This window comes from Cnephaeus nilssonii, assembly GCF_951640355.1.
Source record: "Cnephaeus nilssonii genome assembly, chromosome: 19".
In the NCBI taxonomy this organism is placed as follows: Eukaryota; Metazoa; Chordata; class Mammalia; order Chiroptera; family Vespertilionidae; genus Cnephaeus; species Cnephaeus nilssonii.
This window is the reverse complement of record NC_137090.1, coordinates 32,717,315-32,852,960: the sequence shown is the minus strand read 5'-3', so window position 1 is coordinate 32,852,960 and position 135,646 is coordinate 32,717,315. Positions and strand designations below refer to the sequence as shown.

General features: G+C 53.7%; 2 protein-coding genes across 16 annotated transcripts; both read left to right on the top strand.

The window, feature by feature from the left end:
- Positions 1–32,714: 32,714 nt before the first annotated feature.
- On the top strand, positions 32,715–128,341 carry MYO18A (myosin XVIIIA). 15 transcript variants are annotated; one of them, XM_079799057.1, is made up of 43 exons: positions 32,715–32,872; positions 43,218–44,298; positions 80,019–80,054; positions 82,054–82,141; positions 82,343–82,449; positions 82,566–82,742; positions 83,099–83,312; positions 83,440–83,582; positions 84,202–84,302; positions 85,103–85,166; positions 85,574–85,718; positions 86,056–86,076; positions 88,481–88,657; positions 88,875–88,965; positions 89,246–89,438; positions 90,223–90,309; positions 92,366–92,507; positions 92,647–92,806; positions 93,818–94,004; positions 94,513–94,756; positions 97,088–97,197; positions 100,265–100,330; positions 103,362–103,490; positions 104,179–104,322; positions 104,679–104,768; positions 104,948–105,067; positions 105,282–105,393; positions 105,793–105,920; positions 106,237–106,391; positions 108,145–108,268; positions 108,357–108,557; positions 109,102–109,212; positions 109,737–109,841; positions 110,191–110,337; positions 110,736–110,849; positions 112,167–112,283; positions 112,467–112,550; positions 112,980–113,117; positions 115,125–115,310; positions 115,652–115,791; positions 116,547–116,591; positions 119,805–119,930; positions 127,002–128,341. In XM_079799057.1, the coding sequence occupies exons 2-43, from the start codon at positions 43,300–43,302 to the stop codon at positions 127,144–127,146; spliced, it is 6,213 nt and encodes a 2,070-aa protein (XP_079655183.1). In that variant the 5' UTR covers positions 32,715–32,872; positions 43,218–43,299; the 3' UTR covers positions 127,147–128,341. The 15 variants fall into 15 exon arrangements, with proteins under 15 accessions (XP_079655183.1, XP_079655184.1, XP_079655172.1 ...); XM_079799058.1 differs by having other exon boundaries at positions 32,722–32,872; positions 43,221–44,298; XM_079799046.1 differs by lacking the exon at positions 32,715–32,872 and adding an exon at positions 34,750–35,047.
- LOC307115694 (uncharacterized protein) lies at positions 121,128–126,957 on the top strand. Its single transcript, XM_079799059.1, has one exon. It carries the CDS (start codon positions 121,145–121,147, stop codon positions 122,483–122,485), a length of 1,341 nt encoding a protein of 446 aa, XP_079655185.1. The 5' UTR covers positions 121,128–121,144; the 3' UTR covers positions 122,486–126,957.
- Positions 128,342–135,646: the final 7,305 nt, after the last annotated feature.

Genomic DNA, 135,646 nt, shown 5'->3' with positions numbered 1-135,646 from the left:
TGCACGCCCTACACTGGGGATCGAGCTTGCAACCTGGGCATGTGCCCTGACTAGGAATTGAACCCTGACCACCTAGTTCATAGGTCAATGCTCAATCACTGAGCCACCGTGGCTGGGCCCTGAATATATTTTATTGATTTTTTACGGAGAGGAAGGGAGAGGGACAGAGAGTTAGAAACATCGATGAGAGAGAAACATCAATCAGCTGCCTCCTGCACACCCCCTACTGGGGATGTGCCTGCAACCAAGGTACATGCCCTTGACCAGAATCGAACCTGGGACCCTTCAGTCCGCAGGCCGACGTTCTATCCACTGAGCCAAACCAGTTAGGGCTAATTTGGGAGCTTTATACCCTACTGAAGAGTTAGTACAGTGAAGACTGTTTAAGCCAACAGAACAGTGGAGCTTTTTAATGTTTGATTGAAAAGACCAAACACACATGCACAAAACTATTGTGTGTGTATATAGGGGGCGGGGGGGAAGGGGGTTGGAGTTACTGTGCAAACGATTTGCCAATATCCACCAAATATTGCTGAAGTCATACACAGCCCCAGCCTGTCTTCTCTCCACTTTCCTCAATTACCTTAAATCCGTGGAGGATGGAAAAGGATGACCAGATCTCCCACGCTAACCATGATGTTTTGCAAATATTACCTCAATATGGTTTTTAACCAAGTTCTGGAGGATTCCCCCTCTGACATTGCCTGGAACTGTTGCTTCACCTGCTCATGTTGGTTACCTCCAGCCCCCACCACCGTCTCTTCCCAGGAAAGTCAGGACACAGCCACCCCAGGAGTGGGAATGAAGGGAGCCACCACCTTGTAATCCTTTCTCCCAAGCTGGGTTTGGATCTCCCCTGTTTATCCGTAATAACAATAACTACAGCTTACTGAGCATTTACTATGAACCGGATGGTGCCTCTTTTATCTTCACAACAACTCCATAAAGTAGATCATTGTAACACCCATTTTACGGATGAGTAAACGGAGGTTCTGAGGGGCCAAGTTCTGGGCCAGGAAACCCAGTGGGGACTTGAATGCATGTAAATGTGACTCAAAGCCCATATTCTTTCCGCTGGGCAACCCTGTCCCTCTGACATGAAGTAGGATGATAATACCTACCTGACCCACTGACATCAGATGAAGGGCGATAAAGGTACTTAGGGCAGCATTAGGTACCCAGGTAGAGCTCAGGAAATGGTAACTACATTAGTAATTGCCCAAATCAGATCTCATCTTCTTCCAGATTTTCATAGACACAAGTGGGAGCAAGCGGCAAAGACTTTGGAAAAATTATCAGATTAAAAAGTGTTTTCTTTGAATTTGGAAAAGACCACATTCATTCAGTTTTTCTTTGTTTCCAGTATTTTTCTTTATTAAGTCTTAGCAGTGCATTCTGTCCGTCTAATTTTCCAAAGTGCACCGGGGATGTGGATTTTTGAACCCTGTTCTCAGTGCACACACTCATTGCACAAGCAGGTGGGGCAGCTGGGTGTCCAGTGGGATGGGCTGTTAGACTTGGAGATGAACGAGATGACTTTTGAAATGTAACATGATCGGTTTGAACCTCGGGCTCCTCAACACTAGGTTCCATGTCAAGCCTGGTGGATACTCAGAACGTTATGGATGGATGGAATGCCCTGGCCTTGCCTCTGGGCCCAGGGAGCCTCTCAGGATGAAGCTCAGTGTGGGAGGGTGAGGTCATGGGGCCAGGACAGCCGCTGGACTCAGCACTTTGTGGCAAGAGCAGAATGAGGCTGACCAGGCGGCTGAGCAGCACTTCTGTTGTTTGGGGATCAGCAGGGTGGGTACAAAGCAAAGGGCCTTGTCAGCATTCAGCCATACCTACCTCCCCCCGGAGGGCTGCTCCTGGGGGACCTTTATGGCCCTGTCCCTTGCTGCCCTTTTAAACAACCAAGAGAACCAGGGTTGGGGCTCCTGACAAGGCACAAGCACTGGGAGAGAAGCTGGGAGGCACGTTGCGCCTCCGGTTCTTTCCATGGTCACCCATTCCTCCGCCTCCAGGCGCAAACGGTGCCCACCTGCTTGGGGTGCTGTTGTGTTAAGAGACCAGCCTCCCTCGTTCCTCTGTATGTAACTGGCTTGAGGGCATTCCGACGCAATTCAATCCGATTTTCTTTCTTTTAAAATATGTTTTATTGATTTCAGAGAGAGGAAGATAGAGAGGGAGAGAGAGATAGAAACATCAATGATGAGAGAGAATCATTGATCTGTTGCTTCCTGCATGCCCCCTACTAGGGAATGAGCCAGAAACCCAGGCTTGTGCCCTGACTAGGAATTGAACTGGTTCATGGGTGGAGACTCAACCACTGAGCCACACCTATACCCTCCTGCACCTCCCCCCACCTTTTTTTTTAAACTGAATTTTTTAAAATATATTTTATTGATTTTTTTATAGAGAGGAAGAGAGAGGGATAGAGAGTTAGAAACATCGATGAGAGAGAAACATCGATCAGCTGCCTCCTGCACACCCCCCACTGGGGATGTGCCCGCAACCAAGGTACATGCCCTTGACAGGAATCGAACCTGGGACCCTTGAGTCCGCAGGCCGACGCTCTATCCACCGAGCCAAACCGGTTTCGGCTAAACTGAATTTCTTGATACTGCGTTTCCTCTCAATTGGAACTCTTAGAAAAATAGGTACGAGGATGGAATTTACCCTATGGGTGATGTTCAGCTCACTCTCTCCACTACAGAGGAGCAGTCCAACTCTGTCTCATTCAGAATGACCAGATTTAGCAAAGGAAAATACAGGACACGCAATTAAATTTGAATTCCGGATAAGCAGAGAATATTTTGTAGTGTAAATGGGTTCCAAACCTTTTTCTTCTCTCTTTTTTTTCCCATCACCATTTATCCCTCCTATACTCTCCTCCACCTCCACCCACCTTTTTTTTTTTTTAAATAGAAAATAATCCTTATAGTAAAAAATTATTTGGCATTCCGTGTTTTACCTGCCAACCGTAGTCTCCTCCCACCTTTGTCTAGCGTATTCTGTGATGCCCCTCTGCCAATCTGCTTCTCTTCTGTCCCCTGGAGATGACAGTGTAAAAAGTAACCATCTTCAGCCCTGGCTGGTTTGGCTCAGTGGATAGAGCATCAGCCTGTGGACCAAAGGGTCCCGGGTTCAATTCCGGCCAAGGGCTCAGTCCCCGGTGGGGGGCGTGCAGGAGGCAGCCAATCGGTGATTCTCTCTCATCATGGATGTTTCTATCTCTATCCCTCTCCCTTCCTCTCTAAAATCAATAAAAATAATTTAAAAAATTTAAAGAAAGTAACCATTTTCAGAAAGCCTTCCCTGGCACACCCAGGCTCACTAGCCCACCCACAGCATCCTATAACAAAGTGGAGAATAGAAGAGAATCAATAGGTTTCTAAGTGTTTTCCCAAATCTTATTTAATCTGCCCCAAACCTATAAGATGTGCTTAATGAACCCTATTCTATAGACTCAGGGAGCTTATGTTACTTACCCAAGGTCACACAGCTAGAAAGTAGCAGAGCCAGATGCTAAACTCAATTTTCTTTGGTACCAAAATCTGTATTCTTTACTGTGCTGTTTAGAGGAGGCCCTTACCCTTCACTGTGTGAGCAAGCATGACTCCCAGGAGCAGCTGTAAATGCAACTTTGTTTTCATCTCCTCTGCCCCTCTTGTTCCTTCAGCGGGGCTAGTTTCTCTCCCTTGCCCTGGATGTAAACTTGGCAGTCCGTGATTGTTTTCTGTCCACTTCTAGGTAATACAAGTGGATGAGTGGGTGGCTACTTTAAATCACAAAAAGACTGAGTGTTCAATAACCAAAACTTCCTTTTCCAATCAAAGCTAAGTCCTCTCCCTGCGCCCCCAGATAGGACGTGCTGTGGGCAGAAAGCCTGCACCCAGGGGAAGTGTACTCTTTTCTTTCTCCTGCGTCGTCAGTGGTTTCTGATCCTTCCAGGGTTGGAGGGAACGGGAGAGGAAGGAGAGCAGAACACTTCTTACTTGATGGTCCCTTGGTAAGGTGGCTTCACCCTGTGCCTGGCAGCTCTCCAAGGCTGCTTGTCTCGTGGGCACTTTCTGGTTCTCAGAGAGCCGCACCTGCAGTAACCTTGGCCCAGGTCTGTGCATCTTCACTCTGGCTACTGTTCCTTCTACAGCCCCGAGGCGCCTGGTGATCTACTTCGCGCTTCACGCTGCTGAGGACCCACCCGCCCTCTAGGTAGGAGTTCCAGTGGACTAAATCCACTCCAGCCCCATGCCGGTTCTTTCTGCGGCATGACCCACCTCTGGTCCTTTGGAAACACTCACATGTACTTTGCCACAGCAAATTGTGGCGTGTGGCTGATTCTTACTCAGCCTCCTCTATTTCGCCTCATCCCTCAGCGGTTGCCCAACCCAACTTCTGCCCTTTAGATGTCTAACTGCTGGGGACACACAGCAATCTCTCCAAGGGGGCCCCTGGGAGCCTTCTCCTCTGCCTTGAGGTAAGACTCTTTTTCACTCCTTTCCCTGAAGGGTGTGGGGTTCACAGCACAGCTTTCTCCCAAAGCTCTCTTCATAGCCCTGTCTCTAATCTCTCCAACTCCTTATATTCTTGGGGTGAGAAGGGAGGGTGAAGGGCCAGGACATCAGTTCTCACACACCTCCTTTGAGATGTCTGCATAGAGGTCTGGGACATGACTCGCTTTGGTTTCTGATATCTGCCACTTGCATGTCTCAGCCAACATTCCATGTTCACATCCTGTTACATACATGTATTACTTCACTGCTGCCTTCATGGTGCTCACCCACCCATACACCCTTTACTCCCAGCAGGAGACCTTATATCCTGTTTCATCAGGCATGGATTTCCGCAACTTCCTGCCCCTGGAACCTACAGTACCTGCAACACTATCTATTTCCACACCACCCTCACCTCTTCACCTCCAGTCTCAGATGTCCACCACTTCCTGTCCTGGGTAACAACATGTGCTTCCACCCTCCTAGGAACTTCATAACCCATTAGCCCCTCTTGTCTATAGTACTTAAAAAGGTAACCTCCATATTTTATTACAAAAGCACATATAACTTATGAAAATTCATATGTTCATAAAATATGTATAATAAATATTTTTTTACAAACCCAGCAGCCCTGCTACCTAGAGGTTACTGTGTTCAACTCGTTGAGCTCTGTTTTCTGCTTTTCACTGATTTTAGACATTATGTGCTGATTTCCTATCTTGGCAGATAGGATTCCAGCTCTTTCCCTCCCTCCCCTCCTGTAGGCATATTACAACTTTTGCTTAAACCCATACTGAACCTGTTTCTGTGACTTTGTAAATATTGTTTACTACTAGATATCATAACATTTCCTTTCTTGAACCACATTTTGCTTTTCCCGGAGTTAAAAATTGCCTTGTTTTTTTTCCTGTAAGTTCAGTTTTCCAGCACCTTCATTAAATACCTCTTAAGACCGTATTCTACATGCTCATACCTATCACATCATCTATCGGCCCCGTCTTTCCCCTGCAGACTTCCCTCAGAAATCCTGTTCCGTTCTAGGCGGAAGAACTTTCTCTCTATGCGGCTGCATACGTGTTTCCCGGCAACTTCTCTTTTTTAATTTTTTTTATTTTTTTATTTTTTATTTTTTTAAATTTCTTTATTGATTAAGGTGTCACATATTTGTCCTCATCCCCCCATTCCCATCCCACACCCCTCCCCATGGATGCCCCAACCCCCTGTTGAACTTAACCATTGGTTAGGCTCATATGCATGCACACAAGACCTTTGGTTGATCTCTCCCCCCTCCCCCCACCCTCCCCTATCCTCCCTCTGAGGCCCGATAGTCCGATCGATGCCACCTTGTTTCTGGTTCTGTTCTTGTTCATCAGTCTATGTTGTTCATCATTTCCCCTAGATGAGCGAAATCATGTGTCACTAGAGATATACTTATAAGAATTGAATGTGCGACGAGCAATAATAGTTATGCTCACAGGCAAATGAATCAGTCTGTAGTGAGTTTCTTTCTGGACCAACAGTTCTTTTGAGACCCAATATCAATGTCCACCAGTTCCTTATGAGTACATGTCGGCACTGACACCTCAGCTCTGGATGGTGGACAAATGGTGGTAATGCAGGTCCGACTCCCTCTGGTTTGGTCTCGGCCAGACCCAGGGGCACGGCTTCACCCGGATCCAGGGGCCCACGGCCTCACCCGGACCCGGGACCCAGCCTCACCCGGATCCAGGGGCCCACGGCCTCACCCGGACCCAGGACCAGGCTCACCCAGATCCAGGGGCCCACGGCCTCACCCGTACCCGGGACCCAGGCTCACCCGGATCCAGGGGCCCACGGCCTCACCCGGACCCGGGACTAGGCTCACCCGGATCCAGGGGCCCACGGCCTCACCCGGACCCGGAACCCAGCCTCACCCAGATCCAGGGGCACACGGCCTCACCCAGACCCAGGATTCAGCTTTACCTGGACCCAGGGCGCATGGCCTCACCCGGACCCAGGGGGGTGTGGCCTCTCCCGGGCCTGGGACCCAGCCTCACCCGGATCCAGGGGCAAATGGCCTCGCCTGAACCCGGGATCTAGCTTCCCCCGGACCCAGGGGCACGTGGCCTCACCCGGACCCAGGGGCGCGTGGCCTCTCCCAGACCCAGGGTCGCGTGGCCTCACCCGGATCCAGGGGCCCACGGCCTCGCCCGGACCCGGGACCCAGCCTCACCCAGATCCAGGGGCACACGGCCTCGCCCGGACCCGGGACCCAGCCTCACCCGGATCCAGGGGCACACGGCCTCGCCCGGACCCGGGATCTAGCTTCCCCCAGACCCAGGGGCATGTGGCCTCACCCGGACCCAGGGGCGCGTGGCCCCGGCAACTTCTCTTGCTGACATTCTAGGAATGCCCTTGGCTGTGTTTAGAGTTGACTCTGTCTTTCTCTTTCATAGTTTCGTTAAAGCACATTCTGTAACAGTATCCTGGAAATTACACACGGAAATACATTTTTTAAGGTCAAAATGTCTAAAAATGTATTTTTGTGCAGTCACATTTGATTGAAGGTTTGGCTGGGCATAGAGTACCAGTTCCCTACAAATTAGGAAGGCATTTCTCCTTTGTCTTCTATGTGCAATGTTGCTGCTGAGAAGTGCAATGCCGTTTTGATTCCTGATCCTTTGTATGAGACACTTTTCTCTTACTAGAAGTTTTTTGAAATCTTTTTCTTTTCTCTTTTTACATCTCCAGTGATCTGGGTTTCCTGAGGCTGTGCCTTGGTGAAAATCTTTTTTCTTTTATTTCCCCGGGCTTTTGATTGACTCTTTCAACCTCAGGAAAGGTATGTTCTCCAGGTCTTGGAAATGTTCCTGTGTTATTTCTTTGGCCGTTTTCTTACCTCAATTTAATGTGTCTTTTATTGATTGGAGGTTGGACCTCCTGAATGGATACTCTAGTGCAGTGGTTCTCAACCTTTCTAATGCCGCGACCCTTTAATACAGTTCCTCATGTTGTGGTGACCCCCAACCATAAAATTATTTTCGTTGCTACTTCATAACTGTAATTTTGCTACTGTTAATGAATCGTAATGTAAATATCTGTGTTTTTCGATGGTCTTAGGCTGTATTCTTTTTTTTTTAAATATATTTTATTGATTTTTTACAGAGAGGAAGAGAGAGGGATAGAGAGCTAGAAACATCGATCAGCTGCCTCTTGCACACCCCCTACTGGGGATGTGCCCGCAACCAAGGTACATGCCCTTGACCGGAATCGAACCTGGGACCTTTCAGTCCGCACGCCGACGCTCTATCCACTGAGCCAAACCGGTTTCGGCAGGCTGTATTCTTTACAGCGGTTCTCAACCTGTGGGTCACCTAAGACCATCAGAAAACACAGATATTTACATTACGATTCATTAACAGTAGCAAAATTACAGTTATGAAGTAGCAACGAAAATAATTTTATGGTTGGGGGTCACCACAACATGAGGAACTGTATTAAAGGGTCGAGGCATTAGAAAGGTTGAGAACCACTGCTCTAGTTAAATGCTCTACCACTGAGCTATATCCCCTCTGCTGATACTCTAGTGTTCTTATATTGTATTCTATTTTTATGTCTCTTTGTCTTTTTGTTCTGACATTTAAGAGATTTCCTTGGGTTTAGCTTTTAATTCTATATTAGTGCCCTATTGCTGCTAGAGCAAATTACCGCAACATAGTGGCTTAACCACCACAAATTTATGATCTGACAGTTCATGAGGCAGGACTGCATTCCTTCCGGAGGCTCTAGGGACCATCTGCTTCTGTGCCTTCCCAGCTTGTAGAGGCTGCCTGCATTTCTTGGCTCCTGTCCCCAGCCTCCAGCTTCAAAGGTAGCAGTTAAGCATCTTCAGATCTCTCTCTCTCTCTCTCTCTCTCTCTCTCTCTCTCTCTCTCTCTCTCTCTCTCTCTTATTCCTATCCTCCTGCCTGCCTCTCTCATAAGGACCTTTATGATTACACACCTAGATAATCCAGCATAATCTCCCCATCTCAAATCCCTTAATCATGTCTACCAAGTCCCTTGCCAGGTCAGATCATCTCCACAGGTTCTGGGAAGTAGAATGTGGACACCTTCGGAGGGCCAGTATTCTATCTACCACAAACTCTTTTGCCAAATTTGTTATTTTAACAATCACATTTTTAATATTCAAGAGCCCATTTTTGCCCCGCTGGTGTGGCTCAATGGTTGGGCTTTGACCTATGAACCAGGAGGTCATGGTTCAATTCCCAGTCAGGGTACATGCCAGGTTGTGGGCTCAATCCCCAGTTTGGGGTGTGCAGGAGGCAGCCAATCAATGACTCTCTCTCATCATTGATGTTTCTCTCTCTCCCTCTCCCTTCCTCTATGAAATCAATTAAAATATATTTTTAAAAAAACACAAAAAATGCCAGAATAGTTTTAGATTTATAGAAATATTGTGAAGATAGTATAGAGTTCTTATATACCCCACACCTAGTTTTTCCTATTATTAATATTTTACATTAAATTAATTTATAATTAATGAACCAATATTAGTACATTATTATTAACAAAAGTCTATAATTTATATAGTTCTCCTCAGTTTTCTCCTAGTGTCCTCTTTCTGTTCAAGATTCCAGCATGAATACTATATTCCATTTAGTTTACATGTCTCCTAGGCAATTTTTGTTTGTGACAGTTCCTTAGACATTCCTTGGTTTTTGATGACCTTGATGGTTTTGAGGAGCACAGGTCAGGTATTTGCGTAGAATGCCCCTCAATATGGATTTATCTGATGTTTTCCTCATTAGACTTGGCTAATGTGTTTTGGGAAGGAAGATCCCCAGAGGCAAAGGGCCATTCTCATATCATATCAAGGGTACATACTATCAAATGGCTTATGGCTATTTAGATATTCATCTTGAGCACCTGGCTTAAGGTAGTTTTGTCAGATATCTCCACTTGAAAAGTTACTTCCCCCCCTTCCTTTCCTTACTGTAATCTTCGGAAGAAAGTCACTGTGCAAAGCCCAGTGGTGAGCTATGCTTCATCTCCTTGGAAAGTGAATGGCTCCCGTTCACTTTTTGTCTTAAAGATCTGATTACAAGTTATATATGTCTGCTGGTTTCATCAATGATGAAATTTGTATTTCTGATTTTTGGTTTCCAGGTCATGTTCCTATAATTTTTTTTTTTTAATTCTCACCCGAGGTTATTTTTTTCCATTGATCTTTAGAGAGAGAAATGAAGGGAGGCAGAAGGAGAGAGAAAGAGAGAGAGAGAGAGAGAGAGAGAGAGAGAGAGAGAGAGAGAGAGAGAGAGAGAGATGTGAGAGAGACACATTGACTGGCTGCCTCCAGCATGCTCCCTGACCAGGATCGGGATCCAACCTGCAACTGAGGTATGTGCCCTTGACCTGGAATTGAACCCGTGACCCTTCCATCTAAGGGCCAACTTTCCAACCACTGAGAAAAACCGGCCAGGGCTGTTCCTATAATTTTTAACCTTACTCCTACGGACTCTTTCTTCTGCCCGTAAGCCTGCGCTGCTCCTCCACAATCTTCTGTCTGTTCCTGTTCCTCTTCCTGCTCCTTCCATGCAGTCTTCCTCGGGGTGTGTCCTTGACCGCTTTTCTCCTCTCATTCTATACTCTCCTTAGGTAATCTCATCTACTCCCAAGACTTCAACAGCTACTTGATGCTGATGGCTCCTAAATCCATATTTCAGGTTCAGACATCTGTCTTTGTATTAGTTCTCTAGATCTATTGTACAAATTACCACAAAACTGACTTAAAACAGCAAACATGTATTCTCTCATTAGGCCGGAAGTCCTAATCATGGTGTCAGCAGGGCTGAGTCCTTCCGAAGGCTCCAAGGCAGAAACTGCCCCATGCCTGTTTCATAGCTTCTCCTACTTGTCAGCCATTCTTCGCACTCCTTGGCTGGTAGATGCATCACTGCAGTCTCTGCCTCTGTCTTCCTGTGGAGTTCTCCTCCGTGTGTGTCTGTGGCTTCACACGGCCTTCTCTGATAAGAACACCAATCACTGTAATTCGGTATGACCTCACCGTAATTTACCTCATTTCACCTGCAATGACCCTATTTCCAAATAAGGTCACATTCTAAGGTTTCAGATGGACATGAATTTTGGGGAGACACTATTCACTATTCAACTATCGTTAGATGGCTTCCAAAGATTCCCCAACATAGCCAAGCTGTTCAGGTTCTCTCCACTGTCACTTCTACCCTCAACTTGACCTTTCTCTGATTTTTCTTGTCTCAGAAATTGCACCACCGTACATCTGGTTATCCAAGCCAGAAATCTGGGAATCAATCTTGAGTCCTCTCTCTTTCTCACCATCATATCTGACCTTTGACTGAATCTTGCTAATGCTACCTCCCTAATAGTTCTACATGTGCACACTTCTGCATCTCATTGTATCAGTTATCATAAGCATGTCCACAAGTACTAGGAAACCTAATGTAAACTGGCTGAGACAATAAGAAAATTATTTGGTTCACTTAACAGACAATAATGCAGTAAGGTAAGCTTCAGGCTTAGTTGATTCAGTGATGTTTCAATGAGCTGGGTTTTTCCCCATCTCTATTCTACTGACTTCAGTATTGGCTTCATTTTAAGCCTGGTTGCTTTCATGATTGTTGGATGTTTTCCAGTAGCAATTGGGGCTGTGTGATTCATTGTTCACATCTATCAGGAGTGAGAGAAAGAGAGTGGCTTTCTAAAGAATAAGAAAGAACTTTCCCAGTAGCCTCCAATATCCAAACTTTATGCCTTACTGGCCAGAATTAACAAGAGCTAACATTTTGTCATATTAGCTTCAAATATTTTTAAAAAATAATAAACCTTGCAGATAAAATGGAAGATTCCTTTGTGCTTCCTACTAGTTTTATTCCCCTCTCCTGCTCCTCAGAAGCAGCCACTATCATGAAGGTGGTGTATGTGCTTCCCATCTATGTTTGCATATTTTACTACATACTTATATAAATGTCTGTATAGTCTCTTTGTAAAAAAGGACATAAATAATCTACATGGAAATTGTATAAATGTACGTGTACATGACATATAAATTCTGTAAATTACTTTCTTCCTTCCACATTATATTTTTAAAATCTTTCCATGTTGCTGCATGTAGATTATGTTCACTTGTTTTGTGAACTCTAGAATATAGAATATGCTACAATTTTTAATCTCTAAAAAATATTTTTGGTGTTTTATTTTTCCTTTTTATTTTCTTTATTTATTTTAATATATTTTATTGATTTTTTACAGAGAGGAAGGGAGAGAGATAGAGAGTTAGAAACATCGACAATGAGAGAGACACACCGATCAGCTGCCTCCTGCACACCTCCTACTGAGGATGTGCCCGCAGCCAAGGTACAGGCCCTTAACCGTAATTGAACCTGGGACCTTTCAGTCCGCAGGCCGATGCTCTATCCACTGAGCCAAACCAGTTAGGGCTCTTTTTCTTTTATTGATTTCAGAGAGGAAGGGAGAGGGAGAGAGAGAGAGAAATACCAATGATGAGAGAGAATCATTGATCAGCTGCCTCCTGATGCCCCACCCTGGAGATCAAGCCTGCAACCTGGGAATCTAACCGTGATCTACTGGTTCATAGGTCAATGCTCAACCACTGAGCCATGCTGGCCAGCTACAATTTATAATCTTTATGTCTTCTATTTATCATTATTTTCTGTTATTTTCTCCCTTCAATTCTGACTAAATTTTTAAATTATCATTCCCCCCCTCACTAGTTTGAAAAATATACATTCTATTTCTAGTATTTTAAAAATTACACTTTAATCTTAAATATATCAGTTTCTCAATCCTTCCCAGTTAGATAAAGATCTTAATTCTGAACATTCATTCTCATCTTCTACATTGCTGTTTGATTTCTTATTATTTTATTTTACATTTTTAGTAATCAATATTTATTTAGATTTACTAATTTATTTATTTATTATTCCTTCTTGCTTTTCACTCCTTTCTTCTGGATTTATCTTCCTTGTTACTAAAGTAATCCTTAAATAGTTCTTTCAGCAAATTTCTATAAGTAATAAACTTTCTAAATCTTTGTATTCCTGAAAACCATTTATTTCACCCTTACTTTTGTATGTAAAGTATAGCTAGAAATAAAATTCTTGATTGACAGTTATTTCTCTCAGCACTTTGATAATATTATGTTATTGTCTTCTGTGGAAACTTCATCAATAATGAGAAATCCATTATTCTGATTACTGTTCCTATATAGGTAGTCTGTTCTTTTTAGTAGCCCTTAAGATTTTCTACTTATCTGTGATGCTCTGCAATGCCACAGGATGTGTTAAGTATGGACTTTGTTTTTTTAATTCTATTCAGGCCATATACTTCATTAGTTGGCAAACACATATGTTTCTTCAGTTCAGGAAACTTCTTCACCACTACCTGTTTTTGTACTGCCTCTCTCTTCCACTATTGTTATTTTTCCCCCCTCTGAACTTCTATTTGGAGCTTCTCATTCTATATATCATGTCTTTTATTCTCTTATTTTCTATCTTCTTATATCACATTTTAAATTATTTTATCATATTTGACTTCCACTTAATGAATTCACTCTAAAGCAGGATCTAGTTAATTGTTTAATCAATGTATTAAATTCTGTTTTAAAAATCCAAGTGTCTACAAGTTTTTAATTTCTAGAATTTCTATTTGATTGTTTTACAAACCTATCTTCCCTCCCATATTATCTCACTTATCATATAGATTCCATTTCTTCCTTTATGTTTGAACACTTTAAACATATTTATCTTAAGTTAGTTTTTACATTTTATGAATTGAAACATTTTTCATATTGTCCTTTTATCTGTAAATCTTGGGTTATAAGTTTTCAAATTCATTGCGTCTGCCATCTCTCTCTATCACAAACTTTGCTTCTTTATTTGTTTCTTCAGGCAGCAGGGTCTTGCTCATTTTTCAGGCCTTGGAGGAATTCTTATAGGGGCTTTTGTGTTTCTCTATGCTAGTACCCTATGAGTTTCACTACTTCCAGACAATTTTTGCTAATTTCTTGGACTAGGGTTCTCAAACAGCAAGTCTAGCGCTGTGATTAGCCCTGTGTTAGAGTTCTGATTTTTCCACCCACAGACTCCAGGCAGACACTGAGCTCTCTTGCTCTGCCCCATAGCCCAATAGTGCAGCTTTTCTAGAACCTGTTTTATCTACAAGGCAGCCTATTTGTTCTTGGCTTTGAGCAGGAAATCTGGTCCGAGATCATTGGCCTGCGGTCACATCTCCCATCCCCAGAGGGGCATTAAATTCCTGATTCTGATACCCTGAAGGACTCTGGGCTTCCGTTTGTGATAAATGAGGTCTGAGTGTGTTCTGCGACTCATCATGAGGGACCTATCAGGAGTTTTAAAAAGTCTTTTTATTGGAATCGTACATACTTGTAGGAAAGTGCACAGATCAAGAGTGAACGGTCTTACACGTTTTTATAAGTGCACGTACTTGTATAACGGATTAAGATATAGAACGTACTGGCAGCCCCTGCAGGAGCTTCCTCTCAGCCTCGTCTCTGAAAGGTACCTACTATTCCAGTTTCTAGCAGCATTAGATTCATTTTGGCCATATTGTGCTTTATATACTGTACATGGAATCATGTGGTATGCTTTCTTCAGCGTCTGGCTTCTTTCTTTCATCATTTTGTTTGTGAGATTCTCCCAGGTCACTGTGTGTTTGTGTAGTTCGTTCATTCTCATTGCTGCATGGCCTTCTATTCTTTGATAATATCATCGATTTTTAGTTCATTCTTGTGTGGATAGACACTTAGGTAGTTCCCACTTTGGAGCTATTAAAAATAGTATTGTTACAAATGTATATATCCTTTTGGTTATGCTATGTAAGCGTTTTGAGGGGAATATACCCAGGGGAGGAATTGCGGGGTCATCTGTATGCTCAGTGTCAGCAGACATTGTTAAAGCATTTTCCAAAGCAGTCCTAGTTTACACTCCCACCGACAGCGTGGAGCCCTTTGCATGTCCAGGGACGTCTATTAGAGGACCCAGAGCAGTGCTTGTCCCTCAGCTACATGAGCTTGAGAATTATTACTGTCCTTTTTCAAGGAGAATAAATCAAGATGGATGCCATGTCTCTTGATTCGTGTCTTCTATACTTCATGATACATAACAACCAAGTATTTAAAAATCACTGAAGTTTTTTTAAAGCTTTTACCATGTGCCAGGTGCTGTTCTAAGGGGCCATGTCACCCTCACTACAACCCTCTGAGGCAGATATTATTGTTGTTTCAGGTGAGGCAGCTGCAACCCAGGCAGATGAAACAACTGGCCCAGGGCCCCAAAGGCCGAAGCAGCCGACGGACTCGGAAGCCTGGCTCTTCACGCTGCCCTGCAAATCCACTCCTGGATTCCCGTTCCAGAGTGTTAGCGCAGCCTTCTTCAAAAACCTCTTTTGCAGCCTTCCGAAAGATCTAAAAGACACAGCCACACATTGCTGGAAATGCCTGCCTGGGCCATTGAAATCTGTGCCTTTGTATTCGTGGATAAAAACAAGTGAGCAGCCACCTTGAAGAAGCCTGCTCCCCAAAGCCTTGCTTCTGCTGGGTGTGCCGGGAGTCACACTGGCTCAGTGCTGGCACATAGTGGCATCTCAGTAACACTGGCTGAGCTGAATTAAAGAAAAATTCACATTTGTACTGTTGACTGGGGGATGTTTGGAGCAGCAGCTCCTGGCCTCTCATCTCAGACCACCAGGGGGCACACGTTTGTCCCTAGAGCACCCTCATTCCTAGTCTCCCAAAGCCAGTTCCGTGGGGACAGTTCCGTGGGTCCCAGGGGAGGGAGGGGCTCTGCCGGAAAATTCTGTATTTAGAAAAACGATACAAGAGAATCGGGGTTTGTAGGGTGTGGCCTAAGAACAACCAAATCATAATCTCCTCGAGTTCGTGGTTAAAATGAAGGCTCCAGCCCTAACCGGTTTGGCTCAGTGGATAGAGCGTCGGCCTGCGGACTGAAGGGTCCCAGGTTCTATTCCGGTCAAGGGCATGTACCTTGGTTGCAGGCACATCCCCAGTAGGGAGTGTGCAGGAGGCAGCGGGTCGATGTTTCTCTCTCATCGATGTTTCTCTCTATCCCTCTCCCTTCCTCTCTGTAAAAAATCAATAAAATATATTAAAAAAGAAGAAGGCTCCAGCTTTTTCACCCCAGACCTACAGAATCAGGCTTTTGGAGGATAGGACCTGGGGACTGCATGTTAAACAAAGTTGCAAGGCGATTTTTTTTTTTTTATGCACATGACTCTGCAGTAAGACTACCTGTATTCAAATATTGACTTTTTCACGTTAACTGGGTGACCTTGAGCAAGTCAATCAGCCTAAGACTCAATGTAACCATAATATGGGATCATAAAAACACACCTAACTCTTAGAGTTGCCATCAGCAATAAATGAAAAGCTAACATTAGGTTCATTTTTTTACCATATTGTACTTTATTCACATGGAATCCATGTGGAGAGTTTAGCATGCTGCCTGGCGGTATCTTAGCGCTTATAAAGCTTAGATTATTATTATTATTAAATAATCTTAGGAGGCTAGTGTGATGAGGGGCCAAAAGTACAATGTTTGAGAACTGGAAGAAGATTAGGAAATTTGATTCCAGTCTAGGCTTTGCTACCCTCAGCAGCTGTGTGTCCTTAGACAAGTCACTTAACTTCTCTGAGCCTCAGTTTCTAAACATCTAAAATGAGGGAGTGGGACTAACTGGTGTGTGAGATCCCTTTTAATGTTGGTGTTTTATGAAAACTTAACAGGGTTTGAAGATCCTCCTAAACACACACACACACACACACACACTACCTCTACAGCCCTGTGTGATTCTTATGTGGTTCCTCCAGTCCCTGGGTGATTGTAATGCATAGTTTTACATTGCTAATTCTCTTCTCTGCGTATGGTGAAGAGGACAGGGCCCATGTCTTCTTTATCCCAGGCAGGGCCTCAGAGCCTGGCATACTGCCTACCACATGGTTCCTGTGCAATAAATACCATTTATATTGGAAAAGTAGAAATACAAAGTGTGACACAAACGTGAGGAATTAGGATAATTTTTATTCCTAGTTGCTCTGCGGAGAGGGAAGAGGGTTAGGCCCGGCGTGGCAGGAGGAGCCTGGAGACCTGAGGTGGACGTGCTGGAGAGCTGGGTGTGGGGCCTGGGTAGAAGGAAGAACAGGCCGGAGTGGGAAGCTTGCAATGTGGTTCGCCTACCAGGCTCCTCCTGCTGCTGACCTTCTTCTTGTGGTGGTTGTTGATTTGGTTTTCTGTGGGAAGCAGAAACGAGGTCAGCGTCCAGCACAGTAACCTGCCCGTGGTAGACCTTCCGATGTTTAACTGGGAATCCTGGCATGCGAGAGCTGGAAGGAAGCAGGCTGGAGGCGGCCCTCTCATTTTCACAGCAAAGCAGGAAACTGAGGCAGGGAGGCAGTCCCTTGCTCAGACGACACGTTCGGTTGCAGTGGAGAGGGGAATGTGGGTCTGTGAGCTTTCCCCCGAGGCCCTGTTTCCTCGGACACTTTTAGGTGGACAGTGAACAATGAGTGCACACACGTGAGACTGTTTCTGAACTTGTGGTCATGTCTTCACGGGTATTCTGGTCTGTCCAACTCTGTGTGTCCAGCTGCCTCCTGCATGCCTCCGCCTGGATGTCCCCCGGGCGTTTGAAATGCAGGAGGCAGCTGGGACACACAGAGTTGGACAGGGGTTAGCAAACTGTCAGTGAGTGTGTGTGTGTGTGTGTGTGCATGTACGGACTTGGAATGTGCACTTCTGGTCCTGCCTGACACCCCCCGCCCCCCTCAACCCACTAGGGTCAGACTACTGGCACCTGCTCCACCTGACACCTACTTTCTACCTAATTCAGTTCTGGGTGGATGGGAATCCTGGTTTCCCAGCCTCCCTCAGACAGGAAGGAAGACGCAGAAACACTGGGCAGTGCTTCTGAGCTTGGCCTGGGGAGCCCACTGCCAGGCGGGCCAAGGACCTGTAGTCTGGTCTTTTGGTCCTTGGGAGTAACCTCCTTTCTAGCCAACTTCCTGTGCCTTCATGGTGAAACCAGTTCACACCAACGTTCCATCACATCTGCACCTGGGAGGTTCCTGTCTAACTTGCTCGTAGACAGAATTTCTCAACGCTGGTGAGTGGGCGCCTGAGTGACATTGACCAGCCAACTAGTGAGTCTTCGTGGGGCATCTGGACAGGATGGCGGGTGGTTGCTACGCGGCCGGCTAACCAAAACTGATGTAGTTGGAGTCAGAAAACTGGGTAAGAAACAGGCTGTACACCTACAGGTTGTGTCGTCTTCGGGACAAGGCTCTTTGAGAATCGGGTTCCTCGTATGTAAAATGGGGATAATAAGAACTGCCTCAAGATTTTTCTGAGAATTAAATAAGTGACATAGATATAGCACTTAACAGAGTGCCTAGCCCATAAGTACTCAACATTTATTATTATTATTGTTGTTATTATTACTATTACTACTACTACTACTGCTAGACCCTGCAAGGCTATAACATCTCTACCCCCAAGGATAGAGAAATTTGGAAAAAGAATAATAATTATAGTAAGTTTATATATAATTATTGATATAAAAGTTTTGAAATATTACCAATTTTTTCCTTACTGATATCTTTTTTTAAAACACGTATTTTTATTGATTTCAGAGAGGAAGGGAGAGGGAGATAGAATAGAAACATCAATGATGAGAGAGAATCATTGATTGGCTGCCTCCTGTATGCCCCACTGGGGATCAAGCCTGCAACCCAGGCATGTGCCCTTGACCAGAATTGAAACCAGGACCCTTCAGTTCTCAGGCTAATGCCCTATCTGCTGAGCATTAGGATTACAAACTGGCTAGGGTCTTACTGATATATTTTTAAAAATATATTTTTATTGATTTCAGAGAGGAAGGGAGAGAGAGAAAGAGAGAGAGAGAGAGAGAAACATTAATGAGGAGAGAGAATTATAGACCAGCTGCTTCCTGCACACCCACCCTACTGGGGATCAAGCCCAAAACCCAGTCATGTTCCCTGACTGGGAATCAAATCATGACCTCCTAGTTCATAGGTCGAAGCTCAACCACTGACCTACACCAGCTGGTCATCCTTACTGATATCTTTATTTTTTAAATATATTTTTATTGATTTCAGAGAGGAAGGGACAGAGAGAGAGAGAGAGATAGAAACATCAATGATGAGAGAGAATCATCGATCCGCTGCCTCCTACACGCCTCCCACTGGGGACCAAGCCCGCAACCGGGCATGTGCCCTCGACTGGAATTGAACCCGGGACCCATCAGTCCACAGGCTGACGCTCTATCCACTGAGCCAAACCAGCCAGGGCCTTACTGATATCTTAACACCTCATCCCCAGCACCGCCCCCTTTTCAAGGAGCTGGGTTGTCTGGTGCTCATTGCCTCAGGAGATAATGTCTCAGCAATAGAGTTGCTTTCTGGCCTACCTCTCCAGACACCTAACCTTGGGGGGAATGGCGAAGCCTCTGAACATAGACTGAATATTCGAAGCAAGTTTCACGGTGAAAGCTGGGCGGGATAAATCTGAGAGGAGTGGGGAATCCCTCCAGAAACTAGAGAAGCTTCCTCCAGGCTGAGGGAGAAGGAGCGGAGGGGAAGAGATGACTGTGGAGGCAGCCGTGAGTGTATTGGAGCTGGAGCAGGGGCAGCTGAAAGGGAATGGCGGCATAGGGAGGCTGGCAGATGGGAACTCAGCCCTCAGACCTGGGAGTCCTGGGCCCTCCGACCTGGCGTGGGGGTATCAAAGAAAGCCAACAGACGAGAAATAAAGGACATCTCAGCAGTAACCCCTATGCAGGTCCATGGCCCAGCTATACCAACCAGGGGACAATGACATAGAGGGCGGAGTGCTTCACCTTCGCCTTGGGACCCCTTGAAAAAAATCCTGGTGTTTGCAAAGGAAAGGGATTAAGCTGAGTTGCAGTTTAGCACACATATAACGTTCCCATCTGTATCGTAGACCCTCCAGTAGAGGAGAGTCATTCCTGCTGTGATCATGTCAAGTACTTTATAGCTTATGACAGGAAGCTGTGGGGTTGGAGCCACTAGGCTTGGGCTTGAACTTCAGCTGAGTGACCTAGCCTCTCCACGGGAGATCAGGTGGGTCTTCGAAGTGGGAGAAGTGTGGCTGAGGGAAATTGGACAGCACCCTCCACCCTAAACAGGAGGCTACTAACCCAGTCGTAGGAGGCTACAATCCCAACAGCGATTGTCCCTGGGATGGAGGGCTAAATCACTAAGAATTGGGCTAGGTCGCCCTCGCTGGTTTGGCTCCGTGGGTAGAGTGTCAGCCTGCAGAATCGAAGGGTCCCGGGTTCGATTCCGGTCAAGGGCACATACTTTGGTTGTTGGCTCCTCCCCAGCCCAGTCCCTGGTCAGGGGCGTGCAGGAGGCGACCAATCGATGTGTTTCTCTCACATCAATATTTCTCTCAGTCTTTCCCTCTCTCTTCTACTCTCCCTAAAAATCAATGGAAAAATATCCTCGGGTTAGGATTACAAAAATTTAAAAAAAAAAATGTGCTGGATCACCCAATTTTTTCAAAAGAAGCCAGAAATGTGGATTTTTATGTGATTCTCTTGCCTTAAAAAACTGGCAACAAATCAAGACATTTTTGAAAACACAGTGTTAGCCAAACAAAACACATTTATGTGCAGAATGCAGCCTGCCGGCTTCCATTCATGACCTCTGCCTTCACATGTGCTTCATGAGCTGTACTGTTGGGGACCTAGTGAGTCGGGCCAGGATGAGAGTGAAGGGAGTGAGGCAAGCCTCAGGCACAAAATTTAAGGGATGCAAAAAAAAAAACAACACCTCAATAATCAAGATAAATAATACTTTAATGCAATATTTTTAAAAATTCAAACTAATGCAAAAAATACCTCATGTTGACCAAAATAACAATGTCTCCTATAAAGACAAGATCAGTAACCACATGCCACATGGTTCCAGGCCACAGTGAAGCCTGAGGCAAGAGGAAAAGCCCATAACAATGATTTGGGACTAAAAGAGCTTAAGGACCCTTCCATCCAGTGCCACTCTCTGGCCCAGTGTCCCAGGGCTCGGGGAGGGCGAGAATCCTCTAAAACTTGGGGCTGGAAATCTTTCCAGGACTCTGCAAGGTCCTTGCTACGTGGCCTTGCCTGGCTGCCTGGAGCATCACAATGTCACAGGATATGGGGTGGGATTTCTAGCCAGTCATAGCATTTCATTGACCCCTTTTGTAGTTTTCCCTTTTGGAGCCTAGAATCTGAAGTTCAACTCTTTCATCCCCTGCCTCCGAGCAGAAAAACAAAATTGCTCAGCCTAGACCAGGGGTTCCAATGGGGTGACTTTGTTCCCCAGGTACATTTGGCAATAGAGAGATTTTTGATGGAAGTGACTTGGGGGTGGGGGTGCTGTTGACATCTGGCGAATAGAGGCCAGAGATGCTGCCCAACCTTCTACAATGCGCAGGACAGTCCCCTGTAATGTGGATTATCCCGTCTAAAATGTCAGTGAGCTGAGGCTGAAGCTGAGGTTCAGAAACCCTGGCCAGCACAGAGAAATCTCTGTCCCATTTTCAATGTTCTCCAGAGAGACTATGTTCTCTCCACAGCCTTAAAGCCCCGACAACCAGAAACATCTAACTTCATTCACTCATATTGTTATTTTAGAATGCCCCCCCACCCACCCACCCCCTTGCTCTTTAGCCTTCAAGGGAGATAGAAAATAAGTTTCTCAATCCCCACACTCTTCTTGGGCTAGCTGTCATTTCCCACTCATCATTTCTTTTTCTTTTTTAAAAAATATATTTTTATTGATTTTTTTACAGAGAGGAAGGGAGAGGGATAGAGAGCCAGAAACATTGATGAGAGAGAAACATCTGTTAGCTGCCTCCTGCACACTCCCTACTGGGCATGTGCCCACAACCAAGGTACATGCCCTTGACCGGAATCGAACCTGGGACCCTTCAGTCCGCAGACCGACGCTCTGTCCACTGAGTCAAACCAGTTAGGGCTCCCCCTCATCATTTCTATGCCTTGGTGATTCCTCCCCCTCCCCCCGACCCCCGCTCCCTTCTCATGCCTGGGACTCAGAGCAAGAGGAGGAGGGACTCAGTTCTGGTTTCTGGGATTTGAGAAAGAGCCGAGCCTCTGCTCTGTGGAGCGGTAGGCTAGGGGGCTGGGAGATGAGGTTTAGAGTCGGTTGGGGGCCAAGGACTGACAAGGATGAGCGGGGAGCCCACCTGATGGTTAATAAATATTTGAACAATGGGAGACAGGTAGTTTCCTTTTGCTATTGACTCCTGTCTTTGCTTGGCAAGAAGAGAAGCAAGTTCTCACAGGCCTCCATCTCCCAGGTGCCTCCTCCGACCGAGGAGGCAGACATAGCATGCCCGTTCTGTGGTAGCTCCTACTTCCTGGGGAAGTTTGAATAGTCAGACTGGGAGTTTTCAGTATCTTCTTTCATTTATTGATGCGCACCTACCAGGTGTCAAAAACTAGGCAAGGGTGTTTAACCTCCTCTGGTTATCTAAATTTTGTGTGTGTGGCAAAATATATAGTATACAATTTACTATTTTGATAGTTTTTTACGTTTACAGTTTAGTGGCGTATATACACAACATTGTGCAATGATGACCACTATCCATTTCCAGAATGTTTCCTTCATCTCCAGCAGAAACTCCATACCCATTAAGCAATAACCCCATGCCTCCCTTCCCCTAGTCTGTAAATAAATGGAAATGACAGTCATTATGTACAAACAGATAATGCACGAAGCAGGAGACCTCCATGAGGGTGGTCAGTGCATTCTGAAATGGGGTCAGGAAGATTTCTTAGAGAAGGTGCTGCTTGAGCTGAATGTTGGGAGATAAATAAGATAAGAATTAGCTGGAAGGACAGTGGGGCTGGAGAGGCAGGGGGAGCCGTGTGAGTAGCTGCTAAGGAGTATGGAACTGCCTGGAATGTAGGACTTTCAGGAATTTTGAGTGCTAAAGAGCAAGGGGCCAGATCAGGGAGGGTCTTGTACGTCATCTCTGGGAGTTTGACTTTATCCTGAAGGCAACTGGTAGCCATTGGGGGAGGGGGGGTTTAACTGGGAAAGGAATGACCAAATATGCATTTTTAGGGGTGCAGCCATTGAGGGAGGTAGACCAGAGGAGCAAAACTGGAGGCAGAGCAACTTGCTAGGATTGTAATAATCCTGTGAGAGAAGATAAAGGGCTGGACCAAGGCTACGCCACGGACTGATGAGAAGGCAATGGCTGTGAGGGATGTTAGGAGGTAGCACTGAGCGGACTCAGTCAGCAATTAGAAGCGGGGAAGAAGTGAAAGGGAAGAACTATGGGTCACCATCAGGATTCTGACTTGGCGCTACTCACTGAGAGAGGAAGAGGAGCAGGTGTGGGGGAAGATAATAATACCTAACATTAATGAAGCACTTTACTGTGTGCCAAGTACTTTTCTAAATCCTTCACCTATGTTAACTCAGATAACCCTTATAACATGATGAGGTAAATAGTGTTATTGTCTCCATTGCCCAGACGAAGAAAAAGAAGCAGAGAGAGGTTAAGCAACTTGCTCAAGGTCACACAGCTTGTGCTTGTAGTTATTATGCCACTCCTTCTGGAGGAATAAATTTAATCTAGTCATGCTGAGTTGGAGATGCCTGTGGCCACCTAAGGGACCACATCCTCCAGGATCAGCAAGAGGTGGGAGACACCGCGAGGAACACTGAATGTTTCCATCTTGGAGAGTGGAAGGACAGCACATTCACTAAAATGGGGCAGCCACTTAGATAAGAATCAAGAGAACTTGGCTTTTTGAAAGTTAAGGGGAGGAACGGGGTTCCTGTGGCAGCTCCCGCATTCTGTTTAGGAGCAGATTAGGAAAGGCAATCAGTCAGCAGTGAAGGCTGGGTCCTGTCTTGACCCCGAGTTTGCACAGTAAGCACACTGTTGCTGCTATACTTAGATTGTATGTGTATTTGGGAGACAGAAAGAGGATGCTGGTGGAGATAAAGGGTGTAAGTGACCCCCTCTTCCCCCAAACTATGCCTTGGAAATGTTTTCTGCAATTCCCAGAATCAGAAGCTGCAGAAATAAAAAGTAAGAGGAGATATTTGCAATGTGAGGCCTTAAAGAGCACCCACTGGGGAAGCATGGGGCTGTAAGAACTTCTCTTCCAAATCCTGGCATGGTGACCAAAAGTCATATGTCACCCTGGAACCTGGAGGAAAGACAGTCTAAGCCAGGGGTCCTCAAACTTTTTAAACAGGGGGCCAGTTCACTGCCCCTCAGACCGTGGGAGGGCCAGACTATAGTTTTAAAAATTCCTATGCACACTGCACATACCTTATTTTGAAGTAAAAAAACAAAACGGCAAAAACACCCGCATGTGGCCCGCGGGCCGTAGTTTGAGGACGCCTGGTCTAAGCCATGAACAGTCTGCTGTGGCATCTTGGGGAAAAGATGCCTGGTGCTAGGGAGGTCTGAAAACAGTGCCCAGGACAGTTGGAAGTTTCGAAAGCCCATTTAGTTAGGAACATGTCGGCGGAAGGCTAATTGCAGCACGAGCGTGCAGACTGCCTTGGTTAATCTGGGATTGCACGGGGGCTCCTTCTGAGAGTTGCTGCTTCTGTCCTTTATTCTTCCGCATCCTTTTCTCTGCCAGATTGTTCCTCGTCCTTGTCAGGTAGCGAGTGGTGCGCCTGCCTGGGTGGCAGGCACAGATGGAACTGGAGCGCTTGCTATGGGCCAGAAATAGTGATGCAAATCATCTAGCTGCCGAGGCTTTACATTTTCACCCCCTTTCCCTTCCTACGCCCACCCCCACCTTGATTCCTTCCTTAAGGCTTGTGATTTCTGTGTCCACAGAAGAGAGCCTGGTCATTCCTGGGCGGGCTCCTGGCCCAAGTGCAGAACCCTGCCACCGTGGTGGGCAAGGTGCAGCTCACTGTCCCCCTGGTTTTCCGCATTCTGCTGGTCACCCTGGTGGGAGATGCAGTCTACGGGGCTGAGCGGTCCAAGTTCACCTGCAACACCCTGCCAGCCTGGCTGCACAAATGTCTGCTCCGACCGCTTCTCCCCGGTCTCCCACGTCTCCCACTTCCGCTTCTGTTATTTCCAGATTATGCTCGTGGCCATGCCCTCTCTCTTCTCTCTTCTATGTCCTGCACCAGATCGCAAGGGAGGAAAGAGTAGCTGTGGAGAGGGAGTACCTGCTGGGCAGATTGCAAAAGCCGGCATCTCGGGGAGCCCCGCAGAGACCTAGCCTGAGGTGCCTGGGGTCTTCTCAATTCTTAAAGGGACAGCTTCTGGTGGGAGAGAGAATTCTCCCCAAAGGCCTGGGGGCTGTGGACAGGAAGCCCAGCCTACGGTCACTCAGGGGCTTGGCCCTCTACATTGCCCATGTGGTGCTACGGGCCTTTATGGAGCTGGCCTTCCTGGTGGGGCAATACTATCTGTTTGGGTTTGATGTTCCATACTTGTTTCACCACCACTCCTACCCCTGTCCCACTAGTACCAACTGCTTCGTGTCCAGGGCCACAGAGAAAATGGTCTTCCTGGACTTCATGTTCGGGGTGGGGGTGAGCTGCTTCCTCCTAAAGACCTAGTCAGTCTGTCTTGGCGGCCTGCCCCAGCTGCTGCCACTTCAGGGGGTGGCCAGTCTATCATCCCCCGTCCTACTCTGATGAGGACAGCACTGGCCTTCAGATGCCCTCTTGCCAGTCAGGGCTGTAGGCCCAGCACAGTGTGTGTACCACCCTGCTTGGTGGTGAGAGGCCGCTCAGTGTAGCAGCAGAGACCTGAGATTGGACTGGGCAATGCCACCTAGCCAAAAAAAAATCAAAAAAAAAAAATCCTGCCATTGCCATCACTCTCCTGCTTGATCCTTGAAGGTGAGGAATGTGGAGGGGGAGTGAGGAACCCTGCTTCCTCCTGAAAGCATCACCTCAACGGACACAGCACAGTGAAGTGACGCAGCGGAGGCCTCTGGGCCGGTCTGCCTGAGTTAAACCCCAGCGCTGCCGCTCACCCGCTGTATGACCTTGGACAAATTGCTTACTCTCTCTGGGCCTCAGTTCCTTTACCTGAAGAGCAGGGGTAATAATAACAGATCCTACTACTTCACGAGAATGTTGGGAGGATGAGCTGAGCTGATATAGGTGAAGTGCTTACCAATGGAAGCTGGTTGCGATAAACACAAACCATAGCCATTGTATTAACCTTCGCTGCCTAGAGTGCTGCTTTCTGCCTTGCTGCCTGGTCTACTCAGGATGGTGGAAGCAATGGTCAACGCCTCCCTCCCTGGCTCCCCTAGCAATTGGCAGCCCAGTCCCCACACAAATCTTCCTTCCTATTCTCTCCTACACCTGTCCCCTCCTTCCAGCTTCCACATCATCTTCCTGGCTCAGACTGGCATGCTCCCTCCCCTGGAGCCACCGAGCACCTCCCTGCCTGCACTGTGTCCCCTCCCTCCAATGCAGCCTGCACTTGCCTCCTGGTCAGCTCTCCTGGAAGCTCCTCAGCCCTGCAGCCAGCATCTCCGTGAAACAGCCCGGATCTCCCTTTCCAGCCTGATCACCCACTCTTTCCCGTTCCAGACTCACCAGGAACCGAGCCCAGACCATCATAGGCTTCCTCCCACCCTTTGCTTGTGCGCCCTCCTCGGGTGTTCTGCCTCAGCAGGCTTCAGAGCCCGACTAACTGGGTTCAAATCCTGCTCAGTCACTCACTGGCCACGTGACCTTGGGCAAACTGCTTGGTGATTTGTGGCTCAATTTCCTTCTCTATATAAAGAAACTAGTAATACCTACTTCACAGGGTTGTTGTGAGGACTAAATAAGATACTGTAAACAAAGTTTCCTAGCAAGCAGTAGGCGCTAGTATGCAACTAAATTCTACAATTATGGGCGCAAATGCAACGCTTTCTCTAAAGCCTTCCTTGACTCTTCCTCTGGTCTTTTTCTCCTCTGAGCCTCCATGATGATTCCACTTGATACTTAGTCACGCACTGTTCTGTGACTTCCCCTTTACTGCGGCCTGGAGCAGTTATTTAAACCCATCCTGCCTGGTAACTTTGCACGCGGCTCTGACTGGTCTTTGGACCTCAGTCGCAGGCAGGGTGGCGATGGTATGCTTTGCAAGAAGAGGACGCACAGGCCAGCTCTCAGCTTAGTGCTTTGCACGGAACAGAGGTTCTAATAAATCCATTTCCTTAGTTTGATATCTTTAGGCCGGAATTAGGAGGAGGTCTAGAGAGGGCTACATCTGAGGCATATCAGAAAACCGGAAGAGACAGACATTCCTTCCCCTCCTTCCACAACTTGGGCCAATTATAACGATCCTTTAACAGCTGAGAAAGTTCTTTCCAAGATCTAATTGGAGTCCTGCTTACTACAGCAGAAGCTGTTTTCCTTGGGCCTCAGGCTATTGATGTCTAGGTCCTGGGAAGCAAGGGGGCCAACTGCCTTTGGGCTATGCTAGGAGGCTTGGATTCTATTTCCTAGTCAGCAAAGTATAGTCCTCAGGCCAGATCTAGTCCTCCACCTGTTTTTGTAAATAAATTCTTATTGGAACACAGACATGCCTGTTCATTTTTTTGGTGTTGTTTATGGCTGCTTTTGTAGAGGGCTACAATGGTAGAGTTGAATAGTTGAGACAGAGTGCATCTGGCCCAGAAAGCCTAAAAATGTACTATCAGGTCATTATGGAAAAAGTTTGCTGACCCCCGTGCTAGGTCATTGGGAGCCATTGGAGAAGTCTAAGCCAGGGAGAGACATGATCATATATGTCTTCTAGGATAATCATTCTGGTTGCCACATGGGGGAGAGGGGGGAGGGGATGAGGTGGAAGCAGATGACGGGGAAGAGGCTCTGGCCATTGTCCAGCTGAGAGCTAGTAAGGCCTGAACTGAGGCAATGGCAGTGGGGATGAGCAAATGATGCCAATTGGAGAGATATTTATGGAGTAGAACCAATAGGACTAGATACTTGAGTGGATGGGGGCTGAGGGAGAGGGAAGAGACAGGGAGAGTGGACTTCTGACTTCATGGACTGAGGGTTAGGGTCATAAACCAAACAGAAGAAGTTGGCGAAGAAGGTTGTACATTTGGCTTTGGACAGAATTCATTTGGGGTATTTGCAAGAGATGGTAATAGAATCAGGCTAGCCTCTAGAGTGATTTCTGCTGTGGGAGGTGGTTGGGAGTCCTGGGAATGAGCACGAATCTCCAAGGAGGGACTGTAGGATCGTAGGAGCAGAAGGCAGAGGCAGAAATCCTGGGAAGCGCCAGCATTGAGGGTCAAACAGAGGTGTATATTCAGCAAGGAGATCCAGGAGAGGTTGTGGAGGCCAAGCTGAGTTTCTAGAAGGAAGGCAGGTCAGAGAGGCAGCAGCCAGCAAGCCTGAGAGGCAGGTACTTGAATTAGCACATGGGGGATCCCTGGTTGGGTGGCCAATGTGTCCTCTTTTGCCTGGGACTTTCTGTTTTAGTACTGAAATCCCACACCCCGAGATGCCCTCAGTTGTGGGCAAACCAGGACAGTTGGTCACTCTACTGCTGATTTTGCCAAGAATGATGACAAGAAAAGTTTAGCTTGCAAAGTGACAGACTTCTGGAGGCATCCCAATGAGTTGCTTATGTCCTAGTGATATCCTCTTTGAATCACTCCAAACATACTAACAAAACAAAGCCTTCTTCTTGTACACGTGACCATGATATTACCTAATTCAACCCTTACAACAACCCTGTGAGGTAGGTAGCTGTACTAGGATAATAATTGCTTCAAATGAATTTGCTCGTTTTATCCTCTTGCACCCTTATGAGAGAGGCACTTTATTATACCCATTTTATAGAGGAGGAAATTGAGGCTTAGAGAGGCGAAGGGACTTGCTAGCTGCTGCTAGATCAAGTGTCCTCTCAGTGTGGGGCCCCAAAGTCTATACACTCTACACTCCTCCCAGGACAGGACAGCAGAGTGGTTCAGTGCAAGTGTTCCAGGCTGTGCTATTTATTAACCATGTGTACTTGGGCACATTTTTCTACTTTTTTCTTTTTTTAATATATTTTTATTGATTTCAGAGAGGAAGGGGGAGAGAGAGAGAGAGAGAGAGAGAGAGAGAGAGAGAGATCAATGGTGAGAGAGAATCATTGATTGGCTGCCTCCTGCTTACCTCCCACTGGGGATGGAGCCAGCAACCTCGGGCATGTGCCCTGACTGGAATTGAACCGTGACCTCCTGGTTCATAGGTCAATGCTCAACCACTGAGCCACGCTGGCCGAGTTTCCTTTCCTTTCTCTTTCTCTCTTTCTCTCTCTCTTTCTTCCTTTCTTTCTTTCTAATACATCCTGGCATTGTGTGAATTTGTTTTGGTGTGTTTTGTTTTGTTTTTCAATTACAGTTTACGTTCAGTATTAACCTGTATTAGTTTCGGATGTTGGGCAAATCATTTCATCTTCCTAAGCCTACTTTCTAATCTGCAAAATGAGGATAATAACAGCACCTTCCTAACAGGATGATTGTGAGGACTAAATGAGAGGATGCCCGCCATAGCACCTGACCCATGGTAGGGGCTCCATTGATACAGAATTTTCATTATTTCCAGGTTTCTCTCTGAGGGGGCTTCGCCGTCAAAGTCAGATTGCTTTAGGCGCTTAGAAATCTCCTGGGAAAGCGGGCCTTTCCCCGGTCATCTGGGCTATTTTATGTGGACACTGCTTTGACGTTTTCCTATGAAGGGGAAAGAGGTGCATTACTTTCACTTTTACTCAGAGACAAGGCAGGGATTCTTCTGACCTCTGGGAAGTTAAAGACTAAATGCCAGATGACCTAGGGTTTCATCTTACCTGGGCTCTGAAACTGGTTCCTGGTTAGCGACGCTCTTAGGCACACTGTGTGCTACCCCAAGAGTGCCCTAAATGTGGACACACATAAATAAAAGTCGTGAATATGCTTGTTGATTCCCTGCCATGATGTAGGGAAAAGAGCGTGGGTTTTGGATCCTTGGGGACCTCAGTTTGAATCCTGACTCGGCTACTCACAAACCTGTCTTAGTTTCCATAATTGTGAGTTGGGGAAGACATGATAATAAAGCTAGCAGTTACAGAATGCTTACTGTGTCCTGGGCACTGTTCCTTTTATATATTAACTCATTTAATTTTAAAAAAATTAAACTATTTTGAAAGGAATTATAGGTTCATAGCCAAAATTGAACTAACTGAAAGTACAGAGTTCCCATATACTCAAAGTCTATAGGGTTCACTCTTCGTGTTGTATATTCTATGGGTTTGGACAAATGTATAACGACATTATAGTATCAAAGAGAGTCGTTTCACAGCCTAAAAATCTCCTGTGGGTATTCATCCCTCCTTCCCCCAACCCCTGACAACCACTGATCATTTTATTGTCTCCATCGTTTTGCTTTTCCAGAATGTCATAGAGTTGGAATGATATAGCCTTTCCAAATTGACTTCTTTCACTTAGTAATATGTATTTGAGGTTCCTCCATGTCTTTCCATGGCTTGATAAGTGCATTTCTTTTCAGTGATGATAAGATTTCATTTTCTGGATGTTTATCTATAGTTTATCTATTTAGCAAATGAAGGACATCTTGGCTGCTTATAAGTTTTGGCAAACATCCATGTGCAGATTTTTGTGTGGATATAAGTTTTCAGTTCATTTGGGTAAATAACAAGGAGTGCAATTGCTGAATCATATGATAAGGGTATATTTAGTTTTATAAGAAACCGCCAAACGGTCTTCCAAAGTGGCTGTACCATTTTGCATTCCCACCAACAATGAATGAAAGTTCCTGTTGGTCCACGTTCCCACCAGCATTTAGTGTTGTCAATGTTCTGGTTTTTGGCCATTCTAATTGGTGTGTAGTGGTATCCATTGTGTTTTAATTTGCAATCCCCTATGACATATGATGTAGAGCAGCTTTTCAAATGCTTATTTGCCACCCGTATATCTCCTTTGGTGAAGTGTCTGTTCAGGTCTTTGGCCCATTTTAAAATCAGATTGTTTGTTTTCATATTGTTGAGGAGTTGTTATTTTGTTGTTTTATTTTTTAAGTTTATTGATTTTTTAGAGTGAGAGGAAGGGAGAGGAAGAGCACAACATCCATCAGTTGCCTCCTGCACACCCCTCTCCAGGGATCGAACCACAACCCAGGCATGTGCTCTTAACCGGAATTGAAATGGCAACCTCCTGGTGCATGGGACGATGCCCAACCAATTGAGCTACACCAGCCAGGGCTGGTGGTTGAGTTTTAAGAGTTTTTTGTATATTTTGGGTGTCTTTTTTTCAGATGTATCTTTTGCAAATATTTTCCCCCAATCTGTGGCTTGTCTTCTCATTCTTTTGACATTATCTTTTGCAGAGAAGTGTTTAATTTTAATGAAGTCCTGCTTATCAATTCTTTCTTTAGGAATCATGCCTTTGGCATTGCATGTAAAAATTCATCGTCATACCCAAGGTCATTTAGATTTCTTCCTATGTTATCATCTAGCAGTTTTAGTTTTGTGTTTTGCATTTAGATCTATGATCCATTTTAATTTTTTTTGAAGAATGTAAGGTCTGTGTCTAGATTCATATTTTTGCCTGTGGGTGTCTAGTTGTTCTAGCATCATTTGTTGAAAAGACCATTTCAACAAATGGTCTTTTTTGTTGTTGTTGAAAAGACTAAACTCATTTAATTTTCCAAACAAACTTTGAGGCAGGCACTGTTATTAGCCCCATTTTTTCAGATAAAGAAACTGAGGCACAGAGAGGTTTTTATAAATCACCCAGGGTAACACAGCTAGGACTTGACAGAGCTGGGATGTGAACTAGCAACCTGGTCCCAGAGTCCATGTACTGGATCCCTAGCTACAACAATAATGTCCCCCTCATAGGTTTGTTATGAGGAATAGAGATAGTGTCTAGCACATAGTAGGTGCTCAGGAAGCAGTAATGATAGTCATTGTTCTTCCTAGCCTTCAAGGTTCCACTCAAATGTCAAGTCCTCAAAGCAGCTTTCTTTCCATCCCCCTCTTCCTCCCAACCCCTATGTGAGCCCCCTGGAGAGAGGCTCCATGTCTTATTTCTCTGTGTCCCCCAAAGTGCCTGATGGGGCACTTGGCACTTAGCGGCTCTCAGTCAATGTTTGTTGAGTTTGGTTGCATGCTATTCTTTTATCTACAACACATATCCTGGGTGTGGTCTATTCCTCAAGATCTCCCAGCTCTTATTCAGTTCTTTGCTCCTGAGCCCTCTCCCTCCAGCCTTCCTGGGTCTGTCAGGTCGGGCCACCTCTGTCTGGAGGAGTTCCTGGTTGGGCTGTCTATGGAGGCAACTGCCCTTGTCTGCTACACCCTTTTTCTTGAACTACTCTTCTCACATTCTGGGGTACCCCACACTCATATGGACAATGCCTCTAGACGTGTCTTCATCTCTTCTCTTTTCTTCTCTCTCTTCTCTCTTTCCAAACTCAAGACAAAGCACCTGCATTGGAGGCCTGGTCCAGGAGGCCTTTCCCAGGAAGTCTAAAGTTCCTCCTCACTGGGTAGATCAGCTCTCTTGATATTTACAGAACAGGGGAGACTCAGGGGCAGACCTCATTCAAAGAGCTTCTAAAAGGGGTTAATCTTGGCATGAGGGAGTGAGTGCCGCTTATGGCTGTGTCCCCTGGGCCTTGGCACACCCCCAGGCAGCTCCCTCTGAGGCAGGGCTCTTTCAGACCAAGCCACCAGACACCTGTGTCCACCTTGGGGAGTACATTCTGCCAGTCCCACCTTGGACATGACAGGCAGTGTCTGCTTTGGACGGAGCCATCTGGCACCATGGAGCAGCGCCCTATGTCTGCTTTGGACGGAGCCATCCTGGGAAGATGTGGCCAGCAAGACTCCGTTGCTTCCTCTGTACAGCATTATCCTGGGCAGCACCGTCCCGGACACAGCAGAGTCCAGTGCCCGCCTCGGACAGAACCTGTTCTATACATTCAGCATGCCTCTGTGCCCGCCCTGGGGTGGATGTCCAGCAGCCTCTAGTGCCCAGTGCAGACCGGACCTCAGGCAAGGCCTCTCAGACACGAGCAGAGGTCCCCGGGGCAGTGAGGGTGCTCGCATGGCCCGCGCTGGAGGCGCGCCCAGGCGCTGCCCGGAAGGCCGGGCATTTATCCCCGGAGTCGCCAGCAGGGAGCTCCCTTTCGGCTCGGCTCGCGCGGCCGCGGGGGGCGGCGCTGGGTTGCGCCGCGCTGCGCTCCAGCCCGGACCGGGCCGGGGCCGCTGGATGCCGCGTCTCCGCTTCTGCTGCCTGCCGGGCCGGCTCCGGCGGTCGGTGAGTGCGGGGCGGCGGGGGCAGCCGCTGGGAGGGCCCGGCGGGGCGGCGAGGCGGGCTCGGGCCGGGAAAGCGGGCGGGCGGCGGGGCCCGCCGGCTCCCGCTCCCCCCCGTGTCCCCTGGAAGCAGCGGCCCGGACTCCCGGCTCCGTCCCGGGTCTCCAGCCGCGCCGGCGGAGCTTGGCGCCCGAGAGTGGGGGCGATCGGGAGGGGCGGGGAGGGCGAACTCCGGCCCCCCTTGCCTGCTGGGGTGGGGGTGGGGGGGCGGAGGCGGGGAGGCAGGGCAGGGTGGCTTTCAGTTTGGGGGGATTCGGGGCTCGGGGGAGCCCCTGTGGCCCTAAGCTGCGGGGTGGAGGCTGCAGCCTCGGGGGTAGGGGCTTCTCGGAGCCAGGCCCGGGTCCCCCAGACGGACCGACCCGCCGAGGCTCTGGAAGGCGGCCGGGAAGGCGAGCACCTCCGCCGAGCCCTTTATCCCTCCCAGCGGCCTTCACCCTTTCACTGCCGGGCCGACAGCGGGCGGCTCTCCGAGGAGCAGCTGCCAGACAGCTGGCTAAACAATGGAGACCCCGCTTGCCCAGGCCCCCTCCCCTTGGGACAGAGGACGGGGGCGGGTGGGTGAGTGGTAAGCTTTGGAGATTAGGGAGTGCGGGCTGTCCCCCGTGACTGGCTGCTCACCTCACCTCTTCCTGCGGAGGGGTGGGGTGTGTGTGGGTAGGTCGGACAACCTGCCCCAGGCCTCTGGGAGAGACTGCCCTGTCGCCCCGCCCTGCTAACCTGTCACGCCAGTTGTTTCAACAATGGGAAGGGGAGGTGGTAAGGTTAGCTGTCCCCCACCCCCGCTGGGGGTTGCTGCTTGGTACCCAGCCTGGTGAGGAGTGGGGCACGCTCCTGGCCGAGATAAGGCCTACCGGGACACACCACACATTGGGGCTTTGTTGTGGGGGTGGGGTTTGGGGGTGTCACCCTGTGGCAAGGCACATGTGCCCTGCTGATTAGTTGGAAAGACTGCAGCCGGAATGAGCTGGGGGGTGGGGTGGGGGAAGGCACCCAGGTTTAGCGTGTGTCTGACAGTGTCCTCATGGTTTGTGTTTGTGTAGGGAGACTTGGAATGATGCTTGCTGGGAGGAGCTCCCTGCCTAGGGCCTTCCTGCCCCCAGAGGGTCCCCCAGCTTAGGGCCTTCCTGCCCCCAGAGGGTCCCCCAGACGTCTGGAATTGGATTCTCACCCCCATTCACCCTGCCAATGACTTGGGCTGGTTTTCGAGGTTTTGTTCTATCTTTCGAGTGCCTGGCATGTCTGTGGTTGAGGAGGCCTTGTAAATCCCCCTGAGTTCGAAGTGTATAGGCATTGGGCCATGCGGGAAGGGCGGAAACACATCCAGGCAATTAAGAGCAAGATCACCTTAGCAAGACATTGACTCTAGAGGTTCAAGCTCCCTTTTTGTGTACTGATCAGGTCTGGAGCCCTTTTTGTGGGGGGTGGTGGTGGGGGGGAGGGAGCAAGTAAGTATCCTGTTGTCATGACAATGGGCCCGGCCTTGCCTAACTGTTCTCCTCCCTTTTGGTTCAGGGGCTACTTTCTATACGGGGATATTGAAAGTTGCTCTCCTGAGGTCTCTGGCTTCCTGGCAGACCTCACTGGCGCTTTGTCAATGGCCTGCCACCTCCTCAGCTTCCCCTCTGATGAGGTCTTTCCAGGAAACATCCTCCTGTTTGCTGGACACGGCTGGTTATATATAGCCTTGGGTGGAGGTATGCCTGGCCATTTGGGGTGGGGGACATTGGAGTTGGGGCCTCAATTCCAGGAAGACAGTAGGGGAAGCTATTGTGTTGGGGGTTTAGGGGACTGAGAAGGGTTGCAGGTGGGGGCGGGAGGGATAGCATGCTGGTGGGCACTTCCTTTGGGAGCTTTGAACTTTGAACAGTTGATGACCTGGTGCCTGGCAGCTCCGATCATCTCGTTTGTTGACTTTTTTCCCAGTCTGGCTCAGGTGCCAGGGTGTGTGCCTGAGGGCTTCCTCCCAGGCCCCAGGCTCTCCTCAGCTGCCCTCACTCTGGTAGTGCCTTTCCTGACTCCTGCCTGGTCCCTCAGCCTCACTCCCTGGCAGTCTGAGCCGCCAGCCTGTTGCCTGGAGCTCCCTTCACTGGCCCCGGCTTGAAACCGCTCATTGAGGGGTGTATGTATCTTCAGAAGTTGGGCCGGAAAACTCTGAGGTCCCCCAGAGGCAGGTACCTGGAGGCAGACAGGGTGGGGCAGAGCTGGAGCTTGTCTGAAAGGGAGAATCCACCCTCCTCGGGTGGAGCCGGGAGTTGTTGGAACTGAGGAAGGCTCGATCCTCTGGTGTGTCAGAGGTCTCCAGGGCAGCGGTGCTGTGCCTGCTCCTGCAAACCAAAGGTCGGTCCCCAGCCAGACCTCCCTCTCCTGAATGGACACCACAGGCCAGAACCGGAGCATCCATGTGAGCAGGGCCCTGTCGGTGGCCCTGGGCCCCGGTCCTGGTCCCAGGCCTCTCCTGGGTCTGGTGGGTAATGCTGAGGTAGTTGAAAGGTTTGAGGGGATAAGAGGCCCAGTCCACTTTGTGCTGTGATTAACAGGTTCCCGCAGGACTTGGGTTGGGGGCTTCATGGAACTTTTAAGTTCTGCTTTGGGTCAGGCTCCCGGGTGCTTGAAGAGCTGCTCACTGCACCTCACCCCTCATCACCATTTTCTTTTCTTTCTCTCCCCCCTTCCCCCCCATCACCATTTTCTGAGGTGGACTGAATTAGAGGGTAGGGAGGTGCAGGGGTAGGAGCTGGATTGGGAGGGTGGGGAGCAATCCTGGGAAGCCCCTCTCCTCTTACTTTTCTGCCCTTTCTCTGGAGATAGGAATTGTTTGGCTAATAAATTATCCACATTCCTTGGACATTTCAAAAAGCTTCTACTCAGGCAGCAGTTTAAGTTGTGGACTGATGATTTTACAGGGCCCAGGGCCCTTTCTCTCTGCCAAGTACTTTTATCGTCACTTACAAGGGATTGTTTTTTTTTATTTATTATTCTCTGATATTCAGAGATATTGGATGAAGGGCCCAAGGTCACACAGCAAGTCAGAGGCAGACCAGGATTCGAACCTGCAGTTTGTGGTTGAACAGAATACCTCTCCAGCAAAGGGCCGGGTCTGAACTCTCAGGCCATGGACATTTTATAGTTGAAATAGCTGAGGCCCAGAGAGGGGACGGGACTTGCTCAAGGTCACACCGAAGGTGGGGTGGGGATGGTTGTGTTTACGGAGTTCAGCGCCCAGCAGGCTGCGGCAGGCTCCCCATGAAACAGAGGAGTTTCACCTGCAAGAGCAGCCCAGGACCTGGCGGGGCTGCTGGCTCCTCTCCCGCTCGCGGGCCCTGCTGCCTGCAAGTGCTTAGGGGCTGCTGGTGCCCGGAGCGGCGGGCAGCAGGCAGGGAAGGGAGCAGGGAGCCGGCGGGCGGGCGGGCCGGCCAGCTGATGTCATGTGAGAAGCGTGCAGGCGGATGAGGGAGCACACCTGGAGCCAGTGAGCTCCATGTGACCTGGCGGTGAGTCACGGGCTCTGCGGAGCTCAGCACAGCCCTCCGGGAGAAGCTCGGCGCGGCCGCAGGGACGGGCGTCATCCTGCGCCGCTGGGGCTGGGGCCGCCGGGTGCCCTGTGAGCCCCACCGGCCGCCTTCAGCCCTCGGTGGGCCAGCGCTGAGATGCAGGCCTGGGGCTGTAGGAAATGGCCACTCAGGGAGGCCAGAGGCCAAGCGAAAGAGGCCGGCTCTCTTGGGAAAGCATTTCCTTTGTATTTATTTATGAGTGTGGTCTGGGGTGGGGAAGGGGGGACTGACCCTTTTAAGCGTCCCCCCACAGCAGCCAAGCCTGGGGGCCCTCGTCTCGGGATTCTAACGCTGTAGTTTCCATTTCCTGGGGTTTGCACTTTGCCAGCTGCAGGGTGACCCATTTAAGTCTGTCCCCACTTAAAGCCACAGGACAACAGGGCGATCTATTTTAACCAAGTCCCCCAAGTCCCTGACATTTTTTTCAAGGCGTGAGAGGGCAATTCTTAAACTTACCATGGCAAATCTTGTTTACGGCTTTCATGCTAAGTTGATTGCTGACCGCTTTGTCAAACCTTTCTTTTTTCTTTTTCGTTATTAAAAAAAAAATCTTTACAATCACAAAAGTAACATGCTGAAAAAAGGTTTAATGCAGAGAGTGTACTCGGTAGAGAGCCAGTGTTAACCCTCTTTGCCACTACTCCTCAGAGAAAACCACGGGTGAATTTTCGTCATGGATCTTTCCAGGCTATTTTAAAAGCTTGTTATATATATTTTATATATTTATATATATATAAATATATAAAATATATTATATTTTATATAAAATAAGATCTTATATGTTATATAAAATATAATTTAATATAAATATTTAAAATATTTTTTTCTGTAAGAAGAAAGAACATGCACAAAAGTAGAAGAAAAATCATATAAACTCCTACTATCTAAAGTCTTAGATTTAAATACACACACACCTACCAGCTAAATGTTCCTATTGTAAAAATCTAAAACAATACAGATAACACACAAGTCTGTTTTGACTCTTCTGAAATCCCTGTCTCTTCCACAGAGCATACATTTTTCTATGAATATGCAAATGCTATACACAATGGACATTATATACATATGCACACATAGACATAATTTTTTAAAATTTTTGTAAAAATTATATACTATCTGGCAACTTGCTTTTTTCACTTAATAATATACTATAAAATCTTTCTAGGCCAGCATATACAAATCGACCTCATTCTTTTTAATAACTGCCCAGTGCTATAATTTAGCTATTCCTCCAGTGCTGGTCATTTGTATTTGGCAGCATTTTGCTATTATAAACAATGCTGCAAAGATAAGCCATGTTTATTGTGTGAATATATCTATAGGTGTCTTAGAAGAGGAATTGCCCAGTCAAAGAATATGTACCTGTAAATATTTTCGTAGGTACCAACTGTCCCTCCTTATACCAATTTATACTCCTACCAGCATGTTTGAAATGCCCTGCTTCCCATCCTCTAATTTATTGATATTATTAATCTTGGTAGTTTTTTACTAAACTGCTAAGTGAACAATGATATACCTCTTTTACTTCACATGTCTGAATATGACTGCTCATGCTTGTGGGCCGTTTGTATTTCTGCATCTCTGAATTGCCTGTCCTTATCCCTGGCAGTGCCTATATGGGACCTCTGGACTTGAGCCCGTGTGGTCCAGACTGGCCATGTGCTCATGGGATTGCCTTCACTTCTTGGGCTTTCACTTTCTCTCTATAAAGGTCCTATCCAGCATTGAGACTTTATGCCTAGCCTTACTTTAGTCACACTCGTGCTGATAGTTATTTGTGTAATTTCCTCTCTACCAAGCCCGCCCTCTACTCTAATGACCGTATACGGATCATTAAGTAGAGTTCAATCCCATGTAGGTGGTGAGAATACGTCCTGCTTCTATTAGTTACCGTTCTTGAGGGCTTACTGTGAGCTAGGCATTATATGAAGGGCTTCTATACATATTTCATTGAATTCCCATGCCTTATGTGGTAGGTACTATTATTATCTCCACTTTACAAAAGGAAAAATGGAGGCACAGAGGCCTTACATAACTTGTCCAAGATTGTGTAGCTAGCTATTCACTTGAATTTGTTCCTAGGTTTGTTACCTGACATCTGAAACCTAAGCTCTTTCATTAGTTTTATTTATCTTCTATCCCTTGCATTTAATAGGTGCTTGAGACATACATATTTCCCCAATTTTTACTATAAAGCTCTGTAAGCATTTAGAAAAGTTAAAGAATTTTGTAGTGAACAACCCCCGTATCTTAGATTCTGCAATTAGCACTGTCCTTGCTTTATCACATATTTGTCCCTTGATCTATTCATCAAGCTATCTTACATTTTTTATGCAGCGCAAAGTAAATTGTAAACATCAGCATACTTTGCGCCAAATACTTTAGTATACATATCATTAACTAGAGTTCAGTACTTATTTACAATTCTTTTTGCTTTTGAGGGAATATTTCACACAAGGAAATACACAAATCTATGTGCACAGTTTGACGACTGTTGATGAACATACACACCTGTCGACCCAAACCCCTATCAAGATCTGTACCGTGAGCGACACCCTGGAAAGTCTCCCCGTGCCCTTTCTCAGGCACTCCCCACCGCCATCCCTGCCCCCACCTCCCAAAGGTGTCACTGCTCTGATTGTTTCCCCAGCTTAGGTTGGTTTTGCTTAGACCAGAACATCATAGAAATAGTACTATACCAGCCCCGGCCAGTGTGGCTCAGTTGGTTGTACATTGTCCCCTGTACCGAAAAGTTGCCAGTTTGCCGGTTTGATTTCCAGTCAGGACACATCGATGCTTGATTCACATCGACGTTTCTCCCTCTCCCTTCCTCTCTCTAAAAACCAATAAAAAATATATTTTAAAAACAGTACCATACCAGTATGTACTCTTTTGTTAAAGCCTTCTTTTACTGTGACTTGACATAATGTTTTTGAGATTCATTCCTGTTGTGTGTATCAGTAGTTGCTTCTTTAAAAAAAAAAAAAAAAAAAAAAAAAAAAAAATATATATATATATATATATATATATATATATATATATATATATTATTATTTTTTAAAATCCTCACCCAAGGATATTTTTCCATTGATATTTAGAGAGTGAAAGAGAGAAGGAAACACAGAGAAATATTGATGTGAGAGAAACACATCCGTTAGTTGCCTCCTGCACGAGCGCAGAACAGGGCTCAGGCCGGGGAGGAGCCTGTAGCCGAGGTATGTGCCCTTGATTGGAATCGAACCTGGGACCCTTCGGTCCGCAGGCCGATGCTCTATCCACTGAGCCAAACCGGCTAGGGCTAGTTGCTTCTTTCTTATTGCTGAGTAGTATTCCATTATATGAATGTGTAAATTGTTTCGCCTGTTGGTGAACTGATAGATGCATATTTGAGTTGAATGGTCCTTGCCCTCAAAATGCTTCCTGTTTTAAAGTGATAAAGCAATTGAATTGACTGAGTTGATTGTACCTTGCTTTGATTTTGAAGATAGTAGGATCACGATGATTTAGGTACATTCCCTAATTTACATACAGACTCTAGTGTACATGCATACTTTTTCTTCACTTAAAATTAGGAAGGCCTTCTGGAGTAGGGTGAGGGGAGAAAGGCAGAGAGGAGGTCAGAAAAACTATAAGGTTTCCTGCACTGGAGAGAGTCAGAGATGAAGCGGGGGCTGGTAGAAACTACAGCCTGGAATGGAGAATGGGGAGATGGTGCTATCATTGCTGCTGGAGACTTTGGCCATGAGGACAGCAGATGCTGGAAGGTCCTGGGTCTACAAAAAGATGACAGAGCCCCGGTCTCTAGTGAATTGGGTGCAGAGGAGTCGAGCTGCACTACAGGTCTGACCCTGAAGGGGAAGGTTATAGGTAGCTTCAGGTATTTGGCACTGGAGAGAACCCGGACCTCAGGCAGGCCTGGCAATTGTAGGGATGACAGTGGGGGAACGGGTACCTTGTGAGCTGTCAGAAACAGTGGCAGCACAGGAGTGATGAATGAAGGGCTGAAATGGACTCAGTCTCCAAAGGCCCCCGGGTTGGGATGAGAGGGGTAACGTTAGCAGAAAGTTAATAACTAACCTGTGTCCACAAGAGACTTAGATATTTGGGATTTTAGAGCTAGAAGAGACCTAGATCATCTAGTTCAACCTTGAGCAAAGTGACAGGCTCAAGGTCCCCTGGTGGCTTGTTGACAGATCCAGGCCTAGATACCAAACCTTCTAACATTTCCGCCAGCACTATCCCCTGCGCTGCTCCTGTGACTGTCTGTCTTCCTGCCTGTCACAATGACAATGAGGGGCAAGCTTTGGCCAAGACAGGGGCTTACACGAAATTACTTTCCAGGGACCTTTCTAGCCCAAAGACTCTAGAATTGAGGGCCTCTTTTCTGTTGATACTGCTCAAATATTTAGCCCCCAGCAAAGAGCCAGGATTGTGTAAGGATTGAAGAGTGAGAATGAGAGACCGAAAGGTGTTTTGGTGGGACAGCATTGAAGGCTTTTGGGTTCTCTGTGGTTGAGTTGAGGCTGAGGTACTCATTTGTCCCCTCCAGGTCCCGCGGTGGGTTTCTTTATTCATTTCCCCACAGGTGCCCCTGGAGCCATCTTCCAAACCAGCCCTTTAAGACAGCGCAAGTAGTGGTGGGTAAGGTGGGTAGCAACCAGCTGAAGATCTTATGTCCTGGCATGTGGTAGGTCTATGCCACACCCCCATCAGTGGTTCAGGAGGGGACAGAGAGACTCCCCGTGTCAAAGTACAGCCCCAGAGAGAAGATGTCTGCTGTCAGGCACTCCCCCAACCCAAGTCAGCCCAGACCCATCTGGCCAAGGTTGCCCCTGGGTCTGTGCCTCTTGGGCCCTAGATTCCTTGTCTTCCTCCCCCGAGGTAATGTGCCTGAGCATTTGGAACCAAAAAGTTCAGAGGGAACTTGGTTTTACCAGATAGAAACTGAGGTGCGAGGAGAAAAGGGGTGCCTGAGAGGTTCCCAGGGAGCTAGTGACTAGACCGGATTTCCCACCTCTTCTACATCTGAAGATTTCTCTAGGACTGCACTGTCCAATCCTATAGCTAAGCCACTTGGGGCTGCTGAATACTTGAAATGTGGTTAGTCTGAATTGCAGTGTGCTCTAAGCGTAAAATATGCATTGGATTTCAAGGACTTAGTATGGAAAAGAGGATATAAGATACCTCCATGTTTTTTATATAGATTACATATTAAGATGACAATGAATATCATGCAGGTTGATTTCACCTGTTTCTTTTTACCTTTTAAAGTGTGGCTGCTAGGAAATTTTAAGTGACCTATATGACTTGAATTCTATTTCTTTTGGATGGCGCTGTTCTGGAGAGGATGCATTGATCTCTCAGGAACCACTGGGCGAGAGTGCTGGGCAATTAGCCCGTGTACCTGGGCCCTTGGGAGTTCCTGGCCTTGATGCCTTTCTAGGCTTTGTATCTGGGTTGGAGGACCCTCTCAGTAGAATGGGGAGCCTGCGTGGTTGTGGGGGTGGGGTACAGAGAAAGGAAAGGCCTCTCCAGGGCCTTGCAATAGGCCATTGCGTCTAGAAGTCAGGGGGAAGGCCTTCATGGAGAGAGAACAAAAATTACATTTCGTTTCTAATTAGGTGGTATGGCCTACTTCTGCATCTTGTTGCCTGCTGGTTAGGACAAGAAAGGCTCTCTCAGCTCCACCCCCGTCAGGTTTTTCTCACTCCTGTCCCGGTCAGGTGTGCATTGGGGTGGGAATAGGTTGGCGCCATAAGCACACGTGCCCTGGAGCTGAGGTCTTCTCTCACGCCGCCACAACTTTCTTCCTGAGGTTATATTTAGGTGTTGGTCTGGGGAAAAGGATGTGAGTTTTTCAGGATCCTGTTTATCCAGTAGACCCCCCGCTTCCCACCCCCACCACACAGCTGTCTGTCCCCTGTCCAGACTGGAACTTCCCCTCACTTCCCTCCCGGCTCCAATTTGGGTGCCCAGGACCTAGAAAGAAAACAATGTTTGCCATTGAATCCTGGCATTGCCATCTATTAGCTAGTTGACAGCTAACATCTACTTAATTTTTTCATGTGTAGAGATAATGATACTTTTCTTGCAGGGATGCTGTGAAGTTCAAATGAGGTAGTGTGTGTAAAGTGCCTGGCATTATGCCTGACAAGTGGTAGTCATTAAACAAGTGTTGGTTCTTTGAGCTTCTCTGTCGGGCAGTGGCGAAGACTGCTGTTCTAGGGATACCAGGCTTAGGAGAGAGCCCAGTGGCACGTGATGTCTGTTGCCTTAAGGGACATGGGCTGTGGGAGGTGATGGTGCCGAGTCTCTTTTCTTTTTCCCTTGTGTTTGCGTCTACAGTCAAGTCCCAACTTGGCTTAAAGGCATCCTCTGGCCAGAAGGTCAGATCGCCCAGATGCCACCCCCATGCACACCTAAGCCGGGTCTATCAGAGATCATAGGAAATGAGAGACTTTGGAGTTTGGGTTTTTACAACCTTATCTAAACCTCCAGTTTCCTTATTTGTAAAATGGGGGTAACAATAGACCTCCTCATAGCAGTGTTATGAGGCTCCGCTTAACTGAGACAGTATTGTGTGAGGCAGAGAACCTGGCAGGGATCGCTGTGAGGGGTAGCTGTGCTCAGCAATTGGCCCCGTCTGGACTGGAGACGGGGGGGGGGGGGGGGGGGGGGGGGGGAGGGAAGAGGCTCTACTGGAATAACTTTCCTCTTTCTCTCTGTTTCTGTCTGCAGCAGCAAGGTGGAACACAAAGGCCCTGTGCTGAGCACCCATAATCCTCTGGGGGTACCCCCCAAAAAAACAGCACCCCCCACCATGTTTAATCTAATGAAGAAAGACAAGGACAAAGATGGAGGGCGGAAGGAGAAGAAGGAGAAAAAGGAGAAGAAGGAGCGGATGTCAGCAGCCGAGCTGAGGAGCCTGGAGGAGATGAGCCTGAGACGCGGCTTCTTCAACCTGAACCGCTCCTCCAAGCGTGAATCGAAGATGCGCCTGGAGATCTCCAACCCCATCCCCATCAAGGTGGCCAGCGGCTCCGACCTGCACCTGACTGACATTGACTCCGACAGCAACAGGGGCAGCGTCATCCTGGACTCGGGCCACCTCAGCACAGCCAGCTCCAGCGATGACCTCAAGGGTGAGGAAGGCAGTTTCCGGGGCTCTGTGCTGCAGCGGGCGGCCAAGTTCGGCTCCCTGGCCAAGCAGAACTCCCAGATGATTGTCAAGCGCTTCTCCTTCTCGCAGCGGAGCCGGGATGAGAGTGCCTCTGAGACCTCCACCCCCTCGGAGCACTCTGCTGCCCCGTCTCCACAGGTGGAGGTGAGGACTCTGGAGGGACAACTGGTGCAGCATCTCGGCCCGGGCCACCCTCGACCAGGACCCCGGTCCCAAGTCCCTGAGCTGGTGACTAAAAGGTTTCCGGCTGACCTGCGCTTGCCCCCCGTGGTGCCCCCACCACCCCCTGCCCTCCGGGAACTGGAGCTGCAACGAAGGCCCACTGGAGACTTTGGCTTCTCCCTGCGGCGCACAACCATGCTGGATCGGGGCCCCGAGGGCCAGGTCTATCGGAGGGTGGTTCACTTTGCTGAGCCTGGTGCGGGCACCAAGGACCTGGCCCTGGGGCTGGTGCCAGGTGATCGTCTGGTGGAGATTAATGGGCACAACGTGGAGAGCAAGTCCAGGGATGAGATTGTGGAGATGATCCGGCAGTCCGGGGACAGCGTGCGGCTCAAGGTGCAACCCATCCCAGAGCTCAGTGAGCTCAGCCGGAGCTGGCTGCGGAGTGGCGAGGGACCCCGCAGGGAGCCGGCCGATGTGAGTGTTTCCCTTGGGACCTGGGCAGCAAGGGATGAGCAGGGACTGGGTTGCTGATGTCTACCGTGATTGTACTGAGGTGGATGATTGGGGTACTCAAGAGCTGTAGTCAGAGCCTAGCGAGTGTGTGAGTGGTAACGCCGGGCCACTCCTTGGGATTCAGGGACCATCTACCTGGCTGGTGGGGAGAAGGCACCTCAGGTGGGGGCTATTCACGGTCATACAAGCTTCATGATACAAGCATGGGTTAGGGTTTGGGCACCATATTTCCTGAGCCCGAAACTGAACCATGGAGGCTAACATGTGCCAGTTCCGGATATGACAGAGAGACAGTCTTATATTCTGGACTAAAATGTAGGATTTCCATGTTATTTAGATATTGGAGGTGGAAAAAAAAAAAGAAATTATTTCACAAATCAGGGCTGTCATGGGACATCTAGGATGTACAGCTGCTTTGGTAGCTCCTGGGAAGATGACCTCAGACCTCCTCTTGCCCCTGAGTGAGCGAGGAGTTGAATACCAGGTAAGGCTGCAGAGATAAGCAGGGGCCAAATCCTGAAAGACCTTATAAATCATGGTAGGAGTTTCGATTTAACCCCATTGAAATGAGACCATTGTAGGGTTTGAAGCAGGGGAGTGACGATCTGATTTATACAGATCACTTGTGCTCCCAGAGTTTTATTATCTTTCCTGGAAGAAGGAAATGCATGGACCTGGGAAAGTAACAGGGATTAAGCCTGCAGAGAGAGTATGACCTGATTATCCCTGAGACCCCTGCCCACACAAAGCAAAAGTGGGAGGGGGGTGACATAGGCCCAGAAGAGACTTAGGTTAAAGGTATCCATCAGTTCAGCAAATAACCTGTTTACTTCCCAAGGACCTACCCAGTTTAACTCCTGAAGAGATGGTCTCTAGGGAGATGGAGATCTGTAACGCCAGCGATCTTTTGATAGGTTGGCTACTTACCAGTTGGGAATGTTCTGCCTGGAGGCAACATCTGAAGGACAAGTTTGCCTCTGGTCATCTCTCTCTCCAGCTGTGGCTTTTAGGACTGTCCAGGTCCCTGAAGCCTGACCAGCACATGGCCTGGCCCGGGCCTTTCAGCTCTAAGTGACCAGCCAGATGTGTCCAAGTGAGTAGTGGGAGGAAATGCTAAGGAAGCAGGCAGAGTCCCGGTCCTAGCTTTCTCCCGGGGAGGGGAAGTGGCTGCTCAGATGGCTGCTGAGCCTAACAGCATATTGGGCCCGGAGGGCCTGGGAGCCGCAGGGTCAGACTCTGGCAGGAAGCACTGGAGTTGGGTTCCAGACCTTCCTTTACCCTGGGGCTGGTGGGGTCAGGCAGCTTTGCTAGTCAGGAAGGGGTAGTGAGTGGGAGGGAGCCTGTCGTAGAATCCAGGAAGGACCTGGACGCATTAATTCCAGAAATACATTGAGCACCTACTCTGTGTTAGCCACCAGGCTACACTGAACTTGGGGAGCTTCCCACAGCTTAGAGGGAGTTGTCTTTATCTCGGCACCAAAGACCATACCATGTTGCCACGTCTGCCTACTTTCTCCCAGGCTAAGATTGCCTTCAACAGATAGAATATTCTTCCTCTGAAAGAATGAGTCCCCCAGGGGATTGTTGCCAGCTCCCCGCCGAACCACAGCACAGGCCTCTGTGGGGCTCAGGGCTTGGCATCACAGATGCTGTTCAGTTCTCTTTATAGCACAGGGATCATCTTGGCATCTCATGTTTCCCAGCCGCTCTCCTACCCAACTAGCTGCTGCTACCGCATCCCTGGGGAAGTGGATGGTTTAGCTTTGGAAACCCCGGTGGATCCCATCTTCCAGCTGGTATCTCGGAAATGCTGGCTTGCTCTGGCCCGTGGGGCAAGCCCAGCTGGTGCCCAGGGGACTTCTTCCCCCACCTCGGGGATCTAGCAGGGGACGCCATAGAGAGTCCTATCCTCATGAGTCTCCTAGAACTGACAGGACAACAAGAAGCAGAGGGCTGAAAGAAGCCCCATATCTTTTCTTACCTGGGTAGTTGGTGGGGCCTCAGGCCACAACAGAGAGGAGCAGAGTGAGCGTGGCATTCTGGTTTCCTGAGACAGACCCCGGAGCTGGTGAGGGAGTGCTGTAGCCTCGACTGAGGCTCTTATCCTCTATCTCCTCTTCCTCCCACTCCTACTCCTGCTCCTTTTCTTGGCAGCAGTTCTAATCCTAGTTCCATGCCAAGAAAAGAGCCTTCCCACCTCCTCCATACTCCCGGGCGGGGTACCCTGACAACTCTAGCCCCACAGGGACAGCTCTGGTGGCCACCCTGCCCGTCAGGCCATCCATCAACTGTGTCCACACGTTGCCTGTCCCCAGGGAGCTCTGAAGGGGCTGGCTAACCATCTGTTCTCTTTCTGCACACAGATAGGGGCCAGGCCCCGTGGCTCCTGTCCATGGCCTGTTCAGAAGGCCCCAGGGAGAGACAGCCCCTTGGGTTTCCTTCTCACGTGGTGTGTGTCCAGAGTGCTTGGCTCACACCTTGTTCATATGTCTCTGTAGCTGCCAGACAAGGCTCCCTTGGAAGGAGGGGTGAGCCACAGTAGTAGGATAGACTTGGGACCTGATAGAAATCACTCAGCAAGCCTGAGAGAAGCAGCCCTTCTTCCGCCATCTATCCCTCCACTCGTCTGTCTGCTAAACAAACATGGGTTGAGCACTTACCGTGTGACAGGTCCTGGGGCCCAGCCGTGTGCGGCACATAATCCCAGCCTCGAAGATGAAATCAAAGAAGGATGCACACCCAGCCCCAAGGAACTCAAAGTCTAGTGGGAGAGATGGTCAAGTAGCCGGCAATGACATTGCCATTTGAGAAGCTCAGCGACAGACCAGTACGGGGTACTAGGGAGCACAGAAGAGGAACTTCAAGTATAGTCTTTGGAATGAATCAGAGAGAGAGCCGACATATAGGGGAGGCCAATGGAAGGAAAAGACTGTATTAGACACAAATCGGAGAGAGAGTGACACATTTGGGGAATAAGGCTTGGGGACAGCATATGGGGACACTATTGAGAGAAGCAGCAAGAGAGGCAAGCAGGGGTCCGGTCACAAGGCCCCTGAGAGTCATGCTAGGGAATGTAAACTTTAACCTGAGGACAAATGTAGCCATTTAATCAGGGAGTGATGGGCACAGATTTTAGAAAATCTCCGTCTGTTTATGGAGAATGCTTTTGGGTGCAGCAAGGGGAGAATAGTGAGGGAGCTATTATAGTAAACCTGGCAGAATGAATGGAGGCCTGAACTTAGGTAGAGGCATTAGGGATGGAAAGAGGTTTCAGATGTAAGCAACTGAGGTAGGCTCTAGAGCAGGCGTCCTCAAACTACGGCCCGTGGGCCACATGCGGGTGTTTTGCCGTTTTGTTTTTTTTACTTCAAAATAAGATACGTGCAGTGTGCATAGGAATTTGTTCATAGTTTTTTTAAAACTATAGTCCGGCCCTCCAACGGTCTGAGGGACAGTGAACTGGCCCCCTGTTTAAAAAGTTTGAGGACCCCTACTCTAGAGTCTTGGTGACCGACTGGGGTGAGGGAAGGAGGAGAGGAGGGGGTAAGTGTGACTACCAGATATGGGGGAGGATGCTAAATTCTTTCCATGGTTCTTCAGGGAAAGTGTTTTGGGGGCATCTGTTTTGAGAAAATTATTCTTAACTTTTCTAAAGGCAAAGAGTTCCCTGAGTCTGATGAGATTAAGGAAGGTGTTGGTAAAGAGGAGGATCTCAAAACCCCAGTTGGATCAAAATTCTTCTCTCCAGTTCCATGAGTCTGGGTAGGAAAGTCAGTGCCCATTGAGAAGGAGTAGAGGCCGGGTGGGGACTAAAGTCTGGGAGTTGGGAGAGCTGGTCCCTTCCATTTGTATCCTCAGTAGGCCCATCGTGGGGGCCGGGTGGATTGTCTGTGAACGTACGATGGTTCTGCTGAGCTCAGAAAAGCCCACCTGGCTAAACCCTGGCCAATGTGGTTGTTCTCCTGCTGCCAAGAGCCAGAGGAGCTGGCCTGCATGGGAGCCCTACCCAGAAAGCACTGCTTCCTGAGTTTTTGAGGTTGTGGTAGGAGGGGAGGGGGGTGCTTAAAGGGAGGCCTACCACCCCTTCCCAGTCAAATCTGAGCCCTGTGGAACTATCAGGCATTTGCTAGAGATCTGTGGTAGAGTTTCTTCTCCCATCGGACCTTGGGGTTTGTCCACAACAGTTACAGGGCTGTGAGGTTCCTTAAGAGGTCATCATATCCATCTAAACCACCTCCACATTCAGGAGAACCTAGGAGAGTGCATGTTATAGTGGAAAGAACATGGACTTCGGAACCAGAAAGATCTGTTTGAGTTTTACTGAAGTTACCAAACTTTTCTGAGCCTCAGTGTACTCATTGCCTTGAACAGGGCCAGGCACTGTACCGGGCACTGGGGGGTTAAGTAAATAAAGTAGAATCTTTCCTTGAGGAAGCATAAACATAACTAAAGAAAGGCAACTAAGCACCTTAATTGCTGTCATAGATGTCTGTACAGGTAAACAGTGGGGTGGGAAGGAGGAAGTGGCAATTAGAAGAGGCCCCTTAGAGGATGTGACCCTTGTTCTCTATAAATGGGCCTTATTCTATCCTCTCAGAATTTAAGACGATGAAATCAAAGAAGGATGTGCACCCAACTAACTCACTGCAGCATCCTCTGAGAAGGAGAATGAAGGGAGCCTTGTTTTTTATTTTGTGTACTGTACCTTATGGGTCTTTATGTATCTATGTATTTGGTGAGATCACAGGCAGACTTCGGCAGGTCGTAAGTGCTTAGGAAGATTAGTATCTTTCTCTCTGTCCAGTCTCTGAAGACATCCAGGGAAAGTAATTTTGCAGCCTCCTTAATTAATCCATCCTAGTGTTCTCCCATCATGGTTCCTGGTAAGGTTTTCTTTCCAACAGGGACTCCTGATGCTTTTGTCCAAACTCTTTCACTGTAGTAGTTTGTTGTTTGTTGTTTTTTTAAGGGTGAGGTGGGCCCCTGGGTGTCCGCTAGCTTTTCCTAGCTCAGGCGTCCTCAAACTACAGCCCGCGGGCCTCATGCGGGTGTTTTTGCCGTTTTGTTTTTTTACTTCAAAATAAGGTATGTGCAGTGTGCATAGGAATTTGTTCATAGTTTTTTTAAAACTATAGTCCGGCCCTCCAACGGTCTGAGGAACAGTGAACTGGCCCCCTGTTTAAAAAGTTTGAGGACCTCTGTCCTAGCTTCTTAGAGCCCAGCTTCTCGGGCCTGTAGGCATGGACATCAGTGGCCCTGCAGGAGACAGGCCAGTCCAGGTTGCCTGCCTGGGGGAAAGGGCAGGTCCCTTTGCCATAGTGGAAGCCCTAGACCCCTGGTGGGATCTGTTTGAGCCTCATCAGCCTTGTCCACAGGTGCTGTCAGGAGTGGGGACTGAGATTCCAAGGAACCTCGAAATTGTACCGCTTCCAGGTCTGCCGGGCCAGCTGCCGGGCAGTGGGCTTCCCCCAGGGGCTCTGGTGGTGCCGGGTGCTGCCTGGGCTCAGAGTTCTAGAATGCTTCTGTTCCTCATGTTGCTCTAAATGATCCTTGGAGGGGTTTTTGTTTTTTAAACAGAACATTTTTACTTCATTTTGTGCCAAAGCTGCAGGCGCTTCTGGCATCGGTCTCCCCATGTGAGAGCCCTGGCTTGGGGGCTCAAAGCAGGACTCAAACGGAGTTCTTATGGAAATGAGGGGCCAATGGGTAGGTTCAAGGGCATGGGAACTGATGGGTGAAAGGTTTTTAGGGACATTTTGGGGGTTATCTATCCTGGATTGGGGGGTACATGGGATAGAGTGGTGGACTAGGTCATTTCTATTCTGCTAGGTCTCCCTTCTCTGTCCTCAGAGGCGCCTTTCTGCCTTCTTCCCAGGGAGATGTGGGACAAACTGCAGCCCCTATGTGCCCTGACCACCCGGCCCGTGGGTGGTGGGCACAGTGCCCAGGCCACATTGAACCGGGTGTGGGTACATGCCATGGTCATTGGTTGTTTTTGCAGGCACAGCTTGGAGCCCTGGTGCGGGGGCAGGGCCTTGGTTGAGGTAGCCTGCCCTGGCCCCTTCGGCCCTGGCCAGAACCCCTCTGGCCCACCCTGATCCCCTTGGCCACCCTGCCCTCTGCTCCCTTCTAATCTCTCTTATTTACATTGAAATGGTTCTGGAAAATACCAGATATGCAAACACCCAGACTGGGGGGTGGGTGAGGAGTGGGGTGAAGGGGGTGTGTGTGGCGGGTGGGAACACAAGTATTTTAAAAATGCTGCAAATCTCTACAGTGTTTCCCAGAAACCACAAGCACGCGTTCTGCCTGCCAGCAGGGCTCCCGCCACCCCACCGCTCTAAGCTGCTGGCCTCTCCTCCCTGCAGCCTGGGGTGAGAGCAGCATCCGTGGGGGTGGGGACCGGTGACCCAGCTGGGGAGGGGGCACCCCCGCTGCCGGGGCAGGCTGCCTGGCGCCTCCATTGTCAGTCCTGGGCAGTACGGCTGTGCCCCAGGCACCCAGCAGCCAGCTCTGAGGGCGCCCACCATGCCAGATCTGCACTGCGGAGGGGTGGAGTCTTCATGGCTCCTGGCCCCCTGCTGAGCAGTTTTTTGTGTGTTTTTTTTTTTGGGGGGGGGACCCCAGCCAACCCTAGAATCCCGCGTGGTGTTTGGCAGCAGCTTCTGTTCTGTTAAATGCAGGGGACAGTGTCAGCAACGCTTATTGTTTTTTCAGTCGTTGGCTGTAGTCTGGTTGGGAAACGGTTTCCTTAGACCTAGGTCACCACTCTGGCTCCCTTGATCTCCCGCCATATGTTCCTCAGAATCAGGGCATGGCATTCTTCCCCACCGCGGCTCAGCCCGGCCACTCTGCAGAATGGAGGGTGTTGGTCCAGCGTTCTGTCTGGCATCCAATAGAGTGTGTGGCACACACGTGCTGCCTAAGTGGTGTTTCATTGATCTGATAAAGATTCAGCTGAGCAGAAAGGCCTTGAGGAGAGGGCATGAAAAATAATGGCAAGGATGTGAGGATCGTGGCTGACGCTCACTGCACATCAGGCGCTGTTCTAGATGTTTTGTACATATTAACTCATTTAATTTTCCCAACAGCCCTTTAGGTATTATAATGATCTCTCTACTTCATCGGTGTGGAAACTGGATGACAGAGAGGTTAAGGTCAAGTAAATCGCCTAAGGTTTCAAGGCTATTAAATGACTTGTCAGGATTTGAACTCAGGGCATCACTCCTTGCTCTTCACTAGCGTGCTCTCTAGTAAGTCCTCCCTTAATGTCATCAGGGGGCTCTTAGAACTGTGACGGAACGACGGATAATGAAGCCAATTTTAGCAGAGGCTGATTGACGTAAGCAAGAGTTAAGTGCCTACAGCATCTCCTCAGTGTGATAATAAAATGACGTTGCACGAGATGACATTATTGGAGGGCCTGCTGTACAGGGCAGGGGAAGGCAGTGTCCGGGTAGCCTAGCCCTGGCCTGGCCCTTCTGATTCCTGCTGCCCTAGAGGCCTCTTCTCCAGAAGGGAAGGGACGCCAGGTGACCACACTGTTGCTCCTGTTCTGTGGACGGTGAGCCATAGAAGGTGTGACCATTGCTCTCAGGCCCTCCTGCAGATTAACCAGAGGACGTGAGCCGAGGGGCAAGCAGGCAGGGTGTAACCTGGTGGGAGCTGGGAGAGGTCCTAGGAAGAGTGGCCGAGGACGAGAAGCAGCATCTGCCTCGGCAGCATTTGGGTGGGTCTCCCAGCAGGGGTGGAGGGTGCACCTTTGCCCCTTCTGCATCTCCCCCGTGAGATCCTGGAAGGCAGGGGAGTTGCCCCCTCACCTCTTTGGCCCTTACTGACAAACTAGTACCTACCGCCGCAGCACGTGGGGTGGCAGGATCCCCGTGGTCACCTCTGACCAAGAACAGGTCCTCTTCTGTTGCCCGGGGCGGATCGCTGTTGTTTCCTAGTGTGCGCTGTGGGGGAAAGGCAGGGCGCACAGCCTGGGAGGGTGCCTAGCAGGTAGTGGGTGTGCAGCGCAGAGTTCTCACTTGCTTCTACCATTGAGCTCCTGCTGTTCCTTTCGTCTGGAGTAATGCTTTCTCCTGCCCACCCTCATGCACTCACACTCTTAGGCTCAGTGTGAATATCACTTCCTCAGGGAAGCCTTCCCTGATCCTCTCCGACCAGGTCAGGCAGGCCTGCACTCTGGCGGCACCCCGTCCTTCTCCTTCATAGCATTCGTCAAGATTGCAATTAAGTAGTCATCTCCTTTCTCCAGGGCTGGAGCACTTCATGGGAACAGGGGCTAGATTTTGAAGAAGATGGTTCTCTAGTCAGGAATTGGTTTCCCATTCTCTGTCTGGTTTTCCTTGTTTAGCTCAGGTTGGGTTCCTAGGACCCTCCCCGCTGGCCTGGGTGACCTGTCTGCAGTATATTAGCGCGTCCTGCCTCAACAGAGGCCAGAGGGGAACTGGGCCCCCACCGAGGGAGCCTGGGGGACCACAGCGGGCTGTGACTTGTCTGCAGACAATGCCATGACTCTGTTTCTTGTGTCCCTGGCACTCGGCAGCTCCCACAGGCGCGGAGGAGAGATGGGCTCAGGTGTCTAGGAGCAGGAGCCTGGGGAAGGGGCTCTGGGAAGGGGGTTCTGGGGATGGCCTGTCTCCTGCCCCTGCACTGGAGCCCCTGGAGGGCACAGGTTTGGGTCAGAAGCACATGCAGGGTCACACAGTGTCCAGCCTTGGGGATATGGATTACAGAGGGGTTAAGGTTAAGTAAGTTGCCTTAGGTTTGTTGCCTAAGATCCCCCAGGGGGCCCTGGAGGAATGTGCCTGTCTTGCTGGCTGCAGGTCTCCGAGGGGGCGGAATGTGGCCCTCAGGGTTCATGGCTTCCTCTTCCCTTCTGCTGCTTTCCCTGGCTGCCTTCCTGCTGGAATGCCACAGGCTGGGAATTTTCACGGCCAGAATTTTTCCCAGTCAGAGCAACAGATTGCAGCTGGAGCCCGAGGACAGCTCCTGGCTGGGCATGGGCAGAAGCTCCTGGAGAGGCCATGGTGGACGCCAGGGCAGCCCTAGCTCCTCTGCTCTTAAGGCCTCGGCCCAGGTCCCACCCCCTTTGGAGATGCAAACATCTGTCTCCCCATTGGGCCAGGCCTGGGGGAACCTGGGCTTCTGGAGGTGTGGGGCTCCGGAGAGGTCGTGGGAGGCCTCGGGGACCAGAGACTCCACCTCGGTGAGGAGGGAACATGGCCGTGGCCTCACTTCCTCCAGCCGTGCCTGAGTCACGAAGGGAGCGGCCTCGGATTCCACCCGCAGGTGGGGCTGTGCCTGCCAGGCCCAGGCTCTCTGGCCCGTGGAGGCCACTCAGCCTTGGTAGGAGGTGGCGCTGCTGCGTGTGTCACCTGTATCTGTCCTCCACCCTGTGGGCCTGGTTCCCTTTGCTAGTGACCTTTCTCCTGTGCCCTTTGTCCCCTGATCTCAGTTTGGCCGGCTCCTCCCTCCCATTCCCGTTTTTGCAGGGAGCTGACTCACTTCCTCTCTCCCTGCCCAACTCCTCTCACTGCCAGGCCCTGTGGTATGCAGGGTACCCACAAGGAGGCAGCTTTCTCACCTCCCAAGCTCTTTTCTCTGGCGGCAGAGCAGGCTGCCCCTGGCTCTGGGTAAAAGAGGGCTGGGGGTGGGTTGGAGCAGGAAGGGGCATGGCTCTGGACTCCAGGGAAGGCCAAGCGTGAATGGCCCCGGAGCCTTAGCCCAATCAAGGCAGGTGTCAGGCAGCCTCGAAGAGCACCTGCTCCATGTCACTCACACACTGGGCTGGGTTCTGTGGGGGAGAAAGGCTGGAGATGCCATCCTGGGGATCAGGGCCTCTGCCTCCTCTAGAGCAGAAGACATCTGCAGCAAGAGAGAGCTCCGCCAGAGTGGCACGGGCTGGAGGCCAAGCCGTGACAGCCCCGCCAGGCACATGAGACAGGCATGACTCTGTGATACCCAGCTCCATGACCGGCCCCATCACAAGGGGAAAATGTCTGGAGATGCCAGTGGAGCTTTCCAGGGATGTAGGGAGGGGAAGGGTCTGATACTATCTCCCTGTGTTGGTTCTTCTTGCTGGGGCCTGCAGCCTGCCCCTCCCCGCCCCTCCCCTGCCTCCCTCGTCTGTGGTCTGGTTTGATGGTTGAACTGATTCCAGAAGCACAGCTTCAGACAGTGAAAGGTTCCCTCCGGAGTGGCTGGTGTCTCCTACCTGGTTCTCCCCGGAGCTGTCCAGGCTGTAGGAGCCTGAGTGTCTGGCACCTCAGGCACAGAAGACCCAGCCTGTGCTGGGCCTGGCACAGCCTTGCACCCTTTGCTGCCCGTAGCCTAGGTTACCTAAAGGACACACGGGCGCAGGACAAGGTCCCCACTCACTTGGCCATGCATCAATATCATGGAGACAAGATGGAGACGGGGCCCACCGCCTGAGAGGCCTGGGGGACCGCTGTGGGCTGTCTCCCTGAAATCATTCTGATTCCCCTGAGTGCTTGGCCTTGCCTGGCAGAGCCCCCTTTGCATGATGCTGGTCTCAGGGTTTCTGGACAATGACAGGAGTTTCTTGTTCAGGTGACGTCGAGGGTGGCAGGCAGGAACGAGGCCTGTGCTTGGGGAAGGTGAGGGTATCAGCCTGACCACCCGGCCCTGCCCTCCCGCTGGGATGTGAACCACCCCCACAGGCACATAGATGCGAGCAGCCTGCATTCTCCCCCCAGGGCCCTTATCATCCCAGCCCCCACCCACTAGGACTTGGTCCTGAGCTTGGGTAGCAGAACCAGGCTCTGTGAAGGGACACCCAGCTTGGAAATGGGGACACACACACACACACACACACACACACACACACACACACACAGAATTTAGTCTGGGTTGTCCTTTTCTCCCAGACTCTTCCAAAACATGTCTGCCGTCAGCTTCCAGTCCAACCAGCCCTCACCTCCTCTGTCCAGAGGAAAGCTGGCCTCAAACCGGAGGACCTGGGCTCTGGGTCGGGGGAGGCAGAATCTCCTAGCTTTCATCAGGGCCCTGGATTCTCTGCCTCGCCCCTGCGTTTTTCTTTGCGGTCTCTCTTCTGTGCCTCTGAGAGAGGGAGTCCTGCTGTAAAAAGTCCCCTACCCCCCTCCTCCACCCATTCTCTTCAAAATAAATAAAATAAAATAAAATAAAATAAAATAAAATAAAATAAAATGGCAGCTCTTATTGCTGTAGAAACAGATGCTCGGCGGATATGAAGTTGGATACAAGAGCTGGTTTGGGCTGTAGGAATTGCCTTCAGTTCATTTTGGGGAGGGAAAGAGGAGGAGGACATCATAGGCCCACAGAGTGGGCGCTGCCTAGGACTGTGTGTGTTTTATGAATACATTGGTGCACATGGACTCCGGAGCTAGGCCGCCTGGGTTCAAATCCTGTCTCTGCTGCTCACTAGCAGGTGACCTTGGGCAAATCATTAAATCTCTCTTGTGCCTCATATTCCTCCTCTGTAAAATAATAATAATAGTAGTACTTTCCTTGTAAGATTGTTTTGAGGATTAAATGAATCAATACATATAAATCGCTTAGAATAGCATTATCATTACCATCATTAATCTGTCTCCGAGTGTGGGGAAGCCCTTGGTGCTTGGGAGTGTGATGAGTCCTTTGCCCACAGGCCTGTTAATGGCTCACTCTGCTGTGGCGGGGGGCAGAGGGGGGGGGGTGCTTTACTCTTGTCCTTAAGATGTTGCTTTTGATCAGTGTGCCTTCCAGGTGGACATAGGGAAGTTAGGCTCAGACGGGTCCCCACGGGCCACAGTGTCGCCTCAGAGTGGGGTTGCTTTGCCCTGAGCTTCCAGTCTATGTTGATGCCAGTCTTTAAAACTGTGCTCCTTCCTCCAGTCCAATTCTTGACTGATGCCAATACCTTTGGAACGCCAGACTGCTTTCTGCCTATTTGTTTTCCAGTTGAACAAACTTGACTTTTCTGTGGTCTCTCTTCACACCTGTCTTGCCTCTGACAGCCCTTCTGGATTAAGGCTAAGCAGGTACTGAGGACAGAGCTGACTCACTGAACAGAGAGGCAGCCTCCACCTGCCAGGTCCTGGGTCTGATTTCCGCCGCTCCTTTCACACACAGAGCTTGCCCAGACGCTCCCACTGGATTTCCTAACAACTGTAGCAAAACCTTCCAAATTAAGTGCCTGTAACAGATAGAATGTAAGAGATCTACACCCTTTTCCCTCATCCCCCTCTACCTCCCCACCCCCATGGATACAGGGCTGGGGGAGCTTGTCTCTCTGTCATGGCAAGCATGCCCCAATGTCCTTTCTCCGTCACGTCCTCCTTCCCTTCTTCCTCATTTGGTTCATCCAAGGAAGGTGTTTGTTTATGGTCCCCACTGCCCCATGGCCGAACTCCTGGCATGCCGCTCAGGGTGAGGCTTCATTGGCCTTATTTGCCCTTGAAATTTCAGGGTTCTGCTGCGACCTCCCTCTCCTGGAGCATTAATGTCAGAGGAGCCTAGCAGCGGGTGATGTGGGGAAGCCCTCAGGCCACTACATTCCAGATGTCTTACCCATGCATGGTCCAGAGACTCCAGAAACAAGGAATGATTGTGTGGCACTGAGAGGCTTTCTTCCGAGCCTGGATGCCTTGGGGTGGGGGCTGGCTTCCAGTCAGCCTTGCCTTCTCAGCCCCTCTGCATGGGGCTTCTGCTCCCAGGCTGGGTGTTCACTTGCGGCTACCGTCCCCTCCCCCACGTCTTTCTGAGGCCTAGGGGTCAAGGCCAGGCGCACGGGGACAGAGGTGGGAAAGAACAGCAGGCCAGGGGCAATGCCTGAAGGAGTCTTTGGCAAGGATGGCCCGGACAAGCTGAAAGGGGATCTTCTAGGCCAGATGGACTTCTGCAAAGATGGACGTGTCCCATAGTCTATGATTTCCAACTTGGTAGCCATTAGCCACATGTGGCTATCAAGCACTTGAAAGGTGGCCAGTGTGACTGAGGAACTGAGTTTTAAACGTTATTTGATTTTAATTTAATCAGGAAGATTAACATTGTTTCTATTTAACTTCAATGTATGTTTTTATTTTTTAATATATTTTTATTGATTTCAGAGAGGAAGGGAAAGGGGGAGAGAGACAGAAACATCAATGATGAGAGAGAATCATTGATTGGCTGCCTCCTGCACGCCCCCTACTGGGGATTGAGCCTGAAACACGGGCATGTGCCCTTGACCCCAGCATCAAGCCTGGGACCCTTCAGTCCGAAGGCCGATGCTCTATCCACTGAGCCAAACCGGCTAGGGCAGTTGTCGACAAACTGTGGCTCGCGAGCCACATGTGGCTCTTTGGCCCCTTGAGTGTGGCTCTTCCACAAAATACCACGTGCGGGCGCGCACGTACAGTGCGATTGAAACTATGTGGCCCATGCGCGGAAGTCAGTTTTCGGCTCTCAAAAGAAATTTCAGTCGTACTGTTGATATTTGGCTCTGTTGACTAACGAGTTTGCCGACCATTGGGCTAGGGCTTAACTTCAATTTAAATAACCACACGTGGCTGGTGGCTACCATATTAGCTAGCACAGCTCTGGATAGCTCTCCGCAAAGACACGGCGAGCTGCTCTGGAAGGCTTGTCTCTTGCAGCCGCCCCGGTGAGGCTGGGAGGGTGGCATTTTCCCTTCCTTTCATGGAGGAAGTCTGTCCTCTCTGGCACTTTCTTCACTTCACCAGCTCTGGAATCCTGATGCCCCAGAGCCAGCAGGGCCCTGGCTGCGAGCCACCGCAACTGGGGCAGCACTTCCCCACTCGCCAGGCATGTTTTCTGCCCGGCTTTGTGGCACAGGTGCTCACATGCCCCCGTGGAATTGGCCGGGGCTGTTAATGCGGGGGTGGTGGGTTGGTAGGAAAAGTTAGAAGCGTTTACTTCTTCCTTCCTGTTTCTATGGAGATTGGGTTTGTGCTGTATTTTTACCTCAAAGAGTTCTCAAAACAGGCCCAAGAGGGGCCTCCAGAAGTGAACACACAGATCCTCACACGTTTAGTGAATGTCCAGTGTTTGGAGGAACCTGAGGCTGATCTAAAGCCCCTGACTTTGAGAATAAGCACCACAGGCCTCCAGTTCTCACCCTCCAGAGGTTACGGCAGAAATCAGATTGGAGGGAAGCGACAAGCCGTATGCACTCGGAGGTTCAGAAAAGGACTGTTTATTCCAATACTGCCCGCAGTAAGGGAGAGCAGCAGGTCACCCACAAAAATCTGTGCTGCCCCCCATAAGCCAGCTGCTTATACACTGAGTGGCCAGGTTATTATGATCTCTGAACACATAATAATCTGGCCACTCAGAGTGTGTGTGTGTGTATGTGTGTGTGTGTGTGTGTGTGTGTGTGTGTGTGTGTATAGAGGCCCGTTGCACGATATTCGTGCAAAAATAGGCCTTCCTTCCCCTGCTTCGCGCCCAGGAGCCGGCAAGTCCTCCCTCCCGGCTGCAGCACCACTCCTGTAGCTCCCTCCATTCCCCTCCCCCTCATAGCAGGCATCCCACCCCACCCAGCCACTCCATGCCTGCATATGCAAATTAACCCACCATCTTTGTTAGATTAATTTGCATACTCACTCCTGATTGGCTGTGGGTGTAGCGGAGGTATGGTCAATTTACATGTTTGTCTATTGTTAGGTAAGATATATATATATATATATATATATATATATATATATATATATATATATATATATTAGAGGCCTGGTCCATTGAATTCGTGCATGGGTGGGGTCCGGCCAGCCTGGCCAGGGGGAGGGGACATGGTCAGTTGGCCGGCCTGCCTGCTGGTCAAACTCCTGGTTGAGGGGACAATTTGCATATTAGCCTTTTATTATATAGGATATACACTGAGTGGCCAGATTATTATGCGTTCAGAGATCATAATAATCTGGCCACTTAGTGCATAGGGTAGGACACAGATTACACAGGGAAATTGGATTATAGGCATGAGGAAGTAGGAGGCCGAAGTGGGACTCCTATGTTTGGGCAACAACCGTGTTAATCTTTCCGTGAGAAAGGACTGCATTCCAAGGTTGACTCCCAGGTCCAAGGTTGACTCCCAGGTCCCGAGGGCGTACAATTCCCAGCCAGGTGAGAACGTCTCCTCTTTAACCAACACAAGGCAGTCATGGTTAACAGAACATGCTCAATATTTCCCACAACCATAGCCAGTCCCCAATATTCCTTTCTTGCCCCTAACACAAGAAGACCTTATCGATATTTTATTTAAATCGGTGTGGCTAACCCTTAAACTGGGTTTCCTATTTTCCTCCTGTGGAAATGGAGAAGAGTTGTCATTTATGTGGAAAAGAGAACAACACTTCGTTATGTTTATTCTCTCATGTCTGCCAGAGAGGGTGGGGATGGGACTCTTCCTTCGCCGTGCCTTTAGTAGACTCAGAACTGACCCAAGGAGGATTATGGGAAATGGTCCTCAGAGCCGGCCCTTGGCTTTGGGCCTTGTGGGAGCTTGAGGAAGCAGAGGCAGCTTGGAAATCCCCAGGGCGATGAGGAAATCCCCAGCAGTTGAAGAATCCTCAGGGAACTGAGGGCTACACGAGCCAGTCAGGTGATTCCTGAAGGCAGCCAGGACCTGACTCTGAAGGGACAGACTCCTGGTCTTAGCAGAGAATACAAGCCCAGACATCCCTGCACGGGCTCTGTGCCCATGAGCTGGTGTGGTGTCACCAGGCTGTGAGCAGACCTTTGGGTGTGCCAAGGCAGGGCTGGGGAGTGGGGAGCCCTAAGCCTCAGCGATCACCTCTGGGGCAGTGATCTGGGGCTGGCCACCCCAGTCCACTGACCTCCCTGCTTGTCCCAGACCTCTGCCCACCACACAGGTTCAAAGCGTCTCTGGAGTCTTCGGTTTATTCCTGTAGTCATCCATTCATTCATTTTATTTCATCCCTAAGCATTTATTGAGTGCCTACCATAGGAAGGGCTTTGGGGATGAAGCCGTGATGAAAGCAAAGTCAGCACTGAGCTCATCTTTGCCTCTTCTGGCCCTACCCTCCAGGGTAAAGCCAGAGGCCATCTTGCAGCTGGGCCCGGGCCCCTCAGCCTGGAGCTTTCAGGGGGACGCCTCTTGGAGGTGGGACCCGGAGCCAGCCCCGCGGAGGTGAAATCCTGTGGCCTCGGCCCCGGTGCGGGCCGGTGAGAAGGGGCGGCCCGCCCTCTGCTGGGCTCCAGTGGCGCTGCAGGGCGGGTGCGTCCTGGGGTTCCAGCGCATGTGCCGGCCTGGCCCTGCCCTCGGCGCCGCCCCTGCGCCAGCCGGCGGGCGGGGCCGGGATCACCGGCGCCCTGTGGGCCCGGAGCCGGCGGGGCTCCCACCAGCCTTGACCTGTCTGTCCCAAGGTCCGGAGTGCCCGGGCCCCGCTCTGGGCGTGCGTCTTTCGCCCAGACAGGTTTCCTCCCTCCTTCCCCTCCCTGGAGCCATCCCTAGGCTTCTTCAAGGGGGTCATCTGTCCTCTTCCACTTCGGTACCCCCTGGTCATCTGGTCATCCGTGCTCAGTGAAATTTCAAAAAATAAAAATTAAAAAAAATTGATACCCCAAAGGGTACCAGGCACTTCTACTAAAACTGGCACTTTAGTAGATATATGTTACACACCAACCAACAAACAAAGAAGGAATAAAGGGCAATCCTTCTCTAGAGAGGGAGGGCACTGCTGAGGGACGGAGAGCATGCAACTGTCACCCAGGTGGTGGGGAGCCCTCCTCCCCCAGGAGTGCTCCAGCCCTCCTCAACCCTGTGAGCTGAGTGCTTGAAATGGGACACCCCAACTTCCCCAAATAAAGAGTTCTATTAGTGACATTGTATACATTGCAAATTAGTAGTAACACCAGCACCACACAGTTAGTGTTCATGTATGGGAACAGTGTTTATCGTCTTTTTTTTTTTTTTAAGGAGTTTTGATTTAAAGGGGAGCTAGCGAGACAAATGGGGTCAGAGAAGTATCCTTTTGTTAAGATGTTAATGAGGAGCTCAGTCTCAGTGTTTTCCAGACTGTCTCCCTCTACCTCAGCCTCCAGGAGCTCAGTCTCGTGGTGAGGAGGCTGGAAAAGAAGCAGGCGCTGTGCTGCCCCACAGTGTTCACCTTGAGGTATTACAGGGCACTGCTAGTTGAATACATGAAAGACTTCTTTTACTTCTCAGAACCTCCAGTCTAGCCTGCCCCCAACTCTGCTCAGCCACCACGCCTGGCCCAGTGCCTGAAACATCCAAGGGCCTTTGACCCACCCCGCCCCTCCCCCTACCACCAACGTGGGACAGCAGAGGAGTTGACGTTGTAAGTCTGTCTGGATATCCCTTTGTTCCCCATTCTGTTCTACCTGGCTTATTGTATCTGTACCTTTCCGATCGGTTAGTTAAATCCAAGGGATATTTATTTATTGAGCACCAACCATGTGCCTAGTGCTGGGGAGTGGGATGGGATCTAACAGAGGTAGGAAATGGTCCCTGCTGTCCAGGGAGAGAAGGCTTAAACATACGACACAAAGGGATTACTATCCAAGCATTAGTTTATGCTGTGTAGTCATGGCATATACACCTTAAACGCCAATACATTCAAGGATCTGTTTGTATAATAAGCTATATTACTGTAGTCTAAAATTATAAACATTGTATTTTGTGTGCGTTTATTATAAGCTGTCCTTGACGGCATCCATTCTGCCTTTATGCAGAATATATAGAATAGTATCTACAAAACCATGTGTTTTTGAGCAGTTAAGGGATTTTTAAGGGTAATTTTGACTGTGTTCTATTTTTGCCTAACATGCTGACTTTAGAATCTAACCCCATGTAGTATGCGACTCCACTGTAAATAGAGCACCATATTGAGTATAATCAAGAACCACCAGGTGTAAGTGGTGATATTTAGGTTTAGACACTGAGTGCTGTGGTTTTTAATGAGACTTTACCTACAATTGGCCTGGTGCGTACATGTGTTTTCTTTTAAAATTCTCATAGCCCCACCCCTCAAAGGAGGAAACTCTAAGAGGCCGAGCAGGGAGTCAGACCCAGGTGTGTCTGACTGTGAGTCCATACTTTTGCACTACGTTACCACGCAGGCCCTGGGGTTCAGGGAAAGCTTCAGAAAGGAGGGGAGACTCGAGACGGACTTGGAGAGATGGGGAGGGTTGAGAAGGTAGAGGGGCTGGAGGAGAGGCACTTGTACGTCTAAGCTCCGGGGGTGATGAGGGCAGGGGGCTGTGGGAAGGCCAGCCTGAGAGAGTGAGAGCCAGGTGGGCCGGGGAGAAGGAGAGGGAGAAGGGACGGTGAAGTGCCTGGAGGGGCAGGTTGTGGCTGCCCTTGGAGGCAAGCCGAGAGGCCTGAGGGTGTCTGGCCGGCTGTGGGAGGGGCCCCGAGAACCATAGGCGGAGCTTATTGAAGGCACGGCCCAGGCCCTGAGATAGCACCGACCTTTGAGCAGCGGAGGGACTGGTCTTGTGGAACCGAGCAGGTTGTTAGGGCCGGAGAAGGAAGAGGTCTGATCTTTTCACTAAGGAAGGTGAACCTGATTTGAGATGATCTCCATCATCTCTGAGGCAGAATTGACAGGATCTGGTCATCTGAATAGAAAAGAGGAGTGGATGGGCACGTGGTTAATTGTAATCCAGAGCAAGACTCTGCGGACACAGGGACACCTCCGTCACCCAGAAGCCATCTGGGTGGGCTGAACGGCAGGTGGGCCTAGGAAGACCCTCGAGCTGCCAAAATGGTGGACACCACGTCTGCGTGTGAAAGCCCGGGCCCGTCACTCACAGGAGGGCCTGCGTCTTGCTGACACCCCCTTGTTCTGCTCTGGACTCTGATCTCCCGGGCTGGGTTATCTGGTTTCCTAACCTTGGGCAGAAACAGCGTACTGTAAGGAAGTGAGACTGCTGGAGACAGGCCTGCTGACAGGCAGAGTGACAGGGGCAGGGGACAAAAGAATGAAAAAGCAGATATCCAGACACAAGGGGTGTCTGGCCTGCCTCACATGGGCACGTAGCGAGGGTTCCTGCTGCTGTGGCGTCGGGATAGGGCTGGTGTCCTTTGAGAGTGGCTGGCGGGTTGCGGGGGCAGAAGCCAGGCTGGGAAGTCAGGAGTCACCGCAGTGGGGACGACATGCCCTTCGGTACGGGATGGAGTGGAGATGATTGGGTTCAAGAGGGGAAGCTCGGATGAGATGTTTGAGATGAGCTCAGAGTGTTTTTCTTAGGAAAGAGAGTCTATAAAATGTTATTTTTATGATGGTAAGTAGTAATAGAATTTAGAGTTTAGGAAACTACTCAAGATAGAAAATGTTTTGTTCCTTAAAGGGGGAAGGCGTTAGTTACCTAGAAATTTTGCTTATGTTGTGCCTTCCCCGCGCTCCCACCCCCCCCCCCCCCGCCCCTTAATGATCACAGGTAGATAATAGTAGTTAAAACGTATTGAAAGCGATTGTGCTGGATCCTGTTCTTAGAGCTTTGCAAGTACTAATTCATTTACCCCCACAGTAACCCTATGTGGTAGATGCTATTATGTTCACACAAGGTTAAGTTTGTATAGTTTACTATATGGAAGATCAAAGAATGAACCAGGCAGTTGGCCTCTGGAGGTCTCACTAACAACCATGAATAATCCCTTTAAAACATGGTTCTCAGAATCACCCAGAGGCCTGGTTAAAACACAGATCCTGGCCCTGGCCAGTGTGGCCCAGTCGGTTGGGTGGCGTCCCATGCACCAAAAGGTTGCTGGTTCAATTTCTGGTCAGGGCACATGCCCAGATTGCAGGCTCAACCCCTGGTAGGGGGTGTGCAGGACTCTCTTCCTTTCTCTCTCTCTCAAAATCAATAAAAAATAAAATAAGATAAACACAGATACTGGTCCCCATAACCAGAGTTTCGCACTCAGTGGGTCTGGGAGGGGCCCTAGAATTTGCATGTCTAGGAAGTTCCTAGGTGATGCTGATGCTACAGATCTGGGAACCACACTTTGAGAACCAAAGCTCCTTCACTCCCTGGGATCTCACCAAAGTCATGCTAACCGTGTAAGAGTCATGCACTATAATCCTCCTTTTACAGATGAGGGAAATTTATGTCACCTGCCCACAGCCACAGTGGACTTTACAGCTCAGTCATTCATTCATTCGCTGACTCACTCATTGACTGAACAAATGGGCACCTCGGCACTAGGCCTTATGTTGGCTTCCGAGTTGAGCAGTTCTCAGCCGTGGCTGCATGTAAGAATCACCTGGGGGAGCTTTAAAAAAACACCCAGTGCCCACGCCTCCCTCCCAGACTAATTAAGTCAGAAACAGGGAGCGTGTGTGTGGTGGTGGGAGGATCCAGGCATCGGCATTTTTAAAGCCCCACAGGGGATTTCAGTGTGCAGCTGAGGCCGGCACCATTGTGTCAAGAAAGCAGTGAGGATGGGAAGACGGAGACGCAGCACGTGCCCCAGGAGGCGCAAACTGTCTCCCGGGATGACACACCGCTCCTGGAAAGCAGAGCCAGGAGCCCAGTGTCCCATTGCTGTGCTTGTAGTGAGTGGTAGGAAGGAGGCAGAGCTGGGCCGTGGTGCTCTCGGGCAGTGTGTGCGGCCTCTTTACAAGGAAAGCATCCTGGTTACCCACTGGGCTCCCGGGACCGGCTGGGTGACAGGCCTGGGGTCTCTAGCACTCTGGTTGCACGCTGGTTAGGAGACAGCTCTCCTCCAGGGCTTCTAGGCACCCCCCCACCCCTACCTTTTTCATTTCTTCCTTCAGAGGAAGGAGGCAATGACTGTCTCCTTTTAAAGACCTGCCTTTTGGCTCCTTCCCACCGGCTCCCAGCTCCCAGGTCGGCCTCTCTGGTGTCCGCAGCCCAGGTCTGGGCATCGTGCGGTGCTGACTGGAGAGCCAGGCCACAGTTTCTCTTCATGAGGAGCCCTGGCTTTTTCCCCAGCAGCCCTTGCTCATTGGCCAGACACCCACAATTTCCTCTGTCTTCAAAGCCAAGGCCCACCCACCCCACCCCACCCCACCCGCCCCGCCCTCCTCTGTGCCTGCGCCGTCACCGGCTGTGGGGAGAAGGATGTGTACAGAGTGCAGTAGATTCCACGCATGTCCCCGGTGCGTTCATTACAGCGAGGCAGCAACAGGGGGCCTCAGACCGACTGTGCGGGTCTCTGCACAGGGCTGCCGGCTGCTGTCCGGGCCCAGGGTGCAGTGGGCCCTCTGGGTTGTATCGGGAGCGACGTTAGAGGCCGCCTTGGCCTCTGCCGCAGTAACTAGATGGCTGGGGTGAGCCTGTGATTTGTGTGTTCTTGAGAACACTGCTGTGATAGAGTGTTCATGCGTGCCGGTGTGTGCCTGTGTGTGTGTGTGTGTGTGTGTGTGTGTACATGAAGGCACATGTGCTTGTCCTGATCCTGGCCTGTGGGGCCGGGGGCTGCAGGTCTCAGATTCCTCTGCTATTTTTAGGGGCCATATCAGCTCAGCTGTCTGGAGGCTCGGGTGTGTGTCGGTAGGAAAGTCCCACTCTCCCTGTCCCTGGCCCCTCACCCTCCAGCACCGCCTGTCCCCCACCCTCTGCCTTTTCTCCGAGGGCCTCCGCTGTCCCTTCTGCACACGCCATTATCACCCTCCTCCTCCAGGCGGCATACCTGGTGCCCGCAGTCTTCCCGGCCACTCACTGCCTCCCGCTGGCTCTGGCCAGGGCCGGGCAGCTCCTCCGGACGGGAGGGGCCGGGGAGAGGGAGGGGAGCAGGGGCGGGGCTGCGGCCAGTGCTATTTTGAGCTGCTAACGGAGCAGCATCTGAGAAGAGACTCCTTGCTCTGGGCTGCTCCAGGCCAGGCCATGCGGGTGAGTGTCCCTCTGACCCCCCACCCCGGAAATGTCCCAGGCTCCTCATACCATTTCCTCATTTAGGGAAGGAGGGGCCCGTCGGTGATTTCCCCAGATGTGGCTGAAGGAGGTGAGGAGGGAGGGAGAGCAGCCTTGGGTCCTCTCTCGGAGCCTCTTGGTGGCAGGGAATTACTCAGCCCAGGCAGCCGCACACCGCCCCCGAGGCGAGGGGCCGGGCTGCGTCTGAACCTCCGTGTCCTGGGACCGTGCCAGCCTCCCCGCAGGCTGTGACACGCCCTCCCACAAACCATTAGTGCTCGAGGCCTTCGTTCCTCGGAGCGCTATTTACTTCCAGAGTCCGGAACCCCAGGCCCCCCGGGTTTTAGAAGCCTTGTCCCCTGCCTTGTGTTGCCGGGACAGCCGTCTACCCCCTGTCCCTCCTGGTAGACGAGAGAGGGGGCTTGAGAGGGGTGGTCCTTGGAGTAGCGCGCGGCCTCTCCTTCCGCGGTCCCCAAGCGTGGACTCCGCACCGCCTCCTCCGTTTCTGTGGATCGGACACTTCGAAGGGGCGCCGGTGGCATCCCGGGGATGCCCTGGTGGCATTGGGTCTCTTTTTTAGCAGCGGAGTAAGTTCCTTTAAAAAGCCAGTGAGGAGAGCCACAACTGCCTGCGTTCCCCCCACGCCACCCCTCCCAGCCACCAAGGGTGAGGCTTTCAGTTGTGTCAGCAGTTGGCAGAGTGTGGGCTGGCCTGGCGTGGAGGTGTAGCCGGAGCCTGAGATGTGCCCCTGAGCATTGGTATCTCTCTGTGCCCAAGGACTGCCCTGCCCCGGCCTTAACGCGGGCACAGGGCGGAGGTATGTGGGCAGGTGGGGGTGGGGCCTGAGACGTGGGTGTTTCCTGGTCCAGCTGACTCCCCACCCCATCCCACCCTGGGCCACCAGCACCAGGTCGACGCTCTGGGGCCATGCACGACGATGGCCGGGCAGATGGCCGAGTGCCCTGCAGAGGGACAGTGAGTGTCCCCAGGGAAGGGAGGCCTCCAGCAGGGCCGGCCGTTAGGGGAGGAAACCCAGGCCCTCTCCAGCTGTGGTGGCAGCAGGAAGCCATTCCAGTGCACCTGCTTCCTCCTGCCTGCCTGCCGGCCGGCCTGGCAGTAGCTGCAAGCGCTGGGCCGCTTTCTGTTCCGCCCCAGGTGGGGGAGGGCCCAGCATGTCCCTGCCCAGCTCTTCTTCCTCTTCCTCTGCCTCAGGCCACGCCCTGCAGAGCCCCTGCTCCTCTCCAGCAGCTCTGGGTGAAGTTTGGTCGGGTCACGGGTGGAGGAGCCGGTTGTGTACGGAAGCCCTGCTTTCCCCCCAGCTGTGGTTCGGGCAGGTGATGCCATGGAAGGGCAAGAGGGCAGGTGACCTGGGAGGTGGAGGCAGGGCCTGCTTCCGTCCCTTACGGGGAGCCTGGGAAGTTCTGGCTGGAGGACACACCTGAGTTCTGCGGGGGCACTTGCTGCTGTGAGGCGTGGGCACGTCATTTCTGGGCCTCCTTTCGCTCGTTTGTCAAGTAGGAATCATACCAGTATCTACTTCAGAGGGAGGCTGTGGGGATTACGTGAGATGAAGCAAGTAAAGGGGTCAGCACAGTGCCTGGCACTTAGTTCCTGCTCCATACAGGGCGACTTTTATTACTGTCACTTCCTGCTCCCCGCACCCCAACCTTTACATAAGCTGGGGGTGCTGGGTGGGGCCTGTCACGGGGAGGCTCGCCTGGGACCTACCTTCTACACCTCAGAATGGGGAAGGGGAGAGAGGAGGGTGCTGTGCATCCCAGAGCATGCGTGAATGTCGGCAGAGAGGAGAGGTGCCAAGTTCTCTTCTTCTGGGTACCCTCTCTCTCTCTCTCAAGGCACCCGCTGCTCCTGGGAGCTGCTAGAGGGTGGGCATCCTGCGTGGGCCCTTAGGCCTCGATGCATTTGTCCACGTGGGGCGTTCCATGCCTAAGGGTATCTGGTGGGTGGAATGGCCCTCCTGGGAGTATTCGTGCCGCCATTCCCTCCTGCGAAGGGCTCAGAGGAGAGTAAGTTAAGGGCAGACGGTCCTCGCTGGCCATGCAGAGGGTCAGGCCCAGCCTGGCCCAGCCCCCTGAGTGCTGGAAGCCTCCTGGGGCTGCGCGGAGGGGGTCCCTCAGCACCGTTCTTGGATTTCCTCCTCTTTGAGAGCAAATGCTTCTAGCTGTTATATATCCTCAGCATTTTCTTTTTTTTATTGACTAGTCATCTTTACAGTAGAAATAAACAGTAAGTAATCAATACATAAAATAGCCTCTCTATTGTGTCTAATTCACACAGTTTGCAAGATCATCATGGTCACTGTTCTATGTAGTTTCTAGTTTTTCTGATGGATGTTATTTTAGGTGAAGTGTTCCACGTGGTCACATTGTCCACATATTTGTTAGTGCGTTGTACCAAAGTACCATAGTTAAGTAACCCTTAATTCTAGGCATTCGGGTTGCTTCCAATTGGGGGCTCTTATATAGAGTGCACCTTTTAAAGTCTTCGCATGGATTTGTAGATTTGTTTCTTTCTCGCCCTTTCATTTTTAAAATTAAAAATATATATATGGATTTGAGGGAGAGGAAGGGAGAGAGAAACATGGATTTGTTGTTCCACTCCTTTATGCATTCGTTGTTTGCTCCTTGTATGTGCCCTGACCAGAGGTCTAACCCGCAACCTTGGTGTATCGGGACTACACTCTAACCAGTCGAGCTGCCCGGCCAGGGCCTCTCTTCCTGTCCCTAAGCCGCCTTATTGCATACACATTCCTGACGATGGGGTGGCCAGGCCAGGGCATGATGCGTTTCATGGCTCCCAAGGAACTATCCATGGCACGGAGTTTACTGTCTATTCATTGTTGCGCAGTTGTTTGTCCCACTTCCCTGGGACTCAGGATGGGCAGGTGTGATTCTCCATAGTTCACAGGGACCCCCTGGCAGCACTGCGGTGCAACAAGCTTTTATGAAGTGTCCCCAGCAGGATGGGTAAAAGAGAGTGCTGCCCGTGAGTAAACCGGAGTCCAGCGAACATTGTGGACACACACAGAGCTCCCCAAGACCCATCCTGGTTGTGACTCCCAGTGCTGCTGCTCACTAGCTCCGGGGCCCTCAGCAAGATGCTCACCCTCTCAGTTTCCTTCTCTAGACGGTGGGTGGTTGTGAGGATTAAGTGGAGACCACCTGGCTGACGGTAAGTATTCAGTGAGGATTGGTTTCTCTTCCCTTCCTCAAAAGAAGAGGCCAGAAAGGCCAGAGAGGCGGGGGACGGGATGGCCAGGCCTCAGTGAGCGGTCGGGTCACGGTGGGATCTCCCTTTGCAAGCCCAGAGACTCCGTTTGGTTGCATTGGACACCAGTAAACACCGCACCACCGAGCCATGCTTTTTGGCTTGACCCAGCGCTCCTGAACCTTGGCGCTGATGCGGAATGTTAGCCAGAGTTGGCTACTAAGGATGACTCAGTCCCTCTGACCCTGCCTCGCACAGCAGAAAAGGTGACCTCTCTGGGAGCAGCCAGGCTTTGCAATCAGAGCGGCTTGGGTTCAAATCCCGGCTCAACCACTTATCAGCTTTGTGACTTAATCTCTTTCTGAGTTGTTGTGTTTTTCCTCATCAGTGAAATGGGAATAATAATAATTCCCATGTCATGAGACTGTTGTAAAATGTGGATTAGAAAATACACGTTAAATACATGGACAGGGCCCATCTCACAGCAGGTGTTCCACATTCAGGAGTTACTGTTGTTGTTGGAAACAGCCGAACTCTCTCGAGGGGGACCAGGTCAGAAAGAGGGGCCTTGGCTCCCAGGCCCCCTTGCTCCACCGAGCCATTCATTCCCAGCTCTGGGGGGGATGGTAGCAGAGACATCACCACCATCTTTGGGGCTGAGTTCTTATCTCTATAATAATAAAAGTGTAATATGCTAATTAGACTGGACATTCTTCCAGACGTCCTTCTGTCCTTCTGTCCTCCCGGACGGAGCTGGGGCTTCGAGGGAAGCCTGGGTCCTGGGTGGCTGCTGGCGGCCGGAGGGAAGCCCAGGTCCCAGGTGCCAGAGGGAAGCTGGTGCCAGCAGCCGGGGGAAGGAAGGCCTACTCTTGCACGAATTTCGTGCATCGGGCCTCTAGTATTAGATAAAAACAGGTTGGTGTTGATCCTAAGCAAATCAATCTAGCGATAAGGAAGAAAGAGAAATATCCAGGCAATTCTGCACAAAAGCCACAGAGAGAACTTCCTTGGGGGAGAACCCCACATTTGTGTTCAGAGTGATGTTCTTAAGGAACAGCTGATGCGAAGGAGTCGGCCCTGGTGTGAACGGCCTGGCGGTCTTACAGCCTGGGGTGGACGGGCTCCTTCCGCACGGAGAGGAAACCCCGAGCAGGAGGCCAGAGAACGGAGCAGTTCATTAGACAAACTTGTCTCCTGTAGATGAACTGCGCAGTAAAATAGAAACGTCAACAAAGCAAATGAAAAACAACAATTCTTTCACTTTTCGCTGTCCCTTCATTATAAGCAGTAATAAGAACGAGCCGGTGCTTAAACACCTCTGAGTTGAACGGCCTCTTTGGATGAAGTCTCTCCTTGGACTGAGAGCGATTCTGCCCGTTGATTCTCAGGAGGAGCGGCTCCGGTTTCTAACCTATGCGTGGGGTGGCTTTGCGTTCCCCGGGCCTCTCGCCCCTGGCGGGTGATGGTGTGTTGTAAGTGGAAGGCAAAGTTGCCAGAGTTCTGGATTCCCTCCCAGGTCCCAGTCCTGTAACTTTGGTTCCCTGAGTTAGGGCTTGCGTGCCTCTCCCCACCCAGACTCCTCGGGCTCCAGACCTAGAACGGACGTTAGCCATTGTCCAGACTAGCTCAGGCCCTGCTTCTTCTACAGAGAGGCTCAGAGAGGTGAAGTGGCTCATTTAAGGGCACACAGCGTTCAAGGGCAGGAAGTTAGGCGTCCTATCCCCCACGTTGCCTTCTCTTTCCTCTAATATTTTACTCCTGACTCCTCTTCTGACCTTTTGAGCTTTGTAATCCTTCCCCCTCTGCTCCATCCCTTTCTCCCCCTGTTGCCCACAGTGTTCTCCCTGGCAGGTCCTGGCCTTTAGGAAGACTCCGAGTCCCTGAGAGACCCCGCCCACCCCCATTCCTTCTCTGACCCAGGGTGCAGGCTACTCGGCGCCATGGCCTTTTCATCAAGGTTTGCCTTCTGGGAGCAAAAGGAAAGTTGGATTTCAAAACCTTTTTGCTTTTCCTCTGTGCTTGGCATGGCGTGTGCAGGCAGGAGACTGGCTTGCGAGAGAGGGAGCTTTGGAAACCAGAGATGGACTGGGGCATGTGTGCGTATTTGGGGGTTGGGGAGAGTGACCAGGGGGGCAGCGAACGCACTCCTGCCTGAATGGGCTCCGTCATGCGCTGAGTCATGCTCCTCTCCTGAGCTCCACCTCTAGTAAGCTGAGCTGCCTTTTGTCCCACTGGTGCCCCTCCAAGCTAACCCTTCCACCCCCTTTCCAGCCCCCAAACCCTGCTGTTCTGACTCACCCCCCAGAATGTGGACTGCTATGGAGGGGACACGGGGAATGGCTTTGGCTCTGAGGCCTCGGAACTGGGGCTCCCCGCGCCTGGGGGCTGCGGAGGGCAGGAGGAAGAGCCTGGCTGCCCGGGTCCAGAGGGCGGCTCAGGCTGCAGAGCTGGGTGTGCCTCCGTGCAGCGCCAAGTCCCCAGCTGGGCAGTGACCTACAACAGACAGAGCCCTCTGGGCGGGGGAGGGGGCAGTGAGTCAGCCTCAGGCTAAATCCAGAGCTGAGCTCAGAGCTGGGCCTGGTGTCCCAAACATTTGGGGGGAGAGCCAGTGTTTCCCCAATGCCTCACCACTTGGGTAAGACGCTTGGGGTCCCAGGCTCGAGTCACTGGAGGGAGACGGACAGATTTGGTGCTGGTGAAGGATGCGGAGCGGACTTGGAGTCTGGGCCATCCCTGTGCCTGAGCTAACAGCACTGCGTGCAGCAATGCGTGTGTCTGTGAGGTTTGTGAGCGTTTGCCGTCCCTCTAACCTGTGTGCCCCGGAGCATGAGCACCGTGTGTTCCCGGGGGTGGGGGTGGGTGAGGGTGGGCATCGGTGGGGCAGCAGGCGCAGACCTACACCCTGCCACTCCTCTTCATTCCCTCTCCACCGGCCCCTCCCTTCCCTGTCTCTGCTCCAATCCCAATTTCTAAAGCAGTAGAGTCCACGCGGGTGGAAAATGGCCGTTTCCCCTGTCTGTGGCAGGATGAACTACCTTTGAAGCTTGAGCCCATTGAAAATGGTTCTGTGGGCAAGATGCCGCTTTCACACGGCAGTGGCCATCCTGCTGGTCAGTGCCCCGGGCCCTGCTCATTAGAGCTCAAGATTAGCCGTGGCCCTGGTCCCCAGTGAGATCCCCCAGGTGGATACCGAATGTGACCCTGGAAGAGTTTCCGAGGATCTTTCCGTTCGGAATGAAAGACTCCTTCTTAGCACATTGTGCTGGGAAAGAAAGGCATGCTGGGGGCCGGGGCCGGCCAGGGATGATAACAGACCCTCCTTTTCTACAGTCCTAAGTGACTGAGGAGAGACGAGAAATGAAATCCACTCGGACGGCCTGAGCTTGTGGAGGGAGAGATGCTAGAGGAGGGGAGGGGGCCCTCCCAGCCTGGAGGCCTGGCCCCCCTGGGTGTGTTCTGAGCCAGTCTCTGAACGGAAGGAACCTTCAGAGCGTCCGTATTGTCTGTCCTTTTCCCCCGGATTCATTATGGCATCCGAGGTGGCCCCGGACTCTGCTCCTCTCCTCCGAGCAGGCCAGCTCGCTCCTGGGCTGAGCACAAAGCCCGGCCGGAGCCCAGGCAGCGTTCCTTCCTCCACACCCGCCCCAGCCTCGGGGTTCCCTCCGCCGCTGCGTGGTTGGCCGTTGGTGGGTCCGAGGTTGGGAAGATGTCTGGCCTCCTGAGTCCCTGCCTCTGCCCCACTCTCCGCCTCCAGCCAGAGCTCAGCCATCGGCTGGAGCAGGCACGCGGGCTCTGTGCTGAGGGAATCGTGTGGAGCCGACAAACGGCCAGAGCCAGCCTGACGGAGCTGCCCTTCACCTCCACGGAGCTCTGTGCCCTGCAGCCCCACACTGGGGTCCTGTCTCCTCGGCCGCTAGGTCAGACCACTCCTTGTCTGAGCTGGACTGACGTGTGCCGTTTAGCCCGAGGTGAATTGGCCGGATCTCTCTCTCCACCCTGGAACCAAGGCCAGGACGCCACTTCCACGGTGGACCTCTCTGCACAGCCCCCGCGGGCCACGGGGTGGTCGGGGAGGGCACGGATAGTTGGCCTCGGCTCCCACAGAGACTCTCCATTCTTGAAGTTGTCACCGGACAGTGTTGACCCCAGTGTATCTGTTGTCCAGGTCCGTGGCCCCAGTATCCCTGGACGCTCAGGAGCCCTGCCCTTGAGGGAGAGAGGCCTGTGGGATGCCCGCCCTCTGGGCTTTGAGTGCTGGGTCCCCCGGCCCGGCCCTGCCGGTGACTTCTGTGTCTGCTCCCTCAGGTGAAAGAGGAGGACAGAACTCTGCCCAAGCCTGGCCCTCCTGCCAAGGAGGAAGGGGCTGTAAGTGCTTCTCCAAGACCCCTGTGTGTGGGTGCGCCCAGCCTAGCCTAGCCTGGGAGGCAGTGCCATGGAGCGGGCGGGGGGACGGGCGGGCATGGGGTGCCCCTTTCTGTGTGGGTGGCTAGAGGGAATGCCAGGAAAGGGGTAGACAGTGCAGCCTGTGCGGAGCTAACCTGGGGCAGGTGAGGGAGAGGGGAGACCTCCCCCAAAGGCCCCACCCCCTTTCGTTCCTACCTTTAGTTCTGCTTTCCTGAGCCTCTGGGGCTGGAGAGACTTAGGTGGGCAAACTCTTAGGTCGGGAGCACCAAACGCGCAGCTGTTGGGACTCTTCATCCCGCTCTGGGCGGCACCAGCCAGGGCAGGGAGGCATTTCGGTGCAGCTGCTGCTGTCTCGTCCCGAGACCCCGTCAGCTGCTTGGGGCGGGTGACCTGGAGGCCGGCTCCAGCTGCCCAGGGCCCCCAACCACCCCTACCCCAGTCATTCTGCCTTGGGATAGAGACCCTGAATATTTTACTGATTTTTTACAGAGAAAGAGAGAGGGATAGAGAGTTAGAAACATCGATGAGAGAGAAACATCGATCAGCTGCCTCCTGCACACCCCCTACTGGGGATGTGCCCGCAACCAAGGTACATGTCCTTGACCGGAATCGAACCTGGGACCCTTGAGTCCGCAGGCCGACGCTCTATCCACTGAGCCAAACTGGTTTCGGCAAAGCGGGACTCTTTTAAGGCAAGAGAAGGGAGACGGTTCCAGGAGAGCCAGGGCTAGAGATGTGTAGTTGGGAGGTGGGCGTGCCCAGAGCTCGGGAGCAGAGCTGGCTCACCAAACAGATCCTACGCCATTACCCCAGACGGGGACGGAGCTTGTCCCCGCTCCCCCCACTTCCTTGGGTGGAGATTTGATTAGTCAGGCATTGTGGCTTCTACCTAATCTGTAAACAATCCTGCGAGGCCAGCCTGTGATTTCCAAGGAATATGTTTGAGATATGGGCGGGAGGGGTCTTGGAGAATGCCAGGGGTTTTTTTTTGGTGAAAATTACATGTAAAGTGTTTAGAAGACGGCCCAGCGTATAATCAGCACCGCATGGATGTTAGCAGTTACTGTCATCACCGTCACTGCCATTGTCCTCATCATCTGCCGTGAGAGGGCACGGGAGGAAAGCCGGAGGGGAGGGGAGGGGAGGGGAGTAGGACCCAGCAGCGAGGGCCACCAGCCAGCACCGCAGTCTCTGGCATGCCAGGGAGGAAGAGCACCTTCAAGCCCTCCCCTCTCCACCCCTGCAGCAGGGCCAGTGCAGCTGCGGCCTGGGCTGGGGCTACTTGGCTCAGCTCTTCTCTCCACATGGCAGCCAGAGGTCTGCCCACTCTGTGAGCATCTTCCTACCCAGCAGAGATGGCAGGCGGCCCCTCGTGGAGCCCAGTGCTCAGCTATACCCCAGAACCAAGGTCATTGTTTTGGGGAATAAGGGCACGAGCACGGCTCATTAGTGCCAGGGCCTGACCAGCAAGGAGCCCCTAGGTTGGCCTTGCTCCCCCCAGGCAGTGTGGCCAGCTCTGCAGGCAGCTCTGCCCTGCCATGAGCCAGCCTGGCCTTCCCAGTGGCAGTCCTCTGGGTCCCCAGACAGTTCCCTCCAGGGCTGGGGGGAGGGGAGGTACAGCAGGTGGAGTGTGCCACCGCACCCCATTTACTTCCTGGGTGCCCAGAGGCTTCGAGGCTGGCTGAGCCAGGGCCCCAGCTCCAGGGCGGAGTGGAGCCGTGGTAGCTTGAGTACTTAACCCTTCGTGGGCCACAGCTGCCTCCTCTTCCTCCCATTATTCCACACGTACACTCGGGGAGCCAGCAGGTGTCCAGCCCTTGAGAGGTTTGCAGGAGGAAAACAGCAGAGACGGACAGAGAGCAGGCTGAGGTGGAAGCCTCCTGGGCCAGCACTGGGCTTCTGCCGCCTTGAGAATGGGGGTGCGGAGTAGACAGGTGGGGCGTAGACAGTGGCTGCAGACCAGAGGAGCGGGGAGGGAGGACGCTTGGCATATGTTGGGGCCAGGAATTGCTCCCTGACCGTTGTTCTCATCAGGATGAGCAGACCCTGGGTCTGACTGCCCAGAAAACCGGGTGACCGAGCGACCACGAAGGCAGGAGGCCCCAGCATGAGGCCCAGGAATGGGTTGCTTGCCCTCTCTATGCTCCATCTCTGCTGTGTTTGGGCTGTGGGGGACTGGGCTCATCTGGATTGGGCTTGGTCACTCTCCCCCACCCTGCCCCCCGACGTATAGCAGTAATTCTGGGGCACCTCATGGGCCTCCAGGTATTCTGTGTTGGCATCTCACAGCTCCATGCTAAGCCTGGCAGGTGACAGCAGTACCTGCCTGTCTTGGTGGGAGAGAGACACCACACTCTCAGAGGCTGGCTGGAAAGCCTCTTGGAGCTATGCCTTGTTTGCTGCATGAATGGAAGGTCTGTTTCAGGGCTGGGCGCGAGGCCACACCTCTTACTTCCTCTGCATGGGGTGGGCAGGGACACGGGCTGATGCTAATGTCTACCTGTATCTGTGTGACTGTAGCTAGAGGGCAGCTCAAAGGACGGCAGTGGCCCACCTAAGAGTCCGCAGCCTCCCAGCGGCCCCGCAGCTGCAGAGACTTCCCAGAGAACCAAGAGCCCGGTGCCCACACCGGCCATGAATGGCCTGGGGGCTACCTCCGCCGATGGCCCAAGCGAGGAGGCCCCGGGCCTGTCCCGGAAGAAGGTGGCAAACGCAGTGAGGAAGGTGGTGAGCAAGGTGCTGCCTGGCGAGGAGCCTGGGAATGCCAGGGAACCACCGAGCAGAGGGGTCAAATCCCCGGAGCACCCAGCTCGAGGCAAGAAGGGAGAAAAGGCAGCCCCTGGTCCCAAGCCACCTCCCCCGCCTCCTCCTCCTCCTCCCCCTGCTCCATCTAAGCCTGAAGCAAAGAAGGAGGCAGCCAAGGATGAGCTCTCCGTGGGCCTGCGGAGCCTGATGTCCCGGGGCAGGGGCAAGGACCACAAGCCCCGCAGCAGGCAGTCTCCTGGGAAGGGAGAGACGCCCCCCAGCCAGGAGCCAGGCTCCCCGGGGAAACCAGGCTCCCCCGAGGTGGTGGACTCCCCAGCCAAGCCCGGAACCCCAGAGAAGCAGTGTTCCCCAGCCGCGCCAGAAGAGCTGGCCGACTCAGGCCCCGCTGGCCCGAAGTCGAGCCTCACCGGATTGCAGCAGTGCCAGCCGCCAGCCCCTGACGTGCAGCAGGAGGTACCCGAGTGTGTCACTAACCTCCCGTGCCCCTCACCACCCTCCCGCGCTCGAGGGCCAGGCACCCTCACAACCGGCTTCCCGAAGGCTCCCCCACAGGCCAGGCCGGCGCCTTTGCTGAAGGCGGGGGGGCTGCATGGCTCTCCTGGATGGGATGCCAGAGCGGTGGTGGCCTGGGCTCTGTGATGGGACTACTAACCAGCATGCTGCTGTTCTGTGGGCGTCAGGGCTGGGCCTCAGCGACGTGGGCTCAGCCTGTGGCTCCAGACCCTACGTCAAGATCCGGAGTCTTAGCAGATCAGCGCTAGGGTGGGAAGAACTGAAGTCGGGAGGCCTCTGTGCGCCCACACCCCAGCCACTCACCCCAGAGGGATCGCAGCAAGGTCCCATCCCCGAGTCTTCATCTGTCGAGTGGGGAGAACGCAGGTCTTCGGTTCTTCTCTGTAGCCCTTGGGGCCAGAAGTATTTGGGAAATTAGTCATTTTTATATTTTAGAATGCCATGCAGTGTACATAATGAGCAGCCACTCATAACCAAACATTAATATTTCCACAGCAAAACCTATAATTGTTCACGCTGCAGAGGGATAGAATATAGTCAGGACTGGCCACCAAAATAGTTCAGAAGCATCTTCGGGTTTTGGGGGGGTTTTTGGACTTTGGAATTGCTTTGAAGGGTTACTGAGAAGGTTAGAGGTGATTCAGATAGTGAATGCTCCCCGCCCAGTCCCTGGCGTGGTGGGTGCTCCATAAATAAACGGTAGTATTGGTGGTGATGCTAATAACAGTAGTGATTAATACCATCATTGCCATCACTACCTGCGGGCCTGGCAGCAGTCCCCTGTGGCAGCAGGATCTCGAGGAGCCCTGTGCCTGGGGGGCTAATGGGCACAGTGGGTCCCCCCTTTGGATCTGGGGCGCTGTCCGTCCACAAAGTGCCTTCTGGGTGGGACAGGATGCTGAGAGGCAGAGGGGATAGGCAAGGACGGTCAGTTCAGCCCTTTCCCATGGAAGGTGATGCCTGCTTGGCGGGTCCTAGGCTTGGGGACAGTTCTCTGTAAGCTTTCCCCGTGTTTATAGACCCTTCTGAGGCCTCGTGAGGGGTGGGTGTGGGCGGGGGTGGAGTTTCACCACTGCTTCTCCTTGCTCTTGCATGCTCCGGGCTGGAAGGGGCGGGGCAGGGCACAGCCTACCCAGCCCCTGGGATTCCTAAGGCCCCAGAACCCGTCTGGCACCTATTCAATTCTTCTTGGGTTTCGCAGAACCTAGAGGGGAGCAGGCTGCAGCTCTCCCCAGCCCTCCTGGCTCACTCTGCCTCAGGAAACCGACCTCCTAGTGCCCAGGAGTTGGCAGGGGCGATTTGGCTTGATGGGCAGGGCAGGAGGCGAACCAGCCATCCCTGAGAAAACCTCCCAGGAGCCGGGAGCACCATGCGCCTGTCCCTGGGCTGTGCCCTCCCTCTGGCTCCCTGTCCTCCACCTCTCACCAGAGGGGAGTTGGGATCAGAGAAGAGCTCGGCTTGGCCTGCAGCCGCCTTGGCTGATGGCAGAGGCCGGAGGGTGCGTGCAGAGCAGGGCCGCCGGGTGCTGAAGTGGTTGAGACGGTGAGAAGAAACAGCCTCAGAACGCTCAGGCACCTGTTGTGTCTTTCTTGTCTGGTCGTTTAAAACCTCGGATTGGTGCCTGGCTCGCCTTCCTGACCCTACTTCACTTACCCACTGGGTCCTGGTGGCTTCCTGGGCCGGCAGCCTGGCATGCTGTGTCCCCACCACTCCCGGGGCCAGGACTAATGGTGGTTTAACCTCCAGGCAGGAGCTGCCCCCGAGGTCCGGCTGAGCCCCGCGGAGGAGGCCCACCTGCGGCTTGAGAGGATCTTCACCGCTTCTGTAATGCCACCTCCCGGGTGTGGTTCCCCGGGCCCTGGCCTCCTCTTGCCTGAGGCTGGCGGCCAGAGTGTGTGTGTGTGTGTGTGTGTGTGTGTGGGTACGGGGAGCACCTGCCTGTGGAAGAGTGCTCCCTGGGTCCTGGGGGCCTCACCGTGGGCTTCCCACTTCAAGAAAGGAGAGACGGGCTCTGTGGTGGGTCTGAGCACAGTGACACCTGCTCCTCCAGGGAGCCCAGTGCCTGTGGGAGGGACCCCTCTTGGCTGGGGGCCCAGCCCCCTTTCCTGGCCCTGTTCTCTTGCCGTGAGGACATGTCTTGGTGCCAGGGTCTGGTGGGTGTCGAGTCGGGGGCTGGCACTCCCCTTTTTTGATGCCCTGGCTCTCCAGACCCAGGGGGCCTGTTAACTCCTCGTCCATTGCTAAGAGGCAAGGTCCAAGGCCTGGCTGACTCCCCTTCCTCTCCAGAAAGGCCTTTACGTGACCAGCTAGAGGCAGAGAGGTCAAGGTGCCTTATGCTCGGGCAGTTGGCATGTGGACCGGATGGGGGGCATGCCTCCACGTGCCATGGGTACTGTGCCTGCCTGGGAGTGGCGTGGTGGTTCAGTGGGGGTTTGGGGGAGGGTCCTAGACTTGGGGCTACTGGTGGTCTTGCTGTCTGAGAAGTACAGTGATGACATTTCTGAAGGGCAGCCTTCGGGGGGTGGTGTGTATGGGAGGCCAGGGACAGCCCTGTCCTGGGGTCTGAGGGCTACCGGGGAGCTAGGCTGGAAAATGCCCTATAAATAAGGCAAGGGGCTCGCAGGGGAACACGGCCCTGGGTATGGTGAGGAGGCCTGGCCTGGCAGCACACAGAAGAGGAGCCCAATTCAGAATGGACTAGATGGCCAGCCTGCGAGAGACTGTCCTGCCCTGGGCTCAGTTCACCTGCCCAGGCCAGCAACGCCCCCTCCTGGTGCTAAGCAACTCCCACACGTACCCCACACCTTAGGCAGCCTGAGAGTGCCCGCCCACTTAGCCCAGGGTGCTTGCTGAAGGGGATGTGCCGATGGTCTGCCTGTCTTCACCCCTCTTCTCTCTTCTTTGCTTGCTGCTGGTAGCTGGACCCTGAGGCCGCCTCTCCTGCCCACAGCCAGGTAGGGTGTTCCTGTCCCCCTCAGGAGCCCTCCACTTCCTCCGGTGACCGCCTGCCACCCCCGGCCTGTACCTGGGCCGGCGTCTGTGCTCGGGCCTCCTGCTGGAGTGTAAGGCCTCCTTCCCCTTCTGGTCCCCACCTGTTGTCTGGCGGGATCCTCCCGGGAGGCAGTGCTAAGAGTTGGAGACGGGCAGCTCTGTGTCAGGCCCTTGGGGGGAGAGTCTAGACTGAGTGTCACCCCTTGAGTTTGGCTTCTGTGATACATGGTCCTTAGCCACTGGAGACCCAGGGTTTTGGTTTCTGGGTGTTTCAATTCTGCTCACTCTGGGTAGCTGAAAAGGCTCAATCCCTACCCCCATCCTCCCCACCCCCGGTCCCCAGCCCAAGCCTGAAGATGCGGCATTCTCTGTCTCCACCTGCTGGGCAATGTGGGAAACCCACCTTCGAATTAGCTCTAAAGGAGCTAGTTATAGGCCATGGCCCTTTGATGTCACCTTATACATCAGTCTTCAAACACTTGACCCGTAGAACGTGCCCATTCAAGACAAAGGTTTCGCCCGTCTCACGTGATTTTAAAAAGACAACATGTACAAAATAATTTTGTTTTATAAAGTTACATTTCTTCAGATATAACAAACTAACCATTTTTTTAATGTCTTCACTTAATTTAAGCTATAGGTACCCCATAGTGATCCTCCTAATTGAAGGGTAATTCCACTGCCATGATTGCCAGAGTCTGGGGACCACTGGTGTAGCCCCGCCTTCTCACTCTGTAGCTGGGAAGGGCAGTCAGCAAGGGAGAGCGTTCTCGGAAGCCGGGATCCAACCTGGGAGCAGAACCCAGATCTCTGTCAGCTCTAGGAAACGTGACAGAGAAAACGCTTCCTCTTGTTATGTCTTCTTCTCCTTCTCCTTCCCTCACCAGGGCTCAGTGTCACAGAGCAGTGTGTGTGCCTCAGGTCTCGGGAGGGTGGGGGACGTGAGCAGGCGAATTGTACCTCAGAGCTGAGGATCCTCAGAGGGCGGGGTGCAGCCTAATGGCTGCTCCATGCCATGGGGGGTGACCATCCCCCCAGCAGGGCCCTGGATGACCTGTTGCCCCTTTGCCCACACACAACTAAAGGAGCCTGATGGGTCTGTCTTCTGTTTGCCAAGCTCCCCCTGGCACCATTCCAAGTCTTCTCATAGAGTGCCAGGCTTGGCAGCCCCACACCCTGCAAATGCTTCTTTCTGATTGGTGACCACTTGGGGCCTCCAGGGGCTCCCAGCCCCTCTATACCCATTCTGGTGTCCATCTGGGTGGCATGCAGGTGTCTTCCCATCTCTGGTCATGCCCTGTATGGCCTTAGCATGTCCACCTAGGTCTGTGTACCTACCGCCTTCTGAGGAGGCATGGAGTAGGAGCAGGGAGGCTGGCGTGGGCATCTGGGCATCGCCCCTGCCCCGTGGAGCATCCTCTGGAGTCAGACATGGGCCCCACTTACCGTTCTGCACTGTGAGGTCCTCGGGACACGCTCCCTCCCCAGGTCCTGAGGAAATGCCCTTCCCCGGCTTGGAAAGGGAGGGCCCGTCAGGATGAGGGAGACGCTGGGCCTGAGAGGTCACAGCAGCTGTGGCCCAGGGAGGGCTGTGGGCTGAGGGTACTAATCCCACAGGCTTCCCAGGGAGGTGGGGGAAGGGCAGCGGAGGGTAGAACCTGCTGATTTGTTTTCCAGGGATCGCTCTCTCCTGGATCCATGCTCCCTGTGCCACGGGCCTCAGGGACACTAGCTCTGTGTCCTTGTCCTCAAGGCCCCCCAGGACCACCCCTCCCTCCTGGCCTCCCCACCTTTTCCCTCTGGCACCGCTGATGTCCCTGTTCTGTGTCTGCCAACCAACTGCCCCCCTCGCCCAGCGGCTCCTCTGGAAGCCCTTCCCCTCAAGTATCTCCTCTCTCCCGTTGTCCCTGCCTGTTTTCCAGAACAGAGTCTGACTATGTGTTCTTCCCCTCCCTCTGGCAGGTGAAGACAGAGGAGCAGATTGCAGCGGAGGAGGCCTGGCACGAGACAGAGAAGGTGTGGCTGGTCCATAAGGATGGCTTCTCTCTGGGTGAGCCTGGGGGCGCCCAGGGGCAGATGCCCGGGCCTCTAGGGTTTCAGGGCCGGGCTGCTTTCTGCATCTGGAAAGGGCTGGGTGGTGAGCAAGGAGGGGCCGGTGATACAGTGAGGGAGGAGGCAGGACCCTAAAGGGCCCAAAGCGGGTAGCAACGCCTTCCCAGGCCCACGTCTGACGGTCCGCGCCGCTCTGCAGCCAGTCAGCTCAAATCCCAGGAGCTCAGCTTGCCCGAGGGGAAGGTGCGCGTGAAGCTGGACCACGATGGAGCCATCCTGGATGTGGATGAGGACGATGTGGAGAAGGTTGGCAGGAGGCTGGTGGAGGGCACAGGAGGTGGGCTGAGCAGGGCAGGCCTGTCCGCTGGCAGTGCAGACAGGTCCGGCTCCTTCAGTGCCCTCCTGCCTGTCCCTTCACACAGGCCAATGCCCCCTCCTGCGACCGTCTAGAAGACCTGGCCTCGCTGGTGTACCTCAATGAGTCCAGCGTCGTGCACACCCTGCGCCAGCGCTACGGCGCCAGCCTGCTGCACACGTACGCCGGCCCCAGCCTGCTGGTCCTCAGCCCCCGTGGGGCCCCCACTGTGTACTCCGAGAAGGTGCGATGCCCCCTAAACCACTGTGTTGCCCTCATGGACCCACCCAGCCACCACCTACCCCACCTTCTCTGGCTCTGCCCCTTCTCCTCGGCATCCCGCTGGGCTCCTGTCCACTCTCTGAGTTGAGCTTGGGAAGAGGTGTCACTTCAAGGGGTGAGGACAGAAAGCCCCTCCCCAGCCTCTAACAGAGGCCAGGACGTGGCGAGGATCTGCATTTCCAGGCCTGGCCTTAGCCTCGGAATCCCGCTGCCGCCCTGGAGTGAAAGGCCCAGAAAGATGTGGACCTTGGGGGTGAGGGGTATCTGAGTGGACCAGCTAAGAGCCTAGCCATCCTCCCCATCCCTCTCCTGCCCAAGGTGATGCACATGTTCAAGGGGTGTCGGCGGGAGGACATGGCACCCCACATCTATGCCGTGGCCCAGACGGCATACAGGGCAATGCTGATGAGCCGTCAGGACCAGTCCATCGTCCTCCTGGGCAGCAGTGGCAGTGGCAAGACCACCAGCTGCCAGCACCTGGTGCAATACCTGGCCACCATCGCAGGCACCAGCGGGAACAAGGTGTTTTCTGGTGAGGGACTGAGAGTGGGCTTGGGGGAGAGGGCGGGGATGGAGGCCCCGGCCTGGTGCCAGCGTTTTCCTCCCCGGCCTCTCCGCGCCCCGGCTTTCCTGACGGCCCCCGGGCCTCTCCTCTCCAGTGGACAAGTGGCAGGCTCTGTACACCCTGCTGGAGGCCTTTGGGAACAGCCCCACCATCATGAACGGCAACGCCACCCGCTTCTCCCAGATCCTCTCCCTAGACTTTGACCAAGCTGGCCAGGTGGCCTCGGCCTCCATTCAGGTGAGGGGACACTCAGGGTGGCGGGAGACTGGCCACCTGGTTTCATGCCCTGGAAACCAGGCTCTCTCCTGTGTCCCATTTTCCTGGGATTCGACCCCAACAAAACGGACCCTGGCACTGGGGCTGGCCTGCTCTGCCCAGCCCTTCCCCATTCTCTTCCCTGTGCCTGCTGCCCTGGGTGGGGCCCAGCTCAGCTGCCTGCCCAAGCCCCGCCCCGTGCTCAGGGGCTTCTCTCAGGTGGGTTTCACCCGGGAAAGACGGGCTTGTCAGTAAAGGAAGGCCCGGCCAAAGCCGACTCCCTTCCTTGCTAAATGAAATCTCTCACCACAAAGTGTCCAGCTTCCCGTGAAGGCTGTGCCGAGGAAGTAGGCAGAGGGGCAGTGTCCTCCCGTGAGCTGGGCCTGTCTCCGCGCCCCCTCCCCCCTTCCCCCCCCCCCCCAACACACACACACTCTGGTTTCTGCCTGGGTTTGCCCCGGAGGTGGTCTGGCCTCTGGTTGAGCACCTGGAGGTTAACCAGCAGCCGCTCGTTCCGTGGGCCCAGTCCTCTCTGCCGTGGGCGGGAGAAGCTTTTCCGGGCACTTCTCTCCTTTGCCCACACCCTTCCTGCTGCACACAGACGATGCTTCTGGAGAAACTGCGCGTGGCTCGGCGCCCGGCCAGCGAGGCCACGTTCAACGTCTTCTACTACCTGCTGGCCTGTGGGGACGGCACCCTCAGGTGAGATGGGACAGAGGGAGCGGGGAGGGAGCTTTGGGCTCCAGCCCCCGGAGAGCTCCTAGACCTGGCCACTCGATTGCACCCGTGCCATTTGCTTATTGCCAGGCCCTGAGGGTGACAAGACGAATGAGCCAAGGCCCTGCCCGGCAGGAGCTCCCTTTTCCTGGGCACAGGGGTCTGGCTATGTGTGCGGGGCACAGTGAACCCGGCAGTGTTCCCAGTGCTTAGCTAGCATCTCTGCTAAGCCAGACCCAGAGAGAAGGCACCCTGAGATGCAGGCGGTCAGGAACTGGCCTGCGGTCACACAGCGATAGGGGGCTGAGCTGTCCACACGGGGGCCCAAAGCCTAACCCCTTTCCAGTGCCCTCCCTCCTCGCTGGCCCTCCTGCCCCCAGGTTGGCTCCTCTGCCAGGCTCTTCCCTTGAGGCCTTCAGACTTGCTGTCGGTGTTCGCGGGCGAGAGGATAAACGATGAGGCCGAGCGCACAGCCTTTGGGCATTTCCTCTTTAGGTCTTCTTGCACCCGAGGGCACAGTCTCTGTCCTGCGGGACTCGCCCTTCAGGCAGGTTTCCTGCCCCCTCCCCGGGGTCTGGCTTGACACTCGGCACCACAGCATCTCGGGTGACCTGTGCCGGGGAGACTGGTACCCTGGCCAGGCATCCAGCCAATTAAGGAAGGCAGTAGCAGCTGGCCTGGCAGGAGGGCGTCTGGAAGCTGAGTTTGTCCGTCTCCACGCTGGTAGGGAGATGGCCTGGGCATAGGGACCAAGCACTGTGCTGATGCCTCATTTGTGCCCCTAGGACAGAGCTCCACTTGAACCACTTGTCCGAGAACAATGTGTTCGGGATTGTGCCCCTGGCCAAGGTGAGGGGGCCTGTGGGGACTGGGGTGACAGCCCTGGGCCTTGGGGGTCAAAGAAGCCTCAAATGCCTAGCCGGTGTGGCTCAGCGGGTTGGAGTGTTGTCCCTTACACCGAAAGGTTCCTGGTTCAGTTCCCGGTCAGGGTGTGTATGGAAGGCAACCAGTCGATGTTTCTCTCTCTCTCTCTTCCCCTCTCTTAAAATCAATAAACATGTCCTGGGGTGAGGATGAAAAACAGGAAGAAGAAGCCTCCAATGCATTGCAGTGCCCCGTGGGAACAGCAGGAGCCCGGCTCCAGCTGGGTGGCTCTCCCCTAGCCTGGCCCTCCCTGAGGGTATGGGGGTCTGCTGCGGGGGGCGGGGGGCAGCCCCTCTGAGATCCGGTGCCCGTGTGCCCCTCTGTCCCTGTAGCCGGAGGAGAAGCAGAAGGCAGCTCAGCAGTTCAGTAAGCTGCAGGCGGCCATGAAGGTGCTGGGCATCTCCCCTGATGAGCAGAAAGCCTGCTGGCTCATCCTGGCTGCCATCTACCACCTGGGGGCTGCAGGAGCCACCAAAGGTAATCTCCCATGGGCCCCACACCATCTGGCTTGTCACCCAAGAGACCTTTGGGGGACCTTCCCACTCCCAGTTTGTCCTTGCCCAGCAGACTCATCTGTTATCAGACACCCCTCTTTCACTGTGCCTCTTCCAGCCCCTCAACATCAGAGCAGAGGGCTCCCGACACCCGGAGAAGCATCTCTGCCAGTGATGGCCAGAGGCCTGGTTTAGGTGGCAGTGCGCGGGAGCACTGTGAAAGCTGGGGGCCTGGGGGCTTAGAGGCTGAGGGGGAAGAGAAGGCCCTGACCCAGAGCAGCCCCCTGGAATAACTCTCCTTCTTGTTCCCTTTCTGACAGAGGCCCCCGAGGAGCAAGAGGGTAACTGACCTTGGCCCCTCCCTGGGGTGTCGGGGCCCCCTGGCCCCCTCTTGGTGCTTGACCTGGGCTCTCTCTGGGGGCTGGGCTTGTTCTGTTGTAATGAGGGGACTGGCCTGGGAGAAACCTCTGGGTTGAGGTGGCGAGGGCACCCGCTGGCTGTGGGCTCTTAGAGTCCCCCAAATACCTGCTTCTATCTGTTTTGCATCCAGATCCTGGAAGCTCTCACGATGCCCCCCCTTGGGGCGCAGGTGGGGTAGGGTGGGCCTGCTTCCTGGGGTTTCCCAAGGCCAGTTTTCCCCCGAGTCTACCCTTCTCTCCACGGGTTTGGTAGCAGGTTTCTTCCTCTTGCATGTCAGGGTGAGGCCACTAGGGGGCAGCAAGCACCATGGTAACAAATGGGCTGCAATTACGGCACTTGTGCTTGGGGGCTTGTGAATGGCTAGAGCTCGGCCTGGCTTGGAAACTCGGCTGCCTTCCTCTGAGATTACACTGATGGGCGGGTGCTCTGAGCACCTCTTCACCTCTTTCTCCTCCGGTTTAGGGCAAGGGGAGCCTCCGAGCAGCACCTGGGGCTTTGGCTTCATCTTCCTTCGGGATGTGAAGGGCTGCAGGCTGCTCGGCAGGAGCGAGGAAGCGCTGGTGGGTGGGTGGGTGGATACGTGGAAGAACAGGCGTCCGGGTGTTAGACTCCTTATGATCCCAGCAGGTGGCATCTCCACCAAAAAGGAAGCAGGATCTGTTGTAAAGAAGTTGTTTTCCAAACTGTAGGCGGCCAGGCGGCCAGGCGGGTGGCTGGCGGGCTGTGTCTTAAGGAAGTTCCTTCATTCTGAGGAGGTGACAGACCCAGGTTTCCTATAACCAGTCCTACTCAGTGCTGACTGCGGGTGGAGAGCGCTGGGTGTGGAGCACGTGGACCTACCTTGTGAGCAGGATCTGTTACCTCCTCAGAGCTTCCAGGGGGATTGGGGCCTTGGAGACTGAGGGGAAAGAGAAGTGTGTGTGTGTGTGTGTGTGTGTGTGTGTGTGAGAGAGAGAGAGAGAGAGAGAGAGAGAGAGAGAGAGAGAGAGAGAGAGATTGTCTTTGGAGGTTCTTGTGTATGTGTGTCAGTGCGATTACATACTCCTTTGAGATTGTGAGTGCGCGTGTGTTTGTGTTCCTGAGTCTGAACATGGTTGTGTTTTCCTGCCTGCTCATCCTCACAAACCCCCACCCTCCACAATCCCTCCCCGTGGGCCTGGCGGGCTCAGTTGATGACTGTTTGCTAACATGCTGTTTTTCTTTGCATGCTGCATGCTGGTCCTTTGCCTTACAGAAGCTGCTGAAGGTAAAACCTTGTTTCTTGTTAGCGTTCCCTAATTGCCGTGATTAGACACAGATTGGCTGAGGCACTTCTGTCTGCGTGGGCTGCTTTCTTTCCTCTGAGGCTGCCTCATATCCCCACTGCTGGGCCCTGGGTGGGTGTTCGTGGTCTTCCCTGGCAGATGCCTGGAGGTAAGAGGGAGAGTCCTGATGCGTTCAGGGAAGGGAAAGCATGGTACTCCCTCATGGCCTGTCCCCCGAGGCACAGGTGGATCTCAGTGCTCATCGTAGGTGGGCTGGCTCATCCTCTGACTGCATTTCCCCAAGTTGGTACCCGGGAGCCAAGCCCTAAATCAGTGATGGGCAACCTTTTGAGCTTGGTGTGTCAAACTTTGCCAAAAAAGTGAGCATAACTCGGGTAGTGTGTCACTTTGAGGAAAAAACATTATTTCGCAAATGTTTCATCCTCAGGAGCAGCAAATGTTTCATCCTCAGCATGCGGCCGCCTTAGCAGCCGCGTGTCATCAGAAATGGCTACGCGCCGAAACCGGTTTGGCTCAGTGGATAGAGCGTCGGCCTGCGGACTGAAGGGTCCCGGGTTCGATTCCGGTCAAGGGCATGTACCTTGGTTGCGGGCACATCCCCAGTGGGGGGTGTGCAAGAGGCAGCTGATCGATGTTTCTCTCTCATCAATGTTTCTGGCTCTCTATCCCTCTCTCTCCCTCTCTGTAAAAAGTCAATAAAATATATTTAAAAAAAAAAAAGAAAAGAAATGGCTACGCGTGTCAGTGCTGACACGCGTGTCATAGGTTCGCCATCACTGCCCTAAATGGATGTTGGAAGCTGACAGGATGCCCTCTGGTGGCAGCAGGGTGTACTACCTCCTCTTTTAGGACCTGCTCATTCTCTCCACCCCGCAGGGACACAGGAAGCTGGCAGTTGCTGGCTGTCCTTGTTTTGCCTGAAGCCCTCTGGTGTCATCTGGGCTGGTTTTGCCTCTGGAAGATGCCTACTCCCCAGTCCAATGGGAACAGGGAGCCAAAGGGCATCAAATGGCCTAAGGAGGAAGACCCGAGACACCAGATGGTTCTTTCTACCCCGTAGCTGGGCGCAAGCAGTTTGCCCGCCACGAGTGGGCCCAGAAGGCCGCGTACCTGTTGGGCTGCAGCCTGGAGGAGCTCTCCTCATCCATCTTCAAGCACCAGCACAAGGGCGGCACCCTGCAGCGCTCCACCTCCTTCCGCCAGGGCCCCGAGGAGAGCGGCCTGGGAGATGGTACAGGTACCCTGAGCCCCTGGGCTGGTGACTGTCATTGGGAGGCTTCCTCCAGGGCTCACTGCTCTCTCTGCCTTGGGGAGACTGCTGGGGTGACTAGACCTTCCATCAGGGGGAAAGGAAGCCCCAAGACCCCTGCTGACTTGGCCCTGGGTAGGGAGGGAGCATACCCGGGTGGGGATCCCAGGGAGCAGGAGACACAGCTGATGCTCTTGCCCCGCAGGCCCCAAACTGAGTGCACTGGAGTGCTTAGAGGGCATGGCGTCTGGCCTCTACAGCGAGCTCTTCACCCTTCTTGTCTCTCTGGTGAACCGGTGAGTGCCAGGCAGGAGGGCCCAGGAGCTCATGGGCTTCCTGCCTTGACCCAGGTGGAGTCGAAGCCTCTGTGCTGTGCGATTGCCGAGGCAGAGCCATCTTCCACCAGCAGAGGGCCCCGTGTCCTTATAGGCCAAGGGAGGCACGCCCTCCCCACCAGGGTCTTGGGCATGCGCACAGAGATGGATGGGAGCTTGCTTGGGGCAGGACTGGGCTGCCAGTGGGGGCTGTTCAGTGGTCCTGCCCTAGCCAGCTCTGACCCAGCCTCTCCCTGTGAAGGGCTCTCAAGTCCAGCCAGCACTCGCTCTGCTCTATGATGATTGTGGATACTCCGGGCTTCCAGAACCCTGAGCAGGGCGGGGCGGCCCGAGGAGCCTCCTTCGAGGAGCTGTGCCACAACTACGCCCAGGACCGGCTGCAGAGGCTCTTCCACGAGCGCACCTTTGTGCAGGAGCTGGAAAGATACAAGGAGGTAGCTCTTGACCTTGGCGCTGCCTGCCCCCTCCCCCCAAGCCTCACCCTCTGGCCTCGGCCCCTCAGGGAGGGCATCTGTGGAGGAGGGGACGAACCACCTTCCCCGCTGGCTGCTCCTTCCCAGCTTTTACGCTCTTGTAACTTCTGTCCGCCCGTGCTCTCGGGCCTAGGCCTCTTTTCCTGCCCAAGCTACATTCTTACTTAGTGGAGTTTGCTCCCCAAGAACTAACGATGCATTCAGGGTCCCGGGAGCCCTTTCTTGCCCACCTTTCAGGTGCCACCTAAGCCCTGGGATCGCCACTGTGCGTTGGGCCTGGCCTTCCCTGTCTCCTCACCTGTTAAGATGGTGACTGATCATTGGGGGCCCCTCCACAAAAGGGTGTCCTGGATGAGACTAGATCTAGAAATCCCACCTCATGTGGAGGTGAGGGATATTGATCCTGGGAAGGATATTTATTGGGGACCAGAGAAGATTCAGGAGGAAAATGACAGTTGTCTTCAAGTGTAAGGAAGAGTGTGAAATTGAAAGGCTTACTCCTCATAGTCTACTCAGCGGATGTGAATAACAGGAACAGGTGACTTTAGCTCAGTGTGAAAGGAGGGTAGAAGGGTTTTAGTTGTCCATGGCACGAGGTGCCCTGGGAGGCAGTGAGCGTTGTCACTCGGGCTGCTAGAGGGGCGCTCCTGCGTGGGACAGGAGCTCAGACTTGCTGACCTCGCCTGCTCATAGAGCTGCGCCCACACATGGCCCTGCGCTTACTACGCTCTGCCTTCCTTCCCAGGAGAACATCGAGCTGGCGTTTGACGACTTGGAGCCGGCCACGGACGATTCTGTTTCTGCCGTGGACCAAGCCTCCCATCAGACCCTGGTAGGAATTCCAGCGAGGCCCTGGGCCTGTCTTCTCTCTCCTTTCCCATTCCTCTTCCTCTGTAGGACCCTCCCTGTATGAACTGTTGCCAGTGTGCCCCTGGGTGCTGAGGGGAGGCCCAGCAATCAGGCCCAGACACCAAGCACTTGAGAGCTGTGGTCCCTGCCCCTCCCTCACCCCTCAGCCAGTTTGGCCAGGAAGGTAGCACTTTCTTCTGCCCCTGGGTGTCTGAGCCAGACAGGAAGGCGTACCTCCTCTCTTACCAGCCAGGCTTAGGCCCTGTCCTGTGACTGGCTGAGCCTCCGGTCCTCCGAGGTGGGGAGGGCCTGGCTGGACTCAAAGGACATAGTCGTTCTCTCCCATGGTCCCCGAGAAGAAGACTGATGCGCCTGGCAGAGTGGGGTGAAGAGGCAGCATTGCACCCAAACAGGGAAATAGACCCAGCTCTAGACACCCACTGGGGGCCATGAGGATATGAGCTCTCCCCCCGGGGATGGGCTCGGTCACCCTTGGGACTAGTGTCTTGGATGCCTTATTGCCTGGGGACTGGCTGGCCTGAAGTGCACTTGGCATTTGGTGATGATCTTCACTTAGGGAAGTCACCTAAGGCGTTTTACTGGGGAACCGACATTTGTGCTAGGCTTGCTGATCTTCCCGCTCTGCTTCGAGTCCTGTCTCCCTCTCCTTCTTCCTTGTGGGAAGGCCCCGTTGGCTAGCAAGGGCGTGGAGCTCGGAGAGAGTGAATGTCCCCCCGGGACAAATGCCTGAAGTGTCCAAGATGCACATCTCCCCGGGGAAGCTGGCCTTTCCCCCGACACCTGGGCTCCCGAGGTGGCCTCCCTCCAGTACCTTTGCCAGTTCCGCGAGTAGGAGGATGTCAGTCCGTGTGGCTTAGGAGCGGCAGTGGGTCAGACAGTGTATTTGGATGGGGGTTGGCCATTCTTTCCCTTCTTTGCTCTTCCCATCTGATGGGCCTTGGCATCGGGCAGTTGCACCCCTGGGGATGAGGGCCCCTCAGTGCCCAGCCTGCCACTCACCATCTGATGACTTCATTGCTCATTCCTGCTGGCAGCTCTAGCCACTCTGGGACTGTAGTTGCTCATCAGTCCTTGGTCGCCTCCTGGTAATCACACTGGCTCCCTTGGGCAGCGTCAGGGAGGAGAGGTGGGCAGCTGGGGTCAAAGAGGGAAATGGCATCTCTCTTTGTTCTCTTGTCCCCCGGTCCCTACAGGCCAGGCCAGCCTGGGGGTGGGGAAAGTTCAGTCCTTCTTGCTTGAGGAAGACTTGGAAATTCCATTGGAAAGATACCCTCAGACCGGATGTGGCCACAGATAGAGTTTGTTTGGCTTCCATGGGGTGTTAGAAGTCAGACTTCAGTCTTTCTACCTTCTCTTGAAAAACAGGAGGATTTGCCAATACGAGGCCAACGTTCTTGCAGGACAGCGGTTGGCCGCCGCTGCGTGGTGGCTGTTCCCTTTAGATGGGGCCGCCTGGGCTCCAGCCAGCCTCGATCTGCCCACTTGGGCTTTCATATCCACGAAGTCACTTGTCTTACGCTTTTCACACTTGAGTTTATGACTCTGCAGTGACCCCACCTGGGTGCTGCCTCCTCAGTAGCCCCACAGCTGTCACTATTGACAGCTTCCTTTAGGCCACGTGCTATGCTCAGAGCCTCACAGGCTGGGAGGTGATGCCCAGGGAGTGACTGCAGCCTGAGGCCCTCACAAACCCCACGTGACCTGCGAGAGGATGAGGATGGAGGAGAGCCTCTGGGTGTAAGCAGCCTTCAGTCTTTGGTGACTTTGGGCACGAGTCCTAGGAGTCCTATTTTGCCGTGGGCTTCTCTCTGTGATCTCTTTCTGGCCTCCTCTTTTTCCTGTCTGCCCACCTGCTCCACAAGGTGTCAGCAGTGAGGGGCGGGAGCTGCGATGTGTGTGCGGTGTGCGCGTGTATGTGTGTACGTGTGCAGCATAGTTATAGTGTGTGGGTAGGGACTGGGCACTGGCTCCTTTCCCACAGCTCCGTGTGACAGTGGGATTTCTCCGCTTCTCCCTAGGTCCGCTCATTGGCCCGCACAGATGAGGCCAGGGGCCTGCTGTGGCTGTTAGAGGAGGAGGCTCTGGTGCCAGGGGCCACTGAGGAGGCCCTCCTGGAACGCCTTTTCTCCTACTATGGCCCCCAGGAAGGTGACAAAAAAGGTAGGCGGCACCCCTGGAGGGCAGCCCCTCTACTTCCTCTCCAGGGGAACCCACCTATATGGGTCCAGGTGGCACTGAGTCCCTGGGCTTTGTGGAGCCGGTGCCCCGATGGTCTGAACCTTGCATCTCCCACCCTCAGGCCAAAGCCCCCTCCTGCGCAGCAGCAAACCACGCCATTTTCTCCTGGGCCACAGCCATGGCACCAACTGGGTGGAGTACAATGTGGCTGGCTGGCTGAGCTACACCAAGCAGAACCCGGCTACCCAGAATGCCCCCCGGCTCCTGCAGGACTCCCAGAAGTAAGAATACCACTCACTCTGCCCACGTCCCACTCCCCAAGGCTGTTTTGGGCCCCCTGGTCAGAGGCCTCCCTCTCCAGCAGGGTAGATACCCTCTGCTTCCTAAGAGGCAATAGCCAAGGCTAGTTGAGGGCTTGGGGGTGGCCTCCTGCTGGAGTAGAGGTGGGGACAGACATGGTTGGAAGGACCTATAGGTATTTTTTGGGTTTTTGTGTGTATTTTAAAAATATTTTTATTGATTTTAGAGAGGTAGGAAGAGGGAGAGAGAGATAGAAACATCAATGATGAGAGAATCATTGATCAGCTGCTCCTGCATGCTCCCTATTGGGGAGAGAGCCCACAACCCAGGCTCTGACCGGGAATTGAAACGTGAGCTCCTGGTTCATGGGTCAATGTTCAACCCCTGAGCCACGCCAGCCAGGCTTATTTATTTATTTATTTATTCTGGGGGGAGCTATAATTTTAGATTTGACTAACACCCCTGCATTCTTCACAGAAGGCAGGCATAGCCTTAGAAACCTCTCAGGTGTATAATCCCTGTCATCCATTCATTTATTTAACAGATAATTATTGGCACCTTCTCTGTGACTGAGTAAAACACAAATCCCTGCCCTTATGGAGTTTACATTCCAGCGGGACTGGAGACAGTAGACGTAATAGATTGTATCTCCTGTTAGAAGATGCTGGGCTCCACTGTGTCCTGCTACATGGGCACCCTTTCCCCCCGCTCTGCCCTGCCTAGCGACAGAGAACCGATCGCCCACTCTGTCCACTCCCTGGCTACCCCTCCCTCGGCGGCTGCCCACCCTGGTTTTGTCTTCTCACTGTTCAGGGATTTCTCTGCAGTGTCTCTGTAGGGGGCGGGGCATGCAGCCCTCGCCCGGGTAAGCCAGGCCCCCCGCCAGGGTGGCGCGGGGCTTGTCTGGCTTCCTAGGAGCTCCGAGAAGGAATGGCCTCTACTGCTCTGTGAATGTGACTTCTTTCCCTCCTCGGCCCTCCCTCCTCCGGCAGGAAAATCATCAGCAACCTGTTCCTGGGCCGGGCGGGCAGCGCCACGGTGCTCTCAGGCTCCATCGCGGGCCTGGAGGGAGGCTCGCAGCTGGCGCTGCGCCGGGCCACCAGCATGCGGAAGACCTTCACCACGGGCATGGCGGCTGTCAAGAAGAAGTCACTGTGCATCCAGATTAAGCTGCAGGTGGTGAGTCTGCCAGCCCAGGCCCGGTGCCCCTTCCCACCCCTGGCAGGTAGCCTGGGCACACTCAAGTCACCCAGTGCCCACTCTGCATCCCACTTGGACTTGATTGATGCTGGTGCCTGAGTGACAACTCAGACCTGGTTTTGGTTGTTGTTGTTGGTTTAAATATTTTTATTGATTTCAGAGAGAGAGGGAGTGCGAGAGAGAGAGAGATAGAAACATCAATGATGAGAGAGAATCATGCAACGGCTGCCTCCTGCACGCCCCACACTGGGGATTGAGCCCACAACCCGAGCACATGCCCTTGACCGGAATTGAACCTGCGACCCTTCAGTCTGCAGGCCGACGCTCTATCCGCTGAGCCAAACCTGCTAGGGCGGTAACTCAGATCTATAACGGCAGAGTTACCCAGGCTCGGCATGTCCTAGGCAGTGGTGGGGCACTTGCCAGCCTGCAAGGAGTGGAGGTGCTGGTACCAGTTCCCTGAGGGCCGTCCCTTCCCCTCTGGCAGGATGCCCTCATTGACACCATCAAGAAGTCGAAGCTGCATTTCGTGCACTGCTTCCTGCCTGTGGCCGAGGGCTGGGCCGGGGAGCCCCGGTCTGCCTCCTCCCGCCGGGTCAGCAGCAGCAGCGAGCTGGACCTGCCTTCAGGAGACCACTGCGAGGCCGGGCTCCTGCAGCTGGACGTGCCCCTGCTCCGCGCCCAGCTTCGTGGCTCCCGCCTGCTTGATGCCATGCGCATGTACCGCCAAGGTAGGGCCTCCTGCGCTCTCAACTTCCCTTTTCTGGAGCTGCCTCTGTCCCTCCCCGTCTCTCAAAGGGGGACTGTGGGCTAAGAGGGTGCTGCTCCCCTCCTGTCTCCAGCCAGCCCTTGGTCTCTTTTCTGCCCCAGGGCCTCCTCTGTGGGATCTTGTCTCATCTTCCAGCCCAGTGTGCTCCTTTCTCTTTCTTTCCACTCTGCTGACTCCTCTCTTCTGCCTCTCCCTTCCGTATCCCTGTCTTCTTCTCCCCCCTGCCCCCCCCCACCCATGCCTTGTACCCAGAGCTCCATCCTTTCCCCCTCACTGGTTTGGTCACCTCTGCCCACAGCAGCAGATGCCTCCTGGAACCATCCACTCAGTGGAGGTACCTACCTCCAAGAGCAGGCTGGCGCTGGGTTAGCCTCCCACAGTGAGAAATGAGGTGCTAATCATAGTTAACATCCACAGAGCATTTACAGAGTACCAGGCACTATTCCAAAGTCATCACACACATTAACGCATTCAATGTGTGGAGGCAGAACTGGACTGCCTCATGACACGTAGGTATTATTATCCTCCCCAGAGGAGGAGACTAACGCTCAGAGAGGTTAAGTAGCTTGCCCAACATCACACAGCTTGTGAGTGGCAGAGTGGGATTTGGACCGGCTTCCCAGTTCATGCCTCTCAAGTAGGGTTTCATTTGTCTGAGAAGTGACGAATTGCCAGGTTCCTGCCCTTTTCCCTTTGCGAGAGGAGCAGGCAGGGTCCCGCCCACCCACAGCCAGGTCCCCCGGAGGCATCCCCATGGGCACCGCCACTTTTCCTCGGCAGCCAAGCCAGGGAACGGGCTCCCTGCTCTGCTCTAAATAAATCATCGATCTGTCCCCACGTCTTGATATGGAGTTGGTGTTTATTATTTCAAAACCAGATTGTTACCGCTCTGAACAAAAATCAATGTGCTTTACTCAAACAAGCAGATCGATGAGGCCAGCAGCAGCGGGGCCCCCCTTCCCTCAGCCCCCAGCCACCATCGATAGCGCTGATGATTAATTAAGATGCCAGGCGTTCGGACCTGCTATCCCGGCCCATCAATTTAATTGCAGTTCAGATACAATCAATAGCTCACTTTGTCTTGGCCCCTCCGCGGCCCCCGCCTCCTGTTTCAATTATCAGGCACATGCATCAGCCTCATCTCCCAGTTGGAGGCTTTCCCAGAGCCAGCGAGGCTGGCACGGTGGAGGGAGCCCCCGACGGGCTGTCGGAGTTTGGGCTCGGAGTCCAGTTCTGCCTCCAGCCACAGCCTTTGGGATCTCGAGCAAGCGGTCGCTCCACCTCTCGGGCCTCAGTTTCCATGTCTGGAAGATGAGCTGTATCTGGTTTCACACCCTTTTCAGTTTGAAATTCCATGATTCTGTACAAGTTGGTTTCTTGGTCCTCGATGGTGGGCTCTGGTCTCCTCGGGTGAGTCCGGGGAACCTCCCGCGGGCCACCATCCTGACCTTGCTCCAAACCGGAAGCCATCTCACCCTTGCCCTGACCTCAAGCCCAGACAGTAAGGGCACCTCTGTGAGAGGTCACACTCTTTAGGGAAAGAGCACCTCCGAGTCTTTTTGGTCACATAGCCTAGGACTCAAGGTCAAGATGGGGGTAGGGAGGGAGACCTTCCCACGTCCTGCTTCAGTAGACTGAGGAAAGGAGCCATCCAGTGAGTCAAGCTTTCTACATATTTTCTCATTAAATGACTACCCTGCTAGATATGTGGTCAGGCCCCCATTTAAAAATCAGGAACCCGGGGCTCAGAGAGGCCTCGTGACCCATCTAAGGTCACATGATACCAGGAGCCAGGGCCAGGGTTCCACCTCCAACCTCATGTGCTGTTTCTCTCAGCTACTCTCTAATGCCCTATTTTTTTTTTTCTTCTTATTAAGTCTTCAAGACATTGTTCTCTGGGTTATGACAGTCGTGGATTGGAGGACTGGAAAGCGTCTTAAGAGGCCATCTGGCTTTTATAGCATTCCTTCCAGGTGGTCAGCCACCCCCCACGTGCACCCCTCACTGACAGGGAACTTGCTTCCTTCCAGAAGAACCTGTTCCCCTTCTAAACCTTGTAATGCCACTGTAGGGCAGCCCTAGATGTCCTCTCGGCTTCCTGTCCCTCGCCCCTGCCTGCTGCCTCTCCGCTCTCTCCTTTCCTGGGCTGGCCTCCACCGCAGGCTCTCCTGCCCCCGCCGTGTCTTCCCCTGCGGGCGACCCTCCCCGCCCGTGCCTGGGCACCGTGGCTGTTGGAGTGTGTGGGAGCAGGGGAGGTGCTGATGGGCCTGGCCCTGGGCTGCTCTCTCTCTAGGTTACCCTGACCACATGGTATTTTCTGAGTTCCGCCGCCGCTTTGATGTCCTGGCCCCACACCTGACCAAGAAACACGGGCGCAACTACATCGTCGTGGATGAAAGGCGGGTAGGTCTGGGCCCCAAAGCCCCCCCTCCCCCTCCCCGACCCCCTTTTCTCAGCTCAGAGCCCTCTGAGCAGCTACCCTTCCTTCCCTGGAGAGGATTGGTCTGGCCCTTGCTCAGGCTCCTGGTGTTGGCCCTCCGGAATGAGGACAGGGCCAGGCGGCAGCCAGGCTGTGTCAGTAGGGAGAAGGTAGCCTAGGGAATGGATGGCAGGAATCTGAGAAGAGCCACCCCCTTTGGAGGCCCGAGGTGGGGTGTCTGCTGACAGTCCTTCAGGAACCTCCAGGTGCAGATGAGAGCTCATGTTTTGGTGTGCCTCTGGTAGCCCCTGGGCCCCGCAGCCTTGACCTCCACGTGGGACTAGTTCCTGCAAGAGGAAGCTGTGCCAGGGTGAGCCTCAGGCCTCCCGGGCCCCTTGTCCACCCGGGCTGGGGATTCCTGGCCGCTGACGGGGTTGTCCCCCTGCCATTCTAGGCTGTCGCCCTGACCCCCAGAGGCAGCTCCTCGGAGAGACAAAGGGCTCCCGAGCAGAGGAACCCTCCTTCCCTGTGCTCTGCCCTTAGGCAGGCACCCTGCCTGACTCTGAGAGCATCTGACCTCAGGATGGCTTCCCTAAAAGGGCGGGTGCTCTACAGAACAGGCAGAAAGCCCCCTCCCCTTGTCCCGAGTCACACACAGACTCACATTCGTGGAGACCCCAGAACCTTCTCGCATTCAGGACCGGCCAGGGTCCTCAGCAGTCTTGGGGTGAATGTAGACGACCTGCCCCACAACCCCTTCTCTCTAACGCTTCGCCTTCATTCCAGCCTCCCACTCACGGCCACACCCAGCACCTTGCCAGCCCTGGAGATGCTCCGCCCCTGAGATTCCAGCGTGGCCGTCTCTGACTTCAGCCTCCCTCCTGTGCGCCTCACTCCTCTCTGTCCATTGAGACCTCTCATTTCTGGATCCCACTGCGTTTTCTCTACTCGTCCATTCCCTCTCTCTTTACTTCCTTTTCCGCTCAGCCTCAAACCCTCTGGCCACAGCCTTCATCACCATCCTCAGCTCTCTGAGCCTCCCCTGGCACCTGCCCTGCCCAGCCCCACCCTGAAGGGCCAGTCTTTGGGCATCCACCTGCCTCAGTTTAGCGCTGCCAAGTTGCTGTGGGAGAGAAGGATACAACCATGTGGACTTGAATTCCTACAGCTTCATGGTCTCCAGCCCCAACTGGGCCCTTGGGGTGGCCTGGCAAGTTTTCCATGTGCTGGGCCCCATCCTTACCTGGGCCCAATTCTAAGCTCCTTCCCTGACACTCCATTCTCCACCTTTCTCCTCTAATACTCCCCAACCGTGCTTGCCCAGGTCTCCTGGCCAGCGGTTGACCTTGCCTCTCAACGCTAATAAAATCGAGGCTCCAACTTCCTCCTCCGTCTTCTGTACACTGCTCTTCAGGTGCCTCCTTCCTCCTGTGTGGGTGGGAGAAGCATCCCTCCCTCATCCAGTCCCGTTCCCTGTGGTCTCCCTGGAGACCTGCTCCCTTGGTGGTAACTCTCCTCGCCTGTTCCTTCGGCCTCTCTTCTGCTGGCTCTTCTCTCAGTGCAGAAACCTCCCACAGACGTTGCTGTCAGAAAGGAGCCTTCCGTTACCTCTCTCTCATGCCGGACCCATTGTCTGTCTCCTGCCTGCCCTGTACCTTCAACACTTCCTCTCCTGTCGCGTCCTCCCACCCCACCGCCATTCATTCCTCCACCCACAGCTGCCTGGTTCCCATCCCCGACACCCTGGGATTGGTCTCCTTGTCTCCTCCTGCACTTCATGTTGCCAGAGCTAACGGGCACTTTTCTGTGCTTCTCCACAACATGTGACTCTGTGGACAACTCTGTTCTTTTTGAAAATCTCTGCTCAGCCCGTTTGCGGCCACTCCTGGCTTTCCCTCGTCTCTCTATTCTTTCCTTCTCAGAACTTCTGAGCTTCCCTGCTTCCACTTGCCCCTGAAATAAAGGTCTCCCTCTTCTTTGAGACTCTCTCCTTGGCCCCATGTGTTTTCTATCCTGCGTCCTCTTCCAGGGCAACCTAATTCACACCCATCACTTCAATTACCACATATGTATTGATGACTCCCAAATCAATAGTTCTAGCCCAGGCCTCTCTCCTGGACTCCAGACGTGCGTTTTTATCCAGCTTATTTCTGGACTTCTCTACGGGTGTGCCATATAGCACCTCAAACTCAGCATATTCAAACCAAACTGATGATATCGCTTCCAAAACCCACTCTTTCTCTTGTATTCTCTACTTTAGAAAATGACGCCATTGTCTGTTTAGTTACATAAGTCAGAAACTTCAGTGTGTCCCTAGATTCCTTCCTCTCCTCTACCCGTCCCCATACCTGGCAAGGCTCTATCTCCTTAACATCTCCTGCATCCCCCCCACCCCCCACCCCTTTTTAGGTCAGGCTCTATGTAACCTTCTCTCCTGTAGATTATTGCAGTAACTGCCTAAGGGGGTTTCCATTCATCCTCTGCCCTTCTACCAGTGATATCTCCTTAGAATGCAAATCAGATCATGTCATTACTGAGAGAACCCTCCAGGACCTCTCAGATCACACAGATTCCAACTATTTTGGCTACTGCCCACCTCCCTAATTGTACCCTAACTGCTCCCACTTCACTCCAAACTATACTAACTACTTTTCTCAGCGCATTCTGTTGTCTTCTGTTCCCAGGCCTTTGCTCATGCTAGTCTCTCTGCCTGAAATGCCCTCTCCCCTACTTTGTCTGGCTAATTCTTGTATCTAAAGACTCAGCACAATCCACACCTCCTCCAGGAAGCCTTCCAGGATCCCCTTGGCTGACTTAGATGCCTCCTCCTCTATGTACTTCACTAGTTCACTTGTCTCACAACACCCAAAAGATCGCTTGTATCCTTATATCCCCAGAATCTAGCAAATGCCTGACCCTGTGGAAGCCACCGAAAGTGACACAAATAAGGGACTGAGTGGAAGCCAAGGAAGGACTAAGTGACTGGGTGGAGCCCCTCTGTGGATGGGGAGTCCCTGGGTCGGCTCATGACAGAGACCTCTCTCTCTGCAGGCGGTGGAGGAGCTGCTGGAGTCCTTGGACCTGGAGAAGAGCAGCTGCTGCATGGGCCTGAGCCGGGTGAGCTGTCCCCACAGGGAGGCAGTCGGGCCTCACTCTCTGGTCACCCTGTCCACATGGCTGGCCCTCCCCAACTCTCCCCCCCCCCCTGCTCAGTCTTACTCCAGGAGTCTCCTGGTGCCCCTTCTGCGTCTTGCCCCCCGAGTGAGTCCCCTTGTCCACCACCCCAGCCACTCTGGGGCAGTCCTTCCTCTCAAGCTGCCCTCATTAGGGCGAGGGGCCAGGAATTTCGATGTTCCAGCTGCAGCAAACTTGATTTTCCTCCCTCTGAATAACTGGCTTGTTCAGTGCTGTGAACACCTTGTGATGTCAGGAGGGAGGAGTGGGTTGGAGAGTGGCCCTGAACTTGCCCTGGGTCCTGGTGTGGGGAGTGGGGAGGCCAGAGGGAGGAGGGCTGGAGGAATCGGGAAGGCAGTAGGCAGAGTACTCGGGAGGGCAGAGCCCCCCGTGGCAGGTCCCTTGGGGCTGCCAGGGTCCCAGGAGGGCAAGCAGGACATGGAAATGCTGTGCTGCCGCCACCTGCCCACGGGCCGAATTCCTCATCTGAATGGAACGTAGTACATAAAAGGCAGGCACGCCCGGCCCTGGGTGCCAGTCTGCCGCACCACCACACAAGAGGGTCAGCTGAGCATTCCTCCCAGGCGCCGAGCCCCGCAGGCCACTCTTTCCCGCGACTGGGAGGCTTGACCAGCAGCGTCCACGTATGTGCTCAAGGGCTGTAGTGGGAGGGAGAGGCGTTGGGAGCCAGGCGGAGGGTTCTGGGCCTGTGCATCTGTCAGCAGACAGGGAGGAAGTCCAGTCCCAGGGCCTCATGGGGAGAGGGAGGTGGAAGGGGATGCTCCTAAAAAAGCTGAAGTATGGTCTGTCCACTCTGTTCTCGCTGTTCTGCACGCTGAGTCACGTTCTTGGTTCCTCCGGCCCCCTCCCTCCCCGGGAATCCCGCTCCAGTCCCCTCTGCTGTCCTTGGCTTTCCCTCGGGCCCTGCAGTCCCTGCTGGTCTCCATTCCTTCGTTCCTGGTTCTGTTATTCTAGTTCTTTCCTGGGCCTCTGTGTCTTCTGCATCCCACCCTCTTTCCGTCATTTTTCTGGTTTTGGTTTCTGCTGTCTGGCTCGCCACCTCCCTCTCCCCTTCCCCAGCTGTCTCTAAGCTGGGGCTGCCGGCTCAGCTTCTTCCCTGGGAAGCCTGCAGTCAACGATTTCACGTCAGCCTCCTGGTCTTCCCCCGGGTGGGCTCCTGCCCCTCTGGCAGGCTGAGCTGCTACTGGCTGGCATTGGGGTGGCACCTCCTCCAAGGCATGTCTTGGGCAGGGCAGGGCCTGCCCAGGCTGGTCCTCCTCCCGGCTGCCATCTCAGTCCCTCTGCATCGTCCCCGTGCCCGGCTGAGGCAGTCGCGCCCCAGGGGGCAGAATTAGGGGCAGCAGCAGATGTTCGCTCACATCTGGTTTGGGAGAGAAGGTTAGGACTTGTGTGGTTAACACTGGGTGGCGAGCAAGGACTCCCTGTTTGTCATATCATTTCAAAGGTCGGGGGTGTCTCAGTCTGACCTTGAGGGTTTAGGCAAGGAGTTGGGGGATCTCAGAACCTCTGGTTATTGTGTGTGAAATTTGTATGGATGGCTATGTTGGGGAGGAGACGGCCTGAGCCTTCACCTAATACTCAAAAGGACTCCTCACCCCACAAATACACAGCTGTTCCAGACAGGTTTGAGGCTCCCTGCCCTCACCTCTAGACCATCCTTTTTCTTCTCGTGTGTGTTCCTGGGCCATTGCCTGTCCCCCACCTGGCACCTCACTGCTTCTGTCCTGTCAGACAACTGTGCCTGCTGGCCACCAGCACAGGGGCGTGGCTATCCCTAGCCCCTGGGAGGGTCGCAGGCTCACACGCTGTGGGGAAATCAAGGCTCAGGCGGGACTCGGGGTCCATGGGAGATGCCAGGCGCGCGGCCCCACGTGAGGGGTTGGGGAAAGTGTTACAGAAGACTGAGCTGCCTTTCTCCCGGGCCAGCCTCCGGGGACTAGGTTTCCTCGGCGTCGCCAGAGGCAAAGCTTGCTCCGCAGAAAGCGGAGGCCCTCTCCCCACTGGCCCCCTGAAGGGAGGCCTGGAGCTTGTACCTCGTGGTTTTGAGTCTTTCCCCATGGAGTTCACGGCTTCTCTTTGCCCCTCAGAAGGGAACTGTTTGTGTCCTGGGCGTGGTGGAGGTGGGCATATACCTGTCCCTTTGCCCTCTCTAAGGAGACTAGAGCCTTTTCTCACCTGACCATCTCCCCCTCCTCTTCCTCTCTTAGTAGGAAAACATGTACCCAGCTCAGGGCACCCAAGAGTGAAAGGAAAGGCTGGGTGTGGGGGCATCCAGCTGGTTGCTCTCACATCTGCCCTCCAGCCCCCAAACCTGTATGACAGGTCCCTTGACTGGGCCAACCTCCGCCCACCACACGGGCTTCTTCATGAGATGAAACCTGGGTGTGTGGGTGGGGGTGGGGTGTTGGCACATGAAAGAAACTGAGCTGGGAGGGTCCAGAGAAGGGGCCCCCTCCCCTTCCCCACCCCTTTTCTCTGCACACTGCTTTCTGGACCTTCTTCTTCTTCTTACCCACGGACACCACCAACTCACCTGGCCTCAGGCAGCTGGATGCCAAAGGCAGCTGGAGCGTGTGGCTGGGCCCTGCCGTGGGCGGTGGGCACAGGGGGCATGGGCAGGGTTGCTGGCAGTCCTGGGGAAAGAGCCGCCGTCGATGTGGCTGAGGGGTGTCCTCTCCCCATTTGACCAGTGGTGCTGCTTTCCCTTCTCATCCCAACACCTTCCTTTGACTCCATCTCCTTTCATCTCTCTTTGAAGTTAGATTTCCCACCTACGCCTCCCCTTCTAAAACCTCCCAGCCCCAGCCTGGCCCTCGCCTTTCAGCTCCCCTCCTGTCTCGGACACTTGGATTCTCAGGCTCTTGGCTTCCTGCGCCTGCTCCCGGTTTCCTCGGTTTCCTCGCTGGGCTGCCCCACCCAGGCTCCTGCCTTCACCTGGCCTGCTTCTCCGCAGGTGTTCTTCCGGGCAGGCACGTTGGCACGGCTAGAGGAGCAACGGGACGAGCAAACCAGCAGGAACCTGACCCTGTTCCAGGCGGCCTGCAGGGGCTACCTGGCCCGGCAGCACTTCAAGAAGAAAAAGGTGCTGCTCCAGGGGCATCCCCCGGGCCACTCCCCAGCCTCCCAGGCAGAGCTGAGTTCCCGGGGTGGGTGGGGGGCTCGAGGGAACATGGAGCGGCAGGAGGCTGGTCTGGGGGCTGTGGGGGAGAAGATGTAGGGACCTCCGGGGGCCACCATGCCCTGGGCCAGGCTGGGGCATGGGCAGTCCCTTGGTGCCAGCGAGAGTGCTGGTGTGCTCGGTGCTGAGACCATGTGGCCTGGCCCAAGAGTTAGGGCGGGGTGGGGGCCCAGGGCCCAGACAAAGGTGGGCTGAGGATCACAGGCTCCTCCATGAAGATTAAGGAGCTGTGTCAGCGACTCCTTTTCTTATTAGCAAGTCCATAAAACAGCCAGCACCGCCGCCTCTGTGTTTCAGCAAGATTAGGTTTTATAGCGTTTGCAGGCCAGGGTGCTGGAAATGATCAGGCAGCAAATAAAGCAAACGGAGTTATTCCTAATGATGGCGGAGTGGCTGGTGCCCCGGGCAGTGCTCCCGGGGCCCGTCTCTGTCGCCCACTCTCTGAGGGACGCAGGGAGGCTGGGGGCAAAGGGCAGCACAGGGAGTTTTGACTCCAGGGCAGGTGGCCAGAGGAGCAGCCCCGTGGGGAGGATCCTGGCTGGGCCTGGTACTGAGTGAGAGCCCCACTGTGCGCCACCCCCGCCCCATTTAGATCCAGGACCTGGCCATCCGCTGTGTGCAGAAGAACATCAAGAAGAACAAAGGGGTGAAGGACTGGCCCTGGTGGAAGCTCTTCACCACCGTGCGACCCCTCATTGAGGTGCAGCTGTCCGAGGAGCAGATCCGGAGCAAAGACGTGCGTAACAGCCCCGGGAGGCCCAGGTGACGGGGAGGGAAAAGCCCAGCTCGTCCACATGGGCAGGAGTCTGACCGGCTTTGCTTGGGCTCCCACATGCTTCTTTGTTTAGTCCGGAGAGCTGGTGACCCTCAAGTGTGCCCATCAAACAGAAGGCCTCCCTCTGGGGTGCTGGCTGAGCCCTTGGGGAGCCTCGTAGGATAAAATCTTGGGCACCCCTGGAAGGCGGTGGCTTCCTGTGTCCTTGCGTCCTGGCCCCAAGCTTTGCCAGCTCTGTTCACCTCAAGGGTGCGGATCCTGGGCCCTGACCTCTCGCAGCGCCCCTGGCTCACTTTGCCCTCCTCGCTGCACCCTAGGAGGAGATCCAGCAGCTGCGGAGCAAGCTTGAGAAAGTGGAGAAGGAGCGGAATGAGCTGCGGCTCAACAGTGACCGGCTGGAGACCCGGGTGAGTGACTCCTAGCACCAGACAAACTGGCTCACCTCCACAGGGAGGCTGGGCCTAGGAGGCCTCCCCCCTCCCCCCGCCCGCCCCGCAGCGTTCCGGCTGAATGAGGCAGGCAGTTCAACTGGTAACTGGTGGCATCTCCCTCTGCCCTCTTCCCCCCCCCCCCCCCCCCCCCCCAGATCTCGGAGCTGACATCGGAGCTGACAGATGAACGTAACACGGGGGAGTCCGCCTCCCAGCTGCTGGACGCGGAGACTGCGGAGAGGCTCCGAGCTGAGAAGGAGATGAAGGAGCTGCAGGTGAGGGCAGGGCCGGGGTGAAGACAGCCATGCTAGCGGCTGCCGCACTCTAGTGCCCATCAGCTCCCCCCAAGGACAGGTGGCATCTTTGCCACTAGCCCAGCTCCTCTGTCTGCCCTGGGTAAGCGTGTGCCCATGGTCTGTGTGGTTCAGGGACGTGGCGGGTACTGAGTTAGGGATGGAATGGCACACCTCCTCACCCCCTCTCCTGCAGACCCAGTACGATGCACTGAAGAAGCAAATGGAGGTGATGGAAATGGAGGTGATGGAGGCCCGTCTTATCCGGGCAGCCGAGATCAACGGGGAAGTGGACGATGATGATGCAGGTGGGTCTGAGGCTGGGGCAGCTAGCTCGGTAGTGGCCTGAGTGGCAGCTCTGATGCCCACCCCTGGGTAACCACATCCCTTGTCCAGGCGGGTCCCTTCATAGAGTTCTGTGATAAGGCTATAGTGAGATAAATGGACAGTAGAGGTGCCAATAAATGCAGGGGATTATCGTGGAGGGCCGTAATAACCATGGTAATGACCGTGTTTGAGGGCCAAGGTCTAGCAGTCCCAGCTATTGGCTCCTTCCACCTTGGGACGAAGCCATCATCCAGAGACGTGTCTGAGTCCCTCTGGCTGACTCCACCTGCTGCCCCTCCCTGCCCCATCCTTCTTCCCCCCTGTCCTTTCTTGGGGACTCTCAGAGGCTCAGGCCTCCCTGTCTGCCCCCCACCCCACAGGTGGCGAGTGGCGCCTGAAGTATGAGCGAGCTGTGCGGGAGGTGGACTTCACCAAGAAGCGGCTCCAGCAGGAGTTTGAGGACAAGCTGGAGGTGGAGCAGCAGAACAAGAGGCAGCTGGAGAGGCGGGTGAGTCTGCCCGAAGCAGTGGAGGCCTGCGCCTGGGAGGGCAGCGAGGGGCTGGGTCCCACATGGTGGCCCAGCGAAGGGCCAGAGGCAGGCCGACCCTGGGAGCAACAGGAGAGGATTGGCGTGTCCGCCTCTCAGTGCCGGGGACCCGCAAGGGCAAACTGTTGTTCGAGTGTCTTAGTTTCCTGAACGTCCCTGACTTCATCCCTCGTCTCTGGTCTCCCCTTCACTTATCCATCTCCTCCTCCTCCTCACCTTCTCCAACACGTCCGGGCCTCTCCATGGCTGATGACCCTGCATCCACCTGGGCCGCTAGCTCGGGGATCTGCAGGCCGATAGTGAGGAGAGCCAGCGGGCCCTGCAGCAGCTCAAGAAGAAGTGCCAACGGCTGACGGCTGAGCTGCAGGACACCAAACTGCACCTGGAGGGCCAGCAGGTCCGAAACCACGAGCTGGAGAAGAAGCAGAGGAGGTGGGTGGGCCCCCTGCGCTGGGCTCAGAGGACCTTCTAGAGCAGCCCAGACAGGACTCCCTGCCTCTCCCTGCAGGGAGGAAAGAAGAAAGGGCCTGAATGTGGCCAGGGGCCTCGCCTGCATGGCCACTCGTCCAGAATGTGAATGGGTTTTCCTCCTGACCTCTGAGAAGTCCTCAGACCACATCCCATCGAAGGCCTGCTCAGGCCTCTGCTCTCAGATACGCTCCCCCAGAGCCCTTGTCGCCCTGCCTGGGCCCCCCCAGGACGGGCACCAGCCAGGCCCCCTGCAGGGACCACTCCACCAGGGCCCTGCCCTCCTGCCCACCCCGCTCCCCGGCTCTCCCTTGCCTCAGCTCCACAATCACACTCCCCTGACTAATGTCATTAAACTACCGTGCCACTTCCATCTCATTATGGTAATGACACAAGGGAGGGGGCAGCCCTCACAGGAGAAAATCCAATCTAAATTAATTTCCTGGGCTGGGGATGGGAATGGGACGCCTTTATTAGCAACGCCGAGGAACCCACACACCCTGGGAACAGCAGGGCGCCCCAGGGAGTGGGAGCGGCACCCCGCTTTCCTTTGCAGGGAGAGGGTCTCAGCAGGGACACTAGTTGCCTTTGGGAAGGAGCAGCCCCACACCCACACCCTGGAGGTGAGAACTGCAGAGCCCCGACCTTCCAGTGACCCCAGGTTTCCCGCGGCCTCCTGGCCGGGCTGCTGCTTTGTGGAGAGTGAGAGGAAACAAGGTCTTACATTTCTTCCAGCACCCTGACTCTCTGCTTCCCTGGTTCTTACCTTTACACCCACCCTCCCTTTTACCTAGCGGCGGGCACCCTTCGCGGGAACCCCCCTCTGAGCACCCCGATGGCAGTGCCGGTCAGGCCTGCTGCACTCCCCACTGGGCAACTTATTAGGTTTCAGCTGCCTGGAGTTTTTGTACTTTTTTTTTTTTTTTTTGATACAGCGTTGGGGTAGGAGGAGCTGTTCATTTTTCGACAGGAACCTGATTAGCTATTCAGGGAAGGTGTTAGGAGGAATTTCAGTCATTTGCTCCTTATTTAAAGTCACTGGGCAGGAAATGGAAGGGTGTGGAGTGGAGGTGTGAAGAAAGGCCCCCCACCGTGGATGTGCACTTACCCATGGAAGAGGCCCCACTTACCCACGGAAGCCTGGGGCCGGCTGGGGCCAGTGGCACTGCTGGCTTCCAGCCCAGAGTGGGGTGTCCTGGTGGTGACAGGCGCACCGCTGGGGCAGGTGGGCCTGGCCAAAGGCTAGTGGCGGAGAAGTGGGGGCAGGAGCCAAACGGAACTGCAGAAAGTGAGTCAGACGAGGCAGCGGGATGTCCATTTCTACCCATCTTGTTACCCTCTCTGCCCTCACCGGGGCCCTCATTCTTATCTGTTGAAATGAAAAAGGTCGAGACTTACCCCAGAGGAGAGGATGTTCTCCTCTGCCCTGCCACAGTCTGTGGGTCCTCGGAGGCCCCCCTGGTGAAAGGGCCCCTTGGACCAGCTTGATGGAATGCCTCCCCACCCCACCAATCCCAGACCAGGTTCCTGAGCAGGGCCTTGAGGGCTTGCCCCCTGAAATGTCACCTCACCCCGGCCGTAGTTCAGGCGGCAGGAGTACCCCCTCAGCTTGTATCCCATATGTACCTGCGGCATCGTTTCCCAGCAGCCTCTGGGTGCTGGAGACCCAGACTCTTCCCTTGTCTGATGGGGTCGCTATGGCCGTGCTCCCTCACAGGTTTGACAGCGAGCTCTCGCAGGCACACGAGGAGGCTCAGCGGGAGAAGCTGCAGCGGGAGAAACTGCAGCGAGAGAAGGACATGCTCCTCGCCGAGGCTTTCAGCCTGAAACAGCAACTGGAGGTGCGTTGGGCTGCCCACCATCCACACCCCGTCCCCTTCGCAGGCCCAGGTCGGCCCAGGACCAGCCTCAGCTTCTCTTTTGCTCCAGGAAAAAGACATGGACATTGCAGGGTTCACACAGAAGGTCGTCTCCCTGGAGGCTGAGCTCCAGGACATTTCCTCCCAAGAGTCCAAGGATGAAGCCTCTCTGGCCAAGGTCAAGAAACAGCTCCGGGACCTGGAGGCCAAGGTCAAGGACCAGGAAGAGGAACTGGATGAGCAGGCGGGGACCATCCAGATGCTGGAACAGGTGCTGGAAGGCGTGGCTAAGGGAGGCACCACAGTCCCCACAGCTAACCTGAGGCATGGGCAGAGAAGGGCAAGATCTCACACTCAGTCATTCATTCCCTTATTCACCAAATGTTGAGTGAGCACCTGACCTGTGCTGACCACAGTGTGAAGATAGTTAAGCTTCCGTAGTGTTTTCCACGAGAACAAACCTTGGTTGAGCGCTAGTGGGAAGGGGCTCGGGGTGCACGGCAGCCCACCCCGGCTGCCACTGAGCCACCGTGTCAGCTAGAGCCTGGAGGCCAAGTGGAAAAGCTTCAGGGTGGTCCCACCCCAGCAGCCTTCTCTGGGCCTGGGCTGGACCCCTGGAAAGGGAGTTCAGCTGCCCCGGGAAAGCCACAGGAGCAAGGCGGGAACAAAGCGAACTGCTGGCAGCGGTATTCCCTGCTCCTGGTTCTGGAGAAAGCTGCCCGTCAGGGTGCAGTGGGCAGGGGTCAGAGTGCAATGGGCAGAGGTCAGCGAGCTGCTGGGAAAGGAACCCAGTCTCTACGCCCACCCACCTCCAGGCCAAGCTGCGACTCGAGATGGAGATGGAGCGGATGAGACAGACCCATTCCAAGGAGATGGAAAGTCGGGATGAGGAGGTGGAGGAGGCCCGGCAGTCGTGTCAGAAGAAGGTAAGGCAATGGGTACTGACCTGTGCAGTCAGTATAAACACCGGTTCCCCCATCACTGCTGTAAAGTAAGGGGATTTCTGTTTCCCAGCCTTAGCCACGCTTTCTTCCATTGCCCTTCTGGGCCAGGAATCTCCGCTCCTGACGTGAGCTGGGATGCGTGCTCTTAGGGTCTGTAGGGAAACTCAGGCCCTTGAGGGACTAGTGTTCTCTGCTTTCTCTGCTCCTCAGCAGCCCACCCTGAGCCACCCTGTGCAGTCAGCTCGCCTGGCTCTGTGGGGCCTGCCCGCTCTGGAACGAGGGCTCCCACTCTAGCTTGGGGCCACCATCATGTCCTCCCATCACTCCTCTCCCTCCACGGCTGCTATGAGACCCTAGGAACCTCTCGTGCAGGGTCTGACCCCTCTGGGGTCATTCATGCTCAGCCCTGCCCACTGTTTCCCGGGGTGGGGGGGATTCAGGAGGAAAGGGGCTGCCTGGCCCCAGACACTGGGGACTGACGGGGCTCTGTCCCCACGGTTCTCCAGTTAAAACAAATGGAAGTGCAGCTTGAGGAGGAATATGAGGACAAGCAGAAGGTGCTGCGAGAGAAGCGGGAACTGGAGAGCAAGCTCGCCACGCTCAGTGACCAGGTGAGCGGAGACTGCTGGCTGGGGCCTGGCCACCTGCCTGCCTCATCCAGACTTAGGGATGGGACTCTGGCCGGGGGTCAGAGTGCAATGGGCAGAGGTCAGAGGTCTGGGAACATGGAGGGCGGTGCTGGGATCTGTGGAGCCCGCTGCCATCACGTGTAGAATGGGGGTGATCATCCTGCATTGCACACACAGGCTTTTCTCACCGGCCGGCGTGACCCTGGCACTTCCACTGTCGTCGCTTATTAGGGGGACTCAGAATGAGAGCCAGGGTGCGGCGTGAGCTCGGGGAAGACAGGAGGGGGCCCTGTGGGAGAGCCCAGAGCCTCAACTTCTGGTGCCCACCCAGGTGAGCCAGCGGGACTTTGAGTCAGAGAAGCGGCTCCGGAAAGACCTGAAGCGCACCAAGGCCCTGTTGGCTGACGCCCAGATCATGCTGGACCACCTGAAGAACAACGCGCCCAGCAAGAGGGAGATCGCCCAGCTGAAGAACCAGGTATCGGCTGCAGAGAGGACGCGGTCAGCTCTCAGGGCAGCTGGGCTTGCTTCCCAGTGTTCCTTCTCTCCCTCGCGTCCCTCTCCGTGGTTCTTGAGTCCTTGGGAAGGAAGGTGACAGGGAAGCGGGAGAAGCCACTTGTAAGAGCCATGCTCCCCGGGGTCTCTGCATGCCGCCTAGCATGACTGCCAAGCCCCGGGCTGCTGGGGGTGGGCCCGGTACCCAGCCCCGTCACGGGAGGAGATGCCTGTGCACACACCTCAGCACCCTGAGGTGTACACGGAGGAGGAAAGGAGAGTGCCTGGGGTCCCTCTCCCCGGTGAGCACCCTGCATAGCCCTCCTGCCCCCAGGGAATGGCTGACGTCTCTCCCTGGGGCGGGGGTGGCTCTGTGTCCAGCTGGAGGAGTCCGAGTTCACCTGCGCAGCCGCCGTGAAAGCACGCAAAGCAATGGAGGTGGAGATCGAAGACCTGCACCTGCAGATTGATGACATCGCCAAAGCCAAGACAGCGGTGAGGAGCCGGGGTGTGCAGGCCGGGCTGAGGGGGAATAGAGCTGTGACAGCGGCTGCCTTCACCCCAAACAGGGACCCTTCCCCGGCCAGGTCCCGTCATGCCAGGACGTTCTGCAGGGAGAGCAGGCCTTCCTCGCCCCCCACCCCCATCTCCCCCACGAACAGCAGAGGCCCGCCAGGGGGCGAGGTGAAAGGGAGCCAGCCAGGGCCCCTCTCCCTGTGTAACCACCTGCCTGTGAGAGCTTGGCTGCAGGCCCCAACACCATTAATAAAAGCCGCTAATGTGGCTGAGGGATGTAAGCAGGTGCCTAGAGATTAGCAGAAGCACCGATAAGGGGATGGGATGGCTCGTTTCCCTCCCCTTCCCCTGGCCAGCCCACTGACAAGCCCAAGCGGCAGCTAATTAGCACTCTTATTTAATGCCTCCCTTTTAATTCCCCACCTCTCCCACGGCCCATGCAAAGCTGGACGAGAATTCATTACTGGGATGTGGCCACCGGTACTAGGGTACTATCTCCAGCAGGGAACGGGGCAGGGGTGGAGGCTGGGCTTGGCTCCACAACCCCATAGCTAGCCACCCGGCTACCAGTGCCAATCTTCCAGGCTTGATTTATCCCCATGACATTTGTGCTTTTCAGCAGTTTTCAGGTGAGTAATTCAAATTCCTTAATTGTGTTAAAAAAGGCTGTTATAAAATTACCATTTTATTTAAATCCGAGTTAATAAATTTCTTGGCAGAGGCTTCCCCAGCTCCCCACAGCCCGGTAACAAGATGGATGGGGCCGAGAAGGAGCCAACGCAGTCATTTTGGTTTGGAATTACAGGCTAATAGATTCATTCATTTCCTGAAGCTGCTGTTGGCTGTCTCTTCCCCGCCCCCGACGAGTGGACTGGCTGTCCACTGGAGCAGGCAGTCCCTGGGGAAACAAGAGCTCCAAGGATTTGAGGGGTCCTTCCTGGGACCTGAAGGGGGCAGAGGGCAGGAAGGTTAGGGCCTAGACTGCTAAGTGCTAGGGTGCTGGGCCGCTTGTTCCGGGCAGATCTTTTCTGCCTTTTTATTAGCCTCCAGAGAGCTGCCAGGAAGCAGCTGTCACTTAGCTCAGGGTAGGCCTGAGCTGCAAAGACAGCCCTTTCCCTCATCTCCCCGCCCCAGAGCCGGACAGGCAGCTCCCTGATGGTGCTGGTCCTGGAACCCACTCCAGCAGGTGGACCTGGCCTCAGGCATCACCACGCCCCTCCCACTGAAGGTGACATGGGGATGATTCCGACTCACACTCAGACTGAGGCCCTCTGATCTGTCTTTGTTTCTGTCCAGCTGGAGGAGCAGCTGAGCCGCCTTCAGCGTGAGAAGAACGAGATCCAGAACCGGCTGGAGGAGGATCAGGAAGACATGAATGAGCTGATGAAGAAGCACAAGGCAGCTGTGGCTCAGGTACCCTGCCCGGGAGTGCCCACCACACCCTGCGCCCCAGACACTGACCTCCTCAAAGGTCCCCAGCGCAGCGGCATCTTTGGGGCGGTTGCACTGCCTGCGGTCCCGGGCAAGCAGAGTAGGGTGGAGTGGGGTACATTTGAGGGTTATGGAGGATCCTGCTTCAGCACACTCCTTTCCCAGGCCTCCCGGGACCTGGCTCAGATGAATGACCTCCAGGCTCAGCTAGAAGAAGCCAACAAGGAGAAGCAAGAGCTGCAGGAGAAGGTGGGTACCGGGGTCTGCCTTGGTAGAGAGGGGGTGCCCAGATCACCATACGTTGGGATGAAGCCCCACGCTCACGGGATAGCAAGCACTTCCCTCTGCCGTCAGCGATCCACGGAGCAGTGTCGGGTGCAGAGAGCTAGGCTTGGAGCCACGTCGCCATAGCAGACACTTTGGCTTCGGCTGCCTCATTTCACGTTTCTATTCCCTCCCTGGTCCCCGGCTTTCTCCTTTCTCTCCAAAGGGCTCAATCTGTGCCAGTGCTGGGCCAGGTGGGGGGTGCCTCTGGCTCAGGGCCCCATTCTTCCACCTCCCCTGTGCATCCCTCCCTCCCTCAGCCTTCTGGTCACCATGGTGATCTTTCCAGCCCCAGACTCTGCCCCCTCCCTTGTGGGCTCAGTTCTTTCTTCTCCTCCTGCTTCCCACCCCCAGCTACAAGCCCTCCAGAGCCAAGTGGAGTTCCTAGAGCAGTCCATGGTGGACAAGTCCCTGGTGAGCAGACAGGAAGCCAAGATCCGAGAGCTGGAGACACGCCTGGAGTTCGAAAGGACCCAAGTGAAGCGGCTGGAGGTGGGTGCACACTTCTCCTGGTCCGCAGAGACCAGGCAGCGCTGCCCTTGTAGCTAGAGCCACACGTGCTGAGCAGGGCTGGGCAGACCCGTGCCTGCTCCTCAGAGGCCGCTGCCAAGCTGCCAGGCCAGCTGACAGGGCGGTGCCTTCTCCCCTGCCCGCCTGGCCTGTTCTCTGGGCACCGCGGAGCCTGCCTGCTTTACATTCTGTTTTCGTGCTTACTTTCTGCCAAGGGACCAGAGCAGCTTAGCTTTTCGTCTTCATATTTTCCTCCACCATGAGCTCCCCCCGCAGGTCCGCCTCACTCGCTCTCTGGCAGGGTCATAAATATGCAGTGAATGGCGCCACTTCTATGAGGCTGAAGTCTGTTCTCTCATCTCGCTGCTCTCTCTTTCTCTCCCTTCCCTTTTTTTTTACTCCCTTTTCCCCTCACTTCTTCCCACCCTTCTCGTCGCTGCTTTTTCTCCTCTCATCATTTTTTCTCCATTTTGGCCCCATTCTTCTTCTCTTTGTATTTCTCTTCTCCCTAATCTTATTCCCCTTTCTTACCCTCTTCCTGTTTTTTCCCTTCCGCCCCTCCCATTCCTCCTCTCTCTCTATTTTTCATTTTCTTCCCTTTAACCCTTCTCCTTTTTCTGTTCACCTCTTTTCTTTTTTTCTCTCTCTCCTTCCTCTCAACTGTAATCTCCATCAATCCTTTCTGTTCAATGTCCCGGAGCCAGCATGCTCCAGCTCCCTCCCTTTCCGGCTGAGTGGGTAGGAAGAAAAAGAGGCAGGCAGCGTTCTCTCTCCGGGTTTCCACCCCTCTCGCCCTGTTTTTACGTTCTCGTCCTTCTCGAGCTTGTAGACCCATGTCTAAGCACCCACGTTTCTCCATGAGAACTGTGTTCACGGGTGTGGGTGCTGAGGAGCACCCCTGCCACCTTCCATCAACCCCTCATCGGTGGAGCAGGCTCTAGGGAGGGGATGGGAACAGTGGCTGTGGGGCTGGCGGTGGGCATGGAGGGTGCCCTTGACCTAGGAAGAGAATATGGCTGAACCTCCCGAGATGGGGTCACAGCCCACAGGAGAGCTAGAGAGAGTTAGAAGAGACGTAATCATAGTTCATGTTCTGCCTTCACACGCAGGAAGGGTTAGGTAGGCTGCCTAAGGTCACAAAGCTGTCAAGGGCAGACGAGGCCCTGGTCTGGTGGATATAGGACAGACCTACTATATTTGTCTCCTTTTCTCGTGGGCCCCAGCCCCTTTCCTCAGCTCTCTTTCATTTTCCCTTCTGCTCAGAAAGGCAATATTGTGGTTTAGACGCACAGAATAGTAAACACAAAACGGCCCTTAGAGATCACGTAGCCTCACACCGTTATTTTACAGACACAGAGACTGAGAGGGGGGCTGAGAGGCGGCGGCCCCGTGGCAGGCAGAGAGGAACCAGGGTCCTTCCCTCACCCTCTGCCCAATCTCCAGGCCATCTCTTGCTCAGCATCCTGTGGCCCAGCAGGAGTCAATGTGTTCATGTTCCTGGGGGAAGAGATGCATCGGGCTTAGAGGGATGGCTTTGTGCTAGGAATCTGATGACTGCTAAGTCTCCTCCTAATCTGGGAATTCTCAGCAAAGCCATTGACCTCTGAGCTCGGGATGTAGCTTTTGGTGCTTCTGGGTTCCGGGTCTCTGAGGGAAGCCTGCTGCTCGCGGAGGCCCCACACGTGCTGTCCACGTGGACAGGCGCAGGGTAGGCAGCCCTCGGTAGCGAGAATGATGCTGCTAGCACCTGTCAGCTTCCAGAGTGCCTTCCCCTACTTTACCTTCCTCGGCCCTTAAACGACCCATGGGGTCTAGGTGCTATTCTCCCGTTTTACAGAAAGGCAAAGGAGGCTGCCTCACAGGGCTTTATTGCTTGCCCACCCCTGAGTGGTGGAGCCGGAGTGGACCCCACGCCTCCTGACTCCGGAGTTCCGCCACAGCCCCCTCTCTGCCTGGCTGATGGGCCCCTCTTCCCGCCTCCCTGTCCAGAGCCTGGCGAGCCGGCTCAAGGAGAACATGGAGAAGCTGACTGAGGAGCGGGATCAGCGCACAGCAGCTGAGAACCGGGAGAAGGAGCAGAACAAGAGGCTGCAGCGGCAGCTCCGGGACACCAAGGAGGAGATGGGCGAGCTGGCCAGGAAGGAGGCGGAGGCAAGCCGCAAGAAGCACGAACTGGTAAGGCACCCACCCTGGGGCCCCAAGCTGGCAGCTCTCTGGTGGGCTGGGGAGGGTTCCAAAGAAACCATGGTTTAGAGAATTAAGAGGACAGTCCAGGAAGACCTGAGGGCAGGCCAGAGGCCAAGGGTGGTCCTGGAGTCTCCATCAGGCGAGACTAGGCGCAACAGCCCAGCAATACCAAAGCCAAAAAAAAAAAAAAAAAAAAAAAAAAAAGCCCTGTAGACTTGCACCCATGTAGCTCCTGCCTGGCTGGGCGAGCCTGGAAGTAGGCTTTCTCTGGGGCAGCTGGACGAGAGACTAGCCCTCCTGTGGACTGGACTCCCCGCTTTCCCTCCTAGGAAATGGATCTGGAGAGTCTGGAGGCTGCTAACCAGAGCCTGCAGGCCGATCTAAAACTGGCATTCAAGCGCATCGGGGACCTGCAGGCCGCCATTGAGGATGAGATGGAGAGCGATGAGAATGAGGACCTCATCAACAGGTAAGAGGGGCCTCTGGGGCAGCTTCAGACAGCACGGAGGCCCTCTCGACCGCCTCTGGGCCCGGCCACCAGCCTCCCTCCCCTCATTGCCAGACCCCAGCACGGGCCTGCCCTGCAGCAGCCGAGGGCAGAACAGGTGCTGCCTGGGTGAGACTCCTCCCCTCATCCTCGCTGTCCTCCCTCCCCAGGCCTCCCCGGACCTGGCTGTCTGGCTCTGCCTGTTTGGGATGAGTTATTCCCCCGTTTAGCTGCATTTCCGATGGCGCCTGCCCGGCTCTGGGGAGAGCAGAGATTTAAGGGCCGTGGTGCCTTGTTACCATGCCAGAGGTTTTCTCTCATAAAACCCACCCGAGGAATGGTTTAGGAGAGACAGAGAGATTTGTAGTCTGAGGCTGGGGAGGAAGTCATGAGGCAGGCAGACCGGCAGTCCAGGGCGTGGGGGTGGTCAGGCCCTGGAGAGGCTCCCAAGGCTGCCCTGAGCAGAGTCCCCAAAGCTGCCCCCTTCCTGCCTGAGGGCCAGGGCCGCATCCTGCCGGCAGGCCTCGGGAGCCTGCTCCTTCGTGTCAGGGGAACGGTGCCCAGACCGCCCTCTGAGGGCAGGACCGTCGCTCCTCCTGCCCTCTGGTCTCAGCCCACCAGCGCCGCCTCTTGCTGAGGAAAGAGGGGTCCTCGGCTGAGGGGTCCCGCCTTTGTTGGCCTGCTGATGTTTTCGTCTTCTTCTGGCCCCCTGCCCACCATTTTCTTTCTGTTTCCAGTTTGCAGGACATGGTGACAAAATATCAGAAAAGAAAAAATAAACCGTGAGGACTGGAGCGCATGCGCTCTCTGCCTCTCCTGGCGTGGTGTCTAACCGCCCCTAACACTGGCCCCCGGTTGGCCTGCTGCATGACGCATGGGGACACACCGCCTCTCGCATCTCCTCTGAGCTAGGCTCTCACGCTAACACCGCTGACTCTGTCCTGAGGGGAAGGCAGGGCGACAGGCTGGGCTGCGCGGGAGGCGACGAGGTGCGCTCCCCCAGGAAGGCTCGCCCGCCCGCCCTGGCGGGCAGGATGGGGGCTCCATCAGCAAGGAGAGCTCAGCCTCAGGAGGTGGTACCCACAGTCTGCCTTCCTGAGCTCCAGCCCTCTCCTCCCTCAGAAACCAAGTGCCGCCGCCTCCCCAGCCGATTTCTCTGGGGAAAAGTCTGTTTGGGATGGGTTTGTCCACATCCTTGGGCTCCTTTGGAGCCCTGAGCCGCCTGAGAGAAGCGGGTATGTTTCGTTTTGAAAGGTCTGCCACCTCCGTTGGCCGACAAGGGCAGGAGGTGAGGGGCGTCTCGCAGTCACTTGTTTGGAGAAAGCATTCAGGCAGCTAATCGCGGCCGCTCTGCCGTGGCTGGGGAAGGGACACAGCCAGATGTGTTTACTTTACTCCCTGCAGGCGCACGGGGCAGAGGGAGGCCCCGGGCCTTGAGCTGGTGGCAGGAAGCCCAGGATGTCCACCCGCTCATCATTTCCTTCGCTCTGGGTGGGAGCCGGACAGCAGGTGCAGATGCGCAGGCCTTCAGGGGGACCCGGGCGACCCTCCGCCAAGTTCAGCCGGGCCGTTTTGGGGGAGATGGTTCCTTTCGCGGGGCGTTGGGTTTCCTCCCCCACTCCCTCTCGCCTGGCAGGCCTCCTGCCCTGGCCAGGATGGGCTGGCGGCAGCGCAAAGGACTTCGTGAGCTAATGATAAATGTAATAGTGTGTAACAGTGATAGAGGGCCGCTGGAGCCCGGTTGTCACACACAATTAATATCCCCCGCCGTTCTGTCTCCGTTTGTTTGTTCCCCCGCGATTCGGCTCCCAGTTAACTAATAGCACATGAGCCTGGACATAAATTGTATTTGACACGAGGTTTAATTCCAACCATTTAAAATTTCAACTGCCCCCTGAGCCTGCCTGCCCCTGGAGTTTGTTTACGGGCTTGATTATTTAAGGAAAAGAACCCAAACATCATCTATATGCTTGAAACTAAAGGGAAGGCGAGGGCAGGCAGGCCAGCTTCTCCACCGACTCGTCGCTCTGAATGTGAGGAGGAAAATTCGTATTCTGGGCCCATGGCCTCTGTCCCCTGTGTGTACCAGCCCCGCCATCCTTGGGCTGTAGGAGCTTCAAGGACTGATAAAATGTGCATTTAAGATCATATTCTACATCATTGCCAGGCACAACACATGGGTGCTTACACACACACACACACACACACACACACACACACACACACACCAGCGGGCACTCACGCAGGCGCACAAGGGCCTGCGGTCCGGGCTGGGTTCCCGCTGATGGCAGCGAGGTGATGTGGCTCCTTCCTCAGCAGCTCTGGGCCTCAGCTCCAAGTTATCGAGCGAGCGTGCTAAGGCGGGCAGAAAAATAATGTTTCGATTTACTTAGAGATACAGTTGTTATTGCCATAACCTTAATGAAAGCAGTAAACAGCGTGGTATTAAGGGAGATTTATACAGAAACGCTTTTAACATGTAGACATAGATTTTGCGATGCATACAGCACCTCCTTTCTAAAGGCAATCAATATGGTTATGAACGGCGGTGATAAATTACCCGCTGTGAAGCTGGAGGAGGAGGTTTTCTGCGCGGGCGTATAAATCAGGCGGTATTGGCATTCCGTGGGGCCCTTGCACCACAGTAAATCTGCTGGGCTCGGACGGGCACGGGGCTTCTTGCATTAGTGGTTTCGGGGCTGTCTGCTAAACTCCTGTTTACCCGGGGCATCAGCCAGCCTCGTCTTTGTTATAATTCTGTATTTGACGGAAGCCCATAAAATATGCCTTTTTATTCCCCTCCCCACGAGTCATGCTCTCTCACAGTCCCCAGCATAGAGTCTGGTGGTTTCGTGTGTGTGTGTGTGTGTGTGTGTGTGTGTGTGTACGTGTGTGTGTACACGCATGCATGCACACGCACACACGCCTGTGTGGCTATTTATTCAAGAACATAATTCAGGAACAGGGCTGCTCCTGTTGACACAGATGAAAGGAAATTTATATCAAGGAGAAATCCTAGCATATCCGTAGCAGGGGAACGTGACAAGCAGACATTTCGCAGAATCCTAGAAGCGTTCTCACTCAGAAGCTGTCTCCAAGCCCCTGCTGCTCTGTGAGGGGTCGCCGTGACTCCAGCCTCAGAGTTTGACTCCTTTGGGCTTTCCTGCAAGTAGAGAGGGCCCAGGCCAGCTTGGCCAAAAGAAGCACTGAGGGGCAAGCGCTGGAGGCTGTCTGAGGGGCGGGAGAGGAGACTTGGAGAGACAGAGCCCTGGTCTGGGACTTTCTGGGTCCGACTGGATCTCCAGGGTGCAACTTAAATCCTGAAGTTGCCGCCAGCTCCTTGGGAAATGCTGCTGTCCCCTCCTTTTCCTTTCTATTTCCTAAGGGCCAGGGCAGTCGGATGGGTCTGGGATATGGCCTCGAGGGCCCAGTTTAGCATTGCCATCAGCTAAGGAGACTCCCGGTTCAAGCTAACTTAAAGTCACAAAGAATCCCTTCTCTTTCCTGCCCCATGGCCAGCAGCCCAGCTCTTGCAATGAAGGCACGGAAAATTACAGCAGCTATAGCCGCATTCTGGGGAGTGGGTAGGTAAGAAATAGCAGAATAGGCCTCGGGGAGTCACTGACGGGCCCAGGACTCCTCTTTGTAACCAAGAGCCCTTCAGGTGTAATTGATGAACGGAAGGTCTCCTTGTCCTTCTCACTGGGCTGGTTTGCTGAACTGTCACACAGAGGGGAATGGAGGTGCCCCCGAGCTCCGCAGGGTCTCGGTGGCTGTCACACAGTGCGGCCCGCTGCGTGGGGCCAGGGTTCTGATGGACGGTGCGCTCTGTCTAACCTCTCTGTTCTCCCTGACTCACTGATGCGCATGCCAGCCTGCACCCCACCCCCCGCCCAAGACACGCCTGCTGCCCCTTCAGCGCTCCCTGGGGGGCGGGCAGCAGGTGATCACCTAGCTCCCCAGCCTCGCCTACCCTTCTGCTCCTCATCCCATAGCGAGGGCGACTCAGATGTGGACTCGGAGCTGGAGGACCGGGTCGACGGGGTCAAGTCGTGGTTGTCGAAAAACAAGGGGCCCTCTTCCAAGGCAACTTCCGACGACGGCAGCTTGAAGAGTTCCAGGTGAGCCAGTGGCCCTGAGCGGGGAGGAAAAGGAGCCACCCGCGCCCCAGGCCAGGGGAGCAGTATGCCTTTATCCCAGAGAGGTCGGCCTCACGCCACCTGCGTCTGTGGCGTGGCATGAGGGCGAGGGGCCCCGGTGCCCCCCACATGTGCAATGAGCACAGGAGGCTCGGTTTCTCCGTAGTCAGAGTCTGTGGTGCCCTTATTACCCCCGGTCGTACTTCCCTACGGGGCTCAGGGCTGTGGTTTGGTGGAGGTTTAACTTCACCCCCACTTACTCTTCCAACGAATGTTGATGGAACTGCCTGATGTTTGGGCCGTTGGAGATCTTAACAGGAGCAGCTGCGGCAGAGGCACTGGTTCGGCCTCCCCTGTCACAGCTACAGACACAGGGCCCTCTTTCTCTGTGCATTCTCTCCTTCCTCTAACCTTTTCACTGCCCCCCCCCGCCCCCCATGCTTCTGTTCACACCCATGGTGGGGGGCAGGTAGGCTTGCTCCCCTATTTTCTAGCCCATTCACAGCCTCCTGATCAGACAGCTACTTCTGGTATCCAGGGGTCTGCCTTCCCCATCCCTCACCGGCCAGCCGGCATGGCAGTAGGGAGAGCCGTCCTCTGCTCCCACCCTGCCTGTGCCCACTTCCCCCCTCCTCCCCAACGCAGAGCCAGCTCCTCCCACCCCCTTCCAGGACAGCAGGTGGGCTGGGCAGAAAAAGGAATCCCTCTTCTCCTCCAGCTCTCCTGAGGCCCCCTTCCCAAGCCCAGCCCCTCACCCCAAGCACCCCGTGGCCCCCTCTAATTGATTTAATTTATTCGGCCGAACAGCATTTTGTTATTGCAGATAACGCTGCCTTCCCCGCCCCACTGCCATTCACCACGGCGTGGCACGAGGCTCCAGGTAGTTGACAATGAAATAAATTGAACTAAACGTTTTAGAGGGGGAAAAGTGATGAAATAGAACAATAGTCTAATTTACATGACATTCTCCATGAAGCTATTTTCACTGACGCAAATTATTTTGCTTCATTTCCTCCGACGCTCTCACCGCCACTTTGCCAGGGCTGCTGCCGATTTCTCTCCTCCTCCTTCCTCCTCCCTCCTCCTGTGTCTGTATTCTCTAGGTTTAATGCTTGTTTCTCTCTCTCTCTCTCTCTCTCTCTCTCTCTCTCTCTCTCTCTCTCTCTCTCTCTCTCTCTTTGTGCCCTTAATCCACTATGGGTTCTCTCTTCCCCGGTCGCACCTCCTCCCTCAGAACGGCCCTCTGCGCCCTCGGGAAGGAGGGCAAGGAGGGCAAGGGGGTGGAGGAGAGGCCGGCCTCTGCGCTGAGCTCCCTGAGCTACCGGAAGAGGCTCACCCTGAAGGACTCCATCGGGGGCACTGGGGATGCAGAGTCGCTCTTCACCACCCTGAGCGAGCGAGCCGCCTCCCCCGAGAGGCCCCCGCGGAAGGCCCGCCCGAGCCCCAGGGTGGAACCAGGCCCGGGCAGGAAGTCCGAGGAGCCAGATGAGCGTGGCTCCATCTTCTCCGAGATCGGGAGCCGGGCCAGCCGGGGGCTGGAGAAGCGGTGGGGCTCGGACTTTGACGGGGCCTCGACCGTCTCTGCCCCTGTCAGCCGGGCCTCCTCAGCCACACGGGGCGGCTCGGGCGAAGACGGGGCCCGCTCCTCCATGAGCATCTCCCTGTCGGGCTCCCCCAGCTCCCGCCGCAGCACCTCCCGGCTGGACAGCCTGTCCAGGACCCTCAGCCCTTCCTTGAGCCGGGCCTCGGGCCTCGGCCGGGAAAGCCCCGACTCCCGCCGGTCCCTGGGCCGGGGCTGCCTGGACGAGTGGGATGACGGGGCCAGCGTGGCCCTGAGCGAGGCGCACTCCCAGTACAGCCACCCGGCGCTGGCCCGCAGCCTGTCGGTGCCGCCGCAGCCACGCATCTCAGCCTCCGCCACCGAGGAGCCTCTGGGCTCCGGCATCCGCCCCGTCAGCCGGCACTCCTACCTGGACCCAGACCTGGAGGCCGCCATCAATGAGGTGTTGAGCTACAAACCCGTCCCGTTCCAGCGGACCAGCCTGGAGCCCGACTCCGAGGACGACCGGAAGAGCATCCAGAGCGCCCGGAGCGCCCAACTGGAGGCCCCCGAGCGGGGCACCAGCATCCGCCGCTCGGCCTCTGCGGCCGATGTCTCTCGGTCCCGGTCCCGCAGCAGCCGCAAGAGCCGGAGCAAGAGCCGGCGCAAGAGAAGGAGCAGCTCCAGCTCCAGCTCCAGCTCCGAGGATTCCTCAGAGCACCGGCGGCGGAAGAAGGGGCGCTCTCGAAAGAGCAAGAAGAAGTCCAAATCGAGGAGAAAGAGAACGGAGTCGGAGTCGGAGTCGGAGTCGGAGTCCTCATCATCCAGTGGCTCTACGGTCTCAGGCCACAGCCGCTCCAGCGTGAAGAAGGGACCAGCCGTGGAAAAGGAGGAGGCTGGGCAGGCGCACCCGCCGTCGCGGAAGGAGGAGAAGAAGCGTAAGAAAGAGGTGGACAGCCTGATGATGCGGTACCTGTACCGGCCCGAGAGCGACTAGTGCAGTAGGTGGCACCTGGCGTGGAGTGCAGCATGGCGTGTGCCACTCGGTGTGAACTAACGTGCTCCCGCCACCGCCTAGGCCCTCCTGCGTTCCCCTCGGGCAGGCCTGGCCTCAGAGAGCCTCCTGGCTACCCAGAGAGCAGAGGCCAGCTCAGCTGGTTAGTCATTCGGAGCCCTGAGCCCAGTCAGCTGAACGTGCCGATGATGTCCATCACAGCTCCCACTTACCGTGTCCTCCCCTGGGCCAGGCACCCTCCTAGATGCCTTGCACCTTGTATTCACTTAATCCTCACACTGACCCCATAGTAAAGGTCTGATTAGCCCCAGTTTCTAGGAGAGGGAGCTGGGGCTCAGGGAAGTTGAGTCACTTGCCAAGGTCACGCAGCCAGGAAGTGATATTGCCAGGATCTGAATGGAGGCTCTTCAGCTTGTCCTCACTCCTCCGTACAGCCCGAGGCAGAGCACACGGGCCACGTGTTTACCTGGCAGCACACCTATGGGAGCTCTCGTCTGTGGCCCCTGCAGGCTAGGCCCACCCTGGCTTACCCCCTGGTATGGATTGGTGCATTAGTGGCCACCAGCTCTCATGGGGCTTTTTGCTCAGCTATCCCCTGCCCTGCAATGCCACCTACCTCCCTGGCATGGATCTCAAGCCAAGGAGTGCAAGGTGCACTCCCACCCCCATAGTTCTGCACCCTGCAGCAGACCCGGCGATGCCTGACTCTCTCCCCACCCCTCCCACCTGAAGCCCACGCATGGGCGTCACCTGATCTCCGCTCATCTTGTGAAGTTTCAATGAATAGAAATTAGCAGCTGCTGAGTGACAGCCCCCTCCCGGCTTTCCTGCCTCCCCTGTCTTCTCCCCGTGGGGAGGGAGAGCTAGCAGTCAGGCCCTCTCTGCCCACACCCCCACCTCGGAAGGAAGGCAGAGACTGACTCATTGGAATCCCATTGTTGCCCGTTCCCCTGGCGGGTGGTGACATTTGGATCGCCCTGCCTGTGTGAAGCTGGTTCCGGCATGGCTCCCTCCCGGGGCAAGCTTGCTGCTTCCCAGGAGGTCTGGCCCCAGAGCGCAGCCCCCTGAGGCACGGGCGTGTGTTTCCTGGATGCATGAACTAACACATACCTGTCGCATGCGTGTGGGCTTGTGCAGTGGAGCAGCTGACAAGTACCCTGGCTTTGCCCCTTTCATACCGAAGGGACCAAGTTTGGTTTTAAGGAATGGAGCAAGTGGACGTGAATGGTACCCAAAGCTGTTTGGAGATGGGTGACGGGATGGGATCGGGGGGGATGGGATGGGATGGGGAAGATGGAACTTGAACCCAACCAGGCTCATGGCCAACTCAGACTCCTTGGGCCCTGGGCTGCTCTGAAACCAAGCCCTTGGGCTCAGCACTGCTCGGTCGCTTCCCCCAGGTGGCAGGGGGTTGTAGGTGCTCTGGGAAGAGCGGGAAGTGTCTCAGTTGCACTGGGGAGCATGACAGCTCCATAGTGAGGAAGGACAGGAGTCATACTATGTCTGCCACCTCAGCCGCCCCGGGGGCGCCTGCTGCCCCAGCACAGGAAGGCAGCTGATGGGCCGCGGAGGGAGGTGCGGAAAGCAGAGCGGGCCAGGCCCCTCTGAGCACTGCACCTGCAGAGGGAGGCCATCCCACACTGACCAACAGTGTGGATTTCAGACTCCAGCGGGTGCTCTCAGCCCATCGTCACCCTTGACTCCACCACCAACAAGAACAAAAACACAGAAAGCCTGTTTCTTCCCCCAGCCACAGCGCAGTTCCTCTTCTCCACCAGGAAAACAGGAGTAGTTCTGAAACCCTACACACCACCACCTCCGTGGAGGATTGTATTCACTGCGGGGAGAGCGGGCACCAAGCCATCAGCCAGCCAACCAATACAGAGCCGGCGAGGCAAGGGCCAGGCGAGGGAGGACCTAGTTGGACTCAGCATGTCCTGGCTTTGGGTGGATAAACTGCCAAGAGTCGGGGGCGGAGGCAGAGTGGTGGCTTAGCTTCCCATCTGGCGATGGGGACCAGCGAGAATTCAGAACACGAATGCATCGCGTCGTAGCGAAGGCAAGGGGAGGAGGCTGCCACCCCGGGCTCGCCCAGCAGGAATTAGCTTATGTACCAAATTGTTTGTGACAGCGTTGAGCAGGAGACAGTGGCTTGTGAGGAGGAAAGCTTTTTAAACAATTTGGTTAAAATGTTCAAATTGCCAGCCCTGACTCTTGCCCTGAGGAGGGGGCTGGCTGCCTGCTGTAGGCTCTCTGACAGCTGTGGCCGTATAAGCCACGGAGGAGACTGGCTAAAGAGCACCCAGGGTAGGAGCCAGGGGGTCTTGTGGCTCCACAGAGCAGGGAAGAGAGGCATGGAGTTACACCCCGCCCCTCCCCCCCCCCCCCCCCCCCCCCCAGGCCAGCAATCGGATGGAACAGTGTTGAAACCTGGCTGTCATTTTGCCAGGGGCCTGCCTGGCCCGCACTGCAATGTGGGGGTGGGGGCTGCAGCCCCCTCTGAGAAGAGGTGAGAGTGGAAAGGAGCACCCCAGGCTCTCCAGCAGCACCCAGTTAGCATCCGGATGTCAGCCCTGGTATCTGCCTCGCCCCCACCTCTGCCCACCTCTGTCACCCTTTCACAAAGCCAGTCCTTCCCTTGCCGAGCAGCAGACCTTAGCATTGGATGCCCAGAAATTGTGTCTTTAAAAAAATTAAAATAAAACCCACTAATTTAGAATTCAAACAACCCAAAAGCTAAAATAACCCCAGTTTTTTTTCTACATTGCGTAGTCATCATTGGCCTTTATAATTTTGTCCCTGAGACACCCCAGAGTCCTTAAGTGCCTTTGGCCCATCAAAGTAAGACTCATTTGTGTTCAGGCTAGCTTGTATTAAATGTGTTTTGTGCTATTGTGATTCCGTTAAAAATGGTAATTCATTCATGAGAAATACGATAACTATTAAGCAGACTGCCCCATTCCTGAACCACTTTGCATAATTGAACATGTATTTTATCAGGCTGTTCCTTCTCCCCAGGGAGGGATAGAGAGAGAGCAAGAGAGCGTCCTGGCTTTACACACACCCCGGGCTCTCACCCGGGCCAGCGGGAGAAGTCCGGTTTGGTCGTGTTTTCTCCTCGGGTCACCCAATCTAGTGGCAAGGCTTTGAGGTCTAGGAGTCCCAGGCTGAAATTCACACACTGGCTATGTGACCTTGGGCAAGATGCTCCATCTCTTTGAACCAGCTTCCTCGTGGCATTGCAGGGGTTATTGTGACGATAACATAGCATATCCAGAGCGCCCAGGAGAGTGTTTCACATACAGGATGTCCTCCGTGGCCAAATCCTTTCTTCGCCGCAGAATGCAGTTCATCCACGCAGAGCTGCTGCTTGCTCCTTTGGCTTGGGGATAGAACTTTGAAAGGACTGGTAAACCAGGCCCCTCCTCAGATTCTGAGAGTCGTAGGCAGAGAGATCACGGAAGTCCTGTTCAGCCCAGGGGAAGCTCTCCAGGACCTGGAAGCAGGGCTGTGTCCCTGGCAGCACTGGGCAGGGACCCGCTGGGTGCAGGGCACTGGTAGGGGTGAAGCCACGCTGAGCTGCATTTTCTCCAAGAAGGTTGAAATCATAGTGCCCTTGAACTGGCAGAGGCAGTGGAGGTAGGGGGGTGGGGCAGGGGAAGGCTTTGGGAAAGAAAGAAAAGAAAAGGATACTGGACCTGGAAGATGAGGCTCCATCCTTGCTTGATGCCATGAGCCTGCTCCATTAGGGGTGATGCTGCTCAGCATCTTGGTGGGGGCGGATATAGGTGGAGGCTCTCAGTGGCCTGATGAGAGCCCTATGGGGTTGGGTTATGGTACCAAGAAAGGGGCATCTATGCCACCCTGAAACAGAGGTCTTGCCAGCTCCTACATCCTGAGTCTCCATTCCTTATGGTCGGTCGATGATGCCATGGTCAAGGGCAGACATTCTCACGGGCCTTAGGAAAACCTGATCAGGAGAAAGGGTTCGGATCTGGGAGTATTCAGTGGGTAAAGGCCCTCCTTCTTGGAATCTCTTCAGGAATAACTTTACCTGAGACAAGCTGTAGTCATGTGATCACCAGACCTTTAGTCTCCACATCAGTGTGGTCCATGGACTGCCTGCACCAGAATCTTCTGGAAAGGGAGTTGAAAATGCAGAATTCCTGGGTCCCACCCAAGGGCTAGCGAATCAGAATTTCTCAGGGGAGGGCCCAGGAGTCGGCAGCTGATTCTTATGCACTCAAGTTCTCTGACCCACTGCTCTACAGCATCGCTCTCATTGGAGTTTTCCAAGTTTTCAGAGTCAAGCCATGTGCTCCTTTCTCTTACTACTCTGAAGATCTTCTGGGGAAGCCAGGGAAGGTTTTTACTTCTCAATGTGTGGCTTTTAGGGAGGGCTATGACAGCTTTGGGGGGGTCTCCCCAGGACTAAAGGCTGTGGTGCTGAAGATTAGGAATATCATTCCTCTGTGACCTCATTCCTCTCTCCCTGCAGCCCCACCAGCTACTGGAAGTCCCTTGCCCCTGACCGGTCAGATGAAGAGCACGACCCTGTTGACAGCACCTCCAGGCCCCGACACTCCCACAGCTACCCGAGTGACAGCGACACAGAGGCCAAGCCAACGGAGACCGACGCGTAGCCTCCCACCCCATGGGCTGCTGCCGCCACGGCGCCTCTCCCAGGAAAGAGCGGGGCACAGGTCTCCCCACCCGACTGCTGATCGGCAGGAGACACACCTGACCCTCTGGGGTCAGGCTGTGGGGTCTGATGTCTCCACATGGAAGAGGTGGGGGAGGAGGAGTTTCTGATAAGAGAACTTTTTGCTCCTTCCGCCTCCAACATGCCACACGCTTGGCTTCGACCTTGGGCCACTGTGGGCAGTGGCAGGTGGCTTAGCACTGCATGGAGCCAGCAAGTTGACCTCCATCTCAGCCCTCTGCTCAGGGACGGTGGACAGCTCGCCTACTGGGACCTTCTCGGTTGCTGGGTCCATGGGGCGGAGTTGGGGGCTGGAACAGCAATTCCTTCCCCCTGGCTTGGGGTGAGGGCTTTCCCTTCTCAGTGCCTGCTGTCTTTTTACTTTTTAATTTAAATACCCAACCTCTCCATCACAGCTGCATCCCTGAGAGTGGCAGCTGGGGCCCCAGGACGACTAGGGAATTCCGTCTCCGTGTTCACTTCGGAGAGCAGCCCTTTCTCTGTGCAGCTGGAGAGATGGCTAAGCAGAGCTTCCAGGTGCTTCTGGGTTTGGACTGAGCAAACCTACATAGACAGGGGTGCGTATGTACCATCCGGAACATCCAGCCCCTCCTCCTCGTCAGCTCGTCAGTGTGTTAAGTACAGTGACCTATTTAAAAGTAAACCCATTCCACCTACGCCAGTTTGGGGCTTAACCAAGCACTGTCTCCCTCCCGCTCTGTCCAAGTTGCCTGGGCCATAAGCTCAACTTGAGAGGGAAGGCCTTGGGTTGAGGACTTGTGATCAGAAAAACTAAAGCTGCAAGTTTTGGTCAGTCCTGATATGTATTAGACACGGGTCCTCACCCTGTGTCCTGAGCCTAAGTCATTTTTCTTCTTCCAATTACCCTGTCCCCCCCACACCCCCGACACACAAACACTTATCCTAGACTTGACAACATGTGGCCTGACAGCCCCAGCCCCGACCCTAAAGGTCATCCCTCCAGCATCGTCAAACTTGGGGGCCCAAGGGCAGTGCCTGGCGCCGCTGCCATCTGCTGTCCCCTCGCCTCTCCTGCAATTGGTTTGTATTCATTGGGCTGTGCTCTCTCTTCCCTGATGACCTGATGTATGGAAATAAACGTCCTTTTCCTCCTGGCTCTGCCCATGTTTCTGCCTGTTCCATAGGGTAGCAGAGTCAAGATTCTGGTGGGGACCTGGGGGGATCTCCCACATCAGACCATTCAGACCAGAGCCACTCGGAGAGCTTTGGCAGGTCGTTTGGGGCAGGCAAGGCAGTGAGATGAGAGGATCGGTCAAAGGAGATGCAAGCCCCACTTTTCATTTGAAGAGCCTGTGGATTGTAATTGAGGTTGGCACAGCTACCAGGCCTCATCTTCCCCTGGCCTCTACTTGGAAACGTTGAGGTCCCTCTGTGAAGTCTCACCAATTACAGAGATCCTGCCTGCTCTAACTTTTTGTTGTTGTTAAGGAATACAAGCCCTTCGTATTAGAATTTTTAAAGTTTAATTTTAGTCATTCCAAAGATGACTTTTTGATCAAAACTTGACAGAACTCTGTCCAGCCCCATGGACCACAGGGCAGTTGGAGCAGGCTGGGGCTCCCGGCTTCTCTGCCTTCCTGCCCAGTTGACACTTGGTCTCCTCACTGAAGCCAAGAAGCAGTTCATGCAGAAGGACTAGAAGCAAATGGATTACTCCTCCTCCTCTACCTTCTGTAATGTGACCACTTATAAGCCTCCTCCTTTTATACCTTCTGTAATGTGACCGGTTATAATCCTCTACCTTCTGTAATGTGACCGGTTATAATCCCTACACCTATGACATGTTTGTACAGCTGGTTGATCTGGCTCCCCTGGTCTGGACAGGTAGGCAGGAAAGAATATCAGACAGCTCTCTCTAATGCTGAGGTTCCGGTGACATCAGCTACCTAGAAAGGGTCAAGAAAGAGAAGTGGGGAGAAAGGTCTCCCCCAACATGAGTGGGAGAGAAGTGTAAAATGGATCCATCTTAAACTTGAGACTGCCTCTCTACACTTTCCCCCAAGGTTGAATAGAGAAGGTAGTACAAGTAAAGTTATTTTTATATCCTTTTTTCTTAAACTACTGGTTCCTCATGTTCAGTTCCATCACATCTTTTACTCCTGTTTGCATAGACCTTGGTGCGTTTTCTGTTTTCAGGAACTAGTATGACAAAAGTCCCTGCCACCTACAGACAAGATCCCAATTCTGTTCACACACGGACCCGGGTCTCTGGTTAACTGGGAAGTCCAGCATCAATCTCCAATAGCCTGGCCTGGGACAGAGGGCTTCGTTCAAGTCAGAAAATTTACATTATTCATTTATTAATTGGCTCAACAGTCAATTATATTATCCATCCACTCAACAAATATTTTATAACTGCTTGCTGTGGTCTAGGCACTGTTCTAAGTGTGGGGATGAATGAGGTCCTTTCTTTCATAAAGCAGATATTTTAACTGAGAAGTCAGACACAAAATACTAGGATGTACTGCACTTACCAATACGTGCAAGCGTTTGGTGAGTAGAGAGGAGCAAGTCATAGTGTTTGTCCTCCAGGGGCTCGTGAGTTAGGGCTCGGGCAGACCCACGTGAACATAATTACATGAGATGGAATAGGACAAAAGAGTTGCTTTGGGCATATTATGAGCAGAGACACTCACTGAGGAGGGGGGAGGATTAGGAAGGTTTCTAAAAGGAGGTGGTATTTGCCCAGCTGGCGTGGCTCAGTGGTTGAACATCTACCTATGAACCTGGAGGTCACGGTTCCATTCCCGGTCAGGGCACGTGCCCGGGTTGCCGACTCAATCCCCAGTGTGGGGTGTGCAGGGGGAAGATGATCAATGATTCTTTCTCACCATTGATCTTTATATCTCCCTCTCCCTTCCTCTCTGAAATCCATAAAAATATATTTTAAAAAGTAAAAGGAGGTGGTATTTGAGCTGGGGTAGGAAGCAAGAATAGCATTTCCACAGGTAGATATTGCTGGGAGAGGTATGCAGAGAAGAAAGAACTTGAGCAAAGGCTCTGAGGCAAGGATAGAGACGTGGTAGGAAGCATATGACCAATGCTTCTCCAAGCCCTAGCAAAGCTTCTTGGCCAGGGTGCTGGGCTCCAGGCTGGGAAGGAGGTGGTCCCCTCAGCACTAGTTCCCCAGGGGAGCCCAGGGGCCTGCAGGATCATCAAGGCCCTGCTTCATTTTGGATGCGCCTTCAGCACCCTGTAAGCTCCTACCCTCACCTGTACCTCGAAGTAGCTCTGGTCCCTAAGTTGTGATTCCCATAAACTGACAGCAAATCTGTCCCTGTGCCAAGTTCAAAGCCACCTCAGTAGATCCTCCTGTCTAATCTCAGCCCCTCAGGATCGCTCTGACTCTTGGACAAGAGGCATTGGGCGAGGACCAAAGCCCTGTGAGGCTCCCCATGGTGCACAGAGACAACAAGGGCACGAAGTGACCCTCCCCCACCCCCCAACTGCCTCCTTTTGTCCTGTGTCCTCTTGGCAAATTATACCAGTTGTCCTTCCCCCCCATGCCCCGCCCCTATGCCTGGTGGCACAGACACTTAGCGATTTGCTCCTTAATTGTCCCCCAGCTAGGCTGCGCAGATGCTGCTCTTTAATCTCTCCTGATAAATGAATCACGCCGCTCCTTTAATCATATGTTCATATCCAAGCCAATTTGAATCAATTTGGCAGGGAGTGTGTTGCAAGAGATGCCATGACTGCTGCTTCTCCCCCCAGGGCTCTGGAGCCAGCATGTCCTCACCCTCAGCAGAGACCCCAGGAGGCCGATCCAGGAAAAGGATCTCCTACCTGAATGGTGGGGACTTTACGAAGTCAACTGTCATTCCTGTCCTCCAAGCAGGCCCGAGCGGGACTGGAGGCTAGATGGATTCCCAGTGGCCTCAGAAGTGGGAGGAAGTCGGGTGAATCCACATCCTTCCTTGGTCACTGAATAAAGGGCCCCATTATCATCCCTGGGAGAAAGTGCTGCCTTAAATCTAACCCTAATCCTTCCTGTTCCCCTTTTATTTCCTCCGAGCGGGTTCTGGGGAAGCTGGGATACTTTGTCACCTTTACATGGCAACACACTCCAGACCAGTCTATGATCATTTGTCCTTGCTTGTTATTGCTCCTGGCGGCCACCCCAACTCCTTTCATCTTTCCCCAGGAAGTGTTCTTTCCTAAACCCTCCAGCCTGGTGGGCAGTCCTGGGCTTGCTTGGTAATGTACCAGGTTTTGCCGCCTTTGGGATTGTTGCTTTTTCACCTACAGAGTGGGGTCCTCGTGCCTTGGTGAAAACAAAACAAAACAGACAAATACCTGCTCAACCGAGCACTTCTACCAAGCCCTGAGCACTGAGACCTTGGAGGAGGGACTTCACCTCTTGGGCCTCAGTTTCCCCATCTGTAAAACAAGGTGATATTGCTGGCAAGAACCTCTTGGCTCCTAAGTTCTGAAGGAGCCCCTCAATGCCAAGAACATCCCCACCCTTCATCGCCCTCGGTGAGGAACCGGGGGCCCTGATTGTGGCATTAAGTGAGATCCCCGTGCTGGGGGAGGCACGTCTTTTCCCAGCGCGAGGTCTTTCGGGCTTGGTTCGGTCCAGAAGCCCGGTTGCACCTCTGCATCAGCTTCAGGCTTCACGGCCCTTGCCTTTTTTTTTTAATTGATTTTTTACAGAGAGGAAGGGAGAGAGAGAGAGAGTTAGAAACATCAATGAGAGAGAAACATCGATCAGCTGCCTCCTGCACACCCACTGTGTATGTGTCCGCAACCAAGGTACATGCCCTTGACCGGAATCGAACCTGGGACCCTTGAATCTGCAGGCCGACACTCTATCCACTGAGCCAAACCGGTTAGGGCGGCCCTTGCCTTTTAACTTGAGGGCACAGCCAGTGCAGTCAGGTGCCCTCCCATGGATTGGGAAACCGAGGTATGTTAGCATATTCACATCTTATTTGCATGACCTGGGCCCCTTGCTCCGTCCCCACCTGCAGGTTCTTCTCGCTCTTCCAGGAAACCACACCCCTTTAAAGATTCTTAACCAGTTGACCAGGCCAAACCCAGTCTCGTTGCCCTTTAAGGATTCCAGAGATGTGAGGACAGATGTCTTTGCTCAGCAACAAGACAATACTGTTTCCCGCTCTTTTAAGGGCTCCTGGGAGTCTGTGGCAGGAGCTGAGGCTGAGCAGTGACTGGGGCTTCCCGGCCTGTCAGTGGTGATCCGTGCGATGAAGAGGATGATAAAAGCCAATAGTAATTCCCATTTGTTGAGCACTTACAATGTCCCCAGTACTTACGCACTTTGCCTACCTAATCTCACTTAACTTTTGTCACAACTCTATAAAGTGTCCTTATCCCGGTGAGGAAACAACACCTGTCCTCTCAGGGTCCTCAGCTTGGTTCCAGCAATTGCCAGGGACTTCGAGCTGTTCTGGCCTTGTCAGAGGATGAGGAGGGCGGTGAGAGCGCCAACAATCACTGCCATGATCTTCCTCTCCAATAGCTGGTACCCACCGAGGCCTGGCCTTAGGAAGGAAACATTTCCTGGCAATTTTAGGGAGAAATGCCAGCCCCACATTTGTGTTGCTCCTTAACAATTTCAGAACATCCCCCACACGTTATCACATTTGTGCCTCACGCAGACTGTGCCAACAATATGAATAACAGTTCCACGTGGCCCGGAATGCATATTTTAAGCTATATTCACCTCATTCTAATTCCATTACAGTACAAAGGAACAATCCAGACCATCCTCTGAGATTGGATCTGGGCGGAGTGATTTCCAGAGCAATAGCCATTTTGGAGTTAACAAGAATGCCAGATTTGTTTAGAAGAAATTTCACAGAGAAATGGAGTCTGCTTGTAGTATAAGCCCCAGGAATGGGTCATACACGTAAGGGAGATTCCAGAAAGGATGTGTGCTTTGCGATTGAAGTCAGTGACATAAATCTCCCAGGGGAATACTTAAATGTGCAGATGGAATTTGCTTTAGATATCAAAAGTCAGCTATGACAGTTTTACCCAAAAGCCTCAAAAAGGATATTAAGTTTTGACACTCTTCAGGCAAATTATATTTGAGGTGGCTTAAGAGTCAAAGAGTTTCCACATTTTAATAAATTTTGATATGTTTTGTGCCATCTATGATCTGACTAGATTAGGAAAAGAAGCAAATGGATTTGGGGAAGAGAGAACGCTAAGGAATTTGAAAGTAGAGAATACCAAAAAAGGGGAAAGGGGTTTTTAAAAAAAATCCTGGAATAGGGAAGATGCGGCCAATAGTTTCAGAAACATTAGGTCTTTGAAGGACAGAACAATGGCCGGTAACCAGGCAAATATAACATTGTCTAAGGTGAAATAGGCCTCCTGGGTCATATTTCTCAAAAGACTGTCATCAGTTGCAGGTTGGCATTCTTTTTTAAAAAATATATATTTTTACTGATTTCAGAGAGGAAGGGAGTGGGGGAGAGAGAGAGAAAGAGAAACTTCAATGATGAGAGAGAATCATTGATTGGCTGCCTCCTGCACGCCCCCTACTGGGGATTGAGCCCACAACCCAGGCATGTGCCCTTGACTGGAATCGAACCTGGGAGCCTTCAGTCTACAGGCTGATGCTCTATCCACTAAGCCAAACCGGCTAGGGCAGCAGGTTGGCATTCTTGCTTGAGGGCTGCTTCTGGCCCCCTCGGGAATATCTTCCTCTGGAAAGCAAGGGAGGGTGACCTTAGTGAGGGCACTGCCCCAGAACGTTCTGCACTGGAGGCCCGGGTCTCATGGCCTGCCTTCAGGGGTCCTGGAGCTCATCTGTGGGGCTGTTCTTTCTAGTGGATCACATACTGAGCCACTGGGAAGGATGTCATAGTAGAAATGGAGCTTCTGCTCCCAGGAACTGGCACAATAAGCCTAGAGAACCAACTAGAAAGCGAGGCAGTCTTACAGCTCTGTGAATGGGTTCTTAAGGGAACGCGTACATGACAAAAGTACATGTGAAAACAGAGAAAGAGTAGAAGGGACCTCGGACTATTATAGTTTCATTCTGTCATGTGGGGCTATAGATGAAGTATCTGTGCTCATATTATAAAATGTTCAGACTTTTTTTTTTTAAGCCAGGATAGGTGTGTGTCTGTGCCAAACACTGAAGAAGGCCCCAAATCGTCCTATTAGTGTGACTGTAAGAGAAGCTTCTTCCTGGCATTTCATATATAGAAATAGTAGCCGTGGGGGGAAAAGCCATGTGGCGAAGCTGCTTAGAAACTGCTTAGATCCCTTGCTCCGGGAATGCCGTTCTTAAAGCAGCAGGCATCTCTTGGCATGGCTGAGAGTGGAAGCAGGAAGAGGAACAGATTGGAGGGTGGAACTTGAACAGGATATTTTGGGGGAGAGAAGCAGCCGGGAGATGAGAAAAGCATCTAGACGGTGCCCTCCCGTGCAGCCTGGGGCCCTGCCGGCGACAGGTTTACGTGAGGAGACTCGTGTTGGTAAAGGGACTGAGGATGGACCAAGGGAGGAGCAGCCAAGTGCCAAGAAGGTCATTTAGAATATTTGGGTCATGGTTATATACATTTTTTTTAAAAAAGGTCTGTAAGGGTGGACACGGCTCAGTAACCAGACTTTGTGTCTGGCTGATGGATTTGTGTTTCTCATACCCGACTTCATCTAAGAAGGGTTAGCCCCTTAAGGAAAAAGCATTTTCGCTCTTTCAGAGAGCAAGTGACCAGTGACTTCTCAGAGAAAACGAGAAAGTATGGGTATTTGAAAGGAATGCCTGGGGTTCAGGCATCACAGAAGGTCTGGGAGGAGTAAGTCCCCTGAGGATGGGGGGTGATCTTCCTCTCCCCTCCCCTCCCCCTCTCCTTGCTCCCCAGTAGAAATCAGCTACAAATCTCAGCTTGTTGGGAACAGATGGCCTTGGCTGACGAATAAGCCACCGCAGGCTGCTCCACCTGTTCTCGGGCTGGAATAATCAGCTCGAGACAAACATCGGCGCTGAAATAACTCATGGCAGCGGGTGATGCGCAGGCACAGATCCCAAAAATCTCTTAAATAGACCCCCTCTAACTCTCTCCCTCCCCAGCCCCGAGAGGCCATCAGGGGAAGGAAATGGAGCGGAGAAGACAGATAGGGCCTCAAACTGAGCATGATGCCCAAGCTGGTGGTGGCCTGGGGTGGGGTGGGAGGGAGGGGCTGAGTTTCGTTGGGTGTTGGGCGGGGGGCAGGAATTGGGGCTGGGGGACCATTCACCTGGAAGGGCAGAAGACCTGGGAATGGTTGGTCCATGCCAGGGATAAGAATGAGGAGATCCAACCAGTCAGGGATAGTAGAAAACTGAGAAGTTGTGATTCATTTGAATTTGTTCATTACAGGAGTGATATGCAAATGAGATCAAGCCACCAGCGCCTCTCTCAGCAGCTCAGACAGCTCTG

Excerpts from the sequence above, each read along its gene's own strand:
- MYO18A (XM_079799044.1), top strand. The coding sequence starts at position 35,050 with ATGTATCTTCAGAAGTTGGGCCGGAAAACTCTGAGGTCCCCCAGAGGC. Across the intron at positions 83,583-84,201 it reads TGGCCTCGGCCTCCATTCAG|ACGATGCTTCTGGAGAAACT; the intron begins GTGAGGGGACAC and ends TGCTGCACACAG. Across the intron at positions 105,921-106,236 it reads AGAGGCAGCTGGAGAGGCGG|CTCGGGGATCTGCAGGCCGA; the intron begins GTGAGTCTGCCC and ends CTGGGCCGCTAG.
- LOC307115694 (XM_079799059.1), top strand. The coding sequence starts at position 121,145 with ATGGGTTCTCTCTTCCCCGGTCGCACCTCCTCCCTCAGAACGGCCCTC.